The sequence below is a fragment of the Pagrus major genome, chromosome 9 (genome assembly GCF_040436345.1).
Source record: "Pagrus major chromosome 9, Pma_NU_1.0".
Lineage (NCBI taxonomy): Eukaryota > Metazoa > Chordata > Actinopteri > Spariformes > Sparidae > Pagrus > Pagrus major.
Window position 1 is genome coordinate 3,789,055 of NC_133223.1, and position 144,179 is coordinate 3,933,233.

General features: G+C 40.0%; 3 protein-coding genes across 3 annotated transcripts; 1 reads left to right on the plus strand and 2 right to left on the minus strand.

Moving 5' to 3' along the window:
* Window positions 1-16,041: 16,041 nt before the first annotated feature.
* Window positions 16,042-37,557, minus strand: efhc2 (EF-hand domain (C-terminal) containing 2). The gene is made up of 15 exons (XM_073473913.1): window positions 37,516-37,557; window positions 36,286-36,474; window positions 35,788-35,938; window positions 35,365-35,588; window positions 33,959-34,207; window positions 31,586-31,693; window positions 30,633-30,771; window positions 29,303-29,468; window positions 29,060-29,202; window positions 28,399-28,595; window positions 27,983-28,116; window positions 21,014-21,208; window positions 18,768-18,860; window positions 18,361-18,460; window positions 16,042-16,170 (listed from the first exon to the last, which is right to left on the minus strand). Exons 1-15 carry the CDS (start codon window positions 37,555-37,557, stop codon window positions 16,042-16,044), a joined length of 2,259 nt encoding a protein of 752 aa, XP_073330014.1.
* A 517-nt stretch (window positions 37,558-38,074) lies between these two features.
* On the minus strand, window positions 38,075-40,941 carry fundc1 (FUN14 domain containing 1). The gene is made up of 5 exons (XM_073473007.1): window positions 40,828-40,941; window positions 40,161-40,314; window positions 39,691-39,766; window positions 39,440-39,568; window positions 38,075-38,875 (listed from the first exon to the last, which is right to left on the minus strand). Exons 1-5 carry the CDS (start codon window positions 40,844-40,846, stop codon window positions 38,798-38,800), a joined length of 456 nt encoding a protein of 151 aa, XP_073329108.1. The 5' UTR covers window positions 40,847-40,941; the 3' UTR covers window positions 38,075-38,797.
* A 1,478-nt stretch (window positions 40,942-42,419) lies between these two features.
* kdm6a (lysine (K)-specific demethylase 6A) lies at window positions 42,420-103,209 on the plus strand. Its single transcript, XM_073473006.1, has 30 exons — window positions 42,420-42,951; window positions 43,092-43,155; window positions 45,197-45,305; window positions 45,719-45,768; window positions 59,779-59,837; window positions 72,090-72,210; window positions 76,991-77,045; window positions 77,533-77,567; window positions 84,748-84,841; window positions 87,763-87,889; window positions 89,890-89,988; window positions 90,304-90,523; window positions 90,923-91,063; window positions 92,402-92,494; window positions 92,575-92,652; window positions 93,753-93,860; window positions 94,085-94,471; window positions 95,684-96,570; window positions 97,478-97,607; window positions 97,788-97,893; window positions 98,603-98,808; window positions 99,282-99,334; window positions 99,433-99,507; window positions 99,653-99,801; window positions 99,888-100,002; window positions 100,098-100,285; window positions 100,477-100,618; window positions 100,713-100,839; window positions 100,941-101,111; window positions 102,185-103,209. The coding sequence occupies exons 1-30, from the start codon at window positions 42,725-42,727 to the stop codon at window positions 102,209-102,211; spliced, it is 4,443 nt and encodes a 1,480-aa protein (XP_073329107.1). The 5' UTR covers window positions 42,420-42,724; the 3' UTR covers window positions 102,212-103,209.
* The last annotated feature ends 40,970 nt before the right edge of the window (window positions 103,210-144,179 follow it).

Sequence of the window (144,179 nt, forward strand, 5' to 3'; positions counted from 1 at the left end):
TTCGTGACACCGCAAACTAGCCGTAACTACTTTCTTCAGCAACAACAGCGGGACAGACCTCGGCTCACAGGACGCAGTGGGGGAAAAGTCACTGCTGATGCACGACACTGATGGTGAGGATGTCATACAACTTCATGTCAAAAAATCCGAACTATCCCTTTAATTAGGGTCCGTTCAAACAAAGGTTGCAAAACGGCTCACTGTACTACCTTTTTCATTGAAGCCTACAATTTAAAAAAGAGTAGTATGGTCCTTTTTTCATTGTTGCTAGGCAACCAGTGCCTTACCGTGATTTAGCTGTGATGTATACTTGCCGATTTGTACCTTTGATTCTGGCTAGCTAGAGGGAGTTAACTTCCTAGTTAGCAGATAGTTACGCACAACATCTGCATAAAAGTGCTCTGGCTCCAACTGAGGGTGAGAGGCTGTTCCCAAATAGTACACTGGACACTGATATCACAGCGAGTACAACAAGCTGGTCTAGTCTAGTTTTTTCAACTCGAGGCGTCAAGAGTGCTCCTAGAAAAGCACCTAAAATGCCAATAAGCAGTGTGCAATACGCTGTCTATAGAGAACAACTGGAAAAAGAAGCCCCTCACTGATGAAAACTGCGTTGTGTCTGATCAGGCCCTTAGAATGCTAACGTTAACCTGAACTTTAATAGCTTAATTTCCACATATTGTGGAAATATGACACAGTGGTTAAGTTAGTCGTAAACATAGTAGTCCCTCAAACTAATGTAGATAGCTACTGATCCTTGCTCCATGACCGTGGAACTGACAATAATGAATGTAATAAGGGAAAAATAGGATACAGCTTCAGAGGCAGAGCTCATTCCTATGAAAGCTGCTCAGTGGCGCATGAAGCCAGAAAACCTCCTGGGTGTAAAATTACTCAGATCTTCTGCTTAGCTTCTGCATTGCGTGGCCATAGAGCATGCGCACTAGAGACTTCTGCAGGCTGAGCGGCTAACTTCCAGTTTAGCCCTCTGCTAACTTGTATAGGAATAAACAATTTAATGTTGCAGCTCAGAAATATCAGACTGAGTGGATCATATTCTGATAATGAAACAAGTCATTTTGCTGTGTTTTCTTGGGCCAGTGTGCGTCATGTGATGTTGCAGTAACACAGTCTGGCCACTATTCATCAAATTTGCTTCACAGCTCGGCAGTGTTCCTGAGGGCTTGGTGACAATCAGGTACTTTTGAATATAGTACAATTGCATCAGACAATAGAGCACATCATGGCGAGAAATCCAAAGCTTTACAGAAAAGGCCTGAGATAACTATCCATGGTTGCTATGCTAAGTTCAGAGTGGGGGTTTAATAAACGGTCAACTGTTTCAGCTCTACATTTACCCCATATATCTATCCTGTTTTTACATTCCAGGTAAGTGACATTGCTACATCAGCAAAGTCTGTCTATTGGCTCAGTTTTTCCTTAAACAAATTTTGAAACAAATGAAAACTTTAATAATTTTACTCAACAACCCCGAAAAGCTCAAGCACACCATTTTCCTCTTTAACTGACCAATGTGGAATTCCGCGCACTCAAGAACTAATTAGAGAGCCACAGCTGAAGGCCCACAAGCAGAAGAATGTATTAAGCAGCATGCATTGTATGTTACTAGTGTGGAGACCTATCTCTGAATGTGCATTTACCGCTCAGTGAAAGACATATCATATGTCATTCAACATATCAAATTTTCATTTTTGTAGCTATAGTTTCAGCAGTATCACCAAAGGGCAGATTGTTTCAGGAGGGCCCAGTATCTGCAAAAAGATCAAGTGTTGGTTAAGAATATCTTGGGAGCCAAACCACAAAACCACAATACAATCCCTCCTTATATACCACAATCCCTCTGGTTTGACGCTTTAGGACTTTGGGAGTTATGAGATGATGATTTCAAACTTAAAGGGGAATTGCCGTTTTTTACAACCTGGACCTTATTTCTAGCATAAAATACGATCATTTACTCACCCAGATAACTTTGGTGTCATTTGGAGTCGTTCGGACGAAATTAGATCCAGTGGAGCGCCGCGTATATCCATATAATGCGAGTGATTGGGGTACCTAAGCGCAGCCTCTATATAATGCATTATATGCCGCGAAACTAGTTCATTTCACCAATATTTTGTTATGATAAGTGCTATTCCCCTCTGAGGCCAGGGTTGCCTGTTATCAACATCCGGGGTCTGTAGGTTGACCTACTAACCTCTGACCTGGATGATGTCATCTCTGAGCGCCGCGCACAGCCACAGCACAACCACTCTGCGGCGGTCGGCTCGTTTAGCTGCAATTTGGCACTGCTATGGTTCGTTACTGCGTATTTCCAAATTGTCCGAACAAAATGACCAATTGGACGAAGTTCAGCTACCACAGGCTTCCTCTCCGCAACCTGGACTTACTCAAGCTCTGGCTAGTTGCGCTGAAAATGGACCCGAATACTCAAGTGGAGTCAGAGGTTAGTAGGTCAACCTACCTGCGCTTCGGTGCCCCAATCACTCGCATTATATGGATATACGCGGCGCTCCACTGGATCTAATTTCGTCCGAACGACTCCAAATGACACCAAAGTTATCTGGGTGAGTAAATGATCGTATTTTATGCTAGAAATAAGGTCCAGGTTGTAAAAGACGGAAAAGACGGCAATTCCCCTTTAAAGGGTGCAGACATTGTGATGTCTCTCTAAGAGGCTACAGTGGGAGGCCCCCCAACTGATGTAGTGGTGGAATGTAACTTAGTTAATTTACTCAAGTACTGTAGTACTGTAGTTTTATATTTTGCTGTACTTTACAACCTTTACTATAAAGTACCTATAAAGTGCTTTACGCGAGTAATTAAACTTTGTGCTACTTTATACGTCTTCCTCACAACCATGAAGGGAAATATTTAAATATTTTAAACATTTTTACTCTAATACAATCATTACACCACTATAGTACTTACTTTGATGAATAAGAATTTCCATAATAATCCTGGCTATGTAGAATATTTTGACATGTAATAATAAAACAATGACAAGGGCCATTCTTCTGCATACTGAGTGCTTTTTTGAGACAGCCTCCCGACTGTTCTGGCCATATGTTGTGTAGAACGGAATTTCTACCTTTTGTTCTTAGCAGTGGGGTGCATGTATAAATATCCCCTGCCCACCTTTCTTATGGGTCTTTTTTTTCACACAAGCTAACCGGCACAAATACCTACATACAGTAGGTGTGCAAGGAGGCTGTTTGGTTTTGTGCTGCTGCTCTGGGGCTCTAAATATTGCTCAGATGCTTGTGTATAACGGCACACGGGCAGGGCTGAGGAGTCAGAACTTCAGAGGGATCCTCCACTTTATCACCGAGGCCAGCGGGCAGCTGGCCTCGGTGACACAGTTGTTATCGAGGGACGGGGTTGTCTGCAGTGGCAATGGGCTGCTCAGTTATAGAGCCATTGATGCCATGCACAGAAAACAGGTGCACAGCAGAGGAGTGAGGGGAAATGACAGGTAGGGTGGGGGAAGCGTCATCTCTTTCCCTCCCTCTCTTCTTCTTTCCAATTACATCATCACACTCCTATCTGATTTGCTCTAGTGCTTCAATACCCCCCCCCCAAAAAAAAAAAAAAAAAAAAAAACTCACCTCCCTCCATTGTTTCACCAGCTTTTAATAAACTAAAGGGCAGATTCCTGACTGGAGCAAGGGGGGTGGGCAGACCAACAGACCTGTCCTCCAGCCACACACACACACACACACACACACACACACACACACACACACAGAGTTTGGCATGCAGAGTGCCAAGCTCTTCCACTGTCTACTGACGCCAGCTCCTGAAACACACACACAAACTTACTCTTTCCTCTCTCTGTCTCACACCGCACACACCCTCTCTTACCCTCCCCACACGCTAACCCCCTAAAAGCTAAGCTCCTCACTAAATATATCCCCCACAGTAAAGATAAGACAAACAGTGTGGATTTGAGAGCAGGGTACAGCCAATGACAGACAGCCATGTGAGCTGGAGCTAAGCTTGTGTTAGCTTTACAATTTAGGCTTCTCAGAAACAGCAGAGAGCCAGAGTCAGAAATGAAAGAGACAGAGGACATATGTATGAATATTCCCAGATTTCTATTGCTTTCTGGCTACTGTTCAGTGTATCATAATGTGGAAGCTGATCAGAATGTGGAGTTACATTTGTTATAATTTAATAGAACAGAAAACAGAACTCCTAATCCTGCTGGGTCAAAACATATGCACATCAATTCCTATATCTGCCTTCTCTGTTCTCTGCATCCTCGTCAGAAAGAAAGAAAAACACTGAGAACGTAGTGATCTGCAGGCTAAAGCCAGTGCATAAAACTAGATCAATCCTCCATTCAGCTCCAAGCCTGAGGTGCTCTCGAAAAGAGCGAGCAAAGGAGTCGTAGGCGTGTTTGTTTTATCGTGTTGGACCAGGCTTCTTGGGGCAGCACAGATCTGTCACATGCTTGTCTTACAGGGCAGCGTTAAGGATCTTGTCAATGGCCTGCAGTTCGTGCAGAGGATCCATTTGTCAGAAGCACATTCCTGCGGCAGTGAGACATTGTGAACTGCCTATCAGAGCTTCAACACTGTCCAAATAAATACACTCACAATGGGCCCCTGTGTGTGTGTGTGTGTGTGTGTGTGTGTGTGTGTGTGTGTGTGTGTTTGCATGCATGTGTGAAAATATGAAACATGAGAGCACAGACACAAAGCCATCCATGTGCTGCTCTGCCAGAGCATTGCTGTCTATCTGCACCTGAATGTGCAATCTTTCAAACACACCTCCTACTCCTCTTCCTCACCTTTCTCTTTTCCAAACAGTTCAAAGGTGATTTAGAGTTTGAGGCGAGGATGCAGACTCAATCAATGCAGAGAAAAAACACAGACATTTCCTTACAATACAAACTGTTTCTCATCTGGTGTCACTGGACATGGGGAAGGATGTCTGGAGGGATGTTTGCTTCACACAGTCTCCATCTTTTTCTCTTTTTCCTCCTCTTGTGTCAGACTCTCTGTCACTCTCACCTCCTTCAGCTCTCTTTCTCTCTCGCCCTCTCACATATCTCAGTTTCATTCTGTTTATTCTATTTATTGTGTCTTTCTCAGGCACTGCCTGTCCTCTGAAGGGTTCACTATTCCTGTCTCTGTCTCAGATGTTTTTCCTCCTACTTAGACTATTTCTCTCCCCCCTCTCATTATCCCCTAGTCTTTTGCAGTCACTTCATTTTTCATTTAAACACCTTCTCCCTCTCTCTTTCTCCCACACACACGCCTCTCCTTCTCAGTTCGATGGAAGTGGTAGCTCGTCTCCTCCTCCTCCTACCTACCACAGAGTCTATTATATCTGTCATCATCTCCTTCTAGCATAAGCCAGCAGCCCCGGGGCCCATAAGACAGGCCAAGTCAATCATACACTCATGAACATAAACGCACACACCTGTAAAACACATATCCATAAGTTATTCACACCGCTATTAACCTCATGCTCCAGCATACACACTCCCTACAAGCTCTGCGAGTTGCACTATCCCTCCAGCCTCACTGTCAGTGCCTGATTAGCAAATCCACCAGCACCAACACAAACATGTTTCCTCCTATTACACATCATGTCACACTGTTTCCTAATCAGAACCACTTGCAGACTCTGAACACATGTGGGGCAGAAAATACCTGCAGTAAAAGAGGAATGTGCACCTGAGCTTTGGGATGTGCAGCAGAGAAAAAGTCAGCCCAAGTTTATCTCAAACTCTGTGTGAGAATGGTGGTGTATCATGCATGTATAGCAGCTATGTAACAAAGCATGCATGTAAAATGAAAATGCATAATGTTATCTCACATCCAGCCTGTAGTAGTTCATACTAAATTACACAATTGTGCAACATCTGTCAAGAAGTCACTTAGGTTTTGATAGAATATATCTTCAAGTATTCAAAAAGGAAAGACAGATCCCCACAGTAGTTGGAAGTGTGCTGATTGGACACCCAGGCTGGTGGTCTTACCTTCAGCTCCCAGCAGCAGAAAGACAGCAGAGGTATCCGGACAGAGGCTGAGATCCTGTACGCAACACTGGTTTGTTGTTCAACTATTATTTACCAGCCAGCTCCTCTCTACTCCTGTTTCTACCTCTCTCTCTCTCTCTCACACACACACACACAGATTGTCTGAATGCTATTTTATCCTCTGTCTTACTGTCTCTCTCACCGCCTTCCTCTCTCTCTCTCTCTCTCTCTCTCCCTCTCTCCTGTCCACCACTCACACTCTCTCACTTTTCTTTAAGAGGGAAATCACCAGAAGGAGGGAGCAGCCTGGATGCTCTGCCTGTGAGGACGATCGTCACATGTGGATCGTGACACAGCAATCGTATATCATACGCCCTTTCCTCCTCTCTCTCTTTCTCTCTATCACACACACACCAGCTGACGCACTGACACGCTCCACAGCGGCAAATGGGAATACCAGCCCTGGACGGCTCTGCTGGCCCCATCAGCACAGAGCTGACCAAAAGCTGCAGCCAGTTTTACGAGGTCAGGGTTATAAAACTGTTAGCAGATTTAGTTTATTTAAAAACAACTGGCCCCTGTGGCCTTCCTCTTCACGCGCTTTCTCCTACCATGACATGAGGGGTGGGGGTGCGCAGGTGGGGTGGGTGAGGGGGAGGAGGTGATGAAGAGAAGAGGAGTTAAATGGGAGGTTAAATAACTCACCTCAGCAATTTTCACATCATGGGAATGTTTGTGTTGTAAAAACAGTTAATGCAGATGAGATTGTGACACTGGGATATCATCCACATGTAGTCAAAGTTAAAGTTATATATATATTAAATATCTCATAAGACAAAGCATGATCAACTTCACTCATCATGAAAGTTTGCAAATGTTCAAATAACCAAATAAAGATGTAATGTCTCTACATCTACACTGTGCATGGATTTGAATAAAAAACAATGCATTCATCATACTTTAAAAAAATATACAGGACCCAGTGGGTCAGTCGATATTTCTTTTTGAATTATTTGTTTTCATCTGTAAACAATTATGTAATGGTGCAGTGCCTGTAGGTTTGGAAATGATGAAAACAACAGCAGCAGAGCCCGGCGCAGAGCAGATCCAAACTGTGACGACCTCATCCGTCATTCTCACAAGGCTCGACATGACGGCAGACACCCTGAAGATATAAATGGGACAAACTGTCATGAATGGAAAGCTAATAATGAGGAAGGCATCACTGTTACCCTGAGACAAGGGTGATCATACCTTCTCTGAGGCTTTGCACATAACTGCTGCCAAAATATTGCAATATATTACATCAGTCACTCTGCTTCTCTTTCAGCATTTCATCAATGTTAGCTGTTGTGATGGTTTATTAAACAGTTAGCAAAAACAAAGCACTGTGAAATAAAAAAAACACTGGTGGTGAAGGTATTATCCTCTAATTGGGGTGTGGAAGGAATTCAGAGGAAAAGAGGAACACAGAGCCAGACAAATAAGTCACATCATCTAATGCCTAAGTACTGAGGAGGCATTCCTTCAACATGTTTCACAGAGAGGGAGAGCAGGTTGGGGAGGGCACAACATGACAAACTAATGTATTTTTCATAGCCTGGTTAAATAAGAAACAGGCAGTCAGACAGTATGGGAATGGGTGCAATGCCAAAAAGGTAAAAAAAAAATAACAAGGGCTGTGTGAGGCTGACAGCATATGTTCAGATACTCATTCTCTCTCTCTCTCTCTCTCTCTCTCTCTCTCTCTCTCTCTCTCACACACACACACACACAAACACACGCACACACACACACGTCTTGGTATGCAGAGTCCAAACTCTCTGGGGAAATAAGGGGAGCAAGCTGCACCACACTAAGTAGGGCTTAGTGGGTCAAAAGTTTAAGAAGCACAATTACCTGAAAGACCTCAGCTAACCCCCAAATTTCTCACCTTCTGTTCCCTCACACATGCACACGCACACCTTTGACAGAGGTGATTTACAGCCAGCAGCAGGAGTGGGTGAAAACTTATACACCACCAACAGGCTCCTAGAGAAAAATAGAGCATGAGAGCCTTGTAAGCACAGTTTGTATTTTGATTACACTTTCAGGCACTGTAAATGATCACCACAGTGAACAGTGTCAAATTAAATGGCCATAACTCACCTGAACAGAATCTGACCGCCTCTCCTTGGCTTACTCAGCTTGTGTCCACATGAGAGGTGGTGACAGGGAGTGAATGGCTTCAGATAATGTATCATAATATCACATTAAGAAAATGTTTAGCGAAGCCAAATGTGAATCCCATATGTGGAGAGAGGAGGGTGGGGTAAGAGGCAGAGAGTGGGGGAAAAGCCAGAAGCTAGAAGATATATTGAGCAAAAGGAGGGGATATACTGAGATGACATACCGCTGCAAAAGCAGCTTTGTGACAACTTGTAAAAACGTTCACTTTCTGTAGCAATTGAGGGTAAATGGACAGTAATAAAATCACAGTAATGTTGTCCCTATGTGACAGCTGTTGACAGGTAACTTGCTTTTTAAGATTATGATAAACTCTTTACTCCCCAAACTCTTTATGTTTATTCAAATTTCAACTTGGATTCAAGTCCAGCCTACTAATGTGCTACAGCCTGGAGCATTTTGGCCCATACCCTGTGGCTGCTCACATTAGTGATTAGGCCGCAGGTCAGGCTCTACCCGTGTTGTATCACTGTATAAGCCACCACTAAAGGTGTAATTTGTAGGAACTGGCCATAATTTGAAGATAGCTCCAGAACTATAGGGGCAGCTACTGTCTGCTGTAGCTATCTTTGGCTATAGCAACTAGCTGCGATTAGTAATTGGCGCAGTTAACAATGGAGCTAATGGTGCATTCCATTTACCTCAGAAGTTGGAACTGGGAATTTATACCCAAGTATAGAATGAAGCGTGTTAACAATCTTAGTATAAAAGAGAGAAACTTGAATTCAGTTGGTGTACAGTTGTATTTTTCTGTTTAGTAAGGAAAGTGATTGTAAAAATATTGTCTTTCTTCTTGACATTTTGTGAGTTTATTTTGTTTACTTAACAGACTAAGTAGCTAACTCGCTGCTTGCTTACATCTCCCAGCTGAAACTACGGGGGATATCAGACTGTCACCTGTTTTGATAAAACATGGGGAAGTAGGAGACAGGAGGGCAGGAGCTAGCTGGCATCTTCAGCAGGCATCTCTGTAACACAGAACATAGATGTTTTTGACATATCAACTCTTTAATGTTTTAAACAAAAATTCTGGCCATATCTTACAAATTGCTCCTTTAAGAGTGTCACATGGCAGCTGCTTTGATGAAGTCCCACCTTGTGCTGCAGGCAGTCCAACATTCTGTCCCCATAAGCACCAGCAGCTGAGATGTGACTGGACTTGACGTGACGTGTCATCTCAACCTCCATCTCTGCTAATCCCGTTAGCAGCGCAGGGTCACATCACAGCCCAATCACACCAGAGTCACACATTCACTGGCCTATGGGCATGGTGTCCTAACACCAGCAACGTTTGTCTTTGTTGTTGTAAAGAGTTAAATATTTTTCTCGCTCAGTTTTCAAACAAAGCTCTCTGTTCTGTCTTTTAGTGCAGGAAGCCTATTTCAAGCCGGTTTCGTATTATGTGTGAGAGGCACAAAGCTGTAGACTGACTGATGGTGCACAAACATTTTCAGTCTTCATTTGGAAGATTGATTTCCAGGCTTATTTTAAGCTACATGAAAAAAATGGAAAAGGGCAATAATTTTGGGAGATTTATGTGACCGCTGTGCAACAGAAAAACTGTCTCCGCTGGGAGCCAAAAGCCTGACAAAAAATAGTCCCATAGTTATAATTTACAGCTGGTGTAGAATAACTTTCTCTTTTCTTGACCAGGTAAAGTAATGTCACAGCAGCTGCCAAAGACAACTGATATTTGATGAGTGTACCAGGTCTGGTTTTGGAGTTCAGGGGAAAACACAGCTAGCCAGTGCAAGTGCTCAGAATCAAGGTAGAATGTCCCGTACAGGAATAAAACACTGGTATCAAAGAGACATCTAAGATGGAGTTGAGGACACGGTGAGTGCAGACCACAGTGCAGCTAATGATTTTAACACTCATTTACACACAAATGCACACAGTCACATGCATGATGTCATGGGATGGGAACCGCAGCCCTGGGTGAGAAGTTTGTGGAGAAAGATGGGTCAATATAGAGAGAGTGAAATATTTGGAGACAGAGATAGAGGGAGACGTGGAATAATGAGAGAGCAGCTAAGTGTTTCCCCATGTGCACCTGGGGCAGTGGCTGACCCCGTAAAGCAGGGTCTAAGCCTTAGCCCTCCCTCCCTCCACCCTCTCTCTCAGTGCCAATGCCCATAGGCACTGAGGAATCGCTGGAATGAATGACTGTCCAAAAACAGTCTGCTACACTTTAATTATCTAAGTTGTAGTGCCGTTACAGAAGGCCTCCAGTTTGGCCTAGACACTTACAGGCTGCTCCATCTTTGCCACCAGGTAGATAGACAGCATTTCAAGCTTGTAATTATCAATTTGTGTCTATATTAGGGATGTCAGCTCATTGACTCAATGAGCTGAGTCAATGATCCACCATTTTGTTCCACACTGAGATATCTCAACAACTAGTGGATGGAGTGTTACAGAATGTTATGAAGAAATGTATTGTTGCCACATGATGTATAATTATTTTGCTGATACCTTAACTTTTCAGGCCAAAATTTCAAATGACTTTTATGACTATATTTTACAAAAATGAATGACATTTCAGCCTCAGCTGTACTTTGTATCTAGTGTCAGTTAATAAATGTTAGCATGCTAACATGCTCAACTAGGAGGGTGAGCATGGTAAACATTGAATAAGAGCTGCTAGCCTGACAGTATATTCTCGACCTTGTTCAATTAAAGGTGTAGGCTGAACTACGGCGGGCAGCAACACTGCTCACCGCTGCTCTGTACCTTCACTGTAGCTATCTTTGGCTGTAGCAACTAGCTGCCATTTGCAAGTAGCTTAAATAGCAATGGAGCTAACTGGCCCTGTTAGTTGACAGGAGTCTGCCCGCACCGCAACTTTGGATGACAGGGAGGACGGAGGCAACGGAGCTCAGCTCAACCAGCAGGGTTGCCAGGTCTGTGTGACAAAACCAGCCCAAAACTAGCCAGACATTGAATAAAACCAGCCTCAAAACAGTCTAATACAGGAACTCATAATATTCCCTTATACTGCTTTTGAAATCCAACAGTATTGCTATCATTGACAAATGTTTTATAATATCTACAAAGTAACACCATAAATGTTTTGTGTGCATTAAAAGCAGTTTTCCCGAAACAGTTCTTTCACCTGGTCCTAAAATGGGCTTATGTAAGTATATTCTAAGTAAAAGTAAAATATAGCTTTGTGATCAACGAGTACCCTGACACATAAACCAACGCATAAACCTTTTGCTTTCTCTTCATTTCTCCCTCTTCCTCCCTGCCTAATAAACACTAATGTTATGTTATAAGCCTACCATATTACTGTAGTTAATGTCAAACCTTATTTCAACTGAAAACGTGTTGCAATGTTGCAACCCTTTCATTTTAATCATATTCTTATAGTAAGTACATGTTTAAATTGGTTATGTATTACTGTCAGTATCTCTGTTTACCGTATTTCAACTGATACACATTATCATGTTAATTCACAGCTTTTTAATAACATACACAATACATATACTGTATGTGTTAATAGGTTGTGTTTTTGCTGAATTCAAATCATCTTAGTTTACCTGTTTAAACTGCAGAACATTAATTGCCTTAGAGTAAAAAAGGAAAGGCCTTGCTAGCCAGCTAGTTGTTAACTTCTTTGCTTCACTAACTAGCAGAATGGGGAACAAGAGGCGGACACGGGCAGGTGGAGAGTATAGGCACATAGAATACAGATCGAATGTGTGCATGAAAAATAGGACGATCTAACCGGCGGACAAAAAATTCAACTAGCGGCAACACTTCAAAAGCAGCCCATTTCCATGGTGAAACTGTGGACCTGGCAACCCTGTCAACTGGGCTCAGTGAACTTTCAGTGAACACTGCGGTTTTAAGACAGAGGATACAGTATGTAGGGGAGTTACAGCGGCTCTGACCAGGACTATGACTGTAGGGATGAGGAGACACAACAGGCAGGAACGGAAGAGGCATGAAGCGACAGAGGAGAAGAAGAGAGTCAGGAAACAGCGGCCGGTGAAAACAGCATGTAGAGCCACAATAGTTTCACATCTTACTTGGCAAGTTCAGGACTTATTTCTACTAAACCATGTGACTGTGGAAAGACAAACCAAGATGGCTTATTTTCTTTATTTGTTAGACTAAGTAGTGATTACATCTCCCAGGCTGAACCTACTGGGGACTGATCTTTTGAGGTATTAAGTGGTAAAAAGAGACAGGATGAGCCGGGGCTTGCTGGTTAGCATGCTAACTTAACCAGACATCCCTTTTTTTAATGTTTTAAACTACTATTCTGGCCACACAGTATCTCACTAACTCCTTTAAACATCAGACCTTTCAGTTTTGAATGGGTTAATACATACAATATAGGTACTCCAAACAATTCAAATATTAGGGTTTTAAATTTTGTAAAAATTAAATGAAGCAACCACATTCAAGCTTACACAGTGATATCAATTACTAGAAGTTTATTCAGAGAGAACTGCAGAGCCAAAAGTTGCTGCTCTGGGGGAACAGTTCTGAGAAAAACATCTGAATGCAGGTGCTCTGTGATGTGTGTGTGTCTGTGTGCTTCCAGGTTTAGGATTTGTTGTCATGAGAAAAGAAAGGCATGCAGCCAGTAAACAGAAACTTTCCCCCTCTTGTTCTCAAATATCTGTTTAGACTTCATAGATTAGCCATGACTCCATCAGACTTGCATTAAGCCCATCACGCACATTCATATGCATGCACACAAACACACGTACTTGCATGTGCACAAACACTCTCCGATCCTCTTAACCCCAGAGACATTTATGACCTTCCTGTATATCAGTTTTTACAGTGCAGTGCTCCTGAGCAGAACAGCAGTAAAGTGGAACAAGGACAAAACAAGAGAACCAGATCGTTTACAACAACCTCCATGTTCTGCTGAGTAGAGGCAGAGACAACAGAGGGCAGATGCTCAAACCACATCAACAAAATATTGCGTGCTGAGGGGAGACATCATCAGGGAGGGTGATTCATGATGGCTTTATCCTCGTCTTTGCTGCAAAGTTCAATTCACATGTTAGTCAACGTGGCTGTGGAGATTCTGCAAATAATTTCTTAAATGCTGATAGTAGCAGATGATGCTAATGGGCTCTCATATAACATGTAGACCAATATCAATTTAATTCAATGAAAGCAATGGAACGACCATGTGAATTTATAAAACCACATTCAAATGTTGCATTATATATTATGACAGTTTAAGGGCTACCAGACCTCTGTCTCTTTTAAAAATATATATGAGGGTTAGGATTGACTTAAAAGATATTCACCATCAAGAATCAATGTGGGATGTCGCAAAAACATAAGCCACTCAACACCCTCGTATCTTATATTCAAATAGAATGACACTCAGTAGAGTGCATACCTCTGCAAAGTCCTAACAGTCCCCTAATTCAATCATGCCTAATCCAATATCAAGCCCTATCAAGCAATGTTAAAGAAAGTGAGAAAAAAATCTATTCTGGGCTGTGACCCATCCTCCATTCAAGATTTATGGAAATCCATTTGGTAGTTTTTGTGTAATCCTGCTAATAAACCAAACAACCACCAAATGGACATGGCTGAAAACACAACCTCCTTGGTGAAGATAATAAAGAAATATTAAGGATAAGGCTGGTGATATTCTTACTATTGACACATCACATGAAAACACAAAAACATTTACACTGATATGTTCCTACTGCATTGTTAATCTATTCATGGGATTTCGTGACCAATGACATCTTAAAAGTTCCCCTCCAGTCAAAAATGTTCAATGTTTGCGCGTCAGTGTACAGAATGATGTATGTGCAGAGTTTGACACTGAAAGTCTGTGTCCATATTCATCTGCTGAAGGTGGAAAATTTCTCTGTGCTCATTTTGAACCCCATTTTCAGGGGTGGGCTTACATGCATGATTTGTGACATCAGAAATAGTTTGGAAGCTGATCCTGCTCCAATATTCAACTTGCAAAAGTGTGATGTGGAAATCCTTCAGCACACATACACTGAGAATGGACTTTACAGTGAAGTAGGAAACACCTGTTTTCCAACAGTTCAACTTAGATGAGGATGCAACTCATTCAGTTTGCGGTTGCTGTGCCACAGAACATGACGGGGCAGTAAATGGGACGTGTGGGAAAAAGAGACAGAAACTGACAGGAGGAGAAGAAGAGATGGATAAGGAGGGAGGGGTGTCTAAGTTCCTCCCTCACTGTCCTCCATCTCTCACACTGTGCTACAGAAGTCAAGAAAAGGCCACATATGTACCCAGGAAGCTCCCTGCCACCAGTGACCACATCGACGTCACCCTTTGTGTTTTGCTGGTGGGTGACTGGAGAAGCTAATATTTTAGTACGTGTGAAAACAGACAGAGAGGACCTGATAATGCCTGGGGTGATGTAATGCACTGTTTCTGTACCCAGTGTGACGGGGGTGAGGCAGGGGTGTGTGTGTGTGCTAGCTACATAAAGGGGGTTGGGTGTTTGATTACCTAATGTTTGACTTATCCCCTTACTAAAATTTGCAATGCAGGCTCTGATTACAGTGGCGCCTCAACCTGAGCAACCTGTGTGTCTTTTTATAGTCTAACAGTGCCACACACAGACAGCCAAACACATAATGAGGATATAGTTCCACCTAACCTCTAACAATATTCTCCTCTATATGGTTTTATGCATTTATTATAAGAAAATACATCTCATAACTATAATCAACACTAAACCACTGATACTGTGATAAGCCTCAAAGAAGCTCAATCAGGTGCTGAAGAGTGATGACGGACAACAAAAAGGACATAAAATGGCTCTAATGTTGCCAGGATAAAATGTTGGCAGTGTGGACTACGTATCATAATGACACTTCTACAATAGGTGTCATATCACATTCATATTAGATGTTTATGACCTGGCTATCATATCAGGATGTGGAGGGGATGATGGTGGAGTTACAGTTCGTTTGTGGAGACAGAACCAGGTATTTTTAGCCAACACATTATCTTTTTCTAACCCTAACCAAGTGGCTTTTGTGCTTAAACCTAACCAGACCATAAGCACAGTATTGTCACAACACAGAAAAAGAAAATTGAATCTAAAAAAGTTACAACATACATTTCCAACATTTATTCTGGCGTTTGATTTGCTATTTTTCCTTTTCAACCCTCACATTTAAAATTTAGCCCAGAAGATAAACATGTGAGGTCTTTGTGGCATGGATACACTCTGACTTTTGAAGTCATTACAACCTTTAATCTTTATCTGTAGTTTCAACAGCTATGAGCTGACAGTATGGATGGCTTCTGTCCTGTTGGTAGATGTAGCCACTGTACAGTCAACATATTGCACACATCACGCATTCCAAGGACAATTCCCTCCTTTTTAACAGTGAGGGAGGATACAGAGTAACACCCACACCCTGTAGTCGTAATGTGTGTGAGTGCATGCAGCCCCGAGCTGAAATATGGTTCTGCTTTAACGCCTTGTGTCTTTTACCATGTCTTGGAGGGATTCACACCAACTCATGTAAACACATTAGTACCAGCACACAAGCACATCAAAAAGCATCCCTGGTCTCATAACTATTCACCCTGTAGCATCAATTTCCCAATTAACTGGATGGTGTTAGCTTACACTTGAACGGACCATTAGTGCCAAATTATTCATATACAAGAAAACACACTTTCGAATTAAGCACATACATCACACCCACTGTTGTTTTACACACCTCCATCATGACACACAATGAAAACACAGATGCTGTTTAGCTGATGCTCTTTAATTGAGGAACAAGTAGTGTGTATGTTTGAGAGGCACTTTGTGTCTATGTTGAGATTTCAGTTGTTGGGTCACTGTTGTTGGAGGGAAAGCTGAATAAATCCCCCAGAAGTGAGGAGTACTTGACGCTATTCACTGTTGGCCCACCGGCGTCGAACCTCGCTTTCACATCAAACTGGAGACGACAGAAATACACAAGTCACTACACAACTCTGACAGCATAAATACTTCATTTTTCAGTGTTGCAATAACTGATTATTTTAGTCTCCACTTCGGTTTTATTATTTGTTGCTGTCCTTTTAATATTTTAACTTTGTTATTGGTTCTTTGTGATAGATCTCTCCTTTATTTGTCTTACTCTGCTGCGTGCTTTATACAAGCTGAAAACCACCTTTCAGTGTGTATTAACAGTGCTGTGTAAGTACTGCCGCCTCGTTTAAAGGTTTAAAACTTAGGGATGTACATTACCTCCACCAGACTGATTAAACCACAAGGACAGAAAACAAAATAACTCATTTTTTTAAAGCAAGTTTTTTTGAAATGGTCCCAAGATTGGTAAATATATTGAAAGAAAGAAAGAAAGAAAGAAAGAAAGAAAGAAAGAAAGAAAGAAAGAAAGTATAAGAAGGTTGGCGATACTTAACAGCATAAGGATTGAAACAAAGACCAAAAAGTAGGGCTGCCCCCGACCAAGGATTTTCTTGGTCGACCAGTGGTCGTCATTTAGAGCGATTAGTCGACTAATCAACGCATATATATATATATGTATATGTATATATATATATATATATATATATATATGTATATGTATATATATATATATATGTATATGTATATGTATATATATATATATATATATATATATACATATATATATATATATATATATAAATAAAAATAAAAATAAAAATCTCCGCAGTAAAGTGGATGCGCCTGTAGAGAGATTTACATAATAAGTAAAACACAGTGAGCTGGATAATTTAGCTTCCCCAGTACACACGAATAGTCTAATACTAGCGCATATAACAATAATAAAATGTATTTATCTCTGCTTTCAAACGTTCGGGCCGCCGTGGGCAGGTAGCTAGGCTACTTAAGGTGGTACATCATGTTCGTCGTGGAGGAGTGATAGGCGAAGTTTTTCTTGCAAAGTTTGCATGTCACCTTCTTGGGGTCATCCTTCTTCTTTTCAAAATGATCCCATATTTTAGACGTCTTTCCCGACATGGTTGATTATTAATTGTTAACTGTCTAACGCGATGTCGAAGGGACCTGCCATGTTAAAAAAAAAACACTGACAGTGAGTGAGTGTCACGACTTCCTGTATCTGGCCCTTCAAATTAAAAGCCCTCCAGCCTTTTATACACAGGCCAGCCGCCAGTCACATAGATTTTGACTTAATTTTGACAAGACACGGCTCCAAATGTTTTAGTTTTTTTTCCTGCAACCAATCGACCAATGAAATTTTGGTCGGCTAATGATTATTTGGTCGACCAGTGCTTGGTCGACTATTTGGGGGCAGCGCTACCAAAAAGGCATATGGGAAGTAGATAATCAATCTGCATCTGTCAACATGACATTCCTGTTTTGTCCTCACTATGAGACACACTTGTGACACCATCAGAGGTGCACAAGGTTCAGTGGCCATTTTATGTCTTTATGGAGCTTTTTAAGGATGGCGGAGTAGTTGAGCAGAGACTGAGCGACTAGGTTGGGCTGAAAATCCAAAGAGGCAAAGAGCAGCTAGAAACCATGACAGAGGAAAATGGAGAAATGGGCAAGAACTACATCGGCGCACACACACAGACACACAGAGACACACACACACACACACAGTACATCCATTCTCATTCTGTCCATGCAAGCCTTTGTTGTCATGCCATGGTGTATATCTCTCCTGCTCACCTGTTTCTGCTTAGACTTGGCTGTGGCAAAGCATACTAAATCAGCATTACATAGGAAAGATACAAATGCAAGACAGAAGAACAAAGGAGCTACTTCCTTCCTTTTTGACCACCTGTATGTGTGTGTGTGTGTGTGTGTGTGTGCATGTGTGTGTGTCTTTCGAGTCATCTTCTGTGCACAATAAATTGTCGTTTTGTCCCTTTGACCATTTCTTTCCACCCACGTGATTCTGCTTTTGGCTCACATATGCACTGAGTCATCCCAGATAGGGGTAAAATGCAGATTGATTTTCAATTACAACTATTTAAAAATCTCTGCACACTCTGTGAAATCACTTGGTGTCCTTTTCAGATACACTCTCATCTAAAAAGGAAAAAAAGCCCCCCCCCCCCCCCCTTCCTCATCCCATTTTTCTGCTTCTTTTGTTTTATATATATATTACTGTCATTCCTCTCTTTACCTTTAAGATGTCTTCAGGCATTACTGGGGGAGCAGGGTGCTCCATCCAGTTAATGCCAGCCAGGAAAGCATGGTAGTCAATCTTGTCCCCATCAGCAAACCTACAGCAGACATGCATCCAAATTAGAAACAGGTATATGCTATTTAGAAACCTCCACGTCCCTCACTTGATTTAAATGAAGCTATTTTGCTCTACTTCCAATGCATAATTTTAGTGGATAGTGGATGTCAGTCTAAATGCTGCTTCAGAGAATATTTAACCATGCCAAGAAATATTTCTGGGCAAAGAACTGAGACTGGGCTATACTTTACAATAAATTACATGAATCATTCAAAACCAGTCTGAAAATGCAATGTGACCTCGGAACTGTTCTATCCAGAGCTGTGCAGTGATTAGTGGGCTCTTACTTGCTGAGCAGACCTCCCAGCAGGCTCTCAGGCAGAGGAAGCCGGAAGGCCTTAACGATGGTCCGTGTCTCTCTGGTGGAGAGACGGCCGGTCCTGGAGGCACAAAGGATAGCAGTGACAAAGGTTTATAATGTAAGAAAACAAGAAGCCCTACTTGTGTAACTTGATGTTTGGACCCACATGCTTATACAATTCTTCAAGACCAGAATCTACACTAAACTAAAAAATACACACTGTAAGATCAGAGGAAATATGCCATCAGCAATAAATGAGCTGGCCTTTGTTAATACTTTTTAAAACTACCACTCTTGTATCAATATATTATTTATAGTACATAAAAATGTCTCAAACTGAATTTGTATGAAGACATCGAGGACATTTTTGCCGGTCCTCACTTTTGGGCAGACCTTTAAAGCTCTGCTTGAGGGTTAAAACTTTCACTGGCATTCAGGAGGCCAATATATCAGTTGGCCGACATCATTGGCAGATATTGGCCTATCACAGATATATCGGTATCCACATATATGTTGACTGATATGAACTGATAAGACTATATCATACGATTTTTTTATGATTATATTGCAGAAAACAATGCTTGGTGTAATTCATAATCATTAAGCAAGCTTGGTATCCACATGAACCTCCGTCATCCGTTTCCTGTTAAACTTATATATGCTATGTGCTTGGTTTAGAAGATGGCTAAAATATGTTGCTGGGGGACCTGCACCTGTACCTCAATACCTTGAATATGTGGAAGGTGTTTTGTTTATTCTGTCCCCAAAACCGTAAAGTTAAAATTGTCTGATGTGAAGAGGGGATAAGGCTGTGTGTAAGACCTCACCATCAGCGGAACATCAACATCATCACCAAAGATGCCTGCATTTGTTCAGTGCTAACATTACAATGTACTGTCACATTATATTGAGGCCACAATCTTCATGGACGCATCACATTGTATATTTTCACATCTTAAGTTAGCTAATGTTTGCAAAATGCTAGCTAACTAGCTTGCTAACATATAGCGGAAAGCTAACATTACATCAAGAGAAAAAGCCTAATGTCAGCCAGGTTTGCTTCCTCCTTATTTCTATAACATTAACAAGATTTGGAAAAGGAGAGAAGCCTTGATCTTTTGTGGCTACCTGTCCACAAAAGATCAAGGCTTCTCTTGTTTTCGTTGGGACTGGAATGACTTGGCTTCAATTTGTCAAGAGGTCTTGTTTTGCCAAATCAAACTTGATATCATAAATATATCCTTCCATCGCATTCTGTAGTTCCTGCTGTCGGCTTCTTGCAGCTATATTGCCTGACCCCCAGAACTACTAAACCCCTGCGTCACCCAGCTTAACCTAAATGGGACTGGGATTGCCATTTTTCTTACTGTCAAGCTTGTCTAACCTAGCACCAAAAGCTAACTTTGGATTCAGTCAATTCGCAGTAAAGTTTACTGTTTCAGTACACTGATGTCATCTTAGACAATAAAGTTTATTGTTTAACTGTAAAATATCTTGTTTGATTATCAGTTGTGGGATCACTGCTTAAGTGTGTGTATATTGACCAATATCGACTTTGGAAGTTTTTACCGCCAACTATTGGTATTGGCACTGGCTCCAAAAATCGAGTATTGATCAGGTTCTAGCATTTAGTTTTGACCGTTTTTGTTAGGGTAAAGTGCTAGAGAATGTGTGTGCATGTGTGTGTGAGAAACAGAGGATGCATGTCCTCTAAGACCAGAGTTGTTTTCTACTGTGATGCCAGAAGGTCCACAGGCTCGTTTCTTGTCATGCCATCTTCATTAGAAGGATGTTAATGAAAAATCTGTCACTAACACAGCCATGTGAACAGAAAAGTCAGCTAAAGTTTGTGGCACTGTTGACCATCCATTTCAGCTAACCTGCCCACGTCAAAGATATATTACATATGGATGGGTGCTTCTGTGTAAGACACATGCATTGTAATTTTATGCACAAAAAGACAATGAAGGTGACAATAGGGAGAAAGACACAGACCTCTGGCCAGCAGAGCTACATGCCATACAGGTCTGTAAGTTCCATCTGGTTCCAATGCTCCACTCTCACACTGCTGGAACTAATTGTTACTCTGAGATATGGGGCCACTGGCTGCACGATTGATGTCTTGTTGTGACGCTATCTGCCTGTGTGTTTCTGCTGCAACAGTGTTTTAAGCAAAACATCTGTGTGTGCATGTGTGTGTGTGTGTGCATGTGTGTGCACCCGCCCGCCTACTTGTGTCGGTCGTGGTGTGTGAAGGCTCTGGCCATGTCAGGGAGCTCTTCAAAGATGTTCTTCTTGAGGAAGTCCTGGGCCACAGCCAGCATCAGGCCCACGTCCACCTCAGGCTGCTGATGCTCTGAGAAATTTCGGCCAAAAACCAGCACCTCATGCTCCGTCAGACCGCACTCCAGGCCCATCAGCAGGCCCCTATGGAGCATATACACATGCACACATGCATACACATAAAGAAAATAACAGAGCCAAACTGACAGGACATACGTTCACCACATCTCACAGTTATAACTTTAAAGGTGTCATTTGTAGAACGTGGTCAGAATTCTAAGGTAGCTCCAAAAACACAGAGGGCAGCATATCACCAGAGTAACTTGCAAATGCTGCTCTTTGCTAGTCATTCTTGTCTGTAGCTAGCTACCATTAGCTAATTAGCTCATGACTCAGTTAGCCGTGGAGCTAGCAGCCGTAGGGTTTGTCTGGACCAGGACCTTGGATCACAGGGGGAGTCACCAAGGGCAATAGAGCTCAGCTCAAGTGGATTTGGTAGCCTGACATGAGACAAACTGGGTCTGAATACAGCCTCCAAGACCAACCAAGGTCAGTTTGACAACAGGGGATACAATACAGAGGTGATTTACAATGGTAAAGTAGTGGTAGCAGTAGTAGTAGTAAGTAGTGGACGAAAACGGTGTGCAGAGCTTGAATATTTTCACATCTTGCTCTGTGAATTGAGGATTTATTTCGACCAAACCAGAGGTGACTGTGGAGAGACAAACCAAGAGTGTGTTGGTGAATTTAATTTAGTTGATGACTTCTGGTGTGGTGGCGGCAGAGTGACGCCGACTGTTCTCTCTGAGCGTCCATAAATGGATTAAATACCCTAATGCGAGAGTTTTTTTTCGATGCACCGCTGTGAGTAAATGAGCAATACCTGAGATTTAATAAGAGGAAAGCGCAAAGCATTGCACAATTGATGCGCACTAGGAGAGTTGCCTCACGTGAACGCCAAACAATGAGCCAACTTTCTGACGCTGCTCTTGACTGCAAAGACTCTGAATCACTTGCAAAATTCATTGAAACTGTGCTGTCCAAGCACTTTCAAGAAGCGGATGATGTTGCTAAAGAAGGATTTAGTCGGCTAGAGAAAAAAGTGGACACAATGCAGTCTACTCTGAATCGCCAAGCTGAGCAGCTAAAATCACTGCACACCGCTGTGGGGAAGATTGAATCCCATGTGCAGAAGCTCGAGACAGATTGTGCGCAAAATCAGACCAAGCTGGCCAAATACGAAGACAAACTTGTCCAGATTGAAGATCGAGCACGTAGAGATAATATACTCTTGATAAATCTCAAGGAGGAAATTGAGACATCTAACGCCAGGCAATATTTGTTTGCCAATCTCTCAAAATGGTTCCCTGCGCTGGCTGATCAACCTCCAGAAATAATGCGTGCGCACAGGGTTGGTGCGCCGAGAGATGCTTCTTCAAAACCTCAACCACTAATCCTAAAGTGTTTGAGATTCACTGACCGGGACAGAATCCTCAACGAGTCTAGAAGGCATCCAGTCACGGTAGCTGGTCATCAGATAAAATTTGCGCCAGACTACAGCGAGGCTACATCCAAAAAGCGCAAGCCCTGCTACCCAGTCCTAAACAGGGCGCGTCAGGCCGGCTTCCAGGCTTTCTTGCTTTACCCAGCGAGGGTCTCTCTAAACCGGGGCAGTGAGCGCTACATGTTCGAGGATGTTGCCAAAGCCTCAGCGTTTCTGGATTCCGAGGCCGCAAAAGGATCAACTGGTGTGGAGTAAAACCTGGATAAAAGGGGCCGGCGACGTGCGCCTTGACGCAGCGGTAAGACTGTTGCTGTATTTCTCACTTAAACTACTGGCCTGACCTAATTTTGTCACACTAAGTGTAGACAACGATAAGGCTGAATAACTATAGACAATACACAAAGGTTAGCATTTTGTTTGTTTGTTTATTTTGTTTTGTTTCTTTCTTTCTTTCCCGCTGATTTCTTTCACCCCTCCTTTTTTCCCATTTTTTTTTTCTTTCTTTATTTATATATTTGGGAAGCATTAGGTGACAGTGACTCTTATCATGGACAGCCGAGGAGAACAGATTATGGACGATATCCCTATGGACACTTTTGTGTTTGTTCTTTGTTTGTTTGTTTGTTCTGTTTTTTTCTTTAATGTGTATTTGTTTGTTAGTTTTTTTGTCCTATGTGTGGCACCTTCTATGTATGTGTGGGAGTGGGTGCGAGGGAGGACAGGAGGGGAAAAGAGAGGAGGGAGGGATAGGTGGGAGAATGGAAACTAAGAAGGCTGGTTTTTGTTGTATCCATATGTTTTTGACAATGAAAAGAAGAAATATATACTATCTTGTTTTACACTTGATCTTTAGGTTAGTTTAATGAATAGCACAAAATTAAGAATTATATCCTGGAATATGAACAGAGCAAATAACCAGGTTAAACGTGGTAAAATATTAAAGCATTAAAAAAGATTCTCCCCAGATATCGTCCGTCTCCAAGAAACACATGTAAGAACAGAGAAACTTGGTCATCTAAAAAGAGAATGGGTAGGTAAGGTACTTGGTGCTGGACAATCTTCAAAGAGAGCTGGTGTTGCTTTTTTATTTAATAAGAAATTAAACCTCACAGTCAACAATGTATTAAGTGACCCTTTCGGGAGATATATTCTTATTAATGTTTCTGTGGAATCAAACAACTTTACTCTAGTAAATGTATATGCACCTAATGAAGACTGTCCAGGTTTCTTCAGCGCAATTGAGAGTAAATTAGTAGATTTTTGTGACTCAACAATTATATTGGGGGGAGATCTAAATTTAACATTAAATCCACAGGTTGACAAGAGCGGGAAGATAAACCAACCGAAAAAATCTGTATTTACGTTATTCAAGTTAATGCATGCTGTTGGGCTTGTTGATGAGATTGTACTTTTTACTCCCACAGGCATCAAACCTTCTCAAGAATTGATTTGTTCCTAATTTCTCAAGATATTGTTAAAAATGTGACACAAAGCTTAATACATCCAATAGTGATATCTGATCATAGTCCTATTCAGATTGACCTTGAATTAAAATCAGCACCAGTGTGTTTTAAACAGTGGAAGGTCAATGATTCTCTGTTCAGAGATCCAGAAATTAAGAAACAAATAAGTGAATACATTCATACATTTATGGATATTAACAAAAAATCCATAAATGATTTGCCAATGATATGGGAAGCATTAAAATGTTGTCTCAGAGGGGAGCTAATTAAGATCGGTAGCTTCAAGAAGAAGATGCAGCAGCAAGAGGAAAGCAAACTGTTAACAAAAATTAAGCTGTTACAAAGTTCACTGTCAAACGAATACAAGAATGAAATATGGACAGAACTGTGCAAACTAAAAATTAAATATGATGATATTATAAGAGAAAAAATTGAATATAAACTAAAGAGAGCAAAATTAAATGATTATGAAAGTGGGGAAAAGGCAGGAAAGCTGTTAGCCTCAAGACTGAAAAAACAGATGACAAAAAATTTAATTTCTAGTATCAGATTACTAAATGACTCAATATCCTCCGATCAAGATCAAATAAACAAAACTTTTACTGAATTTTACAAAAACCTTTATGAGTCTGAAGGTGATGATAACCGAGTCACTAGAAAAGTTTTTTAATAATGTAAAGCTTCCCTTCTTAACAGAAGAGGAAAAACACACATTAGAGCAGCCCATAACTCTATCTGAAATAAATCAGGCCATAAATTCTTTTGCTAAAAATAAATCTCCGGGGCCTGATGGAGTTCAGTGGGGATCTATCACCCCTCCTTTTGCAGATGTATCAAGCATCATATGAAAACATCAGTTTCTCACCATTATTTAATCATTCACATATTACATTAATCCATAAAAAAGATAAAGATCCTCTCTTGTGCAAGAACTATCGTCCAATATCTCTAGCCAACCTGGATAATAAAATCCTAGCTAAAGTTCTTGCAGCAAGATTATTTAAGGTAATTGGAAAGCTGATACATAGTGACCAAACTGGTTTCATGAAGAAACGATACTCATCTGATAATACAAGGAAATTATTTAATATCATACAACATTCAAAAAAGCTCCCTCTGTCAGCTGCACTGTGTACTATTGATGCTGAAAAAGTGTTTGACCGCATTGAATGGTCATTCTTGTTTAGTGCTCTACAGAAATATGGGTTCGGCACCAACTTTATACAGTGGATCAAAATGCTCTACCACAATCCTACGGCTTCAGTAAGAACAAATGACTTCTTTTCAAAACCATTCACTTTACATCAAGGCGCAAAACAAGGGTGCCCAATTTCAGGTCTCCTATTTAATTTGGTTATTGAGCCATTAGCTGAGAAAATAAGATCTGAAAATAATATTAAAGGCATATATATTAGAAGTCAAACATATAAAATATCACTGTACTGTGATGACATAATTTTGTATTTAACAGATGTAGAATCCTCTCTTCTTCATCTCACACAGATCATTACTCAGTACGGCTCTCTGTCAGGATATAAAGTAAATTGGGAGAAATGTGAATTGATGCCCTTAAATAAAACTTGTACTATCACATGTGTATGGAATACCAAAATAAAATGGAAACAAACAGAATTAACATATCTGGGACTAAAAATTACATCAAGTATCTATCAAACAAGCGATATTAATCTCACTCAAACCTATAATAAAATAATAGCAAATATTGATCGCTGGTCAAGCCTTCCCATATCTCTGTGGGGTCGAGTAAATATTGTAAAAATGAATATCCTCCCTACTGTCAACTACATCTTGAGAATGCTGCCCACTATCATACAAAAAGCCAGGTTTAATGACTTACATAAAGCAATCTCAGCATTTATTTGGCATGGTAAAAAGGCGCGATGCTCATACTTGAGGTTGTCTAATCCATACAAAAAAGGTGGTCTGCAGCTCCCTAACTTTTTTCATTATTAGATCCCGGTGTGATTAAAGACTGGAAAACCATTGAGGAGAATAAGTTACAAAGCTTAAATATTGTCTCAGGATGTCTATACTATATGAAAACATTTCCTAAGGTACTGATTGGAACTCCCATTGAAGTGTTATTCAACATTTTAAAGTCATGTGCAAAGGTCTTAAGAATTGACACAGATACTTCAATAAATCAGCCAATATGGCAGAAACCAAATATAACAGTGAACAAAAAGGTTATTAATTGGAAAAAGTGGAAGGACAATGGCGTGACTAGGCTTTGTCACACATTCTCTAATAATAATAATTGCAATTGTTTTAAAAACTTTGATGAGTTAATCACTGATTATAATATTCCAAAGAGTGAGTACTTGAACTATATTACCTTACGGCACTCTATTGAAAAATGTGTGTCGATAGATAAGCTGAGAATTTGTGTACACACATTTGAAAATGTTCTTTACAGTCATAACCTGCCAAATAAAAATGCAGTTAAATTATAGTATTCAACTCTGAATGATAGCATTGGCGATCAATTTGATGTTTGTGCAAAAAAATGGGCCAGAGATCTGCATAAATGAGAGGAAGAGCTGTCCTGGAACAGTATATGGAAAAATGCAAGGCAACCTTTTCGATGTATAAAAAATTAACTAAGACAATTCAAAATACTCAACAGATTATACTACACACCGTCAAAACTATTTACAATGGGCTTACAAGAAGACAGTAAATGTCCAAAATGTGGCAATACTGATGGAACTTTGTTACATTTACTCTGGGATTGCCATAAAATAAAAGAAATTTGGTTTGGTATAACAGAACACGCTATGAACCACATTAACATAACTATTTCACTAACACCAGAGTCATGTATATTAGGAGATCTACATAATTTTAATAAAGTTCCACCAAAGGACAAGAAAGTGTTCCTCTCTTTATGCATGATCACAAAAAAGGTGATCATCAACAACTGGATCTGTTCCAAAACCCCATCGGAGAGGGAGTGGGTCACCAAGGCGATGGAGGCAGTGAATTTAGAGAAAGTAGCCTTTAGTCTGGAAAATAATGACGTGGGTTATGTTAAAATTTGGGCTCCAATGGAAAATTATTTGATGTCGTTGTGATGTACATGTTTTTGTCCTCTCGATATTTCTTTTGAGGTTGCTTATGAAGTTTGTAGTTATAGTGCCTGAGACCATTTAAGGGGTGTGGGGGTGGGGGTTTGAAAGGGACTGGAAGCGTGCTATTTGTTTGTCTACTTGTGTTTTTGCTTTCTGTTTGGTTTTGTTGTTTTTTTTGTTTTGTTTTTGATTGTTTTGTTTTTTGTTCCCCCCCCCCCTATTTATAGTACTATTATTATTATTTGGAATATGTTTGTGTGGGTATAAGGACGTATGTGTATGTATCTGTGTTAATAAATAAAATAAAATATATTTAACAAAAAAAAAAAAAAAAAATTTAGTTGATGTCGAGATGTGTAAATGAAGTGTGTTTTATGATGAGCTAATGAGGCAAATAAGCTTGTCTTTGTTCAGTAAAAGAGAGTTTAGTAAGGAAAATACAAGTAAGAGTGTTTTATTTCTTGACATTTTGTGACTTTATTTTGTATTACGCTATCAGCTGGCATATACTGTATCTCCCAGCTAAAACTACAGGGGCTATCATGCTATTGCCTAATGCTGGTACAAAGTGGTATAATGAGACAGGACGGGCTGGGGCTATATGGTTAGCATGCTAACTTCGGTAGACATCACTGCAACACAGAACATAGACGTCTTCAACATAATGTCAACACTGTTGTTTCTTCAAACTCTGTTGATAATGTTAGTTCATTTTTTAAATGTTCTGAACTAAAATTCTGGCCATATCTTACAAATTGCTCCTTTAAAGCCTGTACATATAGGATTTCTCTCACTTGGGTCATGTAAGGGGGATACTGGACAGATTGAGCTATACTTATTTTTTGCAGTAATACTGTACCTGAATGACTCATACGGGATGAAACCAGTGTTGCTGGGGTCACTGAGAGCCAGAAACTTCCTGATCTCCCTCTGTTTCTCCTCCGGAATGGAACGTAGTTTACTGAGGATGTTGCCCACATTGGATTTGGGGAACTTAGACATTAACACACAAACATGTAATTTTAAATCATACATATCATTAAGTTACAGGGTTAGGGTTAAAATAACTGCTTCACAGTAATGCACAGCTAACAGCTGATGGTTTGGAATTAAGGGCTCTTGAACCAGGCTGGGCAGCCATGTTAGCTCTAGCAACCTGCTCCAAAGACTGAACTGAAAACATGCTTGTGATACCAAAACCTTCAATATTAAACCCCACATAAACCTCAGAAAAACCACAGGAAACAAATATTCCTCCTTCAGTTTCCTAACTACCTCCTCAGGATGCTGCTCCATGTAGTTGAAGGTGTATTCATCAGCATCCAGAAGTTGGAAGTTCTTATTGTTGAGGCAGAGTGTAGCTCCGACGTATAGATCCTGAGCTGCAAAGTACTCAGGCAGCTCTCTCTTAAACAGCTCCTGGCCTGGCTTCTTCACACGACCACCTGCCAGAAACTTACCACCAAGCACACCTGGTACATGTGTGCGAGAGGGGGAAGGATAAAGGGAGGTAATTCTTCATTTTACTTATCCTGTTGGAACATATTTTTTCAATTTCACTGAAAATCAAAGTAGTTGGACCACAGTTTAAAAGTGCTGCCATTTATATTTTTATATCATGTTGGCAATATTTTTTTTCCATTAAACTCAAATCTAAATTGAATTTAAATCACTACTCATACTTGTTTTATTTTACATGATTTTATTTTTGTCATGCTGAGCAGTCCATGAACCCATGACATACTATCCATCTTGAAATGCAATAAATACAGTCAAATATTGATTTCAATAGATGGGAATATCTCCATCCCTATAAAAGTAGGTCTATGCACTAAAAGTCATCTGTTTTCCAAAGATTCTGGAAATGGACAGTGAATCTGCCATGAGAGTCATAGATTTGTATCTCAAGTCCTGGGAGCAGCTCTGGTGCTTTTACCTGAGTTCTTCTGTGGGCGTTCAAACACACTGATGGAGTCATCACAGAGGTAGAAGGAGATGATGAATACCCTGTCTCTGTCAACTGGATCAGTGGTCACCATCTTGGCATGGAAATTCAGCACATTACTGTCCAGGCCACATCTAGGGAGATACACAAATACTAGAGTGTGGGGCTTTCACTGACACACACAACCATTTCAGTATAATTTGATTGTGATTGTGATCATGACTACAATCCAACCTGTCTTTCTCCATAAATTTGCGGAGATCTTTCTGTGGGGGCTTGGGCAGCAGGCCCTGGCAGGAGCTTAGCGAGTCTTCCTCTGAGCCAAAGCCATTGTAGGGGGGCACAGTCCTTGAGGGCTTAGGGGCTGGGGGAGCTTTGTACTGCACTGGGGTGAAGTCCTCTGAGAAGGAGAACGAACAGACAAAACACTTAAAATAAGAAAGAAACCCAGGAAGAGAGCTGAAACGATCAGAGGGCAGCAGGTAATCCATTCATGCAGGAGCACAGCAGCCTGGGTCTGACTATAACCCTAAGCTGACCTCTGACTGCTTAGAGTTAGACAAGACCCTCCATCACAGTGGCCTGTCACAAGGGGCTCTGCCTGGTTTACTACTGTGACTAATGCAACGAGCCCCAAAACCTGCCCAGGGTGGCAGACACATCCATGACCAGCTTGGGTTTCTCCTGCTGGGGAGTGCTGTACGTCTTGTGGTCCCCAGTGCCTTTAACTGTGGAGGCATGGAGAAATAGCATCGCTGGAGGCCAGAGTATCTTATGTCAAGCAGACAGTGGTGCTGAACTCTGTAATTGGTTCTTCTATCCACTGACCAAGTAACCAAGAGAACCACAACATTATATAGATTTTTATATTGTTTTCTTGGAAAAAAAATGTACTCAGAACATATAACTTTATTTCATTTTTAACTGTATAAATAAAAACAAAGGTATCCTGTGCCATTAGTCTCAGGTATCCGTTTTGTAGGAAGGTTCATTATACCTCTTGCTGGCGCTTTCTCTTACTGCCACTAAGTGTTCAGATTAGTGTATTGCAGGCATGAGCAAGATTCAAGATTAATTTAACAGTCATAATGCAATAAAAGATTGTATAATGAAATTTTTGTTGTAATTCTCTAAGCTACATACACACACAGAAAAAACTAACTACACAGACTAATTCATAAATATAATCAAGTCAGAAAAATAAACTATTCATGGTGGAGTGTTGAGGATGAGTCACAGTCTGTGGAAAGAAGCTGCTCCATAGTTTGGTGGTACAGCAGCAGATACTTCTGTATCTTTTGCCAGACAACAGCAGGGTGAACAGACTGTGGCTGGAGTTGGTGTAGTCGATCTTCAATTTATAACTGAAGGTTAAATCTATTCAAATATACAAACATACATATTATTTGATTCATTTTGATAGATAAGGTTTTTACAGGCTTTTATTGCATATATAAATCACTTACAATCATTTTTGGATTTTAATTCAGTCAATAAAACATCAAAACACATTTGTAGCAATACTGATTTTTAAAAAATCAATAACATAATAGTATTTGGTTACCTATGCCATATTTGGAGCGGTAGTAGTCTTTGGTGAAGTCATCACAATCAGCAATGATCACTCTCCTGCCCCACACATTCACCTCCCCGCCCACAGTCAGATCACAGTCCTTATAAAAGTCCTCATGGACTGCTCCTGTCTGTAAGACAGAGAGAGAAAAGGGGAGAGAGGAAAATGAGATGCGTGAAAGACCACACCTGTGGAATTCTGAAATTGTTCGAATGTAGTAAAATGGACATTAATTGTACATTTAGCCACATGTATATTGCAGTGCTGCAAATAACCCGGAGGGGTCATCCTCTATACTGTCAAGTTTCAGTCAAAATGGTGTTCATGTAGAAGCTCACTGTGATACTATAATGCACTATATGGCCAAAAGTATGTGGACACCCAAACGTTATATGCAAGTGAGTGTCGAACTTTCCATAAAATTGTAGGAACAGGGTTGCAGGGATTTGGTCAAATTCAGCCACAAGAGCATTACGGACATAAGGCACTGATGTTGAGTGTTAGGCTAGGCTTAGAGACAGTGTTCCAGTTCCTTCCAGAGGTGTTGGATGGGGTTGAGGCCAGGGCTCCATGTAGTAAAGTCAAATTCTTCCACACTTAACTCAGAAAATCGTTACTTTATGCATCCATGATTTTGCACAGGGACAGCCATTTACTGAAACAGGAAAGAGCTTTTCTCAAAATTGTCACTCGGTTGGGAGCACATTACTGTCTTAAATGTCATTACATGCTGTAGCATTAAGATTGGAATTGGAAAGAATGTTTACCTTGCTTGGTGTCCCCTTACTTTTGGCCATAAAGCATAGTTTGTTTTAGGCCAACTGTCAGTACTGCAACCCCTAGGTTAAATGGGTGTCTCTCTAACATTTCATTTTTCATTCTTATTTTTCTTGTTATAATGTTCAGCATGTTTGTAGTGTGAGCATGGCTAAGACAGGACATACTTTGAGGCTGTCCAGTATGTAGCGTTTTCCCTGAGTCGAGGAAGCAAACACATTCAGCACGGTGCGGCCTGTGACCTCTCCAGGCTGCTTCAATTGGGCTGGAGCACACTACAGATACATAACAAACAACCATGGGCAGGAGAGGGCAGAAACTGTTACACGAAACACGTTGTACAAGATCTTCACAGAACTGAGCACCATTCTGCATGCAATCCCAAACCTGGAGAGAGAGACCAAAAGATAAATAGACTCTCCTCAGGACAAGCCAATTTCCCATTGGATGGTGGATGCTGGTCAACCTTTAGGGTTGACATTTAATAAAAGGCATCAGAAGAAACAAATTTACTAGACAGAAAACACACATAGACACACAAACACACATGATTGAGACCTGGCTGTCTTTCAAGATGAATTAGGCTTCAGTCAGTAACTGGAAGAGAAAGCCAAAATGCTTGAGGGAGACTGGATGCTCCAGCAGTCCTGTCAGACTGAATGAGGTCTTGGTGAGGGGAGGGATACGGGGAGAAGGATGAAAAGAAGTCACCCAACCAGAAAGAGAGGCCGCTTTAAACCTTCAGGTTTGGAATAACTATCTATAAATGTAACATTTGGTCATGGACAAGAATAAAAACAAATTGTGCTACATTCATTAACTCACTAAATGTTCGTTAGGGAGTTTCTCTGCCATAAGCTCTGCCATAGCTGCTGTAGCATACTCCTTGACAACGGTCGCTCCTTTCTTCAGTTCTAGAATTTTGTTCAAAATTACTCATCACATGAATGAGTGATCATAAAACAATCCTACATAAACAAAATCTTTCAAATTAAGGAAACATATTGGTAAATCATTGTAAATATGATAGTTAACTCTTATGTAAAAGGGAATTCACTTAAGTTATAAAAAATGTAATTGGACAGTACTGGAAATTTGCAGTTTAATGATAACCATGGGAGGTATTGGGAACTGCTTAAAACCAAGATAGGAAATTTACAATTCAAGCCATCTATACCGAAAGGTTAAAAACATAGAGTTTAACTAAATGTATTTCAGACATCACATTAAATATATCACGAGATGACAAAGTCCACCTACAGTTTGATAAACTTTCACAGGAATTACATTTTATAGAGAGACAAAGATGCTTTTAAACCATCCAGATTAAAAAAGGGTGGGAAGAATAGCAAGTACTGTTTCAACATAGAAAAAAGAGGCGGAGAATATAGTAGGAAAGAGAAAAGCGAGAAATTCAATATCTCAATTAAAAACAGCTACAAATATAAGTATAATTTAGTGACAGTGATTTCAAAATAAATCATTATTTATATATTATTATTTTTACTGTGATGTACAGTATATTAACAGCAACTTTCATAATGAACAAAATCTGAAACATAACACGTCTATAGTTATATCAGCACTTTTTCACTTATAACTTATTTTTAACTTAGTTAAAATACTTCACTTTTTACAGTTCGCTTCGTATATATTGTTGATAATTTACTGTTTGTTTTTGTATAAAGTTTTTTAAAACATTTTTGATCCTCTATATAGATGGATAACCGTTAGCGATGTACGCTGGCCACACACTAACAGTCAGTATGGCTCTTTTATACTCGGTGCCAAAAATGAAAGTGACTGATGAACACCGTCTTCAGAAAGCTAGCAGTAAAGGTCCGACCTCATTAGTGGATAAGGGATTTAAATCCCCAATCAGAGAGAGGGGTGACTGGTTCTACTGTTATGTGTATATGCAGAGCTTTTTAGGAAGTCAGACAGCTGACAGGCTAACCTCACTAGTTAAAAATACCTACTTCATTATTTAAATGATCAAAAATGTTAAATACACTATATACAAAAACAGAACTGTGAATACTGTGAACTGTGAATAGTGAAGTATTTTAACTAAGTTACGGATGAAGAAGCACTGAGATAACTCAACATATACTTTGGAGTGCCATTGGAAGCCAAAAGACGTGCAGTTTGTAAAGCGGCTATACGTCACATTACATTGTGCAAGTGGACCTTCTTTGACTGGCAGACACATTTTTTAAAAAAAATAACACTTTCACACAGGTGCAATAGATTGGGCAGCCAGTACGGATCGGGCACTGACCTGTGCCAGTGCAGGACTGTCTCCACAGACACCTAATTTAAAGACTGGCCTACTGCAAAACACAGCAAGATTTATCTGGAGGGTGTAGGCTTGATCAGCAATGTGTGAAGTTGTTTGGCAAGGCTTGAATGTGAAAGATGTCATTAATCATTTGTATGAAAAAGTCACGCACACCAGCTTTAACAACAAATATAGTCCTCCTCTCTCCATTCCCATAGCCTCCGACACACCTTTAAACAGATTCTTTTGGGTGTCTCACCTTAGGTAGTTTGTTACGGCGTAAGAACTTGGACACATCTCTCCCAGAGTTTGGCGGGATAACCTCACAGATCTCTATAGTGTCATCAGCCAGGAAGTAATGCAGTATGAGCTCCCGGACGTCCCCAAACACACTCTCTGTGTCATCCCAAAAGCAGTTGAAGCGCAGGACATTACGGTCATGTTCCAGGTACTGCTTCAGTGTGTCGCACCTCTCATACGGCCGAAGTGGCTTCATATTTTTCTCAATCTGGATGAGGGACCATTTCAAATAAGAAAAATCGACACATCTTATGTCAAATACATGAGAGAATTACATTTTTTGTTTTGACAATCATTTTCTCCAAGGGGAGGCATCAGTGTTTTTCACTGGGCATCATTCCCATTAGCAGAGTTAAGTAGTTGACTAAATGGTCCAAAAAATATAAATATGTCAAAAAATGAAACCACAGTTATATAATGATTAAAATACATTGTACCCGAAAATACTAAAATCAAAATATTTGCCAGTTCCACCACCTTCACAATTCCAAATTCTGTTTTATATTGTTTTGAAATCAATACAACAAATATACTTTTTGTACAGTGTCCTCCAAGAAAATGGGCTGCTTAAAACCATCAGTTTTAAGGGCATTTGTTGTTATGAAACAATATATTGATTGGTTGAATATATTGAAGTAACAGAAATGATTATTGATATTTTGAAAACTAAATAAACCCTATATAAACGGACCTCTCGTAGGCCCCAGGAGATTGTTGTTTACATGATCCTGTGTAAATTGATTTAAAATACAAATCATAATAGCTAGATAATTTTTTTGCAGCAGAAGTATTCTGTCTTTGTGTGTCATTAAGTTGTACCCTCATGATGATATCATTACATTATCTTACATGTGATGGAAAATTAGGTGACAGCACATGCCAGTGTAGTTAAGTGGTGCTGGAGGAGAGGAGAAACAGATTGTATTTTATGACGATTGAATCATTTTATCAGTCATTATGGTTTGACATAAACAGCCTTACAGCCTGGTCTGCTTGTACAGAATGTAAATGAAGCATTTAAGATAATCCAACAAATGACATTACAATAAGCTAAAACACTAGTGTAGGCACTGGGAAAATTGCAAACTATCAAAATACCTTGGCACTCCTTTGCATGTTTATGTTGCTATGTTCAAAATTCATTATTAATTTAATGATCAATTATTCAAGATAAATCATAGACTTACATAGATTTACAGTGAAAATTGTATAGTTATATCCATGATCAGAAATTAAATGAAGTTTCTCTTTTGAAATTATACTACATATAAAATGTGTTATTGTTATTTTTATGAAAACGCCCTAAAAACAATATTACAAAGAAACCCCACAAAAAAGATTTTGAAAAAAGACACTGATGCCTACCTGTTCCCGGAGGTTGCTGTAGGGGTCATCAGGTACAGTGGCACAGTCATTGAGCCGCATCCCAAGTTTTGTGAGAAAATTCCTTGTAAAAGAGTCACAGTTGGTCAAGGTGAATGAACGCGAGTACAGCACCATCTGTTGGTTGATGTTGAAATGGAAAATGTTGTAGAACTGGTCATCATCTGGGGGAGGTAGTGGGACACGCTGGCGACGAATAAGTGTTCCTGTCACAAGGAACAACAACACAGCAATGGTGAGCTACAGGTATGAATCTGCTCATCATAACTCACTGAAGTGTATTGTCTGTTGACTTTGGGTATCATTTAGCCGGTTGGAATCTTGAATGCAGTAAAAGTACATGAACAATAAAACATTTTCATCTGAGTTATATTCAAAAGATATTTCCTGCAATATCACAGGCACCTTGAGGGATGCCACTGTTCTTGTACTCTGGCTCGACCACCTGTATGGTATCATCTTCCAGGTAGAAGTAGATCTTACACCTCCTGATTCTGTACGTCTCATCTCGGGCGTCAGGCACAGCCTCCTGACAGTACGCTTCAAAGCACAAAACCTGAGGGGGGCAAAAAGGCAGTCTGTCAAATTATGGCATTTAGTTACATAACTGATCAATGGGTTTGAAGATCTCTTTAATGACTTAACAGAAATATGCAAATGTTAATGCAGTGTTCCTAACAATGCTTTAAACTAAATGGATCATTCACATAATACATACAGTGACAGAATAAATGGACCATTTGTGGTACTGTATTCAAAATATACATTTTTAAAGCCAGTGCTAAATATTAGTTGGATTTTTCATCAGACATGAGTCCATTCAGTACTGCATACCAACTGGTATGGAGAAAAATGTGTGTATAACCTGGGAGGTAAAAACTGATCAATTTTAAGGCAGTTCACCTGTTTGTCAAAGACTACCCAGGATGGTAAATCACTGCCCTGTCCTTTGGGGTAAACAGAATACTTTGGTTTGATCTCCTGGCCAACTAACAGCTCTCCTCCAATGCCTGGCTTTGCAGATCCCACAAACATAGGGACTCCATGGGAATCGTTGAAATGTTGGGATTTGTGAAATCTCTCCTTCCCCAGCTGTAGGAGAGAAGAAAGCAAGCAACTACTCAACTGCCAACCTAGACAGAACGATCACTTTCTATTAAAATCATACTGTAATATCAGTTTGGTACGGTATACAGTCATGAAATCAATTATTTATCTATTTACCTCGAAATGACATCATTCAGTTATATTAGGCTTATAAAAACTGAAAAGATCTTGGAAAGCCTTGTGGTGATGTTAAAGGCACCTTATTTCAACCATAAAACAACCTGTAATCAGCGAGATCTGACAATTTCTGTTGCCTTATCAAAAAATGCCATCTTAATGCCAATCTCTGACTACAAGTTGTCTTATTCATTTCTTTTCACTTCTTTATTGTACACCTGTCCAAATACAAAGGTACAAACACCTAGACGATACAGAAAAAACACAAAAAGGACTAAACCAAAAACAATTACATTCACTTTTTACAAGGCTAGACTTCATGTCACATGCTTTCAAATATATTGATTTAACAACTTAAAAGGTATAATTAGCTTTCATGTTTTTATCATACGGTGGTGCTATAGCTACTGTTTAGATTCATTAAGAGAGTGTAGGAAAGTTGGCTTGGGTCCTGACCGTCTAATTTCCCATAAAGAACAACGTCTTATTTCCAACACTTAACGCTCCAACAAATGTATTTATTTACATCCTTCTTAACTTAAGTTTCTCTCTCAGAAAGAAGCCAACCACCAAAACATCCTTCTGTATACACCAGAACATACTGTCTGTAATCAATCTCCATTTTGAATCTTTCTAACACACTAGCTGTTGAACGGGTTTAATTATTTCTCTTTAACTTGTATCTAAAATGCATTTGTTGTATCTGTTGTCTACCCACGAACATAAAGACGCCTCGTTCGTTTGTTAAATACGCAAACATCGCGTAGCCTGTAAGTTCAGCAGCGACCCTGCTAACAAAAGAGACTGTAGTTAGCTTAATTAAGTCTAGCTAGCTAACCTGAACTTCGGTGCAGTGACCAAGCTAGAGTTAAAAAACATTGTGAAAAATACCAAATGTAGTAATCTTACTTGTTTACTGGGACAGTGGCCAGGTAGGAATGGTAAAGCCATGTCTGTAAAATAAAACAGGTTGTTTCTTCATACAAGTCCGCTGCTGTGCTGTTATTGGTTACCATGGAAGCGGTTTGTTGGGGGTATCCCTTGGAGACGGTCCTGACCGAAGGATGATTGAAACCACCCAAATCATTGGTACAGAGCTGTGATATCAGTGAAGTGAGATGTCTGCAGAGCCCAAAGGATACTGACAGACAACACCAGCCACAGCAGGGTAGAATATTGTCTTAATTAATAATTAGGGATCCCACATTTTTTAAGGGAATTTTTACCACACCGAGTATAAAAGAGAAAAAAAACCCATTATATATATTTTTAATTATCGTTTATTTTACGCTAGAAACATCTGGCCATTCAAACTGAGATTGGCGTTTCACTATTTAATTATGGGCAGAGAAATCTATAGTACACTATAAGTCAAAGTAAAACCAAGCTTAGATAACAAACACATAACATTCAATGGCCATGGTGTACATCAAGAGTAAAAAGACATACTCAATTCATTTAAAGACAATTCAAGTTATGTTATCATTTTTATTTCTTCATCAAACTTACATTATAGACAAACCACAACCTTCAGGACCTAAAGCATCAATTTACTGCCAAACAAAATACATACAAAAAGAGAGATGCAGGGGAGGCTGACATAACCCATCAAACATGTAGCACCTCTAAAGGCATATCAATCCCGTATCTGTCAGTACCCTGAAGAGTACTATTTCTGGAAATTAAAAAAACAGAACTGGCATTGATGGAGTCCTATGGGGCTGCCATGTAATAGTGAATTTCAATCGACCTGCACTTGACTTGGCTTAATTGTGCACAACAAGGCAGCTATAACAGTGCATTGTCTTTCTTTTTGGTGCAATGTCAGTTGGCTAAAAATAAATAAATTAAAAAAATGCAACATTCTGATGGCCTTTAAATTTTTACAATATTTTTGTATGATATGTATCATTTTTTGCCCTGGAAAGTGGAGTATTTTGAAAGGGTCATTCCTGAATGGGCAAAAAAACAAGAAGTCCCACATTATATGGACAGTGCTCATCATGTGGAGGTACAGTATTTAAGAAGACAAAAGGATGTGCAGCTTATGTAGAGACACACAGCTACAAACTAATATGAAGTTGTTGCTTGCTGTCATTAAACACTTAAAAACCATCCAGCAATGATTTATATTGTTTCCGTAGTTTTTCATGACATCAAAGGAACAGGGACTCTTGTCATTTGGCAGACCCTAAGATGCCAGGCCGAGCAGGAATCCTCCAATGAAACCACTTGTGACAACAATGTTTTTCTTCACAAACTCGGTGGACTGAAAAGAAAGCAGTATATAAAGTAGTTACAGCTATTGTAGATTTACATCAATTCTCATTGACATGTTACAATGAATTAACTTTTTTAGTCAAGCTTTTGACTTACTCCAACACTTTTTTTAAGCAGGCCAAAGTCACACTAAGAAAACTAACAAAATATTATTAGAATCTTGTAAGCTTGCAGTGATTGCAGTTAACTGCTTTGCTGACATGTTGTTACTGACAGCTTAATCAAGCTGAACCTTTAGTTAGTACAGAATAGCTGAAAAACAAGCATGTCTGACTAGGTTACTGCATGATTCTGTAACTCATACTTAGTTTGAAGGTGAGTACATTTTACATTTTAATAGATGGTGACAGTCTAAATACTGACAGAAACAGAGTGGTATGACATGAAGCTAAGGTCTCAAAATCAGACCAGGGACATTGCAGTCAGATGGTAAGTGTTTTAACCACAAGACCACCAGGAAATCTCAAATGTCTTATTTCAAATGTGATGGAAGGATGAAAAATACAAGACATTATGTGACAATTAAAACAAAACAACATGCAAAAAATCTTACCCTCTCAACAAATGTGTTCAGCTCTGGGCCTGCTTGTTTGGTGCCCTTTTTTAACTGCTTCTTTGCTTTGTTGACATCCTTCTCTACTCTCTTCCAGTCCACTTGGATATAGCCAGTATGGTTAGCAATCTAGAGAGAGTCAGACAAAAAGCAAAAAAAAAAAAAAGATTAGAGGCAGATTCACAGAAATGTTGTTTATTCTGTAGCAAGGCTTAACTCATGCATGACTGTGAGTAGTGACGCAAGAATACCTGCAACAGCAGAAGACCTCCCCCCACAGATGTAGCAGCAACTTTACCAACCTTCTGGAAGAGATACCCCACACACCTAAAATGAATCAAGACAGAGCATGAATGTTAATCTCACATTAATGAATTGAACTGCCTCTAAAATTACCACTGTAACATTTTGGTATGATGCACCAAATGCACATTCAGAAATAATTATGGGTAGGGAACATGGACTGTGTATTCATAAATGATGGCAAAAGGAGTTTTGTCTTTCTAAGACATGGGACAAGATTAGAAAAGGTAGATCAGGTAGATCAGAACATCATCTGAGACCCCAGGGGCCATAAATTATACTTTACTTGGTACTGGGCTGTATCTGAGCCATTCAAACTGTTTTCTGTTATGCATAGTTATTGATCTAAAACTGATGTGGAAGAGTTGAGAAGGAGTACCTAGAGGATGCACAATATATTTCCAAACGGAATATTTACCATCCACTCACTCCCCCTATGGCTATCTGTGTGGCCACGGAGTATTTCTCTGCTACGGGGCCAGAGTTGTTCCCAAAAAGGCGATTCCACCATCGTTGACGTTTGGCATATTCTGTCAGGTCTACGACTTTGTCGTAGATCTCCTCTTCCAGCTCTTTAAATACATGGAAAAATACAAACCGTCAGCATACAATAGCAGAGAAGGGATGTCCTACAGTAGTGACTGGCTACAAGGGCAGTGCTACCATATTAACTTAATCTGTGTAGAGTAATACAGTTAACACACATAACACAACATTTTGATCGTTATACTGGCACAACTTAATGATGAACTTCATCCGTTTCGACGTTCGTGTCACAGGGGTTTCAACAAAGCTAACGACAAATCGTTAATGGCTTCATTGAGAACTTGGTAAAGTTGTTAGGCCAGACAATAAGTTAGCATGATTAGACAAGTAGAGCTAAGCGACAGTTGAAAAGTTAGCTGTTAATGCTATGTCTGAAGACATCGCGCTGTCAGAGGGAGGGGCAGGGGAGCTTTAAGGACACCAGAACGTAAGTTATACATTTTAAAACGTGCCCCGCGTGCACTTCAAGCTCTAGAATAACCGGTGTCCCAGTTTACATAGTTCAGTTAAAACGGTAATGAGTTTGTAGGCCTGCTTACCCTTGTCGCGGTTCGCCATTTTGGAGTGCGCTGGTCTGTCCCATAGGTCTGTCCTCAGCTGCCTGCACGTTCGGCGTCATTTGCATAACTTTGACGGTAAAAGTAAAACAGAAACCGAGGCAGGGACAGGTCTGCCTATAATACTACTACTACTACTACTACTACTACTACTACTAATAATAATGCATCGTGTAAGTATAGTTATTACTATTTCATTAAAAGAATACAAATGAGATCAAGCAAAACAGAACATCCACTGCTACTACTAACAAACAATGGTATTTTAATTTTAAAAAGAAAAACATTTTAAAAGCCAGTATGCCACCCTGGCTACTCCATCAAGTGTTTTATGAACAGCCAAAGGTTAAGTTATTCATCATGGGGTTTGCTTCCTAAGTGAGGCGATTGCTAGTGGCAGAATTCCAATCAACAAAACAAATATATATCTTTAAAATGGTAACAAAACCAGTTACTCAGGTGGGAAATGCTTATCAAAACTGACTGCCATGTCTAAAATCAAGGAGGCTAGTACCGTCAGTGGGGAAGCTCCTGTCAAATCTGCTCATACAAAAGAAAGCGGGAAGTGGGAAGAGGCTTTCAAAACACGATGGATCAAATGATACAAAAAATCAGCCTGTTTTAAACACATGTAGGCCTATGGTTGCTTCTTGTTATAGATGAATTCTACCTGACATACCTTTTGTAAAGTTTTGCAGTCAATTTGATTTCCTTCCCATCATACACTGTGGTATCTGGGACAATTTTGTTGTTTGGTTGTGTATTTTCTGTGGTTGATGATAACTAAACCGAAGCAGTCATGGGACATAATGTGGGGATATTTTCAGAGTATCCAAATCATTGTACAGACCCTCACATGCATTCATGTGCAATGTACAGTGTGTAGAACTTCTTTAATATGCTAAGATGAGACAAGATAAGACTTTGATTTCAAATGAAATTAAAATTTAATTAATAATAAAAGCATTCAGAAGCGGAAGGAAAAAGTGACTGAATAGAGTGATCGATAAAGATGAAACAAGATACGATGATAAAATATAAAACCAAAGTCTATAGGCCTATATACACCTTTGTCATATACAGACACGATGAATAAGTGTACCCATAATCGTAGTACACATTTAGAGTGCAGTGTTTTACACAACAGTATAATAGTATAAAAAATATATAATTACACAGCGACTTGGATTGCACGGGATAATTTCAATGTATAACTGTAGAAATGCAAATATAGTATATGCAAGCGTGTGATGGATATAATGTATTTTTATAAACAATATTTGATATATAATAATAGATATAAACAATATTATCTATCTAATCTATCTATCTATCCATCCTACATGTGCAACGTTGCAACAAACATCCTTGACAGCCGTCCCCCAATGACACAAATGACAGCTATTTTCACCAATAACCTGCTTTAAATTGCAGTTACGTAATCATAATATACCGCGAGTAACCAATCACAGGTCCTGGGGTGGGTCTTGGAAGCCCATATGATGTGTGCGTGAGCGTGTTCGTCCGCGTGTTCGCAACACATCAACCAGAGACAGTCAGGTGACTGCACACGCCGGCTATTGATTGGCCAGGTTGAGCAGAGGGCGTGCCGACGGTGGCGGCGTGCGTTTGCCTATGTGACACAATTACAACAACTTTGAGCCGATGGTTGGGGAAGTTTGCGATATTATCAAGTAACACTCACTCGTAAAACCCAACATTACACCAACTTCATGCATAATTTGCCACTGGAATACACGCTGTGTTTTGATGTACAATGAGGAAAGTGGAAGGTAACTTGAAGGGATCATTTCCTTGAGGATTTGGCAAGAATTACGCTACGCCCCGTTTTAGTCCTGGATAGGTGTGCAACACTTTCATGTTATTGCGTTTTGCCGGAGTTTCTCGGTCCCGTCGATCTTCCCATTTCTTTTCCATGAAATCGTGTGGAGTGTCGCTCACAGCCGCTGCCTCTGCTGCTGCCCGGAGTCTCGGCGTTGCTGGTAATGACGAGGAGAAAATGGCGTCGGGAACAGCGACTGAAATAGAAGAGGACTTTCCGAAGCTAACAGCGCAAGAAAAAGAGAGCTTGGTCGGAACTGACAGGTTAGATGATCTGTTGTGTGAACTGTCTCACACGCTTCTTTTCTGTAATATAATCTTACTTGGCTCAGTTTGAAACAGCAAATATAATTGCCTCCAAGTAATACGGAACCGCCTGTGTGTTGTCTGTCCTCTACTTGCAGTTCACTGTTTGGATTTCATAGGCTTCAAGAAGATGGCGCCAGAACGAAGGCCTTGCTGTTAAAGGTATGCCACAGAATAGGATCACAGTCGCCTCTGTCGGTTATCTCATGTGATTAGTGCATATCCCACCTGAAATAAGTGGTACAGACCTCCCAATGCCACTCTTGCTACATGGCTAGCCGCGACATACACAAGTCTCAATTTTCCAACTTTGACGCTGAAGCAGTGTCTGACTGGAAAAGCTGCTTTCAATTATGGACGTGATTGTTAAATTAACCAAGCAATTTTTGCACTGACGAGCATATGATAAAACTACTTTAGTGCAGTCCTGTTTGATATTTCAATTATAAACAGGCCCGAGTTAGCAGACACAATCGCCACAGTAGAATTGCAGGATGATATGATTCTCCACCCTGCTACGATCGCTGGTGTCATCGGTTGTTAGAATAGGTACCATGCTACGTGATAGCATTGTATCGGCTTTTGAAAACGTTTGTCAAATCATGACTGTTGGGTACAGCTATCAATACAATGATCCTTAAATAGAGACGGGAATGTGTAAAGAAAACTCACTAATACTCCACCTGCTGTTACTCTGCTTGCGCCATATGCTATAGTCAAGCTAAACTAAGGGGCTCTAAGGTGAGGTTAACGAATGTAAACCACCTTGCCACCTAGCTAACTGTTGTGACTTGCAAAAGTATGACAACGAGTCTCTGAAGGGGGAGACGCTCACTTCCCTAACGGTTATCGAGAGAAGAGACATTAAGTCGACAGATATGTTTGTAACCCCCTGTCCCATCTTTAATAACGGCAGCCAGAGTTTGGGTTGTGCGTCAGCTCAGCCTGGTAGCATGTAGCGGCTAACTCTCCTGCGATTTTCTCCCTCTTTCACTTACACGTATAGCGAAGGTTCAACGGCTCAACTTAGCTTACATTAATGACGGAGAATCAAATACATAGTGCTAGTTTAGGGTTGCAAAATAATGGCTGCTTGACTTGGCCCAAGATGGCGGGGATGGGAAGAAAATATCTAGCAAACGTTTGCTAGCTTACTAGCAGCAGCGTTTGCTAGCTTACTAGCAGGCTAATCACCATTCGCAAACCCATATCACGACGAGGGCGTTCAGTGTTTGTAACAAAGATGATTGATTATAAAGCGGAAGCCAGGGACACCCACTAAACTAACAGTTCAGTGCTTGCTGCACACAAGGTAATTGTGTCCATGTTACCACCGTTACGCTGCCAGTGGTTGATGTGTCTTCAACATGTGGCTCCTGGTTTTCTTGTTGGAGGGCTGGCTGTTAACATTGTTTTGTCAGTGTGTACTTTCAGATTAGGCCCAGCCATGTACTCAGTTATTGCCTTTTTTGTCGCTGTCCACCATACTATGTTGGATAGGAGATACCTGGCCGGCCAGTCAGGCCTATCCACATCATATCATTTAACTTACAAAATCGGAGTGAGATCTTTCTTTTTAATAACATTACACATATAAGGCTTTGTCACATTAAATGACATTGTATTTTAAATGGTGGAAGGTGTCTATATTGATACCAAGTTCCTTATATATCCTCTCTCTGGACTTTACCACTTTAAAATGTGGGGGAAGGGAGAATATTAGTTCAGCATGAGGTACTGTTTAAACTGATAGTCAACACACCTAAATCAAGGAAAGATACATTCATTATGGTGCCATCCCAGAATATGTTGATGAAGGTTCTCAGTCATCCATGGCTATCCATAGTTTTCACAATTGGAGGATGCATGTGTTAGCGTATTGTTTTGTTTGCTGAATCACACTGTCTCTGCAGGTTGCTCTGCTGGGCCTTAGCAAGCTTCTGCAGCACAATTGTATAAGTTAAAGAACAAGGGAAAATGCACCTCTTTGGTGTTATATCAGTTGGTTGGGTCATAACCTCTAAACCCAATGTATTGGCCTAAGACTTAGGGTCAAGCTAAAGTTTTCTTGCCATATTCACCATTTATAACTTGACCATTTTTGTGTAATATGCATAGATTTACCAACCCTTTAAATCTGTATTCTTCACTGCAGCTTTGTAACACCCTTTTAACTCAACATTGCTATTGTTCTTTCATTCAGGCTGTTAACTGCTATGATGCCCTCATCCTGAAAGCAGAGGGGAAAGTGGACCCTGACATTTTCTGTCAGCTGGGCCACTTCAACCTCCTGCTGGAGGACTATCCAAAAGGTGAGAGTCTCAACGTGTAAATCCTGTTATTTTTCCATATTTGTGGCTCAAGATCAGTTGATTAGTTTCTGATCTTTTTGTTTGGTATGTTTTGCCATTGTTTGTTTTGCTATTGTGTGATTTTAGATTATTTCTTTGTATTGTTATTGTTAGTATGTGGCCCCCAGAAAGACTAGCGACCACTTTATGGAACTCACTGGGGGTCCAAATAAAGAACAAAATAATGATTGCTGATTTTTCATGAGGAGTCATCAGATGTGTGCTGTTGTTACTTTGATTTTGTTCAGTCATTATTTTGGTTTACACTGCTAAAACTGGTTGGAAAACAATTATTATTTCGCCATTAGACATTTTGTGCTTCTCTTGAAAACTTTCTTTAACATGTTCTTTTATTCATCTCACCAATTTCTCAGCATTATCTGCATACCAGAGGTACTTCAGTTTACAGTCGGACTACTGGAAGGTGAGTTTGAACAACACTCCATATTGGTGTTAAAGTCCAATTAAATCTTCTTTTGTAACAGCTGTAACAGGCATTATTTGCTGAGTAGCCACTATTCTCTCCGACCTTCTTCACAGCTGTTCTTGTAGTAGTCCTGGAGTCCACATGGTCCTCTTTGGACACAGACTATTGCAGCATACACTGAACAGTCAGATGCTAGAGCAGTCAGAACATACTGGGACAATGATGCATTGTCTCTTTATACATATTAGGCTTGCTGTGGTAGTTACCGATGTTACATGGTTTTAAGGCATACACCAATTACATTACTTGCCCACCGCCCCTACCATCATTTTGCTTTTTAAAAAATCAATACTTATTCGGACGGCGGATGCTACAATTACTGTCGGTTGTCTACTCTGTGGAGCAGCGGGGCCAGCAGCAGGGTTGCATTTCACGTGTAATGTGACGAGAGTAAGTAGTAGACTGACGAAATGAAGGCAGAGGATTTGTTGTAAAATTGCAAAATTAAGCACCTGTGGTCAGATTTAAACCCAATGCAAATACTGAACCTGCTAATGTTAATGACGGAAAAGAAGTTGTTTCAAAAGTTGGAGGGGTGCAGCTAGTTGTCTGCAGTGCTTCATCTAACAGCTCCTTCTTGTTCTGTTACTCCCACAGACTGTATAAAACTACTCCCTGACATATTTAAAATAGTTCCTCTGTCACTAAATGCTGAAAATGACCGTTGTTTTTCTCTGTAGACACATTTTCAATGAGCAATAGTGGTGTTAACTGAACACATTGTGTTTCTACCCTACTTCAAAATAAATATCAACTCGTGTTAAATGAGTCGCCAGTTAAATGCTTTTAATGTGAAGCTGCTGCAGTATGAAATGTTCAGTTTGATTTGTAGTAAATTAACACGGCGGTCTAAATATGATGACCGTCATTGACGAAGCCAGTGTACCTGGTATCAATAGTGTTGTCACAAGTTCATTAGTTGGTGGGGAAAATTTCGTCACCCTGGAGACCCTACCAGGCTGGACACAGTGGATTCCTGTGTACTGCGTGGCGGCTGCGTTGCTGAGCTGCTGCAGGTCACTCATGTGTCTGTGTTCACATAGGCTGTGTTGCTGCTGCAGCGCGGCTCCTGCCTGCCCTATGTGTTTACATGGAGTTTGCCTTAGATAATAATCAATAATTATGATGGAGTGATTTTCCCTTATCCCCTTTGAATGAGTGTGAAAGCACGAGGGGGAAAGAGAGGGAGGGAGAGAAAGTGAAAGAAACTGCCCCTCACCTGTTGTTGTGTGTGTTCTCTTCATGTCTGTGACATATTGTACAGGTACAGACATTAAAACTGTTGTGAAATGCTGGTATGATGTGGATATGACTGTCTACAGGTCGTTTTCAGGTCTGTTTTAGCCCATAACTGCGCGTGTCACAGTAGAAATAGGCGAGACTCTGAATGTCTAGATCACGCGGTGCAGCAGCCACACTTGACAAGCGCGTGAGAAGTGCATCTCATGCATCCAATGTGGCCGGTCTAACCTGTTAACATGGATGCTGAAATGAAAAGCGAGAGGTAACGCCACGCAACGGCACTGCACATGCATCCAGTGTGTCCAGCCTGTTCTGGTCAATAGCTGAAGTCAAAATAGGCCTGTACTCCAGTCATTTTGACTTCTTGCTTGTTTTTGGGCTTTTTTGCTTTACATCTGGTCTTCAGCAAGTGAAACATGTGCTTAAGATAATCCTATATTAGTTCCACAACGGGGAAATTTGCAATAAATGTATTGTGGTCATATGAGTGAATTGAGGGTGCCATCCTCAGACACTCTGAAAGCTGCGACTTGGCACTGCAATGTCGTAGTCATTTCGTTTCAAATGAAATTATTTATATATATATATATATATATATATATATATACATATATATATAGAGAGAGATGGATATAGATATATAATTACACAGAGCCAAACAATGAAAAACATATTACCATCATTACATATTGTTTAAGATACTGAAACATGAAGCCAACCTTAATGACCAGCAACAACCGAAACAGGCAAACACCAAAGTTGATGACATGAATATGCGTACATTCTGTGCCTATGTGAGCGGATATACAGGAAATGAAGACGAGTCTTCTATCCTACAAAATATTCTTTGATTACTCAGATGGCTTGAACAGATACAGAGTTTTCCACTTTATGACGACGTTGTTTGTGTGGTCTGTGGAGTGATGCTTTTCTGCTTGGTTCTCTGTTTTTGCTCTAGAGCACTGATATACTTGGCTAAAACACTAGCAAGAACTGACCGGTACCACCAGTGCCTGAGAGACACTGCAAGAACTGAGGGCAATGGAAGGTCACAGATGAGTGGCTGATGGGCACTTTCGTGTCAGGCCCTCGACATGTGGTACATACAGAATAATCCTCTGATTTGCAGTCCCTGGTTAGACTTTTGAGGAATGAAACCGATGGTACAACACTCAAATAGACATAAATTGGCAGTACATAGTTCAATCAATTTGTTTCAAATTTCAAAATAACATTTGCCTAAAATCAAGAGCTGCTCATATAGTAGTATAGTGATTTCAGATCATGCGCCACTCTCCATCGACTACTCTGCAGGGAAAACATTTAAACGCCCACCAAGATGGCATTTTGATACAAAATGGTGACACAATCCTAATTTTTTAAGCTTGGTCGAGGAACAAATAGACATATTATTAGCTACACAAGTTTTAAATCAAATAAGTTTAGACCCCAAATGATAGAACTGGAAATAGAAATTGGACTTGAGAGGGAATTTATACTTAAATGATACACCTGAACTACAAAAGAGAGTGGCCAAAAAAAGAACTTGTTAAAATGAAATTTCGTCTCATAAGGGCTGGCAAATTTGACTAGACTTAAACAGTCATTCTATGACTAGGGTGAAAAAGCTGGGAGATTATTGGCGTGGCGAATGTAGGCAATACAAGACAAAACAGCGATAAATGAAATTCTAAATCATTCAAAGACTCATTATATATCAAAACACATGTGATCCTAAAGAAATAAACACCAAATCATTATGAAAATTTACATAAATTGGAACCTCCCTCTGACCCTTATTTGCTAACAAAGTTCCTAGATGGGCTCGAATTTCCCTCCCTATCTGAGAAGGGGAGAGACGGACTCGATCAACCATTACAGCTGTCTGAGCCGTCTGAAGCTATTTGCAAAGTGAAGGTTGGAAAAGCAGCAGGTCTGGATGGAATTCCCATTGACATCTATAAAATCTTTAAGGAAAAACTCCTGCCCCCGATCCTGGAGATGATCGGTGACATCCAGGAAAGTGACAAAGTTATGCTTTTGCTCTAAATGACATAATTACATAATCGCCATCAGTAAACGGAGGACCCTGTCTGACTCTCACTCGCAGAGAGGGATGCTGTTTTCTGGTGGGGAGTTCACTGAAGTCTCGATCTGGAGGGCTGACAGTCGAGGAGATTTTTTTCTATACAAGTTGCCAGAGACAGTTACTACAACACACAATAGTGGAAGGCAACAAAGACGTGGTGAGTTAAATCATGTCACATAATCACTGCCATTCAAGAGCTGTCTGGATCTGCTGTCAGGGACAGACACTGTTTTTCGGGCAGAAATGTGACGTTGAGTCGGTAGGACGGACAGGATGACAGACACTTTTCCATGTATAACTACGGTATTTTTTCCCCTCATAAGTTGCCAAAGACACTACCAGTTACTACATTACTGTTGTTTGGTCCTGTTGCTTTGTGGGTTGAAGTGTGGGACATTTCTTTTATTTGATGAGTGAAGGATCTGTTTAGCTGTCAGATTATGAACACCATCAGACAGACACACCCCTGATCCGCGCCTCTGGCTTTTCCATTCACACAAAAGCCATCTCGCCTCTGCTGCGGCTCTGATACTACCTCCAGCAGCGGATCAGAGCCACAGCGAAACTGTCCCCCCTCTCCACATCTGTAACTTTCACACAGGGCGGGGTGGAGTATTGGCGCATGATTCCCGCACTGAAAGGCTGTGTGAATGGGGCTTGCAGGTAAAATATGCTGATAAGGAAGTTTAGTTTGGCGCTAAACTGAATAAAGATGAATAGTTGGACAGTAAAATCCAATTCAACTGATGAAATCCTAACTCTGGTAGGCCTAAAGCCCCAAAACATCATCCTGATACACTTGTCTTAAAAATTCAAATAAACTAAATGGTAGTTTACTTTTATGGTTTCAACATGGCACGTCTCCTGAACGGTAAAGCATCATCCGTCATCATCACTGTGAGAGAATACAGAATCGATCAGAGCAGATTGTTCTTGACGGTGGCCCAGTTTGCGTTTTGTGTGTCAAGGATTGGACTTTGTTGAAGCAGAAAGTATCATGTCAAGATGATTTGTTGTTGTTTTTTCTGTCTTGGTAGCAAGTTTCCTTTTATAATTATTTCAATATGGATGTGTTGTTCATGATGTAGCGCTATCGGGGATAAAATATGGTGCGTCCCCTGGATGCATGGATGATGATTTCACTGCGTCCGTTCAGATTTGAATGCGAGAGACGCAGGACACCTATCTAGCAACATGACCTATATGTGTGTTTATTAACAGGATATCCATATGTCATTTTTGGTTACCTGGTGACCAATTGCAAACACCAGGAAAGTTGTTCCACTTTTCTTCAGTGGCTGTGTGAAGTTGCTTGATATTGGAGGGAAGTGGAAGCGCGATACGGATACGGAGCGCCCAAACATGCACAGTGCTTACATGTCTGGACTTTGTTGCCATCTGTGTGGTACTGGGGTGCATCTAGGGCTGGGCGATAAAACGATCTCGATCATTTTCATGATAAAATTCTCCACGATAACGATGATACATTTTTGACATTTATTTTTGATAGTTATTTTTGAGTCCGTTTTTCTTTACCTAGAAAACACTACACCAACAGCCAATCACACAGCAGAGAAACAGATGCATGTGGTTGATGCATGTTTCCGGCCCCTCCCACTCACAACTACTCAGAGTGACAGTGGCCACCTGTGTCCACTCGAAACCGAGTGCGAGGAAACTGACAAAGACGAAGAAATTGTACCGAAGAAAGGTCATACCACTTTGGTTATTTGGAAATAGTTCGGCTACCTGAAGTCTGACAAAGCACAGACCACCATTAGGTGCAAAATGTGTCGGCGACCAGTCCTCAGCAGAACTGGAAACACCACCAACCTCTTCCATCATGTCAAAAGGTACCGTCCCAAACAGTACTCCGAAAGTATGAGTTAGCGCTATCATGCTAGCGTCAGCTTCCCCTCAAGTAGCTAACAGCCCAGCCCCACTGCTTCTACTAGTCAAACTTCAGTTCGACAACCAACAGTTGCCGCTGCTTTTTCAGCCATTACCCCATATGAAAAGAAACTGAAGCGACACAAAGAACCAGCGCAGTTACATACTGTATCGCTAAAGATATGATGCCTAATAAGCACGGTTGAAAAATCAGCTCTACGCAGAGTGTAGGGTAAAGTTAGAGGAGCAGCTCAAAGATGTCACCGCTGATCTGTGGTCTGGTCGCACGTCCGAACTACACTAGGTCTTACAGAACAGGAGGCATTAAAGTGTATTAAACTGTCAATTCAACATTATTATTGTTAAATATACTGTATATCGTGATAATTATCGACATCGATCAATATAAAAAAACATATCGTGATAACAGTTTTGGCCATATCGTGCATCCATGAAGAGAAAACTTCTGTAAAGTGTTAGATGCCTTTGAAGGTGAGCATTTGCCCACTCAAGTCTGATAAGACTACGAACTACAGTACTGTTAGCACCCTGGTGAGGATGATGAGCACACAGATGAGCTTCCCTGAGACGCTTTCTGACAGTTTGTGAGGAAATTCTTTGGTTTTGCCAACCAACTGTTGCATCAGCTGTCCAGGTGGCCGGGCTCAGACAACTTTGCAGGTGATGCAGCCCAATGTGGAGATCCTAGGCTGGCATGCTTAAAGGTGGTCTGCGGTTGTGAGTTTGGTTGGATGTACTGCCAAATTTTCAGTGATGACATTGGAGATGACTGATGGTAGAGAAATGAACATTCAATTCACAGGCAACAGATCTGGTGGACATTCCTGCAGTCAGCATGACAACTGCACACTCCCTCAAAACTTGCAACATCTATGGCATTGTGTTGTGTGATAAAACTGCATATTTTAGAGTGGCCTTGTACTGTGACAAGTTCAAGGCACACCTGTGACTTAATCATGGTGTTTAATCAGCATCTTTATATTATCTTGGCAATGTTGAAGTGCTCCCTAAGATGGAGATGATAAATGGGAGCGAAACAAAAAAGTGTCTATCCTTTGTGGTTTTCTGAAGTGTTTGACCTAGTGTTGTGTTGGGGTTCAGAAGAGAGGACTGTCAGTTAGGAAATATTATGTTACAAAGGTTAAAGGCCACTTTACTCTGTGCAAGTTTGGGCTGTCACAGATGATAGTTGACAAGTGACCTTTCATGTTATCTTGTGTGTGTTACATTGCCATTTGATACATTGTTAGTACGAAAATAAAAAATGATTGTAGTTTTTCATCCTAAAGTGGCTCTTCTTTCTTCTCTTGATTGCCAATGCTGCCATTGTGGATAATAATCATACGTTGATAATGAGCCTTGATACTACAAAGCCCATGAAAGTGTGATTGTGGCTGTGGCACATTAGTTTATAATGGGTTTAACACAGAGCCTGGCCATTTGTCGGTCGCCCCTTAAATGGGCCTGTTAGACCAATCAGCGTATTTGTTTTCCTTTATGGGGCAATATGAAAAATTGATTTTACACACACCGTATGCAGAAAAACATGCTTGGAGTCCTTTAAAATGGTGTCATGACGTACTTTGTCCAGCAGAGTGCGCTCCAACTCCATCCTTAACAACACTCAGACTCAGCAGGGCAAGCAGTACATGTAGCAGGGTGCGTCACAGCGGAGTAGGTAGTAGTTCGGACGCAGCGAAGTGAAGCGCTGTCTTCACGGTAAGTTGCTAACTGGTTTGTGAGTGAAACACATTCTAGAAAGTTGATAAATAATGACCCCATCATTTTCAATATAACTACAATGCTGTCCCAACCGTCACTCATGCTAATATGACATCTGCTTGCTAATGTTAGTGAGGTAACTAGCTAGACGGCTATGGTATGTCGGTATAATCAGTACTATAGTAGTAGTAGAAGCAGATGGAAAGGTAAGTGTCAGAGCATCTTTGTGCAGCTATGCAGAAGAGTCCCTGTCCTTTACTTCTTGACAACATGCTTATCATACTCATTAATGCTATTTACATTTACTCAAGTACTGTACTTCAGTACAATTTATAGGTGCTTGTACTAGTAACTGTAATAATTCACGTCAATGTTACTATCACGATATATATTGACGTTTTGAAGGAAAAACAATGCTCTCTGTCAAATTCCTCTTAACTTTGTTTATTGTGTGTTTTGTCTGTTTTTTTTTGTTAAGTGAAAAACATTTGTTCCATGAGTGTAGGGAGGTGGGAGGGTCTGTTACCATAACTGACTGACATTTTGACATAATTTTTCACAGCAGTAATGAATCAATGCATAGGAGCCACGCAGCAGATCCATGCCACACACTAGTTAGCTAACAGTTAACTGTTACGGCTTTTTCTTCTTTTCCATTGTATGGCGGTTGGCAACCAGTGTTAAAGTGCATTACCGCCGCCTACTACTAAGAGGCTCTTAATTATTCTATTATTAACAAGACATCAATATAGATTTTTTTTAATATTACACTTATTGCCAACAGCAGTTCTCAGCGGCACCCCATACTCCACTGCATTTATTATTTCACAGCTATAGTTGCTAGAAGGGCCGAGTGATAAAACAATAAAGATAATTTTCCTCGATAGAAATATAAGAAATTGTCGATCATGTCTATTAAACTCATTCCATCCATATTCTGATAAACAACACGAGCCAATGATAATGAGAATGCCGCCGGATGTGGCTGGAATAGAGTTACAGCCACGTCGGATAAGATTGACGCACACAGCACAGAGTGTAGGAGAAGCAACTGGCAGCTCCCCATGTGTTAATGTTTGGGCTACTGCAGTCGTGCACATCAGTACTCCAAGAGTGGGAGCGAGATGAAAGGGCAAATGATGACAGAAATGTTAACTTGAGCGACAGCGTTACCGAAGAAGACGACCCAACGGACAACAGCCCAAGGCTCAAAAGACAAGGACACTGTTGAAAAGATGGTCCGTGGAATTCGGTAGTGTTAGTTATTCTGGCTAAAAAAAATGAAAATTAAGAGGCGGTATCACAAATGCAATAGCCTACTTTATTGCAAAATCAGAACTAAGATTTTAGTTTATTATATATACCCATTTTATTTATTTGAAATAGTTGTGTAATGTTCTACAGTACATTTGTCATGTTCAGCTTCTGACAGAAAATGAATAATGATTAAACCAATATTAACATTTCACTAAGGAGTAAAAAAGTAAATCCTTTAAGCCTGACAGAAATAGTGATTTGATTTATGTCATGATATATATCGACAGCGACTGATATGAAAAAAAACACTGTAATAAGATTTTTTTCCATATTGCCCAGCCCTAGTTGCTAGTTACTTTTCAGATTAATATATTAGTTGTACAATATATGATCAATTAAATTTATTCTGCATTTATCAAAATTGGTGCACAATCCATGTTGAAAAGGTCTATTTTAATTTCAGCTCAAAAAGTCAGTATTTCAACTGCCATATCAGCAATCAGTGGATTTTTCCCCTTTTAAATCGTTATCAGTCTCAAAAATTCCCTGTAGTATGACACTAACTACATGCAGAGGTTGTGTGTGCAGTGAGTTGACATGGTCATTATGGCTGAAAGATATATTTAGGGCCCGAGCAGGGAACCTGCGAGGTCCCTATTGTAATTGCAATGATTATTATTATTTTATTCCTTCGTCCAAAATGATCGCATTTTTCACTGCCTGAATGTGAATGAAAAGTCGATTTTATTTGGCAAAGTCATTAGGCTTGGCGAAAAATTTTATAATCTGTTGTTGTTGTGAATGTGCACCACTAGGTGGCGCTATTATCAAGGAAAGTGCGTTTTGGCTAATAACTCCCACATACTTTGTCGCACCTTCGAAAACCTTATATCCACGCGTTCAGTGAATTGTGCTGAATCTCTTGATATAGGCCACGCCCATTTATGCTTTGCGTTTTTTTCACTAGCTCGCGCAATGTCGCAAACCTACTTTTTCGAACTCCTCCCAGGCAATTTCACCGATTTGCACCAAACTTTGCACACAGCATCTGTGGACCCTCCTGACAAAAAGTTATCAAAAGAATTTTGATATTCAAAAAAATAATCAAGTTATTAAAAAACAACTTCCTGCAGATTTCGTTCCAACCAGGAAGTGTTGCATATCTCCACATTGGTTTGTCCAAATGACGTGAAACTCAGGATACTACTTGCGCATGAGGCCCAAAGGCTCTGTGCGAAATTGTGGCCGATGACAACTAGGTGGCGCTATTTAAATTGAAGTATTTTATATCTCGACATCGGTTGGTCGGATGAACACAAAACTTGTTACACTCATTGCCACTGCCCTCCTGATGACAGCTGACAAAGGGGTTAGTGATCTGACACTAGGTGGCGCTCTGGTGGCAGTTTCATTTTATATTTGGCACTGTGCCCACACCATAACACTTATGGATATGAAATTCATAGGGGTGGTATAGACTGGCCCCTGTAACTCACACACCAAAAATGACCAGCAGGTGGCGCTATCATCAACACAAACCATTTTTGCCTAATAACTCCCACATACTTTGTCGCACATTCAAAAACCTTATATCCACACGTTCAGTGAATCTTGCTGAATCTCCTGATATAGGCCACGCCCATTTGCGCCTAGCGTTTTTTTTCGCTAGCTCGCGAAATGTCACAAACCTACTTTTTCGAACTCCTCCCAGGCAATTTCACCGATTTTCACCAAACTTTGCACACAGCATCAGTGGACCCTTCTGACAAAAAGTTATTAAAAGAATTTTGATACGCCAAAGAATACTCAAGTTATTAAATAACAACTTCCTGTGGATTCGGGTCAAAACAGGAAGTGTTGCATATCTCCACATTGGTGTGTCCAAATGACATGAAACTGAGGACACTACTTCCACATGAGCCCCTAAGGCTCTGTGCAAAATCTTGACCCATGACCACTAGGTGGCGCTATTTAAATTGAAGTATTTTATATCTCGACGTCAGTTGGTCGACTTAACACGAAACTTGGTACACTGATTGCCAATGGCCTCCTGAGGATAGCTGACGAAGGTGTTACCGATCTGACACTAGGTGGCGCTCTGGTGGCAGTTTCATTTTATAATTGGCACTGTGCCCACACCATAACACTTATGGATATGAAACTGATTGGGCCGGTATAGACTGGCATCTGTAACTCACACACCAAAAATCACCAGCAGGTGGCGCTATTATCAACACATAACCGCTTTTTGGCTATCAGTTAAGACATGCGCGCACAATAACGGGGCAATGGGTCCGGGTAAGGAGCACGCCTCGACAGCAGCACGGCCCGACCCGCGTGGCCTGCGAGGGCCCGTTCATCGCTGCTTGCAGCTTTAATTAAACTATTATATTCATCAACTCCTTTGCTCTATTGGTAACACATCTGTTATCACTGACAGAGGTACCACAGGTTAAAATTTTGTGTGGCTTATAGATGATTTCCTGGGTAATGTTAACAGGAGCAGTAAAGAAAAGTCTAGGTACACCTTAGGGCTGGGCGATATGGCCAGAAAATTGTATTGTTATATTTTTAGGCTATATCTCAATACGGTTAGTTACGTTCACATTTGAACCGATACCTTATTTCGGTACTTTAATCTTCCTCAAATAATAAAGTAATTTCAGTTCTAACCAGTTCAATCATTCACTTCTGGAGACAACATATCTTGAGTCATATTTCCACTAACAATGCACATTACGTGTCAGTTAGACTTTCTAAGTTGTATTTCAGTAGCATCTTGCTTTACTGCATATACATCTGGGGGAAAAAAACTAATAAACGGCTACATTTAGCTGTTCCTTTTCATCAACCGAGTGCTTTCAGAGTAAATGTAATAGAACACATCAAGACGTATATGTGCTGCCCTTTCCTGGCACGCAGTGTCTCCACTAGTGGTAACTTTATTTAACTTTTTTATGATAAAATAAAATGTTCTGCCCCCATGAGCTTGTTGTAGCGGCTCAGTGTTACAGTGTAACAGCAACAGATTGAGCTAATTAAATCCATTTGGGGAGTCAAAGAAAGTGTACTGTAATATTTCCTCCTAGACAATATGCCGTTCACATACTATTGGTTTCATACCAAGGTCTCGGACATAAGTTTTAGTACACTAAACAGCATGTTGGGAAGGAATTTCAGCCGCAGTCATTGGCTGAGTTTTGGGTAGACGTCTCATTCTTTCTCTCTATAACGTTACTGTAAAGATGCGCACTCAGGTACTGAAATTTGGCACTGATTGATTTAATGTGAATACAGAGTTCGGTACGGTATCTAAGTTGATATATAGTCAAATGTCTTTAACGATATAATATCTTTATATTCCCCAGCCCTAGTACAGCTACTGTAGCCACATTTATATCATCATAGACTCAGCCATGAGTACAACCATAGCCTGAGCAGTAACCATCTACACAGCCATAGCTTCAACCAGCACTGTCGGCCAGGCAGAGCAGCTGTGCGCACAGTCCTGTATACTGACGAAGCTTGGTCTTTTTGAAAGGAGCAATGAGCAATGAACGATATGCATCATGTTAAGTGTCACATCAGCTCTCCTGGTTATTGGTAGAGCATTTTCCTAATCTGGCAGTATATTTTAACTGGGATGGACCTACACACTAACTGTTTCTATGAATCGGTAGGAATACAAAAGTAGTTAGTACTTTTCTACCACTCCACACTTAAGTTATCCACAATGGTGTGCCTCTCCATCATAGCATATGTGACTTTATATGGCAAAATTGAAGGCAAATGAACCCATCCTTGTTCACAGTTCTCATTTTTCATGACTTATTACAAGATACTTAGTCTGATATAGCATATTTTACTCCTTTTTAAAGGTTTGTGGATACAGAGTTTGTTGCTATTGAGTGACATGCATGCACAGTGAGTGTGCGTCAGAGCCGGCAGTGTATTTGGAGTGGTGGAGGAGAGATATGCCAGTTTATGCCAGCTCTTCCAGGAAGAGGCATAATCTGGTGGATGTGTGTTTTTCGGGAGTTTCTCAGGAGTTGCCTAGTTTAGCAGCTCTGTTTTTCTGGGATTTCTGGGTTGAGTTGTTGTCGTTGTTGTGACTATGAACAGGATTGGAACTGAACTGTGCATTCAACACTTGTTTAAGTCTATCACACACTCAAACCCACACCAACATTGCTTTGCTTGCTTGATTTAATACACCTATTAAAAGTTTTCAATTAACTTGTCTTGTCTGTTTTTGCAGAGCTAGTTTTTGAGTATGTCTATAATTATGTGTCAGACAAGACTCTGACTGGCACTCTCTCAAACAGCTACACATTTTTTTAGGATGATCAATTCTTTTCACATAGAGCTATTCAAATCATCTAGTGAAAATTCCAGTATTTTTCTATTTCACAATATATATACATTGCAGAAAAGAAAAATACTGCATTTTCGTTTCTTTCCCAATATTGTGCACCCCTAGGTGCGTAGGACTTTAATGGATGGGCTGGTGTCTTTATTGTGGATATAACATTGTCTTAGCAATATATGCAGAGATATTTGCCTCAGTTTAGATTGCCTACAGTTCCTGCTCATAAGCTGGACCTAACTTGTCCAATCAGCTGTGATATGATGGCATCCAGCCTGTATTCTCCTTGCTCTCTGTGTGGATGAATAGGCCCATTTTGTTTGATGTTTCACTGTTTGGAGTGCCCATTAAACAGAGGTGCTGAGAGTTCGATTGTGATCAGAACTGACAGCTCTGGGCTCCTCGGGATTACAGATCTCCACAGTGAAGTGAGGGCGTGAGGTCCCACCCTCTGTTAGATAATGGTGCGAAGCAGACTTTTCTTTGTAGCAGTAATGATGTGAATAGCTGAGTTTGGAGGCCAGAAGCAGGGCTTTATTGGCCATGGTGTGCTTGATCAAATAGGTCTCTAATAGATGTGTCAGCATAAAAATATTGGTGATGGAAATGCATTGATTTATACTCAGTGAGTTTGTGTGACTGATTGGCTGAATTACAAGGTAAATTACAAGGTGAAAGTTATTGTCTTTTACTTATTTTTATTTTATTGTTTCTTTTTTTTTTCAAAGCACAAAATTTAAAAAAAAAAAAAAAACTAGGTTTGCGACATTTGTGCCATCTGTTTTATAAAATGGAGTGTTGATAATGAATTGAGGAGTTTCACAGCCTGAGGAATGAAGCTGCTCTGTAGTCTGGTGATATGGCACCAGACTACCTTTTGTATCTTTTTCCAGATTGCAGCAGGGTGAACAGACTGTGGCTGGGGTGGGTTTTTGTCTTTTAGTATCCTTTTGGCTCTGTACAGACATCTCACTTCACTGATGTCACTGACACTCTGTAGATGGATAGTAGGGATGTTCTGGGCAGTTTTAATCACCTGCTGTAGAACCTTCCTGTCCAGGGCCATGCAGAAACTATGAATGTTGTTGCAGTTTTGTAACTCTACTCTCTCTAATAATATATAATGGTTTTTTTTATGTTATGTGGTTATACGCTTGAATGAAAAAAGTGAATGTAGAAACTTGGAAAAAAGAAAATTTGTTTGAACTGCCTTTCTGTATACACTAGTGTGTGACATTACGTTACATGCTACATGTTGATCTATTGATTGGTCTCATCTGGCTTTTTTGTTGTTGTTGTTATGTTAGAAAAACGTCAGTGCCGCTGGTTTTAACAATTTTCCAACGCTTTTTTTTTTCAGAATGCTGCCTTTTTATATGGCCTTGGTATGGTTTACTTCCATTACAACGCATTTCAGTGGTAAGTACTTTATTAATAACAATCTTCCATTGCATGCATGGCATGACCCATTTTCTTTAATGATTATTGTTTTTCCTGTAGATTTAAAAACATGGTGTCTGAACAAAGCTTCATACTTTCTTCGAGAAATACTGACATTTTGGAAATACATTTGTTCCTTTCCTTGAGTAGGATGACAACATTGATATCATCATTGCATCTCTATGTTCATTACGGTTCAGAATGAGTTTAGCCTTTTTTAGCTGTTTCTCACAATTTACAGTGTTTTTTCTAACAGTCTCTTTCTAGTTACTCTAAAGCTGCCATAGTTGCTTGCACTAAGGAGGTTATGTTTTCGATTATGTCCGTCTGATCTTTGGTTGGTTTGTCAGCAGGATTGCACAAAAACTACTCATCGGATTTCCACAAAACTTGGATTGAGGATGGGCCTTGGCCCAGAATAGATGTACCCCATTACTATTACTTTTGGTGCAGATCTGGATAAAGGGACAGATCCAGGAATTTTTCTCACTTTCTTTAATTTTGCGAGATAATTTCTCAGGGCTTTAAGAACCCACCTCCATTCAGTTTTTCTTCCTGTTAAACGATCAATGTTCTCTCTTGAAATGAGAGTGGGTGTGTGGTTAATTTTCATTCATAGCCCATTACCATCGCAACCAGACTGCCGTTCTAACAAGATCAACATCAGTAGCATGGAAAGCATTAGCATGGAAAAGCAATAGCATACATATTAGCAGTGATAGTGCTACCCGTACTCAAACAAGATCTTCTTGTGTATTGAGGAGCTGCAGAGTTTATTCAAGGTCAAACTGTAACCTGTACTCTACATTTACTGCCACCAGACATGCTAAACTTTCCCAACTGCTCCGGTCACTAACACTGTCAACTCTGAAAGCTACCAATAGAGCTATCGCTCCTTTCCTTGCTCGATCACTCACACACAGCCCTGTTTCTTAATGGAGCCACGCTCCTCTAAATTAACCAAGCTTGGAGGATGACATATGACTCCGAGATTCTACTGTAGTCATACGTCATTATTCCATTTTAGAACCAGCTTAAAATGTTTTATTTATATTTATTTATTTATTTATTATTTATATATATTTTAACTTTGCCAATTTTTTGACAAATAACCTAATTTTGTGCTCAAACGGTGTGGCTCCCTGACATTGTCAAGAAAGGAGGGGGGCTTTAATGCATGGATCGTGATGAAAAAAAATTTGGTGCATTTAGTTGGCTGCTATCTATGAGAACAATTTGATGAAGTTAATAAAAATCTGGAACTAGCGGATTTAAATATGTTTTCATTAGGGATGTAACGGTTCACGTATTCGTCCCGAACCGCATATGATGATGGGTGAAATTGTAACTGCTCTGATCCACACTCCAACCCAGTAAGTGCACCTAAAAGCTGTGTTCCAACCACCATTAAACAACAAAAGAAGAAGACACGATAAATGAAACCCAAGAAAAAGACACTGTGATGCACTATGGCTAAGTCACAAGAGACAGCAGAGCTAGAGGACCCACCTGCTACTATCAAATCAGTTGTGTGTTAAAGTATCTGACAGCAAGTGGTGGATAGGACAAGGACGGTGTGTCGCTGTTGTTCTACAGTTGTATGCAAGTGGAAACACGTCAAACTGGCAAACGCATATTAGAAGGCATCACCAAGATGCTAACATTTTTAGGCCATATCACGTTACACAATCTATACCTCAATATTTTGAAATCTCCTCAAAAGCACTTCATTAATGCTTGGACGGGGTGACAAAATCAAACATCACAATGTTTTTGATCAAATAGGCCCTACTTTGATATCGATTTTGCTACAATATTGTATTGAAATTACTATTGGTAATTTCACAAAATACTAACATCATGAGATCTGATAAATAATTATTAGTAACGTGGATATAGTGGCTAATTGGTTTAAGACAAGTATTAGACACCACTCTGGTAAGTTCAGAAAATGAACTCACTTTACTTTGTTGCAGCCCTTAAAACCAGGAAAAATAACACTGCAATATCTTGATATAACGATACCCAAAATCTAAGACCGTATATAGTATATTGCGATAACAATATATATTGTATATATATTGCCCAGCTGTCCCTACTGGAGCGGGGGAGTGGTGAAGCAGGGGATTCCTTTATTAGTCCCGCAAACAGGGAAATTTGTGCGTCACGCAAGCTAGAACCGTCACTGTGCCCAGCCCTAGTTCCAATTATTGGTTATAGGTCACCTTGATCACTAATGAGTATCGGTCGACCCCTACTCCTGAATCAAATGCTTCATGGCACTTGATGCTGACTCCCAGCAGAGAGTAGGAAAAAACAAATAAAAAACCAGTCAGGTCCTTGGAGAACAAACAGAAATAGAACCGCTACTGTGTGTCCACATTAGGGTTGGATACCAAACGCTGTACTACCAGCCAAATTACATCGGTACTACAGAGTGCCAAATTTCCATACCTGAGAGCGTAGACAGAGAGTGAGATGTCTCCCCAAAACGCAGCCACTGGTTGGGCCAGAAAACCAACATACTGTTTAGTATACTAAAACAGTATGCTCTTTAGTATTGTCTGAAACCTAGTTATGAATTGCGTACTTTCTACGAGGAAATATTACAATATGCATTCTTTGATTCCCGAATCGATTTTATATAACACAGGCTTTGGCCATTAGCTCGATGCTAACACATAATGGGCATTTATGCGTAGAGGTTAGCCTGGAAACTGCAGTAGAAGTATATTTACAAACAATTCTCATATCAGTTAATATAAAACAATGTTTACTCATCTTTGCCGGCATGTACAGTATCTAATATGCTCTGGAGACAAACTTATAACTGCTGACTTCATATTATTAACTCAATATGCTACTGGGTAGCATAAACACTGAGCCGCTACGGCAAGCTCAAAGCGTCAAAACTCAAATTCAAAATTCCTATTGGGTTTAAAAATACAGCCACCACTGGTGGAGATGTTGCGTGCCAGGAGAGGGCAGCTGCAGCATATACTGTATACAGTAGCCTATATGTATATCTTGATGTTTTCTATTATATTTGTTGTGATAGCACTGGCTTGATGAGCAATATAGCAGTTAACATCATAAAGTATATATTTTATTTATTGTACATTTCATTTTCCACCTTTTGTGAGGTCTAGGGTTTGAAAGGACAGTTCAATTTTATATGTGAAGGATGTTAATTTAAAGGCTCGCATTCATGCTGTGTGCGGTTTTATATTTTCATCTCATTTTATTTATTATTTTCAGGCTGCAGGAACAGGTAAATGTAGCAGTGCACCTCAAAAATGATTTTATTTACCAGTTTTATATGCAGTATAGCAACAATGCTGCTGAAATGAGACTGAATCAGACTCAATGATATATTGTCTCTTGAAGTGTATGTTTTATCTTTTTCCGATGGTTCCCCTGGTTAGAAGTGAAATTAAACTTTTGTTTTCACATAGAGAGTGAAGTACCAGAAAAGGGTCCTGTTGGGTGCTAGTATCGAATTGTAAATGTGGATGGTACCCAACCCTAGTCCACACTCTGATATAGGGCTGGGAGATAAAACGATCTCGATAATTTTCATGATAAAATTTTCCACGATAACAATGATAAAATTATGACATTTATTTTTGATATAGTTATTTTTGAGTCCGTTTTCCTTTACCTAGAAAACACTGCATCAGTAGCCAATCGCACAGCAGAGAAACAAATGCATATGGTTGATACATGTTTCTGGGCCCTCCCACTCACAACAACTCAGAATGATGGTGACCACCTGTGTGTCTAGCCGACATAAGACAATGAGCAGTCCGACTAGCGAAACAGAGTGCGAGGAAACTGACAAAGACGAAGAAATTGTACCGAAGAAAGGTCATACCACTTTGGTTATTTGGAAAAAGTTCGGCTACCTGAAGTCTGACAAAGCACAGACCACCATTAGGTGCAAAATGTGTCGGCAACCAGTCCTCAGCAGAACTGGAAACACCACCAACCTCTTCCATCATCTCAAAAGGTACCGTCCCAAACAGTACTCTGAAAGTATGAGTTAGCACTATCATGCTAGCTTCAGCCTCCCCTCAAGTAGCCAACAGCCCATCCTCGCTGCTTCTACTAGTCAAACTTCAGTTCGACAACCAACAGTTGCTGCTGCTTTTTCAGCCATTACCCCATATGAAAAGAAACTGAAGTGACACAAAGAACCAGCGCAGTTACATACTGTATCGCTAAAGATATGATGCCTATAAGCACGGTTGAAAAATCAGCTCTACGCAGAGTGTAGGGTAAAGTTAGAGGAGCAGCTCAGAGATGTCACCGCTGATCTGTGGTCTGGTTGCACGTCCGGACCACATCAGGTCTTACAGAACAAGAGGCATTAAAGCTGAACTGAACAACTACCTGCAAGCTCAAGAATGTGCAATATTCAAAGAATACAGTAGCATAATCATCCTCAACAGTGACCTTTTTATTTTATTTTCTTTAATCAATGTTCAGTTCAGTATACTACCTCTAAAATGCTTGAGACACATTTGAAACAAGCAATTTGTTGTACACATTCATCATTTTATTTATTCAGTGTTTAACATAAAGCCATTTGGTTGGTTGGTTCTGTTGAATGTTTGTCACCTGTTGTGTTTTATAAACCAGAATTAACCTTCTGGTTTGTTTTGGGTTCTGTCCCAATATATATATATATATATATATATATATATATATATATATATTACACTCTTAAAACTGTCAATTCAACATTACTATTGTTAAATACACTGTATATTGTGGTAATTATCAACATCGATCAATATAAAAAAAACATATCATGATAACAGTTTTGGCCATATCGCCCAGCCCTACTCTGATACATTCTTCACCTCTGCTGGCTTGTATGATCTTTCTCCTCTGATACCAACTGCTGCCCCTCTAACTCATCCATGACCTTCAAGGTCTCTAATGTTATTGCCCTAACAAGTTTGAATGTCCCCATCTCTGAGGCATGGGGAATGTGTTAGTGGGGGAAGGGAGGGTGCCATGTTGGGCTCTCGAGGATGGATTACGTCACCCTGAGCCCATGGCCCAAAGGAATGCTGAGCTGTCAAATGGTGAATGTTACTTCACAGGGCTGAAGTGGTACTCACCCAGAGAGACTAGAATAAATGGAACAAATTTAGTCTGTACGAGTTTGTGATATATATTATTAAAATGAATATGTTCCATGGTCATTGCAAAATCCAACGAAAACAAACTTCAGCCCAAGAAAATAAATATAGATAAATAAATATAATAAAATGGCTTCCATATAATTGAGTGAATTGTACGATTTGCCTGATCTATTAGGAAAATCTTTAAAGGATAGTAGTAGTTCTTTGCTCATCTTTTGGCTGAAGTGTGCCTTACGCTGTGTGTCACGACCTATTCTCTAGAAGAGCTGAGCTCTCAAAGCATTCACTTTAGTTTCTGTTAGTAAGGGAGGAGAGGGCAGAGCACAGAGGGAAGGGATGGAGGGAGGGACCAGATAAACCAAGAGGAGGAGGGAATGGGGGCAATGAGTTCAGTGTGAGTGTGGCACCCAGTCAGCAGTGAGCTCACTGCTCTGCCGTTTGATACAGGAGAAGGGCTTCATGCTGAGATTGCACTTGCCATTGTTGTCATAGCTACACAGTGAGTGGGTTCAATTGGAAACTGGTGTTTGGTTTTAATATGCTCTTGTCTCTGTAGTAGTACTAGTTTATTTTGGGAGTAGAAATGTATATTGCTATTCTTTTTTAAAAAAAAAAAAACTTTATTAAAAGGTAAACAGAACAGTTGCACACACAACAATTGTAAACAAAAATAAAGCTATATAAAAGACATGAAACAGGGATAAAACAAATGCGCATATGCATGTGTGTGTGTGTGTGTGTGTGTGTATATATATATATATATATATATATATATATGTATGTGTGTGTGTGTGTGTGTGTGTGTGTGTGTGTATATGTATGTATGTATGTGTATGTATGTATGTATATATATGTATGTATATGTGTATATGTATATATATATATATATGTGTGTATATATATATGTGTATATATATGTATATGTATGTATGTATATGTATATGTATATATGTATATATATATGTATATATGTGTATATATATATATATCTCATATATCATAAAATAAGAGGGAAAAATAGAATTAAAAAAAAAATAGATGACACCAACAGACACACCATCAGCCACATTAAAACCACCTGTGTAATATTGTGTGTTCCTCTTGTAAAGCCAAAACAGCTCTGACCTGTCAAGGCATGGTCTTAAGACCTCTGGGGGTGTCCTTTGTCCACCAAAGGAAGAAAATGTATATCATGGCAGTCTATAGTTCCAATGATTTCTACAGCTATGCTACTACAAAGTAGTAGCATGGCCTCTTAACTTCTTTTACCATTTCAAAGCAGTTACAGGTCCCAAAATCAACTGTGCAAACAACTGTAAGTATAAAGTGCATGGCACAGTTGTGTCACTGCCACAGTCGAGAAGAAAACGCAAACTATCACCTGCTGCTGAGAGAAAATTGGTCAGGATGGTCAAGAGTCAACCACAAACCACCAAAAAGCAAGTCTGCAATGAATTAGAAGCTGCTGGAAGACAGGTGACAGTGTCCACAGTCAAGTATGTTTTGCTGCCAGTGGATCTGGTGCTCTAAAGAAAGTAAATGGAATTAAAACTGCAAGCAATGATGAACGGGCCCTCGCAGTCCACGCGCGTCCGGGCGTGGCGCTTATCCGGCCCCATTGCCCTATTATTTTGTATGTGTGCCTTAACTGTCTGTGTGTTAATCGGACTGTATTTGGTCAAGATATGCTAGACTGTCTGTTTGACCACAATGTGCAGGAAATTGTTGTTTTTATATTTTGGGCGTTCTTTGGACTATCACAATTCTTTTAATAACTTTTTGTCAGGAGGGCCCACAGATGCTGTGTGCAAAGTTTGGTGCAAATTGGTGAAATTGCCTGGGAGGAGTTTGAAAAAGTAGGTTTGCGACATTTCACGAATTTGAGAAAAAAAACGTTAGGCGGAAATGGGCGTGGCCTATATCAGGAGATTCAGCAGAATTCACTGAATGTGTGGATATAAGGTTTTTGAATGTGCAACAAAGTATATGGAAGTTATTAGCCAAAACGCACTTTCCTTGATAATAGCGCCACCTAGTGGTGGAAATTCACAACGACAACAGATTATACAATTTTTCGCCAGGTGTGACGTATATTCCAAGTTTAGTGAGTTTTGGGGTATGTTGCAGCCGCCAAAGAGCCACCGAAAGTCGTGGAAGAAAAAGAATTCCGCCTACAGACACAATAGGGCCTCGCACTGTCAGTGCTCGGGCCCTAATAATAAAGGAGGATTATCTCCAAATTCTTCAGGAAAACCTAAAACCATCAGCCAGAAGTTTGGGTCTTGGGTGTAGTTGGGTGTTCCAACAGGACAATGATCGCACATCACAAATGTTAAAGGAATGGATCCAATAAGGCTAGAATTGAGGTTTTGGAATGGCCTTCCCAAGTAATGACTTGAACCCCATCGAAAAACATCAACAACGTGGATCGTGCTGAAGAAACGAGTCAGTGCCAGGAAAGCCAACACATTTAGTTGAACTTCACTGATTCTGTCAAGAGGAGTGGTTAAAAATTCAGCCAGAAGCCTGTAGATGGCTATCAGAAGTACCTAATTGAGGTTAAAATGGCCAAAAGACATTTAACCAAATATTAGAATTACTGTGTATATCTTTGACCCAGCAGATTTGATCATATTTTCAGAAGACTTATAATAATTGCGTTACTGAACCAAACTTCATGAAGGTTTTTTGTGACAAAGTAGTTTGTGTTCCACTCATTCCATCACAGAAAAATGAGAGCTGTAGAAATCATTGGAACTGAAAACTGCCATGAAAATAAAACAAATAAGACTCAAGGTCTCTCCAGAGTATTTTGATATTTCATAGTCAAAAACAGTGAGAGATTGTTTCTATACTTTGATTACAAAGGGTACAAGACATATCAACCTCTGTAAACTTATCAGCAAGACAGTTAAAATATACCAATATATTTATGTCAAAATTTGAAATGTACTTCCTTAGCCTTTTTTGAAATACAGTATCTGTAAGGTAAAGGCCAAGCCCTTCTCCAGTTTATGTTCTCATGCTCAGATCTCCAGAAAAACTTTCCCCCAGGGCAAATATGCTTGTGGTTATATTTTATATACATGAATCCATCCAACATCAGTATAGGTTGTAACATTTTAATCATACCATAACTTAAAGGAATAGTTCACTCTAGAACGAAATTCAGTCATTATTGACTCACCCTCATGCTGATGAGAAGTCCGGTGTAGTTTCTTATTCCTCAAAGTGCAGCTGGAGACCTGCGGGGGTACCCTCCTGCAGCAAAAATCCATATAACGAGCGTCACTTGTGCCCGAGATGAAAAGGTCCATAAAACTACACAAAAACTTTGTAATATTCCTCCATACTGCTCGTCCACTGCAATCCAAGTGTCCTGAAGTGGCGACATCCAGAGTTTACTCGAAACGACATCAATTACTACATTTTTCTAGCCTAAACAGTCACTATACTATATTTGCCTGGAGGCACGCTCCCGCGTTCACGCGAGTCTCCCTCACAGCCGATTGCACTACAGAAGCCGCGCCAGACAAGATCAACGAGACTCTCGATAGATACATAGATACATACATCCTGCTGTGAGCGACCGAGCGACACACAAACACAAGAGGGATCTGCCTGCACTAGTGATTTGAAACTTTGAAACTCACAGCTGGATGTAAATACCGGTGTGTATCTATCACGAGCGCCCGCACCGAGAGAGGCGCCAGGTGGAGGGGCTAACTGGCAGAGATTAGAGATGGTGAAACGCTGTTTTTGTTGTTTTTTTTTTTTTTGTTTTTTTTTTTAAAAAGCGACCAACTCCTCCTTTTGGCTTTCAGCCATGGCTCTCTCCATGCGGCTACCGCTACACACATAAACAAGGAGGCGGCTAAGAAAGCGCGTCACTGCCCATAATTCGCTATGATTGGTCGGTCAGGTTGACGACGTAATACGTTTGGTGCGTCGGTGCATCAGCATAGAACTGCAATTTATAGAATGTGCCCTAGACGATCCCTACGATCTCTGCACTTTGGCAGATCGTCTACACATTCTAATCCTTCATGATCTAATATCGTCATATCGCACACCCCTAGTCAACTCAGATAAATTATCAAAGAAAAACACCACTCTGTATTATTTTCATGTTTGGAAAGATAAGTGTGGACTCTGTGATACAGTGGTGAGTCTGTTTCTGCTTCCGTTCATAGTAGTTAACATCTAGCTATTTAGTTTTAGAGTGTGAATGACTGACAGCTGGTCATGGTGGACAGGATGAGGAAGTTCAAGTTAAACCTTTAAGCACATCATAGCGTTGTTACAAGCTTATCATCTTAAAAGCCTTGAATCAAGACCTCAGGGATTTGGGACTGTGAAGTAGTTGTCCATTTAGACTGGGAAGCACAATTTGGCGCAGGCAGCAAAAGTTTGCTCTTAATCTGGTTTTAGACATCGTCTTTCCTTTTTGTCTGTGGATCAATTTTTAATATTTCAGATGAGCAGTGGCTTCCATCTGCTAGAGGTCTTTGTCAGTACCTTTTTATAAAGTCAGCCAAAGTTATGTAGTTAATAAATGCATTTTTACATTTATTCTGTCACCGTGGACCGTTCAATCAGTTTTAGTGCAACAGCAGTCCCTAGACTCATAAATGATTCCAGTCAGTATTCTGCTAGAACAAATCCAGATTAATTTTGGAGGAAAATAGTACTGGTATTGGATCAGTAGTACTTGTGCTCAATATATGGAGAGAAAAACTTTCATCAGCACATCCCTAGTCTTATTGCTACTGCTGTACAGCAGCACCAATCCCCTTGTCCTGCATGGTGAACCAGGTCAACCGCGGTTGCTGTAAAGTTAGCCATCTACCACCTACCTAATTTGCATATTGAGACTGAACTGCAATGCAAGCAAAATTGAAATAACACTTACATACAAGGTGTACATGCAAAGGCTCAAGATCAGATGCCATCATCTCGCTACAGTATCCAGATACAGATCACATGTGAATATCAGGTTTAAATGGGGTGAAAGGCTCCTGAGCACAAATGACATTTCCCAATTAATAGTTCATGGTATTATTTTTTATTAGATATTAACATGTACAGTATAAGAAAAGTAAACTGCTCAGTCTCAACTTTTCTCAAGATGTAAGCAGCTGAGCTGTAATTTTTCTGAACTTATTGGCTTTTTTAAATGAAGTAAAAACAGAATCCCTCTAGCTATGAAGACAATATCATTGCAGTATTATGTTGTATTTTTCTCTTTTGTTAAGGTCCAAATGCACTGAAAGTGTCTGATGCGTGTGTTTTTGAAGTACACCCATTGCTTAGAATGGCCAAACATGCATTAAAAGCATTATGAGGTGTGTCAAACTGCCATGACGGCTGAAGTCCGACCTTGTTTTTATTTTGGAGCATCAAATCAGGACACAGGGACCACAGCTGCATTTCTGCAGCCGTGGTACCCGTTTGGAGAGAGCTGAAGGAAAAAAAAAAACTGAGGAGGAAGAGAGAGATCACAGCTGAGGTGTTGCGCACCGCTGTGCCCTGTGTGGACACACTGCTGTGAGATCTCTCATCAGTAATGACCAAATTCAGCTATTGTGAAATACTTACCACAGTTCTGTAATACTGAGGTAAATCTAACAATTTTCTATTGTGAGTGTGAGGAGGCAGGAGGAAGGGAGAGAGTCAGAGCGACAGAGGTGGGGTTTTTGTTTGACACGCTGCATGTGTTTATATATGTGCATGCACGCGTGCATGTGTTGGGGGATTCTTGGGCACAGCTGAGGTCACTATAGAGGAATATGAGTTCTACATATAAAGAGCAACTTATGCCCAAAATGTCATGCTGATTCTGTGGTGTTGGCTTTTAAGATCTGATGCCTGCAGTGTGCCATAGGAGCAATGAGGCATGTCAGTTATTGCTTTCAGTGTATATGGGTCTTTACAATGTCACCCACCCTTAATTAAGACTAAATATTGTAATTGTAATATTGCAAGAACAGGTAGGCCCCATTTACTCTCGTATTCCAGATGTAATTCAGTCAACCTTTGCTTGTGCTCGACCACACATGTGCATCTCTGTTAGCCCGTTAACAGATCTGATTGGGTGCGTCTTACAATTCATGTGCTAATGTGTGTTGGCCCTACTTTAGCTCTGATGTTGGTGGTAATGCACCTGAAGCTGTTTTAATTACAAAAACACCAGAAAAGGGGAAACTTAACATTAACAACTTTCCATCAGTTAACACAACTGCAGAAATAAGATAAAGAATAACCTCGCGTAAGACAATACTTCAGTCAAAAACAAAATACTCAAAACAAAAAAGTAGAGGTGGTTTCAAATGAGCTCAAGTGTTACAGGTTTTAAGCTAAACAGGTGGAAATAATTAATAAATCCAACAAATTAGAGTAACATTTCTGCTACGTCTCACATGTACTTACCTCTCCGGGTAGCTGGAGAATATTTGTGTGGTCAGCAAGCCGTTTGTGATGGAGGGGATAGATGGACCGGTGCCACAGAAATATTTCAGAATCTTCATATTTTTTGTAGACTTCATGCTGTGTTGCCAGCCAGTGACAACTATAGTAACAGCATAAGAGGACACGCTATTGAAGTCAGCAGTTCATTCAGTATGTCATTTGCAAAGCGACAGTCTTTAGCTCGGAGCCCTGCATTGAGAATTACTATTTTGGCAGCGCTTAGAGAAACTTTCTTGTATGTTTATCTGATCAGCTCAGCTGATTGGCCTTTATAGAGACCACTGATCAAGCGATTTCTACCACCGCACAGTAAACACTGTCATATCGCCCAACCCTAGTCATACCTAAATCACAATATTATCGATGTTGAGTTATTGAGTCATATTTTGATACTCGAGTTTGCACTATTTCACATCTCTGGTGGAAACTTGTTAAACTACTACTGATTCCTGCTGATTAAAAGGCAGCTAATTTGGTGGTGAGGAGAATGAGTCCAGGGGGATGTCATTACTATAACTCTATTTTCAGATTTCCTATTAGTCTTGGTCCAAATATTTTTATAAATTTCAGTTTGTATTAAACATACTCTGTTTCTGTGTTTATTTTTCAGGGCAATCAAGGCGTTCCAGGAGGTGCTTTACATTGACCCCAGTTTTTCACGAGCTAAAGAGATTCATCTGAGACTGGGGCTCATGTTTAAAGTCAACACTGACTACGAGTCAAGCTTAAAGGTAAATCTAAATTATGTTTATTTTGCCATGGTCGGGTTGGATTTTACATTCATCTTGCATCTTTTAAATTGCAATGGCAAGAATGCAGTTATTTATTCTTTGCAGTGATACGTTGATTATAAAATATTTGCAACTGTACTGATCTGTTAAAATAATATATTTGGATTGAATTTGCTTTGGCTTCAGCAACAAGCAATGTGAAAAGTGAACTGAGAAAAAATGCAGTAATTTGGGATATAACTGCAGCTTGCTCATATTCTTTATCAACAGAATACAAAGACACATCAGTTTCATTCCATTAGTGGCTGCTAATTTAGCCAATGAGAGAAGGGCAAATGAGATTGCACTGTAGATTTGTAAATTGATGAGTTTAAAAATTGTAATACCTTCCTCAAATAGTCACCGTCACATTTTTACTTTAGTATCCACAAAAATTAAAGGATTGCAAAATATAATTTTCTTAGAATATTCATCGTAGATGGACACACTGAGAGAAAGTGCAGTAACATGCTGTAATTGTGAACAGATACCAAAAGAAATGCATTTATTAATATGGCTATTTGTATTATTTCAAAATAATGTTTTCATAGTTAATACGGCAGACTTAGTTTAGCAAAATCTAAAATTTTCCTGCCATCACAGAATGTTTATAGATTTGCCTCTTTTCATGCTTCAAACTGTGTTAATTGAATGATAACAACATTAACGCAGTGGAATCATTTTCCATTCATGCCTGTCTGTATTATGCACCTGATGTGTAGTCATAGAGGCCCCCTTTCTGCCTAAATAGACGTGACCTCTCTAGTCCTCAGATTAACAAAGGCAGGTGGATCATCTGTCCCATGAGCTAAACCCTGTCTTCTAACTCCTGACATCTGTGAGCCATAGATGTCCAGACCGCAGGCAGTACCGAAGGGCTTTCTGACTGGAGCCTATGGATCTATTGTTGTCTGGGAGTCCTCGTTTCCTTCAGGGACAGACTGTTACATGATCCTGGGTTTTGTCCCACTCTAGACATTCTGTCACTGGAGTTTTCATTATGCATTTTAATGCATTAGCAGAGCATTGTTTTAAATTTACACTTAAGAGGCTTTGCGATTAATGGATAATTCCTGTTAATTCTCTAATTCTGGTACTTTTTCAGAGTAGTGTCTTACTATAAAGCAAGGCACGTCTGTCTGAATGTCATCTGCATATCTCGTTCAACTGTTCATCCTGTCTACTTAACACTTGGCAGTTGTGCTACTGAGGACACAAGGTGCAGTGTTAAACTTTATTAATCTTGAACAAACTCCAAACAATGCTCTGTGCAGCTGTGGGGGCGTGACCTCAGTGTTCTAGTTTCATGGCTCTGCAGACTGAAGCTGGGCTCACGTGATCTCATTGGGTAGCAGTCGGGAAAAAAAATGGAGATTAGCTTAGATTTGCTATAGAAATCCATTGCAGTGAAAAAAAAACAAAATTAAAGATTAAGTTTCTGTCAACATAGTATGCTAGCTAACGTTAGCCTCAAGGGATAGAATGAAGAATTACTGTTGCTTGGCAGCATCGTCAGCTCAATCAATGCTCACCATGGTGGTTATGTCTGTGCAAGCGGCTAATACGTCTGAATGTCATAACTTCACTATGACATTCACTGCCACTAGCCCGAAGAAAGCAGCATGTGAACACACACTGCTCACTTAACTCAGATGCTTCAAATGTTTTTGAATCATATTTTAGTGTACTGTTTATCTGTTAAACAAGAATGTTTATGACCAGACAGCCACTTTGGCTGCTTTGTAACTTCCTTGGATGTAGTGTTCAGGACAGATTATTATAGGTGTGGGGTGGGCACTAGGCAAATATCTGTTCACGGTGGAGCTTTAATTCTACTGTGATGCTGACTAGTTTAACAGGTAATAATGCATCATGTTGTATTTTTGAACAGCATGTTTTAAACTGGCACTGCGCTAGTGTTATTATAATAAAGTTTTAATGCTCTGACACAATGTCATCAAGCAATGTCAGTATTATTACAAGGTGGATTCCATTTAACAAGTGTTCTTGATAACTTTCTCAACCCTTTAACAAATCCAAGGTTGCGTATTGTGTAGGGGATGATGTACTGTATACACATTTATGTGTCTTGATGCTTCTGGTGCTACAGTATTGAGTTAAGTAGGCTGCACGTGCTGCACGTCCTCACTCTGTCTTAGTCGCACCCCTCCCTCTTAGTCCTGGCTCATTGCCAGCAACACACACGCGCACACACACATACTGACAGAATCTCATACACCACACACACACACACACAACTGCCCCAGTTATCTACAGGGAGTGGTAGTAGGGAGATTGAATAAAGGTAGGAGAGAGAAGGGAAATGGAAAGGGAAAACAGGAAATTGTTAGAAAAGACAGTGTGCCTCAGATGATGTGTGTGGAGAGGAAGGGAATGTAGAGATTTTTATGAAGGATGCCTGTTTCATGGGGCCTTCTCTTCATCCATCCTCCTTCCCCTTGGAGCACATGGGATAGAGGAAGAGATTGAGAGGCATCAAGTGATGGAAAGTTGATGCAGAATATATTGTAACCTAATTGGGGGCTGCGACTGCACTTTTGGATATAACTGCACCTTGCTCATATTCTTTATCAACAGAATGTATACACACATTAACTTTGTTCCATTAGTGGCTGCTGATTTAGCCAATGAGAGAAGGGGAAATGAGATTGCACTGTCGATCTGTAAGGTAATGAGTTGGCTGTCTCTGTAGAGCGTGTAGCCATAGAGAGGAGCTCTGAGCTGAGAAAGGAGGTGAGATAGAGGGAGGGGGGAGACGTGGTGTGTGCTGCCTGTTCCAGCTTTGAGGTATTGTGTGTCATCTCTCTGCACTCTCCACTGCAGCCGTCTGCTGAATAGTAATCAGTGACACCAGGATAGAAGAGGGGGAAGGAGGGGAAGAGAGGGAGCGAGAGAGAAAGAATGAAAGCAGAGAGATGGAGAGAGAGAGAGTGAGGAAGGCGAGACATGGGGAGGGAGGTGGAATGCCAAGCTGACAATCCTGCTGCATTATCTGCCTGGTGGTAGAGCAAGTGTGAAAGAGAAGGAAAGGAAGGCTAGAGGAGACAGAGGGAGAGATCTACAGGAGGATGCAGTGGGGTTCCAAGAGGAGTGTGATGTGCCAGCGATCTAGGTAACGCATTTGTGTGTGTGTGTGTGTGTGTGTGTGGGGGGGGGGGGGGGGGGGGGGGGGGTGCATTCTCTAACATTAAGGCATCTGGCTGTTATGAGTGTGTCTAATGTTTGGTGGCTCATAGCCCTGCTGAAAGGAGTTTATTCTAAGCAGCGTCCTGTGTTTCTCTTGCATGCGCACGTGTGAGTGTGTGAAGCTCCACCGGCCCAGGGTGAATGGAAAGAATGATCCAGCTGGACAGCTCTTGATTTTTATCAGTCTGACATTGACCGTCTGTGTAGCTCCTGCTGCAAGGCTACAGGTTTCTTCTTAAAGAGTGTGTGTGTGTGTGGTTACAACTATTTTTGGCCCAGTCTAGACAACGCATACTGATATTTTACTCTAAGGTTACAGCCTTTCTTTTTTTCTTCTAAGAAATCCAGAACAGCTGACCTGTGGAGTAGGGCAACAGTACAGTCTGTTCTCTAACTGTGTGCTAGTTTCTTGTATGCAGTTCCTGGTTTCAGGAGGCTCCCGTCTTCAAGAGCTGTTCCCTGACTCACATAAGAGACAATGGTGGCACCTTTATAAATGCATGAAACTGTGTGACTGCATTTGGTCATTGTGCAGCTTAGTAACTGCAATGAGAACCCCCCTCAACAGATATTCCAACCAGCAGGGGAAAGGCACCTAAGTTTTCTGCTAAGTTCTTATACCCGTTGGTTCAATTCCCCGCACCTGCTGTCTACATGTCGAAGTGTCCTTGGACAAGATACTGAACTCCAAATTGCTTCCGGTGGCTCATCAGTATGCAAGTGGGTATTAATGAGCATTGCTCCTGATGAGCAGGTGGCACCTTGCATTGTAGCCTCTGTCACCAGTGTATGAATGTGTGTGAATGGGTAAATGCTGACTCGTGCTGTAAAGTGCTTTGAGTGGTTGCAAACACTAGAAAGATACTATAGAAGTACAGTCCATTTACAGTCTACAGTGCACACGACTTCAGTAAAACATGGGGTGAGAATAGTGGTGGCTAACCAACATGTCAACATATAAGGGAAGTGATGGTTATCTGGAAGTCCTAAGCTGGAAAGCCAGAGAAGAGAGAGCCCATGGAGTTGTCTCTGTAGCTGTGTGATGTACTCGTAGGCTAATCTGTTCAATGACCCTGGATGGTGAAACTGGTCAGTACCGTGCCACGCCTTGGCAACCAGGCTAAGCCTCTGCAGACATCTGCTTTACCCAGCAATGCTGTCTTAAATTCAGATGAATGGGATTAAATGCCATTATAAGAACTGGATATCATGCTCATTTTGAGGACTTCTGTAGGGGCAGGAGGAAAGGGGCAGGGCTGAAACAAGAGTGATCCAGAGACAAGAATATCTATGGTTCAGCTCCTCCAGCTATCAGTGTCCTCTCATCTACTGTCAACACGGGTTCATTCATGTTTTTTTCTCCCTGATTTCCTTAAAAGCTTAAGGGCTTATAAGCAAATCCAGTGCTTTATGTTGAGACTTCATTCAATCATTGCCAGTAATGATGTGATGTTTATTTCTATACTGCTTTAATCTAAACGTTGATGTACTGGTATATCTGTTGCTAATGAAATACCTCCTTTCTTCTTTGCAGCATTTTCAGCTGGCTTTGATCGACTCCAATCTCTGCACTTTGTCCAAAGCTGAAAGTAAGTAGTATTGTTATAATTAGCCTCATTTAAGCCAGCCTTAGGCTGCTGTGTAATGTAGTATTTGACCATTATTTGATATGTGATGTACCAGCTTGTCAATGGTAGATGGCACACTTTGAAAGGGCACAGGAATATTTCTACAGAGCAATTTTTCCTCTCTGCTGCCGTTTCCCTGCTGACTCTGCCCAAGACTGGGGTTGCCTAGGAGACAGCACATGTAGAGAGAACTGGAAGTGCTTGCAAGCGCATTGCACACACACACACACACACACACACACACACACACACACACACACACACACACACACACAGTGATTTCAGATTACATGTACACTCTGGGGAAACTGTCCTACTCCCCCTCCCATCTGTGCTCCATACTGTTTGCAATCTGTACCCACTGAGGTTGATAAGGTGAATCTGTAATATATGGCAATAATATCACCAAGTAAAACCTAATTCTTCTTTCCTCTGATTGTTTCCACAGTTCAGTTCCACATTGCTCATTTGCATGAGATCCAGGTAAGCAATAATTTATCATTTCTGTTTCACAGTTGAGGCAGGTTAATATTATAACTTGTTGTACAAACAGTTGTATAGATGGTTCTGGCAGTTAAAATGGGTTGTACATTTTTTAGAGCTCAAACAATTAGTTGAGTAATTGATTAGTTGATTAAAAAATGTTTGTGATAATTGATCAATTGCTTTTCATTTTTTAAGCCAAAATGTCAAATATTTGCTGCTTCCAGCCTCCTAAATGCAAGGATTTGCTGCTTTTCTTTGTCATTTATGACAGTAAATGAAGAGTCTTTGGTTTTTGGACTGTTGGTTAAACGAAAGAAGCAATTTGAAACCGTCTATTTGAGCTCTGGGAAATTGTGATGAGCATTTTTCCAAATTTCTGACATTTTATAGACCGAACAATCAATTAATAATTGCAAAAATAATTGGCAGATTAAACAACAGCTCTCTTGATTCATCTTTAAAATTCTCAAGATCCTGTGGTTGATTGCTAGACGGAATTAAAGAAGTTGCTGAGAAATTATTCATCTTGCCTCGACACACACACACGCTCCCAAACACACAGGCTCTCACGCATGTTGGCTTCTCCATATTGACCAAGCAATAAGTGGTTGGTCACTCTCTTGACTTGTCACTGAATTAGGTCACTGCTCTCGCCCTTTTTTTCCAATAATAATATAACATATAATAATATTGTATATAATAATATAATATTGTGATAATTTTGACAGATAATGCCACTGTGATGTGATTCAGGAATAGTGGGGATGATCAGTTTTGCCTTACAATTTTCATTTTCACTGAAAAACTATAAAAAGTACTGCATTAGAATGCTGCTATGTCACACTTTCTACCTTTTATCATCATAATATTTTATAACGTAGTATCATGGATATTGCACTTAGCCATGTTGTTATTTCTATTATATTTGGATTAATTGTGCAGGCATTATGTTGATCGAATAAAAGCTTGTATTTAGGTGAATATGTGACTTACTTTGTCACCACGTTGTTTGGTGGTGGTTGACTAATGGAAACTGACAGTTCTATTATGATAGTTCTGCCAATTATTAAGCATTATGAAATTCATTTAGATTTTTATGTCAGATAAAATAGCTTTGTTAGCAAGCCTAGCATGCCCACCATTGGCAAACAGTATTAGCAAGTGTTTTCAGGCCACATTGAACACAAGTCTCACAGCTTGTTGGCTCTTGCATGCTTCTGATGTTTAAGTGCTTCTGTGATGTTACTACATCAGCCTGCCAACTGAAGCTGTCGTTATAGAGTGGATGCCACATCGGCATCCCTGAAAACAGGCATACTGCTCTTGAGCTTACTGACTGAAGTACACAGTGTAAGAGCCACAACTGTGAATGAAACTCAACTAGTGGAAATACGGTTATGTATTATATGGTTGTAAATCCTGCACCGATTGAGGTTGAAAGGATTCCATTGGTACACCTCAGACACAGTTACTGTTAACATTTTAAAAACAGTCCAAAGTTGTAGTGCAAGGTGTGTCACTGCCCAATGTGATTGGCTGCCTAATGTGAGTGGTGCATGCTCAAGCACGGACGTATGCACATAGACACTGCATTTGCAGGTACATCAATGTAGCTGCCATATCAGACAAGACACGCCTGTAAACAAATACAAGTGAGCGGCAGAGCTGCAGTTTTCCTGGGTAAAGGGCACTTTAAAGTTTTGATTTTCTCAACTGATTTCAATGAGTCGTTTTTATATTTAAGGGTCCACGACCTATGTGTCTCCAGTTCATAGTTGCGACTATTAGGTAATCATTGCTAGATTCTCATGAGAGAAGTGTATCTGAACGTCAGGCTTACATGAACTAAATTAGTAAAAGATGGAAACTAAGTCATTGTCATAAGGCATTGTAAAAACTCATGTTTGTCAAGCATCACTTTGACTTATTTCCCTATGTTAATTGTTGTTGAGACGTCCCTATATAATATAATTTAATGTCCAAAAAAGTCAATGAAGTTTACTGAAATGCTTGGATTATAAGTGCAGGCTAATACAGTATAAAGTGAAATATATTGGGTCATAGTGGTAGTAGTAGTAGTAGTAGTACAATAAACACGTATAGTGTAGTTATAGCATAATTAAATACATGATATACATCATAATATAAAATGATGAACACAACTGTTTTAATCATGCGTACACTATTATCATTATTATTATTATGATTTATACTGTGCTATTTTACCATATCATGTAAATATATACCTGAATTTCCCCACTGGGGAATAAAGTCTCGTCTCATTTCATTTAATCTCACCTCATCATATTATTGTCTTTATCCATAATGATCTGTCCTTGAGTTTCTTTGTGTCCTCATTGCTATAAAAATATAGAAAGCTGACTGACTGCCAGTATCTTACCATTTATTTTGTATTTGCCTTTTCTTTTTGATGGGCTATCAGTACTTACAGATGCAGTATTTTGAATTTGCTATGTTATGACCTGAAGAACAAGAAAGCATAAATAATATGGATATGAAAAAGCACTTTCCATAATGTAAAAAAACTTTCTGCATATTTAATGTCAGTCAAATTTTATAATATAGAGAGTTAGGGAGATGTGGGTTATAACAATTCCTAATGCCAAAATTATTTTTCACCACAGAAGTAGGCTAATTTAGTCAGCCTATAAAGTAGATACACAGTCCTCTTAAGCGTTTAGTCATGATAAAAGCTTAACTGTTAACACAAAACCCTGTCCAATATGGCAGCAACATTGACGTATCACAGCCACAAGCTGAATCAGTCAGTGCACCATCAACGTGTATATGTCAATGTGTGCAAGTATGCCCACCATCTTGGACAGCTAGCGACAGCAACACGACTTGGACAAACAATATGCAGAACTGCAGTTCAAGCAGAAATTTGTTAAGTTAGTTTGTTATCATGATTACACTTGCTAATAATAATTATTTTGGATTGCGGTGTGTGGTTACCTGGTCTAGCATAGCATATTTTTCAATGTATAAATTGTACTTCTCATGCTTTAACAAGCTTTTGTCTGAAGGGGGTTTTGTTTTGTCTTTATTTATTACATTGTTCATAGAAATATATAATAATCATATTTTCAAATGACAACAAACGGAACAAAAAAAAGGGTAGCACAAAGAAAATATTGTACAAGCAACCAACACATAGGCTATATTATCAAATTTGTAAAAGGGAGATAAAAAAAAAAAGAAACATACATTTATCTTTATTAGACAGAATTTTCCAAGTGTTTGAGAGGTCTTAAAATGATTTTTTGGTTTGTTGTTATCTTAGACATTAGCAAATGTAATCATAACCTAACTGAACAAATTTCCACTTCTAATGCAGTTCTGATATGTGGCTTGTTTAAGTTTTGTTGCTATATACAGCTATCCAAGATGGCAGACATACTTGCACACCCGCCACTCGGATCAGGAGCTGACAAAGTGTATTTAACTGCAGGCAACTATAGCAGTAATACTATTGCAAGCTTTGGGTCCTTCACCCACAGTGGCATGTTGACTTTCTCCATATTTTCACCTACCTAACTACAAGCTGCATCTGTTATTCCAATTACTCATCACTGAGCTAGTGTGTCTCTCTCATAGGTGGAAAATAGAGCTCAATACTAAGTTCATCCTACATAGATTTTTTAAATGGCAAACTGTTACTTTTGATAATCAGGAGCATTGATTGCAAAATAATCGAAATCGTAGTATGACTAAGTGCAATATCCAAATTGCAAGAACTGCAATTATTAAGGTAAAATGTGTCACAAAACAGTGTTTTAACAAAGTTTTGTAGTGCTGCACGGATGCTCTGGCTTACAAAGCTTGTTCTCCAGATGGAATAAAACATGTTTGTTTGGCAGAGACTGGGAGAAATGCCACAGCATCATGCTTTTACTTAATTTTTCAAAATTGTGCTGTAAAATGAAATCATCCATAATTATAAATCATGAATTATATTGAAATCACAATATCTGTCAAAATAATCGCAATGTCACTTTTTGACCATATCGTGCAGCCCCTCTGCTTTTACTGCACAGCTGGTGTAGACAAGGTGTTAAACAATAGATTTATATAGCGGAACTAGATACCAGATTTAAAGATGGCGCCCATTCAACCAATAAGAATTGCTCGCCTAGTGCATACGGCAAAAAAAGTTTTCTGGCCTCACATTTACTTCCTGTTTAAGTGGTCCATTGAATATGTGCAGTAGAGTTTCCCCTGCTGGCCCCGCCTGCAAGTTCCCGCTTGGCCAATACACTTTACATTGTGATGACGTCACATATTTTTTGAAATTGCGTTTCTCAGCTTGAGGACATTTTTACAAATATAAAACCTCCATGGATCAAAAATTCCTGATAGAGTCACAATCAACCTTGTTTGCAGTTCATGTTTACAGTTTAAGAGACCTCTCCTTCGTAATGGTGATCTATGGGGAAAATGTTTTCATTAGGTGAAGAGAACCTATCACCACAGAAAAGGGCTGCAAGTCTTTCAGCAATTAACATCCCCACTGCGCCGGTGATTTTTGTGTGTTTTTCTGAGCTGGTAGGCTACATTAGTTTGAGGCATCAGAGAAAGACTATGATCCTATCCTACTCAGCACCACATTCAGTGTCATTACGTCATTTGCATACTAAACGTGATTGACCATTAGCTCACACTGAGGGGTATTCTCCAGTTTAGGGCTGCACGTACGTATTTTATTATTTTTTTTCTCGATTAATCTAACTATTTCTTTATTACTCGATTGATATAACAATGAATTTACCCAAAATAACATTTTAAAACTTGTCATTTATATTTCAATATTTTATTCAATCATCTTCAATCATCAACAAACAAATATGACAAAGTATGCACTGCAGGGCATTATTCCCCATCAAAAAATAGTCTTGACTGGTAATCTGTGTAATCCTAATATATATTTCGTTTGGGTGGGGACAAAAAGTAACTAGTAGTAGTAGTAACCAGTATGCTTAACCTACTGTGGCAGAGGCATGACCAGAGATCATAACCAGAGTACAACGGGCATGTTATTTAGCATGAATAAATACTACAGAGGGAACACAACCGATATTTCTTTGTGTAGTATTAAGTTTCACTTTCACTTCGGTCTTGTCCCCTAGTTTAAAACACAGCAATGATCTGCCTCATCCTGGTTATTTACGGTTATTTTTAATCCATCGATGAGGACAAACAATCACTAGTAGGACCGGCATGCCAGTAGCATAACAATGTAGCAGCTTCGCCTTTCGGCAAACTGATCAGTTGGGGTTCCCAACACGTCACACACATGGACCATGGAGTGACACTGCCACACCAACCTGCAGTGTTTAACCGCACCACCTGATCCAATGTGAATCCAGCTGCCCCGGGATGCTTTCACTTCAAGTGCTCGAGCATGGCGGTAGTACTGCTTACATCCGACGCGTCAACGCACATTACTTAAAATCAATGTAATTATGTAATTGATTAGTCAACACGTCGTACCAGCCTGGCAATTTGGAGGGTTAGGGTTAGGGGGGGACCTGGGATCCTTTTAATTGTCTGTTTCACAAACATATTGTAGTGGACAGTTTCGATGTAATACAGTATTGTTCGTTACCAGCTGGCCGTTTTAGTGTTTCCTGTTTCAAAATGGACAACAAGCCAAAACCAAGCACCACCTGACTTGTAGTACGTCACCCATCATGGGGAGTGTTTAGTGCTGGTTGTTACTCTGGCAGTTGTAAGTTTTCAACCTTATGAGCAAAAGGGAATCCCACAGCATTTTTCAGTTTTCTCTGGTCACATACCATCAGTTCCAAAAAAAAATTATCTTTCTACCGCAAGTGTCATCTTTATAGGACTGAAATACATCTTTAAACACAAAATACCACCCGTCTGGGAATCAACGATGAAGAACAAAAGATAGAAATTCAGAATCTTACAAATCTGTCAGGAGTAAACCCTCTTCCTACACAAATCATTAAAGGTTATCTGAAACAGAAAATAAACACAACATCTCAGACACTGTCAGAGTTTCCTCAGGTACCAGTCAGTTGATATTCTTCGTTTACACAGGATAAGTGTCTGGAAGTGCAGCTGCAGGCTACCGGTTAGCTAGCTGTGTGGCCCTTAAAGTAGTAGGTGGGGGTAGAGAAGAAAATTGGAATTGAATGGAAATCATGAGACCCCTACTCCAAAGTGTCCCAATATGAAAAAATACCAGAAACGGCAGGGATTCTTTGCCTCCACCTTGTCCATTTTTCCTTATATTGAAACGTCTTGTCACTACTTTTCACTTAGTACTTTTATTGTTGCACTGGGTTCTACACTTACTGGAAAGTTTGACATTGAGGAGAGTTACAGTCTGCTGCTAAACAGCATTTCACAAAACAATTAGTGTGTCCACATCAAACCCAAAACACAGTTGAAAGCGGATTTTCTGTGCCAGTAGATTTCAGCTCTTTATTTCAGTGATCCTTGAGTTAAGTGCTATGAATTGATCACAGGAGTCAAACAGCTATTCAGATATTATGTCCTGTTTGTTGTCTGGCCTGGGCCAGGCTTGATGACAACCATTAGTCCAAGCAGGAAGGAACCACTAAGAGCCTTTCTCATTTATGTGCCCCAAGTGTCAGTGTTTAAACCCCGAGGTGTCTTTATTGTGAGCAGACAGGAAGAGTCCAGGACCAGACATATATACTCACACAATCGTGGACATTTGGAGTTTTAGGGTCTGAAGAGATGGGGGCGGGTTGCTCTTAAGAAGACTGTGCTTGAGCTGATAAGAGAACATCCAGCCTCTTCATATGGGTTCAGACTCGAGGTCAGTAAGGTCGCAAGTTAAAACAAACACTGGGCTCACCTCAGACCATTCAGCTCAGGTTTCCTAAAATACAAAGCACACACTGCAGTGGAAATGCATGTACACCTAAGCGCAGACACACACACACACACACACTTGAAGCTGCCAGACGTGTTGAGTCTGGCCTGTCCTCTTCCACACTGACCCTCCCCCGTGTGTGCACGTCTAGCTGGTCATTACGAGTGTGAGGAGGTCTTAAGACTCTTTGTGTCTGTCCAGATAGAACCATAAAACACACTTACCCTCCTGTCTGGCTTAAACAACCTCTCTGTCTTCATTTTCCTCCCCCTCTCATTCTGCCTGCAGAAGAAGTACAGAGCGGCGAAAGAAGCGTATGAAAGTCTGTTGCAGACGGAAAATCTTCCTGTGCAGGTGAAGGCGACCACACTGCAACAACTTGGTGAGTGTTTCTTACTCACATAGGCTAATACTGTCATCTCCACATGTGAAGTCTACACTGGCTGAAATTTCCCATAATGTTTTGGCATTCTGTATTATGAACCGCTTTATTCTCTTTTGGATTGGATTGCATTATGTTGTGTGCAGTTGAGATGGCCGCCATTTACGTCAATAAAATGTATCTCTATATTACATAATATAAGTACAACAGTAGTTTTCTGTTACTTTGTGTGTGTGCTGTAGCAGAGCATTGTTTTCTCTTGATCCCTTCCCCCACACTGGGTGTAGACACCCACGTGCACTCAAATGTAAAATTTTGTTGTGGGGATGCATTTATGAGGGTTGGAGTTAATTAAGAGAACTATTTTCAATCTTAATTCAAACTGCATTGATTGGAGAGAATTTCAGAGTTTGAGTTGCCACACACATTTCAAGTTAATGTTAAAACGATGTAAATGTAAGACAAAACATCTATTGCAAACATCTTTTGTGAAATTATTTGTTGATCAGTGCATGAAAAATGTGTTTGTATATAACACTAAGAAGCACTAGGAATCTGATGATGCTGAATAAGTGGGTCAGAGTCAGTGAGGAGGAAAGACCAATCATATCATATCAGAATCAGTTTTGTCCATCTTATCTGTCTATGATTGGATGTTTCAATTAAATAATCCATCCAAATATTCCTGCTGCAATTACATTAGTACACTGGAAAGGTCAAACAGAATGATTTGTTGGTTACAGCTTAGTCCTCTGAGTGGCCATTGAGCTACAAGTCTGTAAGGGTAGCTCATCTGACTGATGTTTTCAGATCACTTAGAAAGATTTTTTTCAGAGACAGCTTGCAACACAAGAAAGACCCAATTGCACAGTGACAGGTGATACCACATAAAATGCTGAGAAATGTTGACATTAATGTAACTGTGTTAAAACATATAGTCGAGACAACTCAGATTAATAGATCTTTTAAATTCAGTTCTTAGGAATTTTACAAATATGATATGCCAAAGATTTCTCTTTAAAACATGAAATTGGTCTCAAACAAAAACTGCACCCCAAACAAAGCTCTTTTCCCTAAAACAATCAGACTGAAAGCTATATATATATATGTATATATGTGTGTGTGTGTGTGTGTGTGTGTGCATATATATATATATATATATATATATATATATATATATGTATGTATGTATGTATGTATGTATGTATGTATGTATGTATGTATGTATGTATGTATGTATGTATGTATGTATGTATGTATGTATGTATGTATGTATGTATGTATGTATGTATGTATGTATGTATGTGTATGTATATGTATATATATATACACATATATATATATATATATATATATATATATATATATATATATATATATATATAAATAAAATTGGATTTCAGTAGATGCCTCAAGACGATGCCTCAATTATCGAGAGAGTACACTCTCTCGATAATTGTTTTTCTCTCGAGTTTTGACCCTTTGAGCGTGTTGGCTAGGAATTTTGGATACAGCCAGGGGCTGAGTTTTGGAGTGAAATCTTACTCTCTGTCTTTCTTTCTATAATGTTACTGTAAAGATGCGCTCTCAGGTACTGGAATTTGGCACAGATTGATTTAATATGAATCAGTACTCAGTAGTACCGAAGTAATTTGGTTGGTACCCTCAAAAGTTTTACTCTGGGAATATGCTTTGAGAAAGAAACAAAAAATTAATAAGAGATGGGTTTCCTTTTATGACCAGTGTTGGAGATAACGTGTTACTAATAATGTTTCAGTAATATATTACTACGGTTATGTCATGTAACGCATTACAATCCATGTTACCGTCCAAAGTGAAGAGCTTATTGTTGTTTTTTTAAGAACCTATCCACAACAACATGACCATATTAATATAGGCTCTGTGTGTGTTTTAATACAGCCGAGCCTATAAGCTCTTTAAGACTCTGTGTGACTGAAATGAGCCGTATTTCGTAGCCCTAATGATGAAGCCTGATCCTCCAAGCGCACTTTAACTTAAAAAAAAGATTTTTGTTTATTGGCTACACTATAGAAGGTATAGGTCTGTTGTGTTTCATATGACTGAGCCTACAATTAAAAATATTTATTCCTATCTCATAATATATCAGATTTGTCTGCCTGCTCATCCCTGAGTCCAAGGACATTTGTTTATTTAAAAAGATCTAGGCTATTTAATTGTTTTATATAGATTATTTGGGCTTTTCTTTAAAGTAACTAAAAAGTAGTGTAATAAGTAATTTATTACTCTACAAAGACAGTAATATTGTAACGTATTATATTACTTTAAAATGAAGGTAACTAGTAATATGTAATATATTGCATTTTGAAAGTCACATGCCCAACAATGACAAACGATTAATTGAGCTTTAAGGTCACCCTCAAAGTTGCAGCTCTGAAATTGACCGTCAGTAAGCCAGATACACACCTTTTCAGACATTCTACTGTGCAAACAGTGTTCCATTTTCCCCTCCACTGTGTAGACAGCCATCCCCCACCCGCTCACCCAGTTGTAAAAAACATTTCCAGTCTAGCCTGCTATGGTTGTCATGGTGACCTGTGGAGCTTGCCACAGGTGTATAGAAGAAGAACCACGCAGGGCTGTGCTTGTGTCTGTCTGTTTATTGGAAATAGCCCATCACTGCCTGTTGTGTGCTTGGTGTGTGTGTTTGCCTGTTTCTGCCCTTCCTCTTTGATAGCAGAGCTTTGGAATCATAAATCATTTGTTTTGTTTATTACTCTAATTGAATGAGCTTCATACATTTCAACTTCACACTGCTCTATAGCTGTTACTCGGCACACCAGTACTAAATGCGGGGCAAGAGCACAGCCAGTGGGTTTTGATAGAAGAGTTGGAGCTGAATCTTGAAAACTCACCCCTGATCTCTTGCTCTGCTCTTGCAGGCTGGATGCATCACACAGTGGAGCAGCTGGGGGATAAAGGCACCAAGGACAGCTATGCCATCCAGTGTCTGCAGAAGTCTTTAGAAGCAGACCCAAACTCTGGCCAGTCCTGGTACTTTCTCGGCAGGTAAGAACAACAAGGGTGTGAGTGTGTATTTTGTAGTCCTAGCCTCTTACCTGTGCTCTCACTGGTTATATTTTGCGACGCCTGATTAGAATGTTTGTTTTACTGAGAAGCCATCTGTCAGTCAGCTGTGAAAATAAATTTGCATTGGCTTTTTGTTGGTTGAATAAAGTTCATAGTTAGTAATGCTCCATAGACCCAACTGAGGCACGTGCTTCACATCAAATTCTCTTGTTCCTGCACTCTTTAGTGGGGCTTTTCCTGGGGGCAAATGAGCAGGCTAAATGCTCATAGGTGTTGGAGTGGATAAGCATATAACCCCCCAAGCCTCTTGCCATTGCATCACTCGACTATAGAATGTAGTCCATAGGTGAGTTACAGATACAGTGCGTGTCCCTGCAAACAGCTGCTGAAGGTGGGAAAAATATCAATTTTAAAGAAGCCCATGCTACATAGGCTAGACGGTCTCGGCTACTGTACTCAGCCAAAGCATATTTAAATTGATGACTTTGATCAGCTTTAGTGCAATATCACATTGCTGTCCTGAGAATACTGTTTGAGGTACATGGTGTAGTGTAGCGGGCTTGCAACAGCTATTATTTTCCTAATCTGTGAGAGCCCTCCAAGCCTACTTGCCATTATTTTTATTGCATTATATGTTGCAAATTTGATTACTGTGAATATTCTGCAAAGACTATTCAAATGAGTACATGTTGCAAATTATCCTTAAGATCTCTTGGATGTTCAGGACAAATTTCAATCCAGTCCAATGAAAATAACCAATTGTTGAGGCTTAGAATACACATACAAAGTTAGCTCAGAGGGGCAAACTTAAAGAAAAAAGAAAGAAACAGCTACTCAATTTGTCACATTATGAGCAGCTGTTGTTGACATACACCCAGCTGTGACAGCCACACTAAGGAAGGCCTTTTTTTGGGTATTACCCAAACAAAAACAAATGCTGTCCCACATTGCCAGAAGTTTGTACAAAAACATTTGAAATTGGGAAAACATATACAGTATGTGCATTGAGCTAATGAACTAACATTCACATTTTGGTCACAGAGAACAGGATGACATCATCCAGTATGCAACAAATCAAGCCATTACAAGCTTTAACTTGTACATTTCCTGAACCCAATTTAAAAACAGGCTCAATAGGTTTTAAACAAATACCCCTTTTCCACTGGTCAGAAATCCCACTTAAACCTGCTAAGATAGGACACAGTGTTGTAGGTGGAGCCCTGTTCATTCCTAAGAAAGCTGCTCAGTGGTGTTTTGAAGCCAAAAAAGCTTGACTTCCCAGCTATGAAAATAAAATACAATGGTTTCTGGTGCATTCTTGACGTGAAACATGACATCAGTGACGTACAACGTAATGCTTCAGATAAAACACACAGACAGGCTGCCTTGCATGTGGGAATGGGATCAATAGGCAATTTTTAGCAGGATGACCCACGTTTAAAAAAACCCATGTAGACCCACTAATTTTGGTAGAAAGGTGGTAAAAGATGGAAAACCTTGAAGTCAGTACAGTAACTATGAACCAATAAATTAAAACCACTAAATATGATAATACAGCCAGTGAAAAGTTAAAAAAAATGTGGTATTTTCAAAAAATATTATTTCCAAATAACTTCTAGATGTGACAGAACTTATAATCAAATTTGGTTGCAACAATGTGAAAACTAGTGGAAATCTCAACTAAAACCAGTAAAAAAATATGCAGTTGCAGAGGCTTAGAATCCATGACATGAACTGGAAAGCCAAGAATAATTGTAATCTAAGTTAGAATCCATGTAAAAGGGGTCATAGATTCAAGCAAATGCGAGGCCATCAGCCTGATAAGTGACTGAAATTGTTAGCAAAAGTAGAAATTAATTTTATTGCAACAAAAGTTAACTTGCTCTACTTTGTATTTGTTCGTGTGAGCAGATGTTGATGATCCCTGTGTCTCTCATATCTCATGCCTGTTTTTCTTTGTCCAACTTTTTCTCCTCCAGGTGCTACTCCAGTATTGGGAAGGTGCAGGATGCCTTCATCTCTTACCGTCAGTCCATTGATAAGTCAGAGGCCAGTGCTGACACATGGTGCTCCATAGGGTAAGAACAGGACTTGTTATATATTGATATAATGAGAGGCATGGTAAAGGTCATAAACATAGGGATGCTACCATCAGTTAAGTTTCTGTTGGTGGTTTGTGCTCAGGGCAGAGGTGGCTCTCCAAACGCCTCATGGAGACATAGCAACTTCAGGGCGACAGAGGACATAGGGAGTGGGTGATAAGGGACCTATAGATAGATGTATGATAGATATCCTCTGGGACTCGCTGAGAGATGGGATGGCTCAGACAGATAAGGACCTCAATCCTGGAAGATGGTAAGAGAATGATCTCCCCTCTTTCCCTCTGCCTTCAGGGTGCTCTACCAGCAGCAGAACCAGCCTATGGACGCACTGCAGGCCTACATCTGTGCTGTTCAACTGGACCACAGCCACGCGGCTGCCTGGATGGATCTGGGCACCCTCTATGAATCCTGCGGCCAGCCGCATGATGCTATCAAGTGCTATATCAATGCTACACGCAGCAAGGCCTGCCTTAACACTGCTGCACTCACACAACGCATCAAACTGCTGCAGGTATGGCTGCCATTTTGGTTGTTTATACCCTTCAACCAACCCTGTTTGGTAGATGTTGTGAAGTGTGTGTGTGTGTGTGTGTGTGTGTGTGTGTGTGTGTGTGTGCGTGTGCGTGTTGAAGTGTTTATTGCCAAAGCAATCAGCTTTTTAAAATGCAGATTGTGTTTTGTCATTTTGATTTCTGACCACTGAGATATGAATAATGATTCATATTGGTGTGTTTAAACACATTTTTTTCTCACTTGTAATTGTAAAGCATACCTTCATGGCATTTGACATTTCTGTTCTGCATATGGTGACCTAAAACACCATGTACAAGTAAGCCGTAGTCTTTGTAGTGCCTTTCTTGTTAAACCCAGGTTCAGCACTAAAGTTTGTGTCTTACATAATTTCTCCTAGGCTCAGTTGTGTAACCTACAGCCAGGTAGTCTGCAGAATAAGAGTAAAATGCTTCCTAGTATTGAGGAGGCGTGGAGCCTACCCATTCCTGCTGAGCTCACGTCCAGGCAGGGGGCCTTGAACACTGCACAGGCACAGCAGGTGAGATCCAGTTTATACAAGAGGCTCCAGCCTTTGCCAAAATTACTTGAACAAGAAATTCACGAGGACTATGAAAGCTGAGGCCTTGCTCTGATGCCTTCAGATGTTGTATCCACTTCAGACAATATTGATGTTTCTAAAATTCTGGTTTACATCAATATGGACCTCTGGACCAAAGATAGAAGGGGATACAATCTGTAGGAATTGGAGCAAGGCCCATATTTCAATAATCTAATTACTAGCCTGTAGTTGACCTTCACAGTGCCTCTCTGTAACATGACGGGAGTTACAATTATAAAGCAATGTCACAAAGAATCATTATGTCCCACAACTCTTATCTTTAATGCAAATCTTGTGCAGTCATTTGCAAACTGTGAGGCTGAAAATGCATGCTTTATAGACACAGTATATAACAAGTAGTATACATGCATGTTATTTTTGTGTCATGTATTTGACACCATCTTTTCTTTTTCTTAAAAAAAAAAAAGTTTTAAAACTGCCATAAATAGTTATTACTTGTCACATCCCTCTTTGAAATTTCTCTTAGCTGTGCACATGAATGATCTGAAGGCGGACCCCACCACCAACACATCAGTTTTATTTAGTCCTCTTGTTTTCCACATTCTGATGTGTTTTCAGTCATTTTGTCCATTATAATCTTTAACATTGACATCATCCTCTTTTGGCTACAAATAACATCATTCCCATCATAAGCACTTGCTTGATCTGCACTATTACCAAACATAGGGGAATGGGAGTAACAGAATTTGAATAAAATAAATTAATTTTTAAGGTCATTTTTACTTGCTCCAGTGTATTGCTTGAGGTGTGATTGAGTAGATGTAACCAAATGTTTAACATGTAAACATTATTGATGTTCCAACCCATTGCAGAGTTTTGAGAAAGTGTCAAAAACCAGTGAAAACTCTGAAAAGAGCAGAATATGCTGTCTGCATGCCCAAACAACCCTCTACTAATGCAACTAATGTTGCATTGTCCCATATCTTAATCACAGCATGAATACTTTGATTATGACCTTAATCGACCTCTGTCACTTAGATTAAGGTGATAGCACAAATCATATTTTAATCAGAGTATTTTCATACAGGTACATGCAGTATTTAAATGCCCAAATGGTTGTGCACGTAAATGTAGCATCAAGTGCATCCTCTGTCACTGTGCAGAGAAGTTAGCCTTTATGGCTGTGTTTTGGCCCTTCTCCGAAACACTACATTAGGACTAATTTTGAACTGTAGTTAACATGGAGAATATAATTCTTTGCTATTATTGTTAGTGCAGCATGACCTCACAAGCTGTGTCTCTGTGCTGGCTTTCTAGGCCTGTAAGGGAGAGGGAGGCCAGTCTGCCAGCAATCACACAGACCCACAGGCCAGTCCTGCCAAGAAGAAACGCACTGCCAGCCCAGCCAAGGTACATCTAAGAACATTAGCATTACTGTTCTGCACGACAAGTGAGAAGCCATGGAACTCATTGTTCTGTCTTACTTACAGGGTGCTGCAGACTCATGGGCAAACAGCCCCAGTCAACAGCAGATTCCCAGTTGGTATCTAACACCACAGAAGCTACAGGTGGGAAATGTGAAATGTCTCAAGTGCATGTTTTTTGCATGTGTAATATTAATGGTCTTTTGAAAGACCCATGATGCTCAGAAACTTTGCTTGCTGAGTCAGATGTGTTTTTTAGTCTTGCATTGAACATGTACTCCATGCCATAGTGAAAGAGTTACGAGTCTGTTGCATCTGAAGCTGGATACATACTCACGTGTTATTAGGTTATGGCATATGTCAAGTAGCCTAAGCATGTAGCGCCTGTAGCTAAACAGTAGCTCATAGCTCGTAAACCTCCTCCAAAGTGCATCTAAATATATTTCCACATTGATGAGAAAAGAAAGTGTCATCAGATAATTCCATGAGCTGATAATTGAGAAGCTGGATCACTTCAAGGTCTTCTTTGTGATGTCAGGAGCCCAGTTATATAGTCTAAGTTTGACACTTAGAATCGTGACATGTTGTTGGATCAGTGATTAGGTCACACATAATCTTTTTATTCCTCCGTTGCCGGAGGCATCATGTTTTTCGGTGCGGTCTGTCTGCCCGTCTGTCTCATTCTTGTTAACATTATATCTCAGAAACATCTGAAGGGAATTTCTTCAAATTTGACACAAACATCCACACAAAATGTCTAACAGGATAAAGTGATGAAGTGATGAAATTTACTATCAAAAAGGTCAAAGGACAACTTCACTGTAGCATCATAATGTTCTGCTTAAACACGTTTCTGGCCATTATTCAACACCATAACTCAGGAACGAAAGAGGAGATGGTGACCATATTTTACATTTGGTCAGATACTGACTTGGTGACACTAATCTTCCATCTCACCAAGAACTACACTTATTACCTTTCTATAAATTTCCTTCAAAGTGTTCACTCCATATATCTGGACAGACATGGATATAAACTAAAACTTGACTGGTGTGCCTCGGCATACTATACAACTGTGAGGAGGAAATGAGGGAGAGAGATGCAACAAAGGTGTCTAGCTGCAGTTAAATCAGAGATGTTGCGGTTCATGGTCATTGTTGTAAGTTGATTGTGAGCTGCTGAATTAATACATTAATACCTACATTACATTTTAATTAATTAAAACACTGTTGTGAAATGTATAGCACCTGGATCACTTGCGGACCAACCGAGCAAACCTCAAGCCCCCCCAGGTGCAAATGCTGGAGCAGCTGGAGAACCAGTTCTCTCTCATGCAGCAGCATCAGCAGCAGGTACAAACTCACTTTTTTTTTCTTTTCTTTTCTTTTTTTTTTAAATAGATGTAGCACAAGGACTCAAACATAGTTTTGTTTATTAAACCCTTGTGATTTAAAAAAATGACAATACATTTATCTTGTAACCTTGTAGGTACACACATGCAGCACAGGCAGTTATTAAAGCTTGGTCAGCTTACCTGCTTGCTTTTAATCTTTTCTGCTTCTCTCCTCTGTGTCAGATGAGGCAGCAGGCAGCAGCGGGTGGCCAGCCACGGCCCAGCCTTCCCAATGGTCCTTTGGCTGAGTCCTCTAACCACCATGCAGGCCTCTCCCGCACCTCCCCCCTCAATCACACAGCCATACGGCCCACATGTGTCACCCAGCCCACAGCCAATGGATCCTGCTCTTCGAGTCCTTCAGCAGGGCTGCTGGGACACCTTGACAAAAATCACGCCCTGGGACTGGGAGGCGGTGGCGCGAGCAATGGAAACGTGCCTTACCCGCAGCAGAACTCTCTACCTCACAACTGCACAGCCGCCAGTCACCCCAGCACCAGCAGCATTACCAGTAGTCCCAGTCATGCAGACGAGACCTGGAGGAGCCAACAACGCAACACTACCACTCAGGTATCCCTTGGGTTCTTTTAATAGCCCCATTCACACTGCCCTTTGAGTGCGGGGATCCTGCACCAATTCTCCGCATCCTCCTCTGTGTGAAAGTTTCAGATGCGGCGAGGGGTGAAATTTCGCTGCGGCTCTGATGCGCCTCCGGAGGTAGTATCAGAGGCTCAGCAGAGGTGAACCAGCATCTGTGTGAGTGGATAAGCCAGCAGCGCAGAGCGGGGGCGTGTTGATCTGATGGTGTTCACTATGTGATAACTAAACTGATCATTCACTCATCAAAATAAAGGGAAATGTCCCACCAAGCAACGTTACATGACCAAACAACAGTAACGTAGTAACTGGTAGTGTCTTTGGTAACCCATGTGAGGAAAAAATACCGCGAAAATACTCTTCTACATTTCTGCCTGAAAAACCGCATCTGTCCCCGGCAAAAAAACTTTAACTCACCAAGTGTTTGTCTCCTTCCACTATTGTGTTGTTGTAGTTACTGTCTTGAAAAAAGTCACCGTGACGGTCAGCCCTCCTGACCGAGACTTCAGTGACCTTTCCCCCAGAAAACAGCATCCCTCGCTGCGACTGACAGAGTCAGGCAGCGTCCTGTTTACTGATTCCGATTATGTAATTATGTAATTTATAGAAAAACGTAACTTTGTCACTTTCCAGGAGGCATGATGGGTCAGGATCTCAATCACAACACATTATAACAGCATCATATGATTATAAACAGTCAGCGGGTACATGTTTAGATTAACAGGAGGACACCGGGGGAAACACGTTGAAAAAAACACAGACGTCATCATCATGACGTGTACCGTCACACCTCTTTTGGATCTGCAGTGCCAGCGTGCTGTATGAATTGACACACTGGTGCAGCTTTACAACAGAGCTGCTTGGTTCTGTGTGAACAAACAAATGCGGAGAATTGGCAAACCTCCGCTGCGGAGATAATGCGGAGTCTGAGTGTGAAAAGGGCTTCTGTTTCAGGGTTTGCTCTGTCACTCAGATGGCTTCATATCTGCCTCTCTGTGCCTCCACAGGCTTTGTATTTCCTGCCATTCTATTTTTGTTAACATAGCAGTAGTTTTATTTTTGGTTAAAGTCATTGACATTAAAACGCTTTTGGTGTTGAAGTGTAAAATTGTCCTGTTTTTGTTCTTGGAAGTATTACTCTATGTATTTCTCAATGTGTATTTTTTGTTCTCTCTTTCTGTCCAGGGGCTTCAAAAAGGTCCAGGTTCACATTCGGCAGGTCCCAATGGAGAACCCCCTTTCTCTTCCTCCTCCTCCCCTCAGACCTCATTTTCTTCCTCTGGCATTCTGAATCAGGTTGGACATTCCTCTGGGCCCTGCACTGCCTCCTCCTCAGCCTCCTCTTTATCTCCCACCTCTCCCCAAACGACACCCAACCACTTGTCCTCGCCTCCCCACTCCGCTACTACCTCAGGGGTCCACACCAAAGACACCACGCCTTCAGGGGGCAAAAATGGCAGCAGCAATGCAGCTGCCACTTTGCCATCAGGACCGGAGGCCACCGTCAGGCATCCCGCAGGGACAACCCCAAGTCCCAGCACCACCCCCGCGCAGGGATTGACTAATCACGTCCAGCAGCGGGTGACAGACAGCTCTGCTAGCCTGTCTCAGCCTGGTTCTCCTGCCCCCGGCGTGCTCAGTTCAGACAATCCTCAGCTCTCAGCCTTGCTAAAGGGAAAAGCCAATGCTACCAGTAATGACGATAACAATAACTACAGTAACCACGGCGGGCCTTCCTCAGAGAAAATCAACAACGTCCACCCGGGTCTTCACGGTGCCGCCAAGCCAATGTCAGAGCAGTCAGTGGCATCCTCGCCACTTTTAGCCACCGCTACGTCCTCTCCACACTCTGCAGACCCTCACATCTCCAACAGCCTCTCCTGCCTTAACAGCCTGTCCAACACAGACAGCCAGGGGCCCACAGTCAATGGGAAGGGGCTGGAGGACTCCCAGAGCCCCCTGAAGGTAGAGCCTTCTGGAGGAGCTCAGAGATGCACTGTCCCTGCTGGTCTGGCACCCTGGTCCTCGGTTTCCATCTACCCCAGCTCCAGTGAAGTGCTCAAAGCATGCAGGTAAAAAGCCATAATCAAAGTACAACCGATAGAAACAATTATTTTGAGTGAGTGAGTGAGTGAGTGAGTGAGTGAGAGAGAGAGAGAGAGAATATTGTGCAACATTTTTGGATTGTTTTTGGTTTCTTTAAAGCCAATTGATTGGTCATTAAATGTTTAAGAACCCCTGGTTGATGTGGTTGAGATTAATTGGGTAATAACTTAATAGTCAGTTAACCAATCAGAAGCTGTGATTTTAAACGAGATGTGTGCAAAAAAGCAGCTCACACTGGCCCATTGCCAATTGAAAAAGATGCCACTGATTGACACTGATTGTTTGTGTCGGTTGAAGAAGTGAGTCATGTGCTGATTCCTTGGTGCATGTGGAAAATATCACTTTCACTTTACCATCATGAGCCTTGAGCTGATATTGGACACAGATTCAAGTGGATCTTTGGGTGTGTGAGTGTGGCTACTTCCACACCAGAATCCTGTGGGGCACTGTAATGATGATCTAAACTTGCTTTTGTCACCCAGCCACATTTTCTACTTGTTAAAGAATGTCCAGACTATAGATGTCAGTTTCGGTTCATTTTGCAACCCATAGCCTGACTCCCATGTAGTTGTCAGAGTGGTTGGTCCAGTTCAATGAAGTTCTGATTCTGTCAACTAAATCTTATCCTCCTGTCCAAAAGCTGAGTTTTATCAGTCCGTTTACCCGTTGTTAGGTGTGTAAGTTCATTGAAATGATGTAACACAATTTAGTGTTGTGTGGAAGGAGCACGGTTACATGGGGTAAAATGTGTGCTGTAGTTTGCTTGCAGATGCTCAGTTTTGTTTTGTTCTGTTCTACACACTCAGATGTGTTGCACATTTCTATGTCACTTTTACCTGAGCTGATAAACTGACTGGTCTCTCTCACCTGCAGGAACCTTGGGAAGAACGGCCTGTCGACCAGCAGCATCCTCCTGGACAAGTGTCCCCCACCCCGGCCCCCTCGCGCACCCTCCCCTCCACTGCCAAAGGACAAACTAAATCCCCCGACACCCAGTATTTATGTGCGTGCAGCCACACCATAGAAGGAGAAGTATTCAGGATGTTTTTGTGTGCAATGTTTGAGCAACAGTATCTTGGCAGCAGCAAGCACTAAATACAAACACTTGTAGTTAGCTTGTCTTTAATGTGTTGATTTAGTCCACGTTCCCTGATCACTCCCATGTCTCCTCTCTGACATACAGCTAGAAAACAAGAGGGACGCCTTCTACCCTCCCCTCCATCAATTCTGCACCAACCCTGCCAACCCGGTCACCGTCATCAGAGGACTGGCTGGAGCACTTAAGCTTGGTACGAGGCTGTGCCAAAGATGCAAGAAACATGTACTCCACTCTGAAGTGCACCACAGACTGCATTTTTCAGTTTCAAGCATCTAAATTAGTTAATTTAGCTGTTGTTTGATTTTCCCGGTGATAGTGGCAGCAGCTGTGAGCATGGGCAACTGGATGTTTCTGTTGTTTCCAGTCTCACGTGGCTCAGTGGGTGTGTCTTTGTAATCACAGGAGGAAGTATGTGGATGAATTTGACATGTATGACAACAGCACCACCTGCAAGTGAAAACTGTTACTGCACATGTTTGCTAAAGAGAAAACTAGTTGGCTTTGCCAAGAATTTACAAACATCTGTTACAATGACTTGCCGCCCTATTATGTAATGTGCTAATCTGACAGATTGTTCTGTTTATTTTCTTAAGTTATAAAGCCAAAATTCTAATAAGACAAAATTGTCAGAACCACACAGCCTACAACCACCTGCCCTGCTCTCTCTCTAACCTCACTGCAGTACTGCAGAGATTAAATTACCTCTCAGCTTGTTCTCCCTCAACCAGAAGATAACAATAACAAAATGTTTGAAAATTGTTTAATTTATGAGTAAAAAAGGAAGTAATTGAAAATAAATCGTATAAAAGCTTTTTAGATTTTAGGTAATTTTTGAAAATAATACTTACCTTGCTCTCTTCTTGCTTGGCTCTTCTTTTCATTCCATTGTACATGTACAGATCTGGGCTTGTTCTCCACTAAGACATTGGTGGAGGCCAACCCAGACCATCTGGTGGAGGTGCGAACCCAGTTGGCTCAGCCCACCGATGAGAACTGGGACCCCAGTGGCAGTAAGAAGATGTGGCGCTGCGAGAGCAGCCGCTCCCACACCACCATCATCAAATACGCTCAGTACCAGGCCTCCTCCTTCCAGGAGTCTCTGCGGGTCAGTGGGACATGGTTACACACCATACACACACTTATACAGGAGTACTGAAAACTGATACTGAAGCTGAACCTGAGTTGAAACAGTGTGTCTATAACAAAACCATAAACCTTTTAAATTATATATTATATCCCTGATGCAATGAACACTGCTGCTTTCTACTACTTCATGTTTTTCCAATGTATTTATGATGACAAACTGGCCCACTGGCAATGGGAAAGGTGTCAGTCAGCTATTTTTAGCGGGTTTACCCATGTTTAAAAAAAAAACCAAAAAAAACAAAAACCTGCATACACATGTCAATTTTGGTGTAAATATGGTACATGTTACCAGCCATATTTGTTATTGATGTAAGAATAGTATAAATGTAGTGTGTGTTGCTCTCAGAAGTGAAAATTAGTGTACAGACTTAATAACTGATGTCTATCTAATTCTAAAAGTTAATCATCTATCGAATGCTTTTGTTGTAACAGGAGGAGAATGAGAAGAAGAAGGAGATGGAAGCAGACGCAGGTTCCTCAGACAGGTGAGTTTTCTCTACCTTTCTGAATCCTCAGATTTCAGTTGTCAGTGTATGCATTTGTCTTCTGTTACTAACTACATTATACCCTTATGCTCTCTCAGTGTGATGCGGCGTAGGAAAGGGCCCTTCAAACACATAAAGTTTGGCACCAACATCGACCTGTCCGATGAAAAGAAGTGAGTGAACTGTTAGACCAAATTTCACTCAAAATATCTGGTGGCATGAACTATCAAGCATCTTCTCCTCACATCATGTTGTTTCTGATCTTGAGTTAGGAAAAGGGAATAACGTGCTTTTACTGTCATACTTTGCCCTTTACAGGTGGAAACAGCAGCTTCAGGAGTTGTCTAAACTGCCAGCTTTTGCCAGGGTGGTGTCAGCCGGTAACCTGCTCAGTCATGTAGGACACACCATCCTGGGCATGAACACTGTCCAGCTCTACATGAAGGTGCCAGGGAGCAGGACACCAGGTATACATGCACAAAATAAATACCATTGTTGTCTGCATTGTCATTTTTCTTACTGTCTTAGTAACCATATCCTTTTTCTTTGGTAGGTCACCAAGAAAACAACAATTTCTGTTCAGTGAACATCAACATTGGTCCTGGCGACTGTGAGTGGTTTGCTGTGCCTGAAACGTACTGGGGTGTCATCAACGACTTCTGTGAAAAGTGCGTTTTGAGAAGTGATGAGTTAAAAGTTTCTTACCCAGTCCCCAGAGTTGACAATGATAACCACATATGTTTTTGTTTGACCATGCTTACAGGAACAACATTAACTTCCTGATGGGTTCCTGGTGGCCCAACCTGGAGGACCTGTACGAGACCAACGTGCCTGTTTATCGCTTCATCCAGCGTCCTGGGGACTTGGTGTGGCTCAACACAGGCACTATTCACTGGGTTCAGGCTATTGGCTGGTGCAACAATATTGCGTGGAATGTTGGACCCCTCACAGGTGAGTAAAAAAAAATGAATAAGCAGTTCTGAATGTGTTTACAGATGGTGATGGTCATTATCGTGATGCCTGCTGACATAGAGCACAGCCTGGGGCACTTTCAGTACAGCTGCATGAATGCAGAATAAAAGCACAAGTTTCCACCAATGTACAGATAAAAATGAAGAGTGTCTCTCGGTCTTTGTCCTCAGCCCATCAGTACAAGCTGGCAGTGGAGCGTTACGAGTGGAACAAACTGCAGAGTGTCAAATCCATTGTGCCCATGATCCACCTCTCCTGGAACATGGCCAGGAACATCAAAGTGTCTGACCACAAGCTCTTCGAGATGATCAAGTGAGACCTCACTGTTTCTCTTAATTTATTAAATCCAGTTTCTGAAATGACTGATATTGGGTGTGTTTCCTAACCCTGTGTTTCTGTGTGTCAGGTATTGTTTGTTACGGACCCTGAAGCAGTGTCAGATGCAGCGGGAACTGCTGTTGGCTGCTGGGAAAGAGCTGGTGTGGCACGGGAGGACCCAAAATGAGCCGGCACATTACTGCAGCATCTGTGAGGTAAACACAGCATCCTTAACAACACCTACATCCTTTCTGCTGCACTTGTTTTGTGTTAATGACACAACTTTATTGACTCTTTGTTTACCTCTTGTGCCTAGGTGGAGGTGTTTGACCTGCTGTTTGTAACCAGTGAGAGCAACAGCAGAAAAACGTATGTGGTGCACTGCCAGGACTGTGCCCGTAGGGGGAGCACTAACCTGGATAACTTTGTGGTGCTAGAGCAGTACAAGATAGAGGACCTCATGCAGGTTTATGACCAGTTCACACTCGTAAGTATCGGGTACAAAATCGGTAGTAGTGTTCAGCCCAATCCCAATGTCCCCCCTAAGGTTTCAAGCCCTGTCTTAGTGGACATCACCTGGTAAGCGTTTGAGTGAGAGGTTGCAAGGGTCTGAAATGGGAAAATAGGAATGGGCAGGAATTTGTGAGGTATCACTTTGCCTTGTGGGTTTGAGACTGTTTTTAAGTTTCAAGAGTGCCATCATCTGGATTATCATCCTTTTTTTTTTCCTAAATCATGGTAACCTCGTGTTTAATGTGACAGCACTATGAGCTGTGGGTACTTCCCTCAGACAAAGTCTGCAGGAATAAGTGGCCAGAAAGGACTCAAAATGTCTGCGAGGGATCCCTCAGACGATGGGACAGAGCTGAGCTCTCAAGGACTTACCAGGAACGCATGTCAAAGTCTAAGTGTGGACATTGGGCTCGGGCTCTAATCTTCAGACTCTGCCAGAGTGTTTCAGTTTAAAGGAACAGTTCACCCAAATTGTTAACTCAGTCATTATCTACCGACCCCAAACTGATGGAAAGTCAGGTGACGTTTCATAGTCCACAAAACATTTCTGGAGCTTCACAGCCAAACATTGTTGCAGCATTCTCCTAAACAACTGAAGTAGCTGGGGACTTGTTTTTAAACCAAAAAAGAAAAGTGTCTCCTTACAGCTCGTCCTCCATAATTCAAGCTTTCAGAAGTCCAGAGAGCCCACATAAATTAAAGAGATGGTATTTACATCCTTTTGTAAGCCAGAATCTTAACTGTATCTGCTAAGCTACAAATGTAATGTTTTGTTTTAAAACAAGTCTGCAGCTACTTCAGTTGTTTAGGGGAATGATGCAATGCTGTTTTGCTGCAAAGCTCCAGAAATGTTTTATGGACAAATACTTGACCCAACTTTCCACTGGCATGGGATTGAGTAGATAATGACTGAATTTTCACTTTTGGGTGAACCTTTCCTTTAAACTTAAAGACTCTTAATGGTGCTTCTCATGCTCATATCAAAGTGTCTGCATGTGAGATGTGTCTGTAGAGTTCAGTGTTTGCTCTTCCTGTATCTTTCTACAGGCGAGTCCCCTGCCTTCCTCCTCTTGATGGTAACACTGCTGTTCTGAAGACAGTTGGAACCACAATGGACTTATTTGGAAACTCTCCGGAAACTCTTTTTTCTGATATTCAGGAAGTAAGCCGGCAGTCCTCAAGCGGCGCTCTGTAGCTATCCCATAAGGCAGCTGCGTGAAAGCTGTGTGTCTATGCAACCTGCCCAGAGTGGTGTGCCTCCCCCCAGTGGACTGGAGGGGGGTGGCAGCTCCTCCTGTCATCATGACCAGACTGTTCTAATGCTGGCCCAGCTGGACTAAACTAGAAAATACACAAAAATACACAAAAACACATAACACACACATAAAAATGATGAATTAAAGTTTTGTACATATTCTGTTTTAACTGGCAACATGGTCACACAAAGACTACTGACTTGATGGTTTCCTTTTTCCATTTTTGTGTTATGTTTGTGAGTTGACACAAGAGCTTTGTTCCCTCCCCTCCATGAGATGAGTAATTAGCATAGCTGGTCTTTTGTATGTTAGACACCTCCTTGGTCAGGAAAACAAGAGAAGAAACTGTTTTGTAATGTGAAAAGCTGAGTGACACATTCTTTGCAACACTTGCCCCAATTTTTTAAAAATCAGTTAAATGTTCGATTTTATTTTGCTGGAACTACGATGAGTCTGGTTACTTTGGGGTGGGGAGAGGAAATCATTTGTAGACAAACAGCCAAGTCAAAGAGAAAAGGGGTTGCACATAGACAAAAGAGTGAACTTTAATTTGTGTTTTTTATTTTGATGTAAATTTACACTATTTATAAATGCATATTTATTGCTTGAAAATATTTGTTGATGGAATGCTGTAATTTTTTCTGGAGTACCTGCCATTAAATTTGAAGGAGCCTTGTGATTTTAAGCACGGTCCCTCATAAGTTTTCTATATAAATAAAACTGCTTAGTAAGCATTGTACAGAGACCTTACCTTGAAATGGGTTTATTGTTTGAAGGATGTTTTATGGGTCAATAAACAAGAACTGTCTTTATTTATATCTGCAGCTCTGTTGTATTTTTCAGCATTATTATAGTTTCTTTAAAGGTTAATCTAATTGTCATTTTACAGCACATGGTTGTACAGAAACATGTAGGCTGTGGTCTCTTTATCCTATACTGAAAAAGCTATTTTTTCATGTTTGCGTGATGAGGATGAGTTCAGGAGTGTCACAGTCTGACGAAGAAGAAGCTGCTCTGTAGTCTGGTGCTATGGCAGTGGATACTGTATCTTTTACCAGATGGCAGCAGGGTGAACAGACTGTGGCTGGTGGGTGTTGTAGTATCCTTTGTGCTCTGTGAAAAACACCATATCACTCGCTGCAGAGCATCCCTGGGCTGTGCATGAACTATGTGATGATGTTTGTGATGTTTCCAGTCAGCATGCTTCCTACTGCTCCTCTGTAGAAGTTGACCTTCTAAGTCAAATCAAATTTTGAACACAGTATGTACAGATGTAAACAATCTGTTCCAGGCTTAGTCAGTACTGTTATCATACTTATTTAGGGATGCATGATGGGATAAACAAAAAAACAATGCGATTAATTTGACTTATTGCAATTGCCACATGATTCGTGATTAATGCAAATGATCATTTTTGCATCAGAATTTTCATTTTCACGGAAAAAAATACTTTACATTTGTTGGTGTGTACCAAACATGTTATAGATCTGTAGACCAGGGATTCTCTCCAGGACTGCAGTACTTCATTATGATGCTGTTTTGTTGCACATTTTACCTTTATCAAATAATTGTTGCTTCTGCAATACTGCGATTTTATATTGTTGATATTTCAGTAATTGTACCGCTGTAATCTTATTAGTCTGTGTTTGTGAGATGATATAAGTAAGAGATGTAGATAAGTCGCTACAGTGCATTCAGAAAGTATTCAGACCCCTTCACTTTTTTCACATTTTGTTATGTTGCAACCTTATGCTTAAATCGTTTAAATTAATTTTCCCCTCACCAATCTACACTCAATACACCATAATGCTTAAGCGGAAACAGATTTTTAGATTTTTTTGTAAATTGATTAAAAAGGATTTACTGAAATATTACATTGACATGTAGTATTGACAAGTATTCAGACCCTTTACTCAGTACTCAGTTGAAGAACCTTTGGCAGTGATTACAGCAGCCAGTCTTCTTGGGTATGAAGTGTCAGGTTGGATGGGGACTGTTGGTGGACAGCCATTTTCAGGTCTTTCCAGATGTTCAATTGGGTTCACGTCAGGGCTCTGGCTGGGCTATTCAAGGACACTCCTGCGTTGTCTTGGCTGTGGGACATTGTCCTGTGGGAAGGTAAACCTTCGGGCCCAGTCTGAGGTCCAGAGCACTCTGAACCAGGTTTTCATTTAGGATATCTCTGTACTTTGCTCCGTTGAGCTTTCCCTGGACCCTGACCAGTTGCCCAGTCACTGCTGCTGAAAAACACCCCCAAAGCATGATGCTGACACCACCATGCTTCACCATTGGGATGGTATTAAGCAGGTGATGAGCGGTCCCTGGTTTCCTCCAAATGACACGCTTAGAATTGAGTATAGTTCAATCTTGGTTTTATCAGACCAGAGAATCTTGTTTCTCACAGTCTTTAAAGTGTCCGCAAGGTGCTTTTTTGCAAACTCCAAGCTGAGGAGAGGCTTCCATTCTGCCACTCTGCCATAAAGCCCAGATCAGTGAAGTGATGGTTGTCTTTCTGGAAGTTTGTCCCATTTCCACACAGGATCTCTGGAGCTCAGCCAGAGTGACCATCGACTTCTTGGTCACCTCCCTTACAAAGGCCCTTCCCCCCGATTGCTCAGTTTGGCAGGGCGGCCAGTTCTAGGAAGAGCCCTGGTTGTACAAAACGTCTTCCATTTAAGAGTTATGGAGGCCACTGTGCTCTTGGGGACTTTCAATGCAGCAGAATTTTTTTCATAGCCTTCCCTAGATTGGTGCCTCGACACAATCCAGTCTCTGAGCTCTGCAGGAAGTTCCTTTGACCTCATGGCTTGGTTTTTGCTCTGATATGCATTGTCAGCTGTGAGACCTTATACAGACAGGTGTGTGCCTTTCCAAGTCACGTCCAATCAATTGAATTTACCACAGGTGGACTCCAGTCAAGGTGGAGAAACATCTGAAAGATGATCAAGAGAAATGGGAGGCACCTGAGCTAAATTTGAAGTGGCATAGCAAGGGCTCTGAATACTTATGCCAATGTGATATTTCAGTGTTTCCTTTTTAATAAATTTGCAAAAATGTATAAAATTCTGTTTAGGCTTTGTCATGATGGTGTATTGAGTATAGATTGATGAGAGGAAAAGAAAATATTTTAACGATTTTAGCATAAAGCTGCAACATAACAAAATGTGAAAAAAGTGAAGGGGTCTGAATACTTTCTGAACGCACTGTATATGCTAAATACAATAACAGGATAATGATCGAACAACAAATTCAGTAAGTGTGTGAATTCAATATGAAAATTTGCAAAGTATATATGTAGCAAGAAAATAAGTGCCAACCTCGTGTAAGTATGAAATAAGTAGCCTGCGTGTACACACCACCTGTGAAATGAGCTTTGCTTAAAGCTGTGTTGTTGTCGTTTTTGGCTAACTTCCTGTATGTTTTGTAGTAAGCGTCTCTCCCTCCTCTCTACATCACCACATCGATGTCCAGTGGTAACCCCCCAGACATGGCAGCAAACAGGAGCGTCCTGCTCTCTGCGCTTTCACAAGCAGACAGGACCGCTTCTTTATGGAGTTCTCTGTCCTGATTGGATAAAGTGGGCAGGGATACCAGAACATTTCTTTTCTATTTTACTACATGAGCAGGAGGAGGAGAGACATGGATTACTGACTATATAGAGCTGTTTAACACTTATCCATTAGACAAATTTCCCTTACAGCAGCTTTAATTGCAATTAGGAAATACACTTTAAGTCCTCTCTGCTCCTGTAAGCTGCAACTTCAAATTGCCACAATCCTCCTACACCCCAGGGCTGATGGTGTGTTCCATTGCAAGTAGGAAGTCGGAATTTTTCGGAGGAGCCATAGAGAGCATCCAGACTGGAAACATCATAAACTGGCATGGTTTTGTGCTCGGCACAGGACAGAAACCCTCTACAGTGGGTGATTAAAACCACCCAAAACCTCACTGGTACCCATCTACAGAATATCAGCAACATCAGTGAGTTGCACAGGGTGCACCCCAGCCACAGTCCGTTCATCCTGCTGCCAAAAATTACAGAAGTATCCCCTGCTGTACCACCAGACTCCTGAACTCATCCTCAACATTCCAGTGTAACATAGTTTTATCTTGTGTAAAAGCACAACACCACAACTTACTGTACATATTGTTGCACAACCCTGTGTTGCAGAATGGCAGTTAAATTAACCCTGAAACCTTGAATATACTGTTTTGACACATAACACTCACTGTGTAGTCAGACATTAAATATTTTGCCAAAAAACAGCCACACATAACATGCCTTCTATTGTGGTCAATTTTCTTCCTTCACCACTTAATGCTTCAAAATAGCCAAAAGAAACAGTCAGTAGAAACTGTGGTTTTTGATCCTCTTTTAAATAGTGGAATATACTGTAGGTACTGGGTTTCTGATTTAGCTGTGAGCTCCCTGTATTCTAAAAGACATGTACCTGTTTTCTATTTTTAGAGACTCACTGATTCAGCAAGAATGATAAGCTTTGCAAAGTTAAGCAAATTGTCCATGGAAACAGCTACTGATATTACAGATTGTTGTGAAATGAAACAAACTTCTGATTTAAACTTTAATCCATCTTACCATTCAGTTGTCTTTTCAATGAGGATCATAATAACATTGTTGGAAACAATGTTTTAATTAGGTTTGAGGGCTTGCTTCTACAGTATGTGGCATGAAGAACACAGAGAGGCAGTGGCAAGTTCATGGCTGCCTTTTGTCCATCTCCGTTGGTCTCATCTACAGCAGGCTTTGCCAAATGGATCACTAGGAGGACCATTAAAACGTCTCTCACATACAGCACTACATCTGACTTCAGTCAGTCACTATGGAAATATCTTGACAATATCTTGGTTTGAGTATGGCATTAAATGCAGTTTCTAATCGGAAACACACTGAAAGTCAGATTCTAAACTATACAACTTTGTGTTTGAATGTGGCCAAAAAAGAGAAAATCAAGGTACTGCTGCGTTGGATCGGAACAACAGCAAATGAAGGAACAGTTCTCGACTACTGAGCAAGTGAGAACAATACAGATGGCTGATGAAAGTTATCAAAGCAGTTTTACATGTTCAGTAGTCACTTGAGGTTTACCAAAGATTCTGCACCCTGTTGATGTGTTAATGAGTTAATATTAGCTGTAGACAGAGCAGCAGTGTGTTGGATTAGATGTCCATGAATGTTAACATTATTTATAAAGGATGTAGTTTCAAATACAGACAGTTGGTATGCAATTCAAAGAGAAGCATTCTGATTTCTTGTCTTATTTGTTTTTTCAACCCAGCTGAAGTCTTGTTCAGTGCCACTGGTCCTGTGCACAGCATTATGGGGAGCCTGTTATCCCTGCAAATTGTGCCCTGAATTTACACCATATACAGGCCACCGCAAATATGCCACAGTCAGAACCCTGCACCATAACAAAGACATAATGCCTCATTAAATGTCCTCATGGTGCACCCAGTTGACCAGCTCCAGTAGGGAGCTGTTTTTATTTGAATGAAGTCTATGAGCAGTGTAGAAAAAAAAAAGATCTTGGGAGAAAATAATGAATCAGAACAAAGAAGCTGAGAGAAATCAAAAGCTTTTCTGATGTTTCTGTCTGGGATCAATCGAGGTTTTGTGTATCCAATCTTTTTTTTCCCCCAGCAGGTCGTCTTGTGTGGTAATTAAACAGTGTGCAGCTCAGTTTTTGGATCAGATTCACAACGTTTACCACATCCTAAAAGACCTGATGATGCCACGATTTACGGGAGATGAAAAGAGGAACTGTGACAGTAAAAGAGGAACAGAAAGCATTTTCTCTTCCCCAAAATGAATGGATAAAAATGATTCTGAAGCCTGATGAATAATTATGTGTTTCTTTGTTATTTGTTTTTGTTTTTTTTCATGACAATTTTGGGACCAGGGTAGAACAGTCTTCGACATTGATTCAGTCTGACACTGGATAATAAGACCCTATCATCATGTTGTCGTGGAAAAGCTGAAGAGAAGAGCAGAACTACATGAATTCAGTCATCAGTTATGATGAAGTGTCTGGCTCCTGGTATGGCGGTGTTGGTTGGTCCAGACTTGAATATCTCAACAACTGCTGGAATGATTGCAGACTTGCTCTTTGGTGGTTTTTGGTTGCCTCTTGACCATCCTGACCAGTTTTCTGTCAGCAGCAGGTGATAGTTTGTGTTTTCTTCCTGATGGTGGCAGTGACACAACTGTGCCATGCACTTTATACTTACAAACAGTTGTTTGTACAGTTGATCTTGGGACCTGTAAGTGCAATGAAATGGCTCCAAGTGACTTTCCTGACTTATTCAAATCAGTAATGTGTTTTTCAGATCAATGCTGAGCTCTTTAGACTTTCCCATTGTAGTGTTTGTGGCTGAGCCTAGTGGCTGTATCAAAAAAGCCCTATTAAATGGACCCAGAAAAGTCACCAGCTGTTATCAATCACAATCAGTCAGAAGAAGTTAAGAGGCCATGCTACAAAGAACATTTGATTCACACAACTTTCTATAATCACCAAAATTGATTGTTCAAGTTACTGTATGTACATTTTTGATCCAGCAGATTTTCAGACCCATAATAAATTCAGATTTGAACCAAACTTCATGAAGGTTTTTTGTGACAAAGTAGTTTGTGTTCTACTCATTCCATCACAGAAACATGAGGGCTGTAGAAATCATTGGAACTGAAGACTGCCATGATGAACATTTTCTTTACATGTGTATGAAAACTTTTGACCATGACTGTACATATTGCACATTTTACATACACGCTCCCTCCTCTTTTCTTTTTTGACTTAAAAGTGGGAAAAATCCTGTCTGACAGTATCACAAGTATTCTGTATTAGCGTCATCTAACTCTTCATTGAAGCTACCCTGAGTGATATACTGTATCCAAAGACTCCATGTTATTGTTATACTATCAAATGAAAATATTCTATATTAACTTAAATTATCTATAACTAAACATTTTACCAAAAGTCCCACAGACATATTTGGAATCTTTGTAAACTGTGGGATGTCAACTTTCATTTAAAATGAAGCTGTGTAGTGGGTTTGAATAATGTTTGGCTGCACAGCATGAGTGTGAAATGAGTGAGCAGTGAGATTTAGGGCGGAGACTTGCAAGTATTGGATCTCTTGTTAAATATATTTTTTTCCCAGAGGACATCATGACATGTGGCAGTAAGACAAGCACTGGTGTAAATCGGAAAATAAATGATGGCTGAATACCATTTAGCTGCTTCAGTTGAGGAAAAAGAAATGAAAAAGGATGTGATGCATATCCCATCCATATGCAATTGTTTTGAATGTTCTACCTCAGATTTGTGAAATGTTCTGCTGTGTGTTTCTCACAGTCTGATAATTATATATCATGATTATTACAGATATCGACTGAAATTTTAATCATGATAACATCCCCGTGGTCCAGACAAAATCTGCGGCTGTCTACTCAAATCTTGGGCTAATGAACTGAGTCCTGTATTCCATGACATTTATGACAAGTCTTTACGGACACAGCATGTACCTAAAGTCACACACACGATCTCTTGCTGGAGCAAGAAGCAGCGTATTTCTCTGACTATGATGAACTATTTCTACTAAGAAAACATAAAAAACAAAAATGAACTTATGATGTGTCTGGAAGTATATAATAACCTGATGCCTAAGACGAATGCACAGCTCCGAAAGGCCTGCAGTTGGTCCTTCACTTCATTGGTCCACCACGCTGTGTCCTGATAGCAGCCACAGCTTTCTATCTATGAGGCTGAAATTGGCTGTAGAGGTGGAGTGTTGGTGAGGTTATGAACATGGTAGCATGTGCGCATGTGGCTCCTCGCAGCTATTGTTTGCGCTTGTTTTAATCTAAAGCCCCTTTCCTTCATCATTGTTAACTCTAAATATTATAAGATTATATTTTAGTATTGTATATATGATATAATATATTTTTCTTTTAGCCTTCTCCTGGGTTAGTTTTGTGTTTATCATGTAAGGCTCTTTGTAACTTTGTTTAAAAAGTGCTATAAGAAAGCTTTGCTTCGAGAAATGTTTTTACACGATTATTATTTCTGAGTATTATGCGTGAAAGGTGCTTTCCATTAAAGCTATTAACGCATCTCGGCCATCACTCAACCCTGCAGGGGGAAAGTTTTCAGCCCCAAGGTTCATATCAGACATGCTGCTGCACTCTCTTAAAAACAGATGACAGGATTTTTAAAACTATATTTGTATTCAAATGAGGAATACTTCTCTATAAACTTATTTTGCTCATCTGATCATTTTTATTTACGCCCAAAGCAATTTTTTTGTTTTGTTTCATATATTAACAATGTATTTCATTCAGGTGGTATGACTAAAACAAACAATGAAATTAATCTAAATATTCTAAATATATGACATGAACATCGTCCTGCTGCTATAACAATCAACAGAAGGTCAAATATACAATCTAAAAAAAGTCCCCAACAAATGTACTACTTATGCATGATTTAGCCACAATGTCTAGCTGATTTATGAAGTTACTTAGCCTTTTTTGAAAAGAGAATATAATAATGATGCATTTTTATAGATTACGTTTAGATTTATGTCTTCAGTATAGGAACAAATGGACATTGGGCTTGGTGCAACAGACTTTGGCTAATGGTATTTGTTGATAACAAAACAGAATATCACCAGCCATGTCCTTTATATTGCACTAAAACCTGAAACCTCAGATCCTAGTTCTTTCTGATTTCTCATGAAGTTGCTTAGGTTTTTCTTTTACAGTCCAAACACTGCCAAGTCAACAGAATTCTATAGATCCAGTCTATTCAATTGGCAACCTGCAGGCCACATCTAGCCCAGGAGCGGCTTCTGAGTGGCCCAGCATACATAAATCTGATATATGACAAAATATGTAAACAAAATAAAGTATATAGTGTATATGTCCATGTATGTCTCACATACGTTAGCTTATAGATGTGATGTACATACAGTATAAGTCACCTGTTCTCATATCATACACCTCACATGACTGCATCCAGGAGATGTTACAACTTGCTACAAATTGCTCCCAAGTGCATCACTGAGCGCCACAGGAAGTCATTCCTGTGGCCATTAAACTTTACAACTCCTCCCTCTGATGATCGGACTCAAATGGCTATATATATTTATATATTTATATATGTATATATATGTTTATCTATGTATATTTCCCATATACCATATTTTTATTGCACTGTATATATGTACATACTTGAAGTGGTCACTGTACACTTGAGATTGTCTACTTTATTATTTTATTTTGTTGTCTACTTTACTTTGTATTTATATCTTTATCTTTATCTCGTTTCCATTCATGCTATATTTCTATCTCTACTTTGTATGGAGCATCTGGAACAAAAACAATTTCCCCCCGGGGATTAATAAAGTATTCTGATTCTGATTCTGCTGATTATTTGTTTCTGCTCATCTCTGTTGAGAGCTGCACATGTGCAGCACTGACCAGCTGTACGGATTGTTTATCTTTCTTTTGTATTAACCCTACCTGGACTGGCAACTTTGTGTATATTTTAGCACCATCTCTTAAAACCACACCAGTGTGTTTAATTTGCAATTTGTGTGTGAAGGTAATTAAAGAATGTAAAATACAGAAAAACATTGCAGACAAACTTTCCTGAGGGATCACAGGAGATAGACGCAGAGAAGTGCAGAGTCATTACCAAAAGTTCATAGAAGGTTTTCAGTAGTTTGCTAAAAATGCCTGGCCCATCTTCATTTTCTGGTTTCAAAATCTTGCCCAATTGAATTTGTAATTGATTAGCCCTACTATAAATGTTACGGGTGCATGTATCTGGACAAGTGGACAAGGAGGATCTCAGCTGAGATGAAGAAGACAGGAAGGACATAGATGCCAACACTGTAAATTATCTCTAAGATGTACCCATAAAGCAATTAATCCAATATTACAGCCTCTCCTGGAGATACCAATGAATCAAACCAAGGCAAATGAAAAAACATCCTGAGTTTTTTGTTACATCAGTCAGTTTTCGTTTCACTGTTGCATTAACACTGCATTGTAAAGATTTCATAACTATGGCTGGTTCATTAGGCCTCTGAGTGGTCACCACTGTCCTTTTTGCTTTGCATTTTGGGTGGAAAAGGAGGCCCAAATACAAAAAAAATAAATCTGGCACGCGCAAGTGTAGATTGAGTTGGTGTGACAACCTTTTACATGAACACTTAGTCATTGAGTGTGAAATGCATGAATAATTAGCTTATAATAATAACTTTAAAATGAGACTTTTTGGTCCTTTATGGCGTCAGAATCTGTTAACAATATAACCCTCACCCTCACCTTTTCTCCAAACTTTAGAAAATATATGATGGAGATTGTTCATTGTGCTCACTAGATGACAGTCATTGTGCTGCTGTAACAAAATTAGTCAGAAGTGTGGGATCATTCATCTGTTCCGAGGCCTGTAGGCACTGTGCTTGACAGTTATTTCATTATCACAACCACAGGTGGCTCCATTGGTCTGATGGTCTGACAACCACTTCAACCAATACCCCTTTAATTTATTCATGATCCCTTTTGAATTTTTGGTTCTAAAAAACAGTGCTGGCAGGCTGTGCTTTTTTCCCATTTCCACTTACCTTCAACAGTGAGAAGGGGAGGACATTGACATTTAAGAAAATATCAAAGCTGGAACCTGAGACACGGCCTTACACAGATTTCTAGGTTTTCTGTGAGACACAGTTTCCATCTCTGAGAGGGAAGATGCAGTTAGACTCATCTATTTTGATCCTTTGCTTTGTGCGTATGGATGTATTTATGAGGTTCTGTTTGCAACAAAAATATGTTGATGTACTGGTTAAGATTTTTTAGCATCAGGCAGATGGAGAAAAATCTGATTTTTAAAAAAAATTTACATTAAAAGATGTGAAAGAAGAGTCATTATTATTCTAAATCATAAAATGGTTTAAAGCAACATTAGGCAGAAATGCGTATTTTGTGTGATTTGATGCCTCCCACAGTATGTAACACAACTGTTGTGAACACAAATCACAGGTTTCCGTAACAATTTCTTCGATGTAATGTATCATTATGTGATAACTTAAAACAAAACTTGGCTTGTCTTGTAGTAATCGTGCATTCTCAGGGATTTTTTTTCCCCATGTGGCAGTCAAAGTTTGCAGTGTTACATAAAACTCAGAACGGTATCAGCACGCCAAGCTAATGTAACCTGAACCAGAGACAGTTAGACTTGGCTGTCACATGCTACCATCTTAACCTCTGTTGAAATGTGCTGACTCTGCTTATGATCCAAAACTAGAGAGCTGATGACTTCACAAACACAGCCAGACATCGAGCTAGTGCAACAACACAAGACATATTACCTAGCAAGCCAGCTAATCCTACTTTCTATTCAACAGCAACAAGTCCAGCTCAGCGCCTATACTGTTGTATAGCCTTACGCACTGTGATCCTACCCTCTCACTGAAGTTACACAATGCTTAAACAAGTGACAGGGGCCACTTAGTACTGCAGTCATGTGAATTACAGTGCAAACTCATGTAAGCTAGTTTTCTGAAAGATTTTCTTTTTTAAATGAACATGTCTGCTTGCTGTGAAAACAATTCTCATGCTGAAATGCTCAAGTTTGCTAGTTTAAAATGTTTTCTTCCTGTTGATGCTGGAAATGTATGAATTCATGGGGCATCCACTTGACCTAGGGGTTTAAAATAAATGTAATTCAATGAAAAAAGCAGTACACACGTTGAACATGTGTGGTGTCTGCATCAGAGACTGGCAGCACTTCAAACTCCACTCCTAAAAAAAACACCACAAGGGGTGGGGACTTTTTCTTGGCTAATAGAACAGTTGAACAGGAACAAAATTCAGTCCCTGGTTCCTTCTCTCAATACGCGGGTTTAGTTCCTGAGTTCCTCAGAAAGTTTTTGGTCCCTGGGATTTAAATGTGGCTGGGGACCTTTGATCCACATGATCCCCAATCACTGTCTGCTCTCATTTCCTGTTAGCTCTCTGGACTGTTACTTTTTACAGAAGATCAGTCTCAAATAATTGAAGTTATCAATGCTTTTGTCTTGTTGTGGGCCACAGTGAAGACAGCTGCCATGGCAGCAACAACACTAGAACCACTGGGCGAAGGATGGTGCTGATCAAAGCAGAGTGGATATAAGTCTATGGATAGGAAGGTAAAGTTAGTAAGAAAAAAGGTGCAAATTATTATTTTATTATATTTTTATCACTAATCATTATCATCATTGAGGGATCCCCTCCCAACAAAAAATGCATCTTGTATGTGTCTTTGGTTGAACACAAGATGTCTTTAGTGCACTGTGTTTTCACTCTACACTGACAGCATTCTGCACAGTGAAGTTCAAATATCCAAGTTAAGTAACAAGCAAAACAAGTATTTAAGTGAAAGGGAGACTTAGAGTAAAAGTAGTTCAGTTTCACCTGCTGAGCTAAATGCACAATGTAGTTTTTGAATATAATTCAGAGAAAGATGATGATGAACTGAGACTCCCATCAAGCTGCAGAATGATGAAGCCTCTTGAAGTGAAACTCATTTAAGTCATGAGAGGCCATGCACTAATCTACCCATACTGTGGCCAAATACAGAAAGAGTTTCTTATTATGTGCAGTTAAAAATATTGATGAATAATAATAGAGCACACTTCCCCAATCGCACCTCTTATAGTGTGGACAGGAAGCCCAGAATTCTAAAACAAGAGCCAGTGTAGTCTGGAGCCAGCAGATGTCACTGTCGTTATGAAGGAGATGGATGCTAACTTGTGCCTGGAACACACACACACACACACACACACACACACACAGACACACACACACACACACACAGACACACACACACACACACACACACACACACACACACACACACACACACACACACGCATATGTTATTAAAGAGGATCAAAGTTGCTCCTAAATCCTAAAGGTGTATTCCAGATGTCTTAGTCACTCATGTGAGTCAGCATGTATTTGTTCCGTTCGTATTTGTTTTTACTCTTAAACCAAGTGACTCACACTTAAGTTGACAGAGAAAACATATGCAAGTATTTTAGAACAGGAAATGGATGTACAGAAGGGCAAAAATTATATTTCTTGGACTGTTTGGGTCAAGTGCTTTCAGCAGCCAAGAGGAAATCATAGTCATTTGTGGAAGTGCTGGGTTTGTGAGGAATGTCTCTGAACCGAGAGCAGACTACCGTTAATGCGCACAGCAAAAGTCTGACAAGTCAGTGACAGACTGATTAAGTGAATGTCACCCAACAGTCTGAAGCTTTCTCATTTTGAGAGTAGCCTGTGTTCATTTTGTCTTGTTGATTCATTTAAATAAACCTGGTCAAAGTTCCAGTTTGTTGCCAGCTGTTACAGTTTGCATCAGCTCACAATATTCCCATATGACCCCAGGAATCAAAGTAGGAGTAACATCATATTCTTGGTTACTAATTATGGGTAGAGTCAATAATAATAATAATAACAACAATAACAACAACAACAACAACAATAATAATAATAATAATAATAATAATAATAATAATGATAATAACAATCGAAGTCACAGCTTGTATTGATTAAAATAAAATGCTCATGCCTAAGGTAAAAAAGGTGCCTTACAAAAGAAAAAAGTCTTTAGAAAAATATTACTGAAATAGAAAATATCACAGAAAAGCCATGAGCACACTTATGAATACCAAAAGAGAATTTTATGTGATATGAAGATAAAAGTAGGAAAGGATTCCAATAAAATACAGAGGTGAGAAGTGCTGCTCTTCAGATTAATGTTATGGTAATGATTTTTGAACTCAGGTATTTCCATTTCATTCAGTCTTTTGTGAACCTGCCACAACTGTACTCCACTCCATATCAGAGAAAGAGTTTGTGAATTTCACTCAACTTTTTGTATCTGACAGCTGTAGGAAATTCATACAAATTCATACAAAAAGATATTCAAAAGTCATGATGAGCTCAAAAAATTAAAGACTTTCCACCACACATATATATTGGTAGTAGCACCTTATTGATGCACAATAACTTAATTTTTTCACACTTAACACTTTACACTAACCATCATTAATTAATGGTAAATGTATAGTTAATTAAACTTTAGTTCATAGTTATTTGACTGTAAACAAACAATGACTTTTTTTTATAAACCGTTTATTAAGCAGTTGTATAGTTTTATAAACATAAGTTGCAAATTTACAATAAAAAATAGCGTCATAGTTTTTTATTTTTTGTTAATGGTGAAATTATTATTGGATAGTATTAATTAACTAAGTTTAATTAGCTTCACATTTACCATTTATTAATGATGGTTATTACTAACTCAAAGTGTTACTAAATATTCCTCTTATTTACCTCGTTTAAATAATAACTGATTTCTTCCACTGTCGGTCTGTTTCAGACATATTACCAGTCCCTGTATAGACTGTACATGTGTGAGTGTGTGGATGTTGCATGGCGGTGGTGAGGCTCAGCCCTGCTCAGCTCCTTACGCACAAACAGGCGGTGACTCATCATGGACTCAGCGCCGTCGCGTGCGTCTCGCGGGGCGCGAGGAAACAGCAGAGTTTATTGTTGGAATGAATGAACTACCAGAAACAGTTAAACTTGTCTGTAAGGCACGAGACACGGAACTCTGCTGTAAATGTAAATATAGAACGAATCTTTCCAAAAATGCCCGAAATGATCCGAGGTGTGACTGCATTAAGGCGTCCATTCATGAAATTATTAAGTGTGGAAAAAATCCCCATATGAGGAGTAACCATAACAGTGACTAACTTCCTGTGGAAGTTATTAGTTATTTATGCAGTCCATGTGATAAATGGCTGGTGGAACAGTTCAATATTTAGATCCAAGTATAAACAAGGGAAAAATACTGCATCCTGTGTTGAAAATGGTTAAAATGTTAAATTATACTCAAATACAAAGAGTTAAAATACTTGACCCCCATCAGAGTGGTAAAATGTTAAAATCCCCAAAAGGAGATATGATGCTCCACCCTGTCAGGCAGAAGAAAACTGGGAAAACCGTGATATCAGGTAGCCAACAAGTAAACAGTAATTCAGAAATCATTCAGAAGTGTGCTCAGGAAGTACATACGTACCTGTAGAATATTTACTTTAAACATCAACAGTAATAGTACTGTTGATACAGAATGGTCTGTCTCCCTGAATGTCATATCACTTTCTGTTGTATATTTTATAATGGGATTATTGTCATTCATGCATTAAAGTGTAAGCAGTATGTTGATATTGTAGGTAGCTGAGGTGGAGTTAATGCAGCTATAAACTCCTGTGCAGTTTAATCTAATGCATCATATTTTATAGGTTGGTCATACAATTTGTTTTCAAAATCTTAATCTTTAGTAACTATAACTATTCCATTCAAAAAGTGAAATATTTCCCTCTACACTGTAATAGAAAGTTTTACTTAAGTACAGTACTACCAGAACCCGACCGATATGTTGGCCGGCCTGTATTTTTGGCTGAATATCAGTATCAGCATATATGTTGTCCGATATGCTCCCATATGAAAACCTTTTTTTACAGAGATTTAATCATCAGATTCCCAGTGAAGTTTACTGTTTCAGTGCACAGATGAAATTTATTGTTAAACTGTAAAATATCTGTAACATATCTTTGCCACAAGTGTTTGATAACAACATTTGAGAGATCATTGCAAAAAATTGGTGCTACTTCCCAAGACTGTTGACAATTAAATTCAATGTCACTCTAAAAGGAAGCTATGGAACGAAGAGGCACATCCATCATAATAAACAGGTGGACTGGATGTTAATCATGTATCATACTCCTGCTGTATCACTGGAGGAGACAGAGGATGTTCATCTGTCTCGCCTGCCAAGCGCACACAACGTTGAGCGCACAGCAAACTCCCCATTACGTTTTCAGGAAGCATCCATCTTCTCTGTGCCAAGGCATCTACAAGGTCTCCATGTGGTAGAAGTCCCCTGGATTCCTCTCAGATGAGTCTGATGGCTTTGGAGCTGTGACTCACAGGAAGCTTCGGGTTAACTTGATGAGCGTCTTGTGATTTTGGACACACACATACACACACTCACTGAGGTGTTGTTTTTAACAGCTACCATACAGGATGGGTTACATAGATCTAGATTCATCATCCCCAATGTTCGTTCTGAACTTGTGAAAACTGCAATTTCGCACTGTGCACCCTGGATCGGTATAATCATAATAATAAGTTAAACTCTATTTGGAAGTGCTGCCCTCATACCAGGCATTCAAACACCACATTTAAAACTTTTTCTTATTGTGTTGTATGTTGTCTATTAATCATGTGTTAACTACTCTATGCTGCAAATATGTTTTATCATCAGGGAGACTTTTTGATCAAACAATGAAAAAAAGTTTTCTCTGAAATGTAGTGTAGTAGAAGTGTTCAGTTGTTCAATATCAAAGTTAATGTACTAAACTAGAGAACCAGTACTTTTTTTAGACGTTTAATCTATCTGTCATATTAACAGTGAATATAGTCATTCCTCCTGGTCAGTGTTGTTGTTAACAGATCCCTTCCTAATGCATTTCCACTGTAAGTGATGGGGGGCAGAATCAGTCTTACACAAACCAAGAGGATATCTTCCAAAGTCTCTCTAGTAACAGGGGATACCCAATTAAACTGAATAACCCAGACTGCTGAAGCCTTACATGAACTTCAGCTGAAGTTTTGAATTGAAAAAATGTTTCAATGTACAAATGAGCACCTTACTCATGTTGCTAACACTTTACAATAAAGTACACAAAAATGTGCATAGTTACTGAAGAGCAAGTAAGGAATGAACCAGGAATGATTTGATAGTTAATGAATCGTTCATGAGTAATTCCTGAATAACTGTGTCGTAGATGATGATGACTGGAGAACAGACAGGGATATAATATATTGATGAATCGTTAGGTAACTATCAACCAGCCGCTGAGTGTAATGACCTAATGACAACTCTTTAATTGCTAATTACTGAATCATTAGTTACTCTTTTTGTGTACCTTCAAGTAAAGTGAAACATCACAATGAGTAGTTACCCAATATAGACTCATTAGTTACTTATTATAGAATCATTAGTTACTCTTTTTGTGTACCCTATGTAAACACCAACAATCCTCCTGTGCTTTAAGCTCCCAGTTCTGCCTGGGCAGAGTCATCCAGCTGAATTGTGGAATCCATCATTGTGAACACTGAAGTTTCATTAGAACGATGATGAAAGTCAACACAAATCAATCTGCACTTTAATTCAATACCAGCAAATGACAATGCATTTGTCAAAAATTGATACAGATTTTTCCACTTTAATGGATTACACAACTTAACCATGAAAAAAACAGATTTTTTTTTTGGCCACTTTGGAGAAAGCAGAAAAGTTGTTATCACAACATTGACTTTCAACAACTTTGAAAGGTCGTCATGACGTTTGATATGGTGGACTTGTAAGCTGCTTTATTACATATCTAGCTGTTACAGAGCAATTTAGAGTTGTGTTTCTGGACATGTGATGAGTCCTATACCTCTTTTTGCTGTTTCTGGTGTTTACTACTTTAGATGTAAAACCGAGAGGAGCAGCAGATACAGATGATGATTCTCTGTAGGTTATTACTACAAGCAACCCCTTTTGTATTGTCACATTGTTTTCACACTGTCATTTAGTGCATTGTTATAATAACTAATTGTAGTTGCTAACAAGCAAGTTTCCAGAGGCTGCTGCTAATTGATCAAAAAACTGAAACAACTGGCTGCCTGGAATGGTGGGAACAATGAAATTGGTCACAAAAAATGTCTAACTTGTAAAGCAGTAAAGACCATTAACAGTAAAAGGCAACTGCTTTACTGATCACTTTTACAGAGAGAGCAATATAATCAGAAGATTTTCTGCTGAAAGAGAAACTCCTCTTTTATTTATCCAAGTAATTCCAGTTGAAACATGAATTCATCATGTCTCCTCTACTTTCAACATTGTCAGACTACACAATCAAACTGTCTTAATGCCTGTAGGCTTCTACTGGCATGAAGACAGTTTGACATCTTTACAATTTTAACCCATTCCTGTCCTTTCACTTCAGAAGCTCTTTACTAATAACAAAATATATTTCTCTTAGACATGGCACTTTTTTTAAAAAAAAAAAAAGATCAACCATTTCCAACAGGAGGTTGAATTAGTGGGTGTCAGCGCAGCGTTGAGTCATAGTTTAAAAATGTACATAGGAAATTATTTAGCGGCTCATTTTTTTTTAGGGATGTGGTTTTCCCTGTCCGAAGGCTACAGTTAATAACACATTAATTATACTATCTTAATATTAATAGAATTAGCACAGAACTGACATTCTGAAATAAATCTGACATTAATGAATTCATGTAAAATCATTTTGACAATAAATGTTTGACAAGTTTATTGTTGGTTTGGTCCTAAACACTGTCCATAAATACTTTAATATTAATTTTCATGAAGTAATCAAAGATAACACTTTACATTAAGGTACACAAAAATGTGAAAAAGGCATGAGCAAAGAATTAATTAGGAACGACTGAGTAATTCTTGAATAACTGTGATTCGAGGACTATATAGTTGATAATGATGAGTTAGTAGAGAACAGACTGTGAGATATTGTAATAATGAATCATTGCGTAATGATAAATATCTGTGAATCAACATATTGACCACATTCTTCATAAGTTGTAAGTGCTGTATCGTAGGCAACTGGACGTGTTTCAGTTTCTTGAAGACGTTTCACCTCTCATCCAAGAGGCTTCTTCAGTTCTAACTAACTGGAGGGGAGTGTCCTTACAGAGTCGTTAAGGACACGTGTGAGCTCTGAGTTTCAGAGTCATTAGGGCCACTTGTGGGTCGTTGACCCAACCGACCTTCAGGTGGGTTGCTAGGGCTTGGTGAGCCCAGGTGTGAATGGTTGTCTGGGGAGAGAACTCAGTACTGCATTGTAGGCGGGTGATAAGTAATGTCGTAGGCCACCTCCTCTGTTCAAAGACTCTTTTCAAGGATTCTTTTACTCCTCTTTCAAACCATCTGTCTTCTCTGGCCAAGATGTTTACATTGTTGTCCTCAAAGGAATGATTTGTCTCCTTCAGATGTTAGTGGACAGCAGAGTCTTGTCCTGAGGAGTTGGCCCTCCTGTGTTGTACCGTTCGTTTATGGAGAGGTTGTTTTGTCTCCCCGATGTACAAATCTGTGCAGTCCTGGCTGCATTGAACAGCATAAACTACATTACTCTGTTTATACCTGAGTGTTTTGTCCTTAGGATAGACAAGTTTCTGCTTCAGCTTGTTGGTCGGTTTGAAGTGAACTGGGATATGATGTTTATTGAAGATCCTCCTGAGTTTCTCAGATGTTCCCGCGACATAAGGAATGATGATGTTGTTACATTTTTCCGTCTCTTCCTCTCTGTCTGCTCTGAAACTTTTAGAGGTTTTGACAAAGGTCCAGTTTGGGTAGCCACAGTCTTTAATTGCTCCCCTGATGTGCTTCAGTTCCCTCTCCTTCCTCTCTGTCTTTGTGGGCACAGTCATAGCCTGATGGTTTAGGGTTCTGATGACACCCAGCTTGTACTCCAGTGGGTGATGAAAGTCGAACAGCAAGTATTGATCATGAGTTTCTTCAGCCACTGAGTGGTGCAAACTAAAGGCAACACCATTTTTGTGCACCTTCAAGTAAAGTCAAACATAATACTGAATAGTTTGAGCAGCATGTCCAATTAAGGTTCACCGCAGCCAATGACTTTTTTCATGCCATCATCATCACTAGTGAGACTAGAGAATATGACTTCCATGTGTAAATGAATGTAGCCTATATGTAGTGCAAATAAAATTATTAAAATATTTTTGAGAATCCTGTCTGTCATTCAGAGACTAGTTGTGAACTCCCAGGAAATACTGTGTAGCTAATTTTCATAATCATGAAGCAATGAGGGACTGCAACTAATCAGTGATGTGTTTCACTTTACTTGAGGGGACACAAAAAGAGTCACTCATGTCGTCCAGTTTGTGACACTCGACAGTGGCTGGTTGATAATTAGTCAGGAACAACTCATGAAGTAAGCAGTCATTATGTCAACTGACAGATATTTATGAATTAATCATTGCCTAATGATTCATTAATATAGTATCTACCTGTCTCTTTCTCATTAAAGATTCAGAAATTATCAAATCATTCCTAATTCATTCTTTATTAGCGCTTTAGTAACAACTCACATTATTGTGTACGTTACTGTAAAGTGTTACCTTATTAAATTCTCTCATAGCCATTTCAACCATAAAGGGATCACTACAATATGCACTGTTCCTGTTCTCTGTGACAGCTGTGCAGTGCCCAACCTGAAAAAAGTTATATATTTAATAAAAACTGTTGCGTAGCTGCATTTATGAGCTGAATGACAAAGTTGCACAATGCTAATTTAAATTGTAAGTGTTTCTGTGTTAATCTGTTGATGATCTTTGCACTATACCAACTACATCATTGCTGTAACTAACTACATAAGACTAGATTTGTCCCTTGTTTTAAACATGTTGTGCTTTGCTATCACAGATACCTTATCAGAAGAAATTTCTCAGCTGTTAAAATTTAAGTTTTATCTTATACAGTTGTATCTTATCAGAGTCCTTTGTTGAAATGGAGAAGCAAGGACCACCCACCTCTGCTCACAGTTGGTTGTAGTGAAGCTCTCAGGTTGGAGGGGAGCCACATGGTGGCAGTGTCCACAAATACTGTTAGCTCTTCTTCCATTAAAACAAGCCCTTCGTTGAAGTTGGCTTCCCCACTTCCCAGACAGCAGTCCCTCAACTAAGATGTCTGTTAGCTGTGAAATCAGTCTCATATATGCAGAATTTGAAAGGAGGCCTCTGCTAAATGCAGATGGCAACCCAACTGGCACTCTGGGCAAGTGTCCAAAATCTTGAAATTCTTTCCCATGTTATGCTTGAGTCACCATGACTCTTCCGACAATCATCAATCAGCAGAGAGGTCAATATAACAGCCATTTGATGGTTCACGTTGCTAATTTGAAACAGTGGTCAAATCAGCCCACAGTGGCGCCGTTTAGTCATTTTTGTCACATTTTGGTGCCATGAATAGATGGAATATTACACAAAGTAAACTAGGTGAAAGGTCAAAACTCTGAATATGAATGATAAAGATGAATAATGATGACTTGACAGAGGATTAAAATAAAAAATATTTTGGGCAGCAAGAAAAATCACGTGGATTTGATGTTCTGTTTGTTTAAGTCATAAAGCAACGTTCGTCCTGACAGGTGCTCCACTACCTGGGCACTGAGGGAAACTCCATCGCGCCAAGAAGTTCTTTTTATAGACTATGTTGACATAACATAATCTCATTACATTATTTCCCCTTTCCAAGACACTGGGTCAGAATTCTATCATTTCCTACCCACGCTGTAGGGCATGGTTTCTGGGAGACTCACTACTGACCTGGCCTTATTCTCCTCATCCAAAGAGGAGGAAAATGAACACATAGACTGGTTTGAATTTGACTGTACTGGACAGAATCGATCATTGTCCCTGTTTAAGTAGGACAAGTGGATGTGTGTGTGTGCATATGTGTAATGAGCAGATACAGGAAAGCCAGCTGAATTTGGGGTTATGTTACTTCCTTTTACAAACATACCACAATATTTGGTCATCTGAAGTGCCTTCAACAGTCATTAGATTATCTGGCTTTGCTGGACAGTACGGTGCTTTCCACCTACTAATGCAGTATAAGTCACTGGCCCTTGACTAACCAGCAGCACTACACGGCTGCCTCTGTGCTGTCTGCAGGCCCCATATGACAGATGTTGTTTAGAGGTTGACCAGCCGGCTCCCAGCTTCGACCTGCTGTTGTCCCGGTGCAGAATGACGCAGGTATTGCACAACATTTTCCTTGGTTATGACTGTGTGACATCACTGGCTCCTCTTAGTGCTCGCTGTTTCCCAGTTCCCCTGACGCGTGATACACTCTAACGATCGCACTGTTATGTGTAAACACCGCAAACAACTCAAGGAACGCATGCATACACACACACACACCAATTCACCTTCACTGCCTCAGGCCCGCTGTATCCACGGAGGCACCTGTCATATGTGACGTCATATATGAGTCAGGTGAATGCATGCATGCAAGCGTGTGGGTGTGTGTACAGGCTTTTGCTGGCTGTGGGATGTTTGCATAATCAGCACAGCAGCACACCTTGGTCACAAGGTAAACTTTCCACTGTGCTCAGAGAAAAAGACGTCCGTTTCACACTTGAGTAGTCGGGGAATGGCCTACTTTTACAGACAGGTCTGATGGGAGGTAAAAGGTGGCAGGTTTCCTATTCAAGGTCCTCTTCTATTCCTCACATTTATAGTATGTGTAGTAGTTGGGTTTCAACTCCTGTCAAAAGGCAGACAAACCTACTGCATGTACTTTTGTCAGTAAATTCTCAAAATTAGTAATTCAGTCTCTTTAAAGAAAAGGTTCAGACTGGGGAAACAGCTGGCTTGGTTATATCCAAAATCTGCCTCTAAGCACCTCTTAAGCTCACTAAAAACACTATGTGTTAATACAGCAAGTAGTGGTTTTATGGAGGGTTAGATGTCGGACTATTCCTTGACTTGGAGCAGTATCCCCAGAGCAGGAATCCTGACTGGGTTTTTTTTGTTCATATTAAACAAATGAGATATAGCTAATGGGGTAGTGAGCGCTAGAGGTGCAGATAGGTGGGTATTGTTACTTTAACACACAGCCCGGCTAACGATTTCTCCCTGTCTCCAGTATTTAGCCAAAGCTAAGCTAATAAGCTGGAGTCTTTAATGTAGACAAATGAAAGTATTGCTTTTCTCATCTAACACCCACCAAGAAACCCCATTTAAAAACAAGCAGGGTTAATTAAAATGCTTTACAATAAAATATCACATACACAGATAAGTAAAAAAACAGATTATGATAAAAAAAACAAAAAAAACAGAGAAGACTAAGTGAAAACATAAGGACACTCAAAAGCCTGAGAAAGCATGTAGGTCTTAAGTTTGGCAATTTGACTGAAAATACACTTCACTACACTACACTTCACTTCACTACACTACACTACACTACACTACACTACACTTCACTACACTACACAACAATACACTACACTACGCTGCACTACACTATACTACAGTACACCACACTACACTACACTACACTACACAACAATACACCACACTACACTTCACTACACTACACAACAATACACCACACTACACTTCACTACACTACACTACGCTGCACTACACTATACTACAGTACACCACACTACACTACACTACACTACACAACAATACACCACACTACACTTCACTACACTACACAACAATACACCACACTACACTACACTACGCTGCACTACACTATACTACAGTGCACCACACTACACTACACTACACTACACTACACAACAATACTCCACACTACACTTCACTACACTACACAACAATACACCACACTACACTTCACTACACTACACAACAATACACTACATTACACTACGCTGCACTACACTATACTACAGTACACCACACTACACTTCACTACACTACACAACAATACACCACACTACACTTCACTACACTACACAACAATACACCACACTACGCTGCACTACACTACACTACACTACATTTCACTACACTACACAACAATACACCACACTACACTTCACTACACTACACAACAATACACTACACTACACTACAGCACACCACACTACACTTCACTACACTACACAACAATACACCACACTACACTTCACTACACCACATCACACTACACTTCACTTTACTACAGTTCACTACACTACACAACAATACACCACACTATACTTCACTACACTACACAACAATACATTACACTACACTACGCTGCACTACACTATACTACAGTACACCACACTACACTTCACTACACTACTCTTCTCTTCACTTCACTTCAGTACACTACACCACACCACATCACACTACACTACACCACACTTCACTGCACTACACTACACCACATCACATCATACTACACTATAATACAGTACACTACACTGTACTGCACTGCACTTCAATACACTACACTACACTGCACTGTACTGCATTACACCACTTCACACTACAGTACACTACCCTTCACTGCACTACACTACACTACACCACATCACACTACATTTCACTTTACTACACTACACTACACTACACTACACATCACATCAGACTGCACTTCACTTTACCACATTACACATCACTTTCCTAAACTACACTTCACTACGCTGCACTACACTATACTACACTTGACTTCACTACACTACTTCACACTACATTACACTTAACTACACTTACAGTTTTTGCTGAATGCTTACACACGATGCAGACTTTTGCTCACTGTGTCATAACTTAACACACAGGCCGAGTAAGACACAGCAAATGAAGATAAACTCCTAACTTATAAGGCAAAATGAAACTCTTGAAACAAAACCTAACAATCCCACTTCAAAACTGTTTTTAGCATTTTAGCAAAATGTTAAACACATGCACCTTTGAATTACTCTTTCCTAGCAGCAACAACACAGAGATGTGCTTTATGCAAAACACAGCTGTATTCAGTACTTCAGTACTGGATGGTTTTTGACTTTAAAAGACTCATACAAATTTTTTTTTTGTGAAAGATTGATCCACCACAGTTGATCTAGACACATGAAAACAAAACGCTTCAGAATTTATATTGTTTTTCAGGTTTTTGCAAAAGTTAAAAAAAACACAAACACATGGTACAACTATAATGTTCTACAAAACATAGTGTTGTAAGGGAATGATTGGACATACTTACATGCACATAGTCATGACGGAGGTCTTTGACTCACGCACTGTTCCTCTCGAATGGAACTCTATACAGCTGCTTCAGTGAAATGTTGTGCTTTTTAAGGATGCGGGAGAGTGTAGTTACAGTGTTGATGTCAGCGAAGGTTATTTGATGCGTTGATCTGCTCTCTCAATTCACAAAGCCGGATTTCGTTATTTGCCAAAACAATGTTAACTATGGCCACCTCCTGTTCAGCACTGAACATAATCTGCCTTCCACCCTGTGCTGGTCGTCTGGCAGTTCTGTTGAAAATGAAACATCATACATTTTGTACTTTAGACCCATAGACCTACAGTAATACAGCAATGTATTGTACTGTGCATTTGAACAATGTGCAATACTGTAATTTATTTGGTACAGTTAAGTGTGGAAACTTCAAAACATACCTGTTTTCCAGTCTGAAAGTTCTAATAATTGAGGCAACTGAGTAGCGACTTAGGTTTGGCTGGACTCTCTGCCCAGCCTCCCTCATTGTAAGGCCATGATTTATTACATGGTCCACCAAAGTGGCCCTCATGTCATCAGATATTTGTCTCCTTCTGTTGCCTGCTCCCCTTCTTCATCCTCTTCCTTGTCCTGCTACTGCTCTTACTCTCCCTCTTCCTCTTTCTGCCTCCATGTTTCCAAAGTTGGCACAAAGGAGCTGAGCTCACTTCAGGTGTATTTGTAGTGCTATGGCTTAGACTGATTGGTCAACAATTAGATTTTAAATGTTTTCATGTGTGTGAGTCTGTGTGCTTTTCCAATTTTAGTTGTGTTTTGTATTTTAAATAGATGTGTTTTCCCAATGATTGCATGAGATGTCCTTTTTGAACAATGTGTCTTATGTACACACATATATTGTGTTTGCAGTATTGCTTTTGTTTAGGGCATGGTCACCAAAGTTAGAGGCTGTGTTGCTTTGGGCATAGCAACCGCTTTTAGGGCCGGATCTACTAAAGGTTTGCGTGTATTAATTGTACAAACTGATTTACTAATAGTGCGCAAAAAGGGTTGCGTCTGTCAAAGGTGCAAAATAGCGCGTCTGCATCCAGTTAGTACGTTTGCAGCAATGAATATGCAATATGGGGCGTTTACGCGCAATTGTGCGTGTTCTGGATGGAGAAAATGTAAATATATTAATTTAGCACACGCAAAGTGATTTATCAAACCTGAAAGCAATTTTGCTCATAGAAACTGCTTCTATATTTAACACGTCTCAAAGGGAGGTGCAAACGGTTTGTATGCGTAATTGCGCACACATGGCTGCGGTTATTGTTGCAAGAAGGAGACGCTGAAACAATGGAAGGAGATGCCGAGAACGCATTTTTCACCCTCATGTGAACATTTTTGGGATGAATGAGGAAACTATGATTAGAACATATCGCCTATCCAGCCTTGCCATTTTGGAGCTGTTGGAGGAACTCCTTTGTGCGACTGTCAGATTCCTTTGCTGCAGCTCATTGAAATGTTATTCGCTTCCTCTACCAACACTTCTAATTCCAAAGGGTCGAATTTCACTTTGCGCTTTCGCTCTGTCAAACTCGCCATGCTGAAAACCATGAAACACGCTAAACCCTCATTTAAATAGGAGTGTCTCCAACACGTTTGCACCTGTTGTCATTTACGCAATCACTCTTAGTAAATCGCCCTCAAACCGCGGTTCAACCCCACACGCAAATTTCTAGATTGCGCACGCAGATTAGTACAAGCAATTTGGGATCTTAGTAGATCCGGCCCTTAGTGTTTAAGCATTAGGCAAAGACTGTAAGTATACTACACTTCCAAAACTTTGGTTCGCTTCAGCTCACTTCATTTCATTTCACTTCACTTCACTTCAATACACTACACTACACTGCACTACACTTCACTACACCACATCACACTACACTATACTATACTGCACTACACTGCACTGCACTATGCCACATCACACTACACTAACTTTACTACACTACACTACACTTCACTTTACTACACTATACATCACATCACACCACACTACACTACAGTATATTACATTTCCAAAACTTCACTTCACTTCACTACAGTATACTACACTTCACAACACTACACTACACTACACTTCACTTAACTAGCACTTCACTACACTGTATAACACTACACTTAATGACACTACACTTCACGATACTACACTACACTACACTACACTACACTTAACTACACAAAAATACACTACACTTCACTACACTTCACTATGATGCACTATACTACACTTCACTATGCTGCACTATACTACACTTCATTACACTACACTACACTACACAACAATACACAGTACACTACACTACATTACACTACATGTCACTTCACTACACTACACAGGAATTCACTTCACTACACTTCACTACACTTCACTACATTACATTACACTAAACTACACTATGCTGCACTACACTACACTACACCTCACTTCACTTCACTACACTACACTACACTATGCTACACTTCACTTCACTTCAATACACTACACCACACCACACTACACCACACTTCACTGCACAACACTACACCACATCACATCGTACTACACTATACTACACTACACTATACTGCACTTCAATACACAACACTACATTTCACCACATCACACTACACAATACTACACAACATCACACTACAGTACACTACACTTCACTGCACTACACTACACTACACTACACTTCACTTTACTACACTACACATCACATCACACTGCACTTCACTTTACCACACTACACATCACTTTCCTACACTACACTTCACTACGCTGCACTACACTATACTACACTTGACTTCACTATACTACGCTGCACTACACTTCTCTTCACTTAGCTTCAATACACTACACCACATCACAATACACTACACTACACCACACTTCACTGCACTGCACTACACTGCATCACATCACATCACATCACATCATACTACACTATATTACACTTAACTAAACTTAAGTATACTACACTTCCAAAACTTTGGTTCACTTCACTTCAGTTCACTTCATTTCATTTCACTACACCACATCACACTACACTACACTACACTACACTGCACTGCGCTACATCACACTACACTAACTTTACTACACTACACATCACACCACATCACACTACAGTTCACTTTACTACACTATACATCACATCACACCACACTGAACTTTAATACACTACAGTATATTACACTTCACTCCACTTCACTTCAATGCACTGCACTTCACTAAAGTATACTACACCTCACAACACTACACTACACTTAACTACACTACACTACCCTTCACTTCACTGGGATCATCCCTATGTTCCCCAGGTCCTATGTTCCCCGGGTCCTATGTTCCCCGCTTTGTATGTGACCGGGGAACATAAGACCCTTTTTTAGAAAAAGGGTCCTATGTTCCCCACTTTCCCCCAAAAGGGTTAGGGTTAGGGTTAGTTAGTTAGGACCCTTTCTTAGATAAAAGGTCCTATGTTCCCCGCTGTTGCCGGTTGATGAACAAACCGGGGAACATAGGACCCGGGGAACATAGGTACGCTCCCACTTCACTTTACTAGCACTACACTACACTGTACAACACTACACTTCATGACACTACACTGCACTACGCCACATCACACTACACTAACTTTACTACACTACACTACACATCACATCACACTTCACGTTACTACACTAGACATCACACCACACTACACTTCACTTTACTACACTATACATCACATCACATCACATCACATCACATCACACCACACTACACTTCAATACACTGCAGTATATTACACTTCCAAAACTTCACTTCACTTCACTTCACTTCAATACACTGCAGTATATTACACTTCCAAAACTTCACTTCACTTCACTTCACTTCACTTCACTTCACTACAGTATACTACACTTCACAACACTACACTACACTGCACAGTACACTACACTACATTACACCACACGTCACTTCACTACACTACACAGGAATTCACTTCACCTAACTTCACTAACACTACAGTACACTACACTATACTATACTTCACTTCACTTCACTTCAATACACTACACTACAGTACACTACACTACGCCACATAACACTACACTACCCTTCACTTCACTGGGATCATCCCTATGTTCCCCAGGTCCTATGTTCCCCGGGTCCTATGTTCCCCGCTTTGTATGTGACCGGGGAACATAAGACCCTTTTTTAGAAAAAGGGTCCTATGTTCCCCGCTTTCCCCCAAAAGGGTTAGGGTTAGGGTTAGTTAGTTAGGACCCTTTCTTAGATAAAAGGTCCTATGTTCCCCGCTGTTGCCGGTTGATGAACAAACCGGGGAACATAGGACCCGGGGAACATAGGTGCGCTCCCACTTCACTTTACTAGCACTACACTACACTGTACAACACTACACTTCATGACACTACACTGCACTACGCCACATCACACTACACTAACTTTACTACACTACACTACACATCACATCACACTTCACGTTACTACACTAGACATCACACCACACTACACTTCACTTTACTACACTATACATCACATCACATCACACCACACTACACTTCAATACACTGCAGTATATTACACTTTCAAAACTTCACTTCACTTCACTTCACTTCAATACACTGCAGTATATTACACTTCCAAAACTTCACTTCACTTCACTTCACTTCACTTCACTACAGTATACTACACTTCACAACACTACACTACACTGCACAGTACACTACACTACATTACACCACACGTCACTTCACTACACTACACAGGAATTCACTTCACCTCACTTCACTAACACTACAGTACACTACACTATACTATACTTCACTTCACTTCACTTCAATACACTACACTACAGTACACTACACTACGCCACATCACACTACACTTCACTTTAATACACTACACTACATATCACATTACACTACACTTCACTTTACTTTACTACACTAGACATTGCAACACATCACACCACACTATACTTCAATACACTACAGTATATTACACTTCCAAAACTTCACTTCACTTTACTTTACTTTACTTCGCTTCACTACAGTATACTACACTTCACAACACTACCCTTCACTTCACTTTACTAGCACTACACTACACTGTACAACACTACACTTCATGACACTACACTACACTACACTTCACTTCACTTCACAACACTACACTACACTACACTACACTACACTACACAACGATACACTACACTACAATACACTACACTTCACTACACTTCACTTCACTACACTACGCTGCACTACACTACCCTTCACTTCACGGCACTACACTACACTAAACTACACTACACTACACTACACACAAATACACTACACTTCACTATGCTGCACTATACTACACAACAATACACAGTACACTACACTACACTACACTGCACTACACTGTACTACACTTGACTTCACTTCACTACGCTACACCCCATCACATCACATCATACTACACTATACTACACTACACTACACTGTACTGCACCAGACCACACTACACTACACTTCACTTCAATACACTACACCACTTCACACTACACTAAAATTTACTACAGTTCCAAAACTTTGGTTCACTTCATTTCATTTCACCTCACTTCACTAACACTACACTATACTATACTATACTTCACTTCACTTCAATACACTGCACTACACTACACTACACAACGCCACATCACACTACACTTCACTTTAATACACTACACTACACATCACACCACATCACACTACACTTCACTTTACTACACTAGACATCACATCACATCACACCACACTATACTTCAATACACTACAGAAGATTACACTTCCAAATCTTCACTTCACTTCACTTCACTTCACTACAGTATACTACATTTCACAACACAACACAACACTACACTACACTACACTTAACTACACTTCACTAACTCTACAATATACTACACTTCACTAACACTACACCACGCTACACTACCCTACTCTACCCTACACTTCACACATCTCACTAACACTACACAACACTACACTTCTGTAACACTGTGTTACACTTCACTACACTACAGAGCATTATTGATTTGTAGAGGAATTGTTTTGTTGGACATTTCCATCTAGAATGGTTACTGTGAGGATGCACACACTTGGCAAATATTTAGTGTAAGTCAAGTAAAGGTTAAGTTAATTAAACTTGGTGGTTAGGTCGGTGGGTGGTGCTAGGGGCATTGGAGAGCTTCATAAGCTCAATACACTTTTCAAATTTATGTTGTTATGATAACTTAGTTTAATTCGGCGAATGCTTCATTCTGTTGCTGTACGCAACTAGAGCTCTAGGTGGACATTTGATCAGACAGTACAAATGAGGATTTAATAAGTACACTTAAAGAAGAATAATACATGCGAGAAAACAAATACAATTTAAAAATAATGTATGAATATTAAAACTGATTGATTAATCTAAAAAAACCTTTATTTTGATCTCAACTACACACCTGTAAGATTTCAGGACTGTATCTTGCACGGTTGTGAAGTTATCACGCTTACAAAATCTGTCCACATCAGACTCAAATTCTCTTCTGGGGTCTCCAGGACCACATTTTCCCATGATGACACACACACACACACACACACAAGCACACGCACACACACACACACACACATACATAGTGAAAACAGTACTAGCCGACGCTGTTGTGGCTTGTAATGAATTGCAAAATGAAATTCAACTTTAAAGGGAAACTTGGTTTTCCAAAATGATCTTTTTTGTGAAAGAGGAAGCTTTCTGTTGCCATTTTTTCTGCTGACCAGTTGTGTTGCCCCATGTGTGGCACTCTGGAGTCTTGTTTGGCAAAAGTTGCTAATCTTCACCGACTTTGACATGAATGTGTTAAAATTAACAACAATTAAAACATTGTTAAGTTTCAATGGTACACACATGGGTACCCACTGCTACAAATTTTAATGATAACTTAATTAGATTTAACTGAAAGATCTTCTCTCTTGGTCATAGTGGCATTGTGCCATACAGATAGTTTTGGATATATTTGAGTAAGTTGTGAGAAATCCCTCTCAAAGCCTTGTCTTTCTTCCTAAAACTAAATCTGTAGTGTAGTCTAGTTTAGTTTTGTGAGGACCAGCAATGAAGTCCTATTCACCTTCAAATGTAATGGCATAGAAGCTGATGTCTTAAAACTTGGACAAACATATTGTACTACCAAAACTGCATGGCATATCACCACAAGTACCTTATTTAAATATGCAATATAATCCAAATTATTAAACTGTTTTATAATTTGATCATTGATGATAATCGATAAATAAAAGTGTTTTAATAAGAATTGAACTGCCGTTCAACCTGCCCAGGAGACATTAATGGTGCTCCTGTTGTTAGCTTGAGCGATGCAACAGAGACCCATCTGTTGTGCTCCTATGAATGTTCATAAGGCCAGACTGACGCATCTAAATATAGACAGGACAAATTAAATTCAAATGACTCAGATGCTTGATGACTGAGACGAGTGACTTATCCTCCTCAGTGCCCGGCTTCACTCGGTCAATGTTCTGCCTTTTAGCAAACATACATGCACACCGAGCCGGGTCTCACTTATTCCACTCTGTGTTGCCTCTCAAACCTTCAACTGTTAGAGGAAGGAGGTCGGGTGGTTGGGGTGGTGGTGGTGGTGGTGGGAGTGAAAGGAAGATGGGTGGAGGGAGGGAGGAGAGAAAGGCTAAATCAGTTGGTGGAGAAGAGGAAGCTCTGTCATATCCAGGAGGAAGTGTGAGTCAGTGCTCGTACATTCTTGCAGGCTGATTCAGCGCTGCACAGGAAGTGGGAAACGCTTACTGCTAAGCTTTGACACCAGGAGGGAAAGAACCTTGTCTGGAGTGGTGTAACTGTAAAAAGAGTCCCCCAACAAAAAAAAAAAAAAAAACACAGGCAAACAAACACATATTGTCACAGGTATTTACCCATAATCTTGAACATAAAAGCAACTCAGGCAGAGAAGCTCTGTGAACACCAGAAAGAGGTGGCTGCCACTCAAAAACACACTCAAGACAGAGAGAAGAGAAAGGAGAAGAAAGCCTGGGCTACCGCGAGAGAGGCAATGAGCTGTCAGAGAGGAGGAGGGCAAAGGGGAGTGCTCTGGGTCTTCCTCTTTTCCTTTTGGTCCCCAGAAATCTCCCCTTCCTTCTCCCTCTCCCATCACTTCTCAGATTTCACAGTTCCAGCTATGGCAACTTAACTCATTCCTTTCCAGTAAAAAAAAGCCCTCGGTTCTAGCTACATCTGAGAGCAGTACGTCACTCAGAGGAAGGAGGAAGTGATTACAGTGAGGCCTCGAACAGAAAGACTTTGCTTATATATTGCCATTAATAAATCAGTCTAGATTTGTCCCAATCAAGTTTAAATTTTGGTCTTATTGGAGGAGTTTTTCTCCAGATTGTGACCTACATTTTAGCTGTAAACCAGGGTTGGTGACATCATGGTGGCCATGTGGGTGGTGCTAGTGGTGGGGTTGTTTAGAGGATATTCTCTCGCATTTATACACCCACAGACAGTGTGTCCCACCCAGACACTCATGGTCAGTGCCTCTGTCCTCGTGATAAAACACCAGCTTATCACCAGTTTCCATTCAGCTTCTTAGTGCTTATGTAACATCAACCCAGGGAGGAAGAGCTGTCTGCTGTGAATGAAGAATGTATCTGTGTATGTGTGTGTGAGTGTGTGTGTGTGTGTGTGTGTGTGTATGTGTGTGTGAGTGTGTGTGTGTATGTTTGTGTGTGTGTGTGTGTGTGTGTGTGTGTGTGCGGGTCTGTGTGTGTATGCGTGTGTATGCGTGTGTGGGTCTGTGTGTGTGTGTTGGAGTATGGAGGAAGAGTGAGACAACGCGTGGAGTGGAACAGGTTTCCACATGAGAGTAAACCCACGAAACATGCACGACAGTGGAAAAAGTGTGCTCAGCTGATTAATGCATGGTCACACACACACACACACACACACACAGATCAACCCATTCCCAAAGTCTCTCACACTTCTTACACACACATCACTCTCACACTGTGTCTCTGTCTCACACAAAACCATGTTGTATTGTACGGGGTGTTGCTAGGAGACAAACTAATTCCAAACCTCTTGTAACAGAGGGACTTACTCCTCATTTCTAAGCCAGTACGTCGGGAGAGAAAAGGGAGAGTGAAGGAGCGGGGAGAGGAGGGACGGAGGTGAGGAAAAGGGCTCTAAAAGACAAGAAAGCAACTCTCCCACGCAGAAAAGCTTTCACTCTCAGCAGGAACAAGTCCACAGACTCATCAGTCTCCTCGTTCAACGTCAACTTCATGCCTGAAAAGCATGAGAGTGAATGACAATACACATCACACATGAAACTGTTCACACAGCAAAATGGCTATTCAGTACTCCTCTTCACCTTTATGAAATGCAAATATTTCAAATGAGGAATATGAGAGTGACAGCTGTGGCTAAAAAGACTTTTAGGAATCATGTAGCAAAATTTAATTGTGATCTTTTATATTTTGGAAACAATGCCTCGTAGAATCTCTGTCCGCTCTCCAATTCAAACCTAAAGGATTGCATTAAATCTGAACATCCTGTTAAATGGCTGTAGGGCTTTTATAGGTTTTGCATTCAGGGTGTAAATTAAAAAAACAGCATCAAAGACAAAAAAACTGGCATGAAACAAGTTCTTTATTCAGAGACAGTCCTACAAAAATATACAGTACAACAATTATTTATAGTCAAAACTGGGATTTTCCTCTTGTTCGTCCAGTTGAATGTTTGAGGTTTAATGTGTGGAATGATGTATGTACAGAGTTTGACACTAAGGGCTGCTTTCACATTCCTTGCTCTAAGGGGACATTTTCTCTGTGCTTACTGAACAGCTGATTTTAAGAGGCTGGCCTATGAGCATGATTTGTGACATCACAAATAGTCTGGAAGCCAATCCTGGTCCAATATTCAGCATACCCAGGTATGATGTTGAAACTTAAAGCCACCAGCACACATACACATAGAATGGATCTTCTTGTGACCAGCAGTTAAACTTGTGAAATGAAAAATATTTACATATTCAAATATTCTGAAATTTCTAAGGACAGATGAGTAAATGCTATTTTAAGGATTTTACTGTGGTAACTTTTTTCTGCAAAAACCATGTCAGACACAAATTTTAGAGATTCGTTTGTATGCATTAATACATGTGTGGAGGGGATCTTTTCTAAGCTGAAAATATAAATAATAATGACAACCTATATGTAACGGGAAAAGTTCACCCAAAAATGAAAATTCAAACACCCCTATGCTGATGGAAAGTGATTTTCGTAGTCCATAAAACACAAAAACACACAAATCCCACCTGACTTGAGAATATAAAAAATATATTTTTGAGTGACTTAATATATAAGCATGACTCCCCTACCATTCTAGTAGATATGTGAGACTGTGCTTAAGAATAACATAAATGTAAATACCAGCATGCTAACATGCTCACAATGTGATGTTCAGCAGGTATAAGGTTTGCTGTGGTCAACCTCCTTGTGTGTTAGCATGCTAACATTTGCTGAATTCTCTACACAAAGTTCAGTTAAGGGCTGATTGGAAAGTCATTAAGTTTGCAGGTATTTGGTCATAATCAAAATCATAATAAGTATTGGACAAATTAAAGATTTGACCTGTTCATGGAGATAGATGAAAAGTCAGAGAAGCACCAAGTAGTTACAGGATTGAGCCTCAAGCAAGGGTTTTCAATGTCTTGAAGGCTGTCTTTTAGACTGGCTAGATGACCATGGTAACTGATGCTGCACAGATAACTTGGTCCAGAAGAGGTTATGTTCAGAGTTTTTGATTTAAATCAGCTATAAAAAAGCGCTGCCCTTTCACTAATTCTTTTTCAGATGATATTCTTTATTAGATTCTCATATTTCTTGCAAGACGTTAAATATGCTAAACTGAATGAAGTTTAACTATATGTGTTGTCTGTTTTTTGCCACTGGAACCTACGTGCATTCACTTGGTGATGCATACATTTTTTTGTTCACTGTTTGCTTCAGATAATATTAATACTTTCAATTTCACACAGGAGATCATTCATACACTAAACGAATGATGAAGGTACAGAAACTTCAGACCACTTTGGATTATTTTTGTATGCTTGGTCCTGATTTGCTGCCAGTTCTGTTCTACACAACTGGCATTGCAGCTAATAGAACACTGATTAGAACATTAATAAGTCTATTGGTATTTATAATATAATAATATTCAATCAAAAATACTGATGCTTTGAATTGGCCAAAAACAAAAGTGATTTCCATGAATCCTTCATTTTGTGAGTATCTGACCTAAATGAAATTCCTGAGTATGATGTTTAAATATGCTGTAACAAGTTTACAGTGTAACAGCACCACAATGTGCAGTTGTCATGTTGGAATAGATAAGCTGTGGGCATTGAGAATGCATTGAGTAGTAAAGTAAATATATTAAACTGACAATAGATAGGTGTTTTGCTTCAACTTTTTATTATGAAATAAATGTTGATTGCACAATGTAATGATTGTAGAATGACACCATTTAGATCGGTTCCCTATACACTGAAAAAAATAAATATAAGTGGATGTAAATGTTATGTAATTAAATCTGTGATATTAACAATAAAAAGTTAAGTTTGTATCTTTACATGAATATATCTAGTTTTGAATTAATCTGCATTTGTTCAAAACACCAGACATTGTGCATTTTTTCCATGACAAAATGTATCTAAGTAATCCCAGCCAATCTTCTTAGGTACACACACACAACAAACATAGCCTTGTTTTATTTACTCAGTATAAAATAATTGTGAAGTGAGAGGAGCCACGCAGACTCCTCCCACTTCCCTACGTGTTTTGACCTGGAAACCCCCTGCCTCTGAGTCTACGGTGCTGCCAGTGCCTTGCATTACAAAGGAAAAGGAACATGCAGACTTGAACTTAAAGGAATAGTTCACTCTAGAACGAAATTCAGTCATTATGGACTCAGCCTCATGCTGATGAGAAGTCCGGTGTAGTTTCTTATTCCAAGTGCAGTTGGAGACCCGCGGGGGCACCCTCCTGCAGCAATAATCCATATAACGAGCGTCAATTGTGCCCGAGAGAAAAAGGTCCATAAAACTACACAAAAACTTTGTAATATTCCTCTATACTGCTCGTACGCTGCAATCCAAGTGTCCTGAAGTGGCGACATCCAGAGTTTACTCGAAACGACGTAATTTAGTAGTCTCCCTCACAGCGTTTGCACTACGGAAGCCACGCCGGACAAGATGAACGAGACTCGCGATAGATACACACCGGTATTTACATCCTGCTGTGAGTTTCAAAGTTTCAACTCACTAGTGCAGGCAGATCCCTCTTGTGTTTGTGTGTCGCTCGTCACTCAAAGCAGGAAGTAAATACCGGTGTGTATCTATCGCGAGTCTCGTTCGTCTTGTCTGGCGCGGCTTCCGTAGTGCAATCGGCTGTGAGGGAGACTCGTGTGAATGCGGAGCGTGCCTCCAGGCAAATAAAGCATAGTGACTGTTTAGGCTAGAAAAATGTACTAAATGACGTTGTTTCTTGTAAACTCTGGATGTCGCCACTTCAGGACACTTGGATTGCAGCGGACGAGCAGTATGGAGGAATATTACCAAGTTTTTGTGTAGTTTTATGGACCTTTTCGTCTTGGGCGCCACTTACGCTCGTTATATGGATTATTGCTGCAGGAGGGTACCCCCGCGGGTCTCCAGCTGCACTTTGAGGAATAAGAAACTACACCGGACTTATCATCAGTATGTGGGTGAGTCGATAATGACTGAATTTTGTTTTAGAGTGAACTTTTCCTTAAGGTAAGAATAAATTAGCAAAGTAGTTGGTTACAGTCTTTTGAGTTTTCGAATAGTTGTACAAAACCAGCCAACGTTTGCAAGTAGCGATAAAATAGTTAGTTCTAGTGTAATTTGAAGCTAACGTTAGCATGCGGCTATCAAATAAGGCATGTAGTGTAAGCTAACGTTAGCGCGTTTTTATTCCGCCTGAATATTGTTAACCTTGAGAACCTGTGCGCCCCCGACATGGAGGCAAGCCATGGTGTTGTTGATAAATTGATATGGAAGGTGGTCTATTAATAGAAGATATTAATGTATACTGTTTTGAAAACGTGAGATTTTCAGCTTTTAGAATCACTTGTTTCGAGTGTAATTGAAGCTAAGGTTTGCACATGGCCGCAAAGTAGTTGGTTCTAGTGTAAGATTAATTTACAAAGATAGATAGAGTACTTTATACTATTTAGTTATAAGTCTTTCTGTTCAAAACTTGAGTGCATTTGCTGAAATTAGGTTGCTATCTTAACTAAGTCCAAACTCCTTTCTATTGAGTGGATTAAGGGGAAATGTTCTGAGCATATTCCTGCACATGAGACAATAAAACTTGTCAACTTTGACTTAATGAGCTTTCCTCTAGCACCACCATGAAGCACAATTTTCTATTGTACACAATTTCTCAATATGTGAGGTGGATATTATCCTTATTTATTTATTTGTATTTATTTTTTTGTCAGGTTAACTACTAAATGTCCAAATGTCAGCTTCATGTAATGTAATAACTAGATTTCTGCATTTGATGAGTATACTCTACTGGCGTTCCGTTGACAAGTACCAGTGGTGAAATATTAAATATGTAAAAAATTAACTATTTGCATTTATGCTTTCAGTAGAATCACTCAATTGCTAACTAGAAAATGTGAGTAAATGTAACTTTAAAATGACAAGCATGTATAAGAAATACTCTGTTGCTTATTAGAATTTGAGTACATGTCACTTTAAAATACACAAAAAATTCAAAAAACAAAGTAGATCCCACTTTAAATTTGTAATATGAAAATTTTAAAATTAAGTTGGATTCAATCAAAAATACACATTTAGAACTCTTCAAGTTATGTAGATCACACACAAAGAAATGACTACAGAAATGCTAAAATTAAGTTGACTTTGTGTACATTTTCTTTCAGCACACAGAACAATTAAGTAGTTGAGCAAGACTAGTCTTGTTTGATCTACGTAATAAAATTATGCAAAAAAAATTCATTATATTTTTTGACTAAATCAAGCAGAACATTTTTATCAGTGTAGAGAGCTGCAGGGATAACGTATTTTTGTAGGCAAACCCAAAAGTTAGCATCGCTCTGGTTCTCGCTTCAAAAAGGATAAGGGATTAATGAGATGGATTTTTGAATATTGGAGAAAATAAGCTCTGTGGCAAATGCAAGTTCACTGTATGATACTTACACGTTTTGTTCAGCAAGATAATCTTCACAGATGAACACCATTTTATGACTTTTGAAGCCTAAATGAAATCAAAAGAAGTACAAAGCTAATGTTAGGCTATAAACGAACTATAGCACGGTTACATGACTTTAATATCACCACCTTCACCTTGCTACGCTATAGTATATAATGATAATAACGATAATAATAATAATAATAATGATAATACATACATACATACTTTACTATAAATTGATCTATCTACAATTTGCTAAGTTAGGTTTTTTTTGTTTGTTTGTTTTTGTAACTATAGTCAGCCTGTAAAGACGAACTAGTGAGTAGATAAGTCTAGCGTGATGACATTTAATTTCCCCAACAACCTCTGTAGTCTCATTTAGACACTTCGCAATTGCCTTTTTTAGACACTGAAACACTTAATAATTCAAACGTTGGGTATTTATGGGTGTATTTATTGTTGTATAGCAAAACTGTGACGACTTGTAGATGGTTTAGAAGTTGTCCCAAAAGCAGACACCAGACAGGGAGTGGATTAAAGGGTAATTTATTGAACACGCTGAACAATAGACTGGTGAAGGTGAAGAGCTCCGACTCAGGCAGATGGCTCTGTGTGAGGAGATGTCGGAAGAAGTAGGCGCAGGGGTGGAGCCTTTGGAGGAAACATCACGTTGAGAGAGGATGGCCCCAACACCAGAGTCCGAGGTGTCAACCTCTACCACAAACTGCAACTCAGGATTTGGATGTTTGAGAACATGGGGTGTATGAATAGGGAAACCGAGCAAACTCTTGCTCCAAGGTTCCCTCAATGATCAAAGAATCAAGGAGGTGGGAAACTGTTTATTTTTATGCTTACAGTTGTAAAAGATATTGTCAAAGGTGCAATAACTGCCTAGTGCAAAAAAAGGCAATTCCTTTTAATTGCAATTAAATAATACCTTAACAGGTAAAGCTATCTACAAATGTTACTATATAAGGATCTAGTGATTATTTGTTCACTGAGTTCTAGGCACAACAATATGCAGCTCTGCCTTTCAGCACTCTCCAAGACGTCCAACTTCAACAGTTTCTCCTGACTTCACACGTTAACAAATTTACTCACTGTAACTAATCATGTCAAACTGGCCATGTGTCTCCAGGTTTCCACACTGTGAAGTTACAAGGACCCTAACCCTAACCCTAACACAACATAGTCAAGTTCATCGATTGTTTGCAAACCACATCTGGAAATGCAATTGTGGCATTGGACATAACCCTTGATGACTACATTAAACAGACAAGCTTTGCCCCTATGCTTCTGAGTAGGCTTACATCCAGAGATGTTCACAAGTCATTTTTTGGAAGTCCAAGTCGTGTCTTCAGTCTTTGAGCTCAAGTCCAAATCAAGTCTCAAGTCTGTGAGGGGTAAGTTCAAGTCAAGTCTCAAGTCTTTTGTCACGAGTCCAAGTCAAGTCTCAAGTCTCTGGCAATCTGATCTGTCCCTAACACTGTATTGTTAAATCTTATGAATTCAAAGCATGTCCTGTAGCTACAGTGACGTGCGGTGAGGTTCATGGCTGGTGAGGCACTGACTCCATCAGAATCAGATTTACAAATATATGAACCCAACAGAGTAGATTATTCACCATTTGACAGCAAGGGCTGGCTCAATTCGTGGCAGCGGCAGCTAGTAGTGGCACTTCCTGCCTTTCACTCCAGTTGCCGGTGTCTGAGGCAGTCACTGCCCTGCCACGGCAACTGCTGCTGTTATGGGCATTTGTTTTTATTTTTATTTTATAAAACAGTTGTCAGTGTTGCATTAGACTCGCTGGCAGTAGCATTTCCATTACGTGATTTCTGCATTAATTTGGTTTTCTTAATTCGGACACACACACACACACACACACACACATACACATGCACAGCGGCCCGTAACGTTAGTCTGAAGCAAACCTTTCAGCTCCGGTGTTGGTCTTCCTTTATTTATTACCTCCTGTTTCGATTGAAAGTCCAGTTTAGAAAATTGTTTGAGCTTGGATATAAAATCCTCCATTGTAAATCCAGGCGGGGCGAGAGGGGGAAAAAATATCCCTGCACTTGACTCACTCTTAACCATGGACTCTAAGATTGTTGCTAGCTCGCTGTCACTTACTCTACTCTGGGCTCACGAGTGCCCCCTACCTTGAGGCAAGAGAACTGCCTGCCTCACCCAGTGCCTCTTCACTGCCGTTGTAAGATCGCTGAGCACACGAAACAGGTTATACACATATATTATATACATCAGCTAAACTATGGGAAGTCGGGGGGGCATATATTAAAAGTGTTTGAAACATTTGATTGGCGACATACAGAGAGACAGTAACACGCTCTCATTGCATGGCAGAGCACAGTTTGTGAGGGATTGCGCAATCCAAGGTGAGGCTCAGCTTGCTGCTGCCTCACCATGCGTCTCTTCGGAAATGCGAAAATTCAGCGATTTTTAATAAAAACAATCCAAATTGTTTAAGTTAAATGGAAAATTAGTTTATGGTTCAAACCATTTGATAAATATAACCATTTAATTTATTTGTTTATTATATATTTTATTTTTTCCATGATGACAGGC

Excerpts from the sequence above, each read along its gene's own strand:
- efhc2 (XM_073473913.1), bottom strand. The coding sequence starts at position 37,557 with ATGGCTTTACCATTCCTACCTGGCCACTGTCCCAGTAAACAA. Across the intron at positions 31,694-33,958 it reads GCCGTAACAAACTACCTAAG|TGTGCTCCAGCCCAATTGAA; the intron begins GTGAGACACCCA and ends ATGTATCTGTAG. Across the intron at positions 29,203-29,302 it reads AAATTTATGGAGAAAGACAG|ATGTGGCCTGGACAGTAATG; the intron begins GTTGGATTGTAG and ends GTATCTCCCTAG.
- fundc1 (XM_073473007.1), bottom strand. Across the intron at positions 39,767-40,160 it reads ATAGGGGGAGTGAGTGGATG|GTGTGTGGGGTATCTCTTCC; the intron begins GTAAATATTCCG and ends GATTCATTTTAG. Across the intron at positions 38,876-39,439 it reads TGAACACATTTGTTGAGAGG|TCCACCGAGTTTGTGAAGAA; the intron begins GTAAGATTTTTT and ends CTTTCTTTTCAG.
- kdm6a (XM_073473006.1), top strand. The coding sequence starts at position 42,725 with ATGTTATTGCGTTTTGCCGGAGTTTCTCGGTCCCGTCGATCTTCCCAT. Across the intron at positions 97,894-98,602 it reads GGCTGGAGCACTTAAGCTTG|ATCTGGGCTTGTTCTCCACT; the intron begins GTACGAGGCTGT and ends GTACATGTACAG. Across the intron at positions 101,112-102,184 it reads TTTATGACCAGTTCACACTC|GCGAGTCCCCTGCCTTCCTC; the intron begins GTAAGTATCGGG and ends ATCTTTCTACAG.